The sequence below is a fragment of the Myodes glareolus genome, chromosome 1 (genome assembly GCF_982192425.1).
Source record: "Myodes glareolus chromosome 1, mMyoGla1.1, whole genome shotgun sequence".
Classification (NCBI taxonomy): domain Eukaryota; kingdom Metazoa; phylum Chordata; class Mammalia; order Rodentia; family Cricetidae; genus Myodes; species Myodes glareolus.
The window spans coordinates 75,945,058-76,089,236 of NC_142026.1; the positions used below are offsets into that span (position 1 = coordinate 75,945,058).

Sequence of the window (144,179 nt, forward strand, 5' to 3'; positions counted from 1 at the left end):
GTAAATAGCAGAATGTTGGATCCTATTTTCATATCCAATCTTAGTCTGTGCCTTTTTATAGGTGAGTTGAGTCCATTAATATTAAGTGATATTAATGACCAGTGTTTGCTGACTCCGGTTATTTTTTTTATTTAATTTTTTTGTGTAGTAGAGTTTGTGTGTTTCCCTTCTTTGAGTTGTGCTTGTGAAGGGTCACTAGATGTGTGAGTTATTGTAGGCAGTGTTGGCAATGTTAAATTCCTTAGGTTGCGATTTTCCTTCTATGACTTTCTGTGGCTGGATTTGTGGCTACGTATTGCTTAAATTTGTTTTTATCCTGGAATATTTTGTTTTCTCCATTGATAGTGAATGATAGCTTGGCTTGGTATAGTAGTCTGGGCTTGCATCCATGGTCTCTTTGTTTCTGCAGTACCTCTATCCAGGATCTTCTGGCTTTCATGGTTTTCATAGAGAAGTCTGGTGTAAGTCTGATAGGTTTACCTTTATAAGTTACTTGATCTTTTTCCTTTGCAGCTCTAAATATTCTTTCTTTAATCTGAATGTTTTGTGTTTTGGTTATTATGTGGTGAGGGGATTTTTGTTTTTTGATCCAGTCTATTCGGCGTTCTGTTTGCTTCTTGAGCCTTCATAGGGATATCGTTCTTTAGGTTGGGGAAGTTTTCTTCTATAATTTTGTTGAATATATTTTCTGGCCCTTTGATCTGCAATTCTTTTCCTTCTACCCCTATTATTGTTTGATTTGGTTTTTTATTGTGTCCCACATTTCCTGAATGTTTTGTGATGAGAATTTGTTGGATTTGCTGTTTTTTCTGGCCAGAGCGTTTATTTTCTCTATGGTGTCTTCAGAGTCTGAGAGTCGTTCTTCTATCTCTTGTATTCTGTTGGTTATGCTTTTTTCTGAAGTCTCTGTTCATTTACCTAGATTTTCCATAGCCAGACGGCCCTCAGTTTGCATTTTATTCATTGCCTCCAATTCAGTTTTCAAATCTTGAACTGTTTCTATTACCTGTTTGATTGTTTTTTCTTGGTTTCCCAGAATTTCATTTACGGATTTACTCTTTTCTTCAAACTTTTGTTATAATTTTCTTCCATTTCTTTACTTATTTCTTCAGTCTTTTATTATACTTATCTTCCATTTCTTTATTGTAGATTTACACCTCCTGTTTAAGTTCCTCTATTATTTTCATAAAGATCCGCTTAGAGTCGATTTCTTCTGTTTCTTCTGGAGTAGGGTGTTCATTTCTTCTAGTTTCGTGATCCCTGGATTCTGGTGATGTCATGTTGCCTTTCAGGTTGTTGGACGAATTCTTGCATTGGTGCCTGCCCATCTCCTTCTCTCTGGATGGAACTCCTCAGCACTCTCTGGACAGAACTCCTCAACACTCTCTGGATAGAACTCCTCAGCATTCTCTGCACAGAACTCCTCAGCACTGAAACAGGGACAGCTGGTATTCCAAGGACACAGGAGACCAAAGGACTACAGTGGGGGCAGGGAGGAGTCCCATGGAACACTGAAGACTCTGCTGCAGAATCTGGAGGGGGGGGGTCTGTGCTCTCTTCTGGGACAGACTGCCCCGGCCAGCACCCACTCACCTCTCTGGACAGAACTCCTCAGCACTCTAGGAAGTCTTTAATTTCTTTATTTTTTTCTTTGACACAAGGGTTATTCATTAGAGCCCTGTTCAATTTCCATGAGTTTGTAGGCTTTCAGCGATTAGGGTTGTTTTTAAATTCTAATTTTAAAAAAAATGGTTATCTGATAAGATAAAGGGATCTACTTCATTTTTTGTATCTCTTCTTCTTGATTTCAATTTGAAATATGTTTTATAGGATATTAGGATAGTTACACCTACTTGTTTCTTAGGTCCATTTGATTAGCAAATTTTTCCCAGCCCTTTACTCTGCGATAATGTCTATTTTTGAGGTTGAGGTCTCGTTGTATACAGCAGAAGGATGGACCTTCCTTTTACTTCCATTTTCTTAGCTACCTCTTTTTATATTTGAATTGAGTCCATTGATATTAAGAGATAATAATGACCAGAGATTGCTAATTCCTGATATTTTTGGTGGAAGTGTTTGTGTGTTTCCCTTTTTTGGTTTTTGCTGGTGTGAGGTTAGCTGTTGCCTGCATTTTTCTGTGTGCTGTTCCCTTTCTTTGTTTGGGGTATTCCTTCTAGTACTTCCGGTAGTGCTGGATTTGTAGATAGTTATTATTTAAATCTGGTTTTGTCATGGAATATCTTGTTTTTCCCATTGATGTTGATTTGGTATAGAAGAATGGGCTTGCATCCATGGTCTCTTAGTGTCTTGTCAGCAGCATATCTGTCTAGGACCTTCATGCTTTTATGTTTTCCATTGAGAATTCAGGTATGACTTTATATGTACTTGGCCTTTTTCCTTTCCTGTTCTTATGTGACCCCATATTTGCAAGGCTTTTTTCTTTGTGAAAGTGCTGTTGATAAAGATAATAGTAGGGAAGTACTTTTATGTAGATTTGGCTATAAGACCAATAAGTTGACTAGTGAAGGCTTTCACATCAGAACCTCACAGTGTGGCAAGGTCACCCAGTTCTCTGTATATGAAGAAGTTATCTCAGTGAGTGCTCTGTACAATACTGGGACATTTTGAGATGAATCCCATTATGGAATGGTGAAGAGTAATTGATTGCTCCACAAGATTTCTACAAAGTTGAGAGTGACTATCTAAAACTCAGGTATTCCTGAATCTGCAAATTGGGTTCCCCAATAGATCATACTCTTGTGAGTTGTCTAAAGACTGTCAGCTGTATTTATACTGTATACTACTTGTGGCTCACAGCAGTGATTGTTTAGAGTGCAGTGTTTGTCGTACTCTTGATAGTGGAAAATGGATGTCACAGAAGTTTTGCCTGCTTTGAAGACATTTGTCCTTCTACTAGTTAGTTTCTTCCCACTATATGAGGATTTGGGACTTGTTTTATTGTGTCTTCTTCTGTGTTGTTTGCTTGACCTACCTGGGAGTCATGTTCTTTTATGATGGGAAAGGAGAAGCAATGGATGTAGTGGAGAGGAGAAGTGTGTATAGGGGTGATGGCGAGTGTTACAGGAAGGCATGGAGGGAGGAAAGGGAATGATCAGGATGTAATGTATGTGAAAATAACAATGATTAAAAAAGAAATCTCTAAACACACAAGAAACATAATAAAAAATAAATTAAAAATATCAAGACCTAAACATGGAAACAAATCAATAATTTAAAAATAATCCAAAGTGAAATTTTTTAAAAAATAAAAAGTTGAGATATTTGAAGAGAAACAATAAAGCCAAGTTTCATGTTCAGAATGCACCATTTAAACTCAATTTTTCAAAGAACTTCAAAGGAAAATATTCAGTGTCATAGGGATAAACAACAAAAACAGAGTAGCCGAAATAATGATGAACAATAAAAGTTTTTAAAGTTTTGAGAGTTTCACCATTCCAGAAACAGGTTGTATGAAAATTTATAGTAATAAAATCAGCATTGTATTGTAATAAAAAGGTACATGTTGAAGAATGGAATCAAATGGAGTACTAGATATAAACTAACATATTTATTGAACCTGATTTTGATTATAAAAAAGGTAAAAATACACAGTTCCAAAAATAAGATATCTTCAACAAATTGTGCAAGACTAATAGGATATCTGCATAAAAGAAAGCAAATAGAACCATGCTGAACACCCTCAGAAAACTCAAGTCAAAATTCATCAATTGCCCGACATGAAACCAGATATAGTGAACCTGGGAGATGAGAAATGTGGGGATAGCCTTGAACTCGTTGGAATGGAAGAAGAATTTCTGAAAAGACCAGCAATAGTGCATACAGCAAGACCAAAAACTTAGAAATTGGGGCATACAATGTGGAAAAGTTCCCCTAAGGCAAAGGACAGTGTCATTCAGACAAAGCACCAGCCTATAGAATGGGAAAAGGCTTTTAGCAACTCTGTATCTGATAAAGGAATGATATTCAAAATATATGAAGAACTCAAGAAACTAGGTATCGAAAACAAATAATCCAGTTTACAAATGGGATACGTATCTAAACAGTGAATTCTCAAAAGTGGAAATTCAAATTGCTGAGAAACACATAAGAAAATAATTTTGCCCTTTCTTGCTATGTATTGTTTTATCCTGTTTCCTCTTTTTGGAAGGGGAATTGAAGAATAGTATATCAAGGAGAAAAGGAAGGTCGGGATGGTGGGTTGGAAAACACCACAATGTGTTTTTTCTCAGAATTCAACTTCTGTCAAAATCACACTTTAACAAATATAGCAAAAGAAGGACTGTGAGTTTATTTCGATTTCATTATATATAAGAGAAAGAAAAGTATTGACACTCTGCATTGAAGTCCGATAGTCAAGTGTTGTAAAATAAATGGCTAAATGGAAGACTATAGGAGAAAATTATATCATGGGGGCCTGCTTGTTGGGGTTTATATCCTGCCTGGTTCCCACAGCTGTTTAGCCCCAAAGAAAATGACGCAGAGGTCTCCATAAGTTATAAACTGATTGCCCTATTAGCTCAGGCTTCGTATTAGCTCTCATAACTTATATTAGCCCATATTCTCGTATATGTTAGCCACATGTCCTAGTACCTTTTTCAGTGGGGCAGGTCACATCCTACTTCTTCGGTGTCTAGACAGGCCTGGGGAGGAAGCTTCCTTCTTCTCAGAACTCTCTTGTTCTCATTGCTTTGTCTTTACTTCCTGTCTTGTTGTCCTGCCTAGACTTCCTGCCTGGCTACTGGCCAATCAGTGTTGATTTAAAACATAAATGACATAATACAGAATTGTCCCGCACTAAGACAATATACAGAAAAGTAGTGTACATGACACTGTTTGGCAGTATTATTAGAAGAAATAGGGAGTTTTATTAGCTAATGCATACATCTGCCATTGTAACCTAAGAGGTTTTTCTTTATCAATATTACAGTTGTCAGTTCCAACGTTCCCATGAAATGCTACATCAAGAAAACACTTTCTCCTTTAACTTTAGAAGAAAATTTATTTCTGTTCTTAACGAAATTTTGTAGCACTTGGTAATAAGTATGTATCTCAGCAAGCCTGTACTGGAAACCAAGATGGAGAAGACATCCACAAACAACATGACATTGCCCTTGGTGCTACAGTAGACAGGGAGGAAGTTGACACAGACACTGCAGAACAACAGCATCCTGAAAGTCAACAACTTGTCTTCATTAAATATGTGAGAGGGATTTCAGACCAAGACCACAATGAAGTTCCTTGGGGTACGGGAACCATGATATCCCAAGACAGAGTAAAATGCAGTAACTGAGCCCTTGACACATGAAATGATGATACAGTCATGCTCAGAGTATGCATCAATGTCAATAGAGGGAGAAGAAACTCTCGGGCAGAATGCACACAGAATAGTTTGGATGAGGGTACAGATGGTAGATATGTAGTTGGGTACCTCTGAAATCAGGAGATACCTCATTTTTCTTTCAGGGGCTGTTACTGTGAAAGTCACAAGCACAGTAATTGTTTTGGCCAACACAGTATAAACAGCCATAGTGAGTACAACTCCAAATGTGATTTGCTACAGAGTGCAGGTATCTGAGTTGGGATGGCCAATGAAGAGCAAGCAGTACAGGAAACAGAACATTAGTGAGATGAGTAATATGTAGCTGAGGTTCCAGTTATTGGCTTTCACAATGGGAGAGTCATGGTGATTGACAAAGAACCCAAAAACCACAGTGAATACAGAGAAGCAGAAGATCATTATGACTACAGTCATCCCCAGGGGACTTGATAGTTCAGAAAGATGTGTTGTCAATGTAATGGTTCTGCTCAGCATTGGGATATTGGTACATGGGACAGTACATATACTGATCTACATCTGACAAAGAAAGGAAAAATACGATGATTACAGCTTTAGAATTTTTATTGACAGTACATGTCAATTTAGTATGTTGAAAATGCATCTGTATTTGTTGGTGAGGATGTAGTTGAAGACAATTTCTGCATAGCAATACTTCCATTTCACAATACTCCTTCATTATTCTTATGTGTAATAAAACCAAACAATCATTATGTTATATGTTGCCTATTTACCTAGGGTTTATTTCTTATTTCTTAAAACAAGGTTTCTCTGTGTAATTTTTATTTATTTTTTATTGCTTTATAAATAATAATATTTTATAAATATATTGCTTTATATAATTCAAAATTTCCACCTCCTTCCATTTCCCTCCCACTCCCCCACACACCTTTCTTCTCCCAACCTCTCAAGTCCTAAGAGAGGGCAAGACACCCTGCCCTGTGTGAAGTTCAAGGCTCTCCCCACGACATCCAGGCTGAGCAAGGTATGCATCCAAAAAAGAATAGAATCCCAAAAAGCCAGTACATACAGTAGAGACTAATTCCAGTGCCATTTTCATTGGCCCCTTAGTCTGCTCCAACTGTCAACCACATTCAGAGGGACCAGTTTCATCCCATGCTCATTCATTCCCAGTCTAGTTGGAGTTGGTGAGCTCCCATTAGCTCAGGCACACTGTCTCAGAGGGTGAACCCCTCGTGGTCCTGACTTTCTTGATCATATTCTTAGTCCTTCCTCTCTCCAACTGGACCTTGGGAACTCAGTCCAGTGTTCTACAGTGGGTCTCTGTCTCTGTCTCCATCCATCACTGGACAAAGTTTCTATGGTGATATTTAAGATAGTCATCATTCTGACTATGGGACAAGGCCAGTTCAGACACCCTCTCCTCCACTACCCAGGGTTCTAGCTAGGGTCATCCCCATGGACTCCTCAAAACCCGTTCAGAGTCAATCCTCTTGCCAACCTCAAAATGGCTCCCTCAATTAAGATATCTCCTTCCTGCCCCAATACCCGTTTTTCCTCCATCTCAACCATCCCATTCCCCCAAGCTCTCCCTAATCCTCCCCTTTTCCCCTTATTCTCAGTCTCTCACTTTAATTCTACCCCTTCACCCACATGCTCCCAACTTTGACCTGGTGATCTTGTCTGCTTCCAATTTCCAGGTGGATCTATATATGTTTTTCTTTGGGATCACCTTATTATTTAGCTTCTCAAGGATAGTGAACTATAGACTCAATGTCCTTTGTTTATCGCTAGAATCAACCAATGAGTGAATACATGCCATATTTATATTTTTGGGTCTGGGTTATCTCACTCAGGATAGTGTTTATCTATTTTTATCTATTTACGTGCAAAATTCAAGATGTAATTGCTTTTTACCACTGAGTAGTTCTCTGATGTGTAGATGTGTCACACTTCATCCATTCTTCTATCGAGGGGCATCTAGGTTGTTTCCAGGTACCGACTATTACAAAAAATGCTGCTATGAACATAGTTGAAAAAATGCTTTTGTAGTATGATTGGGCATTTCTTGGGTTTATTCCCAAGAGTAGTATTGCTGGATCCAGAGGGAGGTTGACTCCCAATTTTCTGAGAAACTGCTACACTGATTTCCAAAGTGGTTGCACAAGCTTGCATTCTCACCAGCAATGGATGAGTATTTCCCCTACAACACATCCTCTCCAGCATAGGTTATCATTGGTGTTTTTGATATTAGTTAGTCATTCTCTGAGGTATAAGATGATATCTCAGTGTTGTTTTGATTTCCATTTCCCTGATAGCTAAGGACAAAGAACATGTCCTTAAGTATCTTTTGACCATTTGAAATTCTTCTGTTGAGAATTCACTGTTCAGTTCAGTACCCAATTTTTAATTGGGTTATTAGGTATTTTAATGTCTAATTTCTTCAGTTCTTTATATATTTTGGAGATCAGACCTTTGTCTGATGTGGGGTTGGTGAAGATCTTCTCCCATTCAGTAGGTTTCCTTTTTGTTTTAATGACCATGTCCTTTGTTATATAGAAGCTTCTGAGTTTCAGGAGGTCCCATTTATTCATTGTTGTTCTTATTGTCTGTGCTACTGGGATTATACATAGGAAGTAGTTTCCTGTGCCCACGTATTGCAGGCAACTTAACACTTTCTCTTCTATCAGGTTTAGTGTGGGTGTATTTATATTGTGGTCTTTAATCCATTTGAACTTGAGTTTTGTGCATGGAGATAGATATGGATCTATTTTTATTCTTCTATCAGGGACTTCGATTTGATTCCATTGTTCAACATCTCTGTTTTTATGAGACTACCAAGTAGTTTTCATTATTGTAGCTCTGTAAGAGAGTTTGATGTCAGGGATGGGAATACCTCTAGAAATACCTTTATTGTATAGAATTGTTTCGGCTATCTTGGATTTTTTGTTCTTCCATATAAAGTTCATTATTGTTCTCTCAAGGTCTGTGAAGAATTTTGTTGGGATTTTTGATGTGGATTGCATTGAATCTATAGAGTGCCTTTGGTAGAATTGCCATTTTTACTATGTTGATCGTACCTACTTAAGAACATGGGAGATCCCTCAATTTTCAGGTATCCTCTTCGCTTTCTTTCTTCAAAGCCTTAAAGTTCTTGTCAAAGAGATCTTTCACTTTTTTGGTTGTTGTTACCCCACGATACTTTATGTGATTTGTTGCTATTGGGAAAGGTCATATTTCTCTGATTTCCCTCTCTGCTTTTTTATCCTTTGTGTATAGGAGGGCTATTGATTTTTTTCTGTTTGATAGCATTTACTTTTATTCAGGTATATTAATATTCAAAAGCATGAGGAAGACACTGAAGAATTACAACTCTCAAAGTTGCTATGAAGGAAAACTTGAAAATGATAGTAAAATGAATGTATAGGACAAATACCGCATGATTTCATCCATATCTACATATTAATGTTGCTGAAGAGAGAATAGTGGTCATGGGGCCTGAGAAGTTTAGGGAGACTGAGAAAGATTGAATTATAAGGGCAGTAGCATTTATAGCTCATTAGAATGATCATAGCTTATTACATATTTTGTAATGAACTAGAGGAATTAAATTGAAGAATTTAAACACATAGAAATGATAAATGTTTAAGGAGGTAAAATGGTAATTACTCATTGCATACATATATTAAATTATCACTACACATACCTTAAATGTGTACAACTATTTTTTGAAGTTAATCCTGTATCCTGTCACATCACTGAACATATTTTTCAGCTATAGAAGTACTCTGGTGAAGTTTTTGGGGTAACTTATGTACACTATTGTATCATCTGCAAATAATGAAAGTTTGACTTCTTCCTTTCTAATTCTAATCCTCTTGATCTCCTTATGTTGTCTTATTGTTATTGGTAGAGCATCAAGCATTATATTGAAAAGATATGGAAAGAGTGGACAGCCTTGTCTTATTACTGATTTCACTGGCATCGCTTTGAGTCTCTCTCCATTTAATTTGATGTTAGCTGTCAGCTTGCTGTATATTGTTTTTATTATATTTAGATATGATCCTTGTATCCCTTATCTCTCCAAGACCTTTATCATAAAGGGATGTTGAATTTTGTCAAATGATTTTTCAGCAACTCGAGAAATTATCATATGAATTTTTTCTTTCAGTTTATTTATATGATGGATTACTTTGATAGGTTTTCACATGTTGAACCAGCCTGGCATCTCTGAGATGAAGCCTACTTGATCAAAACAGTGTGTTTTTTTGTGTGTTTGATGTGTTCTTGGTTTTGGTTTGTCAGTGTTTTATTGAGAATTTTTGCATCTACGTTCATGAATGAGATTGGTCTGTAATTTTCTTTCTTGGTTGAGTATTTATGTGGTTTTGGTATCAGGGTAACTGTAGCTTCATAAAGACTTTAGCAATGACTCTTCTGTTTCTATTATGTGAAACATATTAAGGAGTATGGGTATTAGCCTTTCTTGGAAGTTCTGCTACAATTTTGCACTAAAACCATCTGGCTCTGGCCTTTTTTTTTTTTTGGTTTGGGAGTTTTGATGACAGCACCTATTTTCTCATGACTTATAGGTCTATTTAAATTGTTCACCTGGTCTTTATTTAATTTTGGTATATGGTATTTACCTAAAAAAATGTCCATTTCTTTTACATTTTCCAATTTTGTGGCATACAGGCTTTTGTAGTAAGACCTAATGATTCTCTAGATTTCTTTAATGTCTGTTGTTATGTACCCCTTTTCATTTCTGATCTTGTTAATTTGACTGTTCTCCCTTTGCCTTGTGATTAGTTGGATAGGGATTTTTCGATCTGGTAGATTTTCTCAAAGAACCAAATCTTTGTTTCATTGATTCTTCGGTTGTTTCCTGTATTTCTATTTTGTTGATTTCAGCACTCAATTTGAATCCAACTCAATCTTCTACTCCTCCTGGGTGAGTCTGCTTCTTTCTTTTTCTAGAGCTTTCAGGTGTGCTGTTAAGTTTCTAATGTGAGCTTTCTTTGTTTTCTTTATGTGGGCACTTAGTGCTATGAACTTTCCTCATAGCACTGCTTTCATAATGTCCCATAGGTTTGGGTATGTTGTGTCTTCATTTTCATTGAATTCAAGAAAACTTAATTTCTTTCTTTCTTTCTTCCTTTACCCAGGTGTGGTTCAGTAGTTGACTGTTCCGTTTCCATGAGTTTGTAGACTATCTGGGGGTGGAACTGTGGCTAAATTCTAACTTTACTCCACGGTGATCCGAGAAGATGCAGGTAGCTACTCCAATTTTTTTTAACCTACGGATGTTTGCTTTGATACTGAGAATGTGATCAATTTTCTTTTTTTTTGACAATATTCACTTTATTTAACACAAAAATCTCTACACAAAAGAAAGACTATTTGTAGTGACCTCCAAGACTCCACACTTTAATTTGTAAACAGTGATGTCATGTAGGATATTGTAGTGTCTCAGACATCCTGCAGTCCTGGTATTGTGAGTTCACCCTGGGCCCTGTAGTCTGCCCATTTCCTTGAGTGTCAATCCATGAGTTCAGATGTTTCTCCTTCAAATCCCAATCTGGCTGAAGGTGCCTGGCTTCCTGGCAAGAGTGAAAGTCTAGGGAATGGTTCTGCTGGGGAATTCTATAAGGAGAGGTAGCCATGATGGAGGCAAAATAGGAAGGGGGTTCAAAGGGAATCTGATACTTCAAGGACAGTTTGGTAAGACAGGAAAAGCTAGGCATGGAGATCATAAAGGTGGGATAGTAGGAAGTATTCTTCAGAGGAGGGAAAGAGATAGGGCAGAAGACAGAAAGGGGATTGGCCTGCTGACAAGCCTGAATGCAGGCAGCCTGAGAAGGCAAAAGATGAATGCGATTAGGAGGATTAGATGGATGATGTCCCGGGGAAAGAGGTTTGGGCTGACATGAAAAAATGCTAGGAAGCTTTCTTCTCATCGCTCCGGATGCCCTTCAAGATGTTACTTCACCAATATCAGCAAGTGACTGAGCTGGCGCTTGATCAGCTCTGGCAGTTAGCTCACAAAGTCACAGCTTACCTCATTCTATGTCTGAATGCCCATTGTGAAGCAAGCACTCTTACTGAGGTTTGGCACTTCAGCCTTGCCTCCCAGCAAATATATGCAGGATCTAGCTGTGACCATGTGAGAAGATCACTGGTCAAAAATGAGGGTATATCATTGTCTCTGTTCTTGAGGTAACCTGGGTATTCTTTCTACTAGTAGAACACAGGTAGGTTTAAACAATGGGACTCTGGTACTGGGAAAATACATAGAAGCTGAGTTCATTTAATATCTTTCATCTATCACTTAGTGAAAAAGATATAATTTGAAAGTTGATTTTTCCCCATTTTAACAAAGAAGGAAAACACTTGACAATGTGAAAGGAACAAATCCATCCTTCAATGCTAAATACATACTTGTGTTTATATTTCAAATTTAGAATTCAAATAGCAAATAACTTGAACGTTTCTCCATCTTTCATTAGGTGAAGCTAACCTACTGACACACTAGGTAGCACTTGGTAGAAGTTGGACCAATATGCAGTATGTTTGCTTCTCTTCTTTATTTATTCCCTCAATATTTACCCCTATTGATGTCAAGTATGCCTTTTCTACTTTGTATTTTGAGTATTTTGTATCATCTACTTTTCTCCATTCTTACATTCCTAAGTTATGAACTGCACTTCCTATTTTTTTTTTATTAAATTATAAAAGTTTCCATTTCAGCCCCTCCTCCCAACACCCTCCCACTCCCCCCACTCCCTCTCCTCCTCCCTCTCCATCCCCTAGAGCAGTCAGGGTTTCCTGCCCTGTGGGAAGTTCAAGTTCCTCCCCCCTCCCTCCAGGTCCAGGAAAGGTGAGAGTCCAAACAGACTGGAGCGCCAAAATCCAGTATATGCAGAGGAAGCAAGTCCCAGTGTCATTGTCAATGGCTTTTCAAAAAGGCTCCGGGCCAGCCACATTCAGAGAATCTGGTTGGATCACGTCCTCGTTCAGTCCCAGTCCAACAGGCCTTGGTGAACTCTCATTATATCAGTTCCCTTGTATCAGTGGGTGCTCGCATCCCTCGTAGTCCTGATTACTTTTTTTATTTTCTTCATCTTTCTGTTCCTCATTTGGACCGTGGAGTGCTCAGTTCGGTGTTCCAATATGGGTCTCCATTTGTATCGCCATCCAACGTCGGATGAAGTTTTCCTCTGCCCTTGCCTTCTTTGCTCACGTTCTCTTTCCTTCTGCCTCTTATTTGGACCTAGGGAGCTAGGTCCAGTGTTCCAACGTGGTTCTCCGCCTCCATCTCCATCCATCGCCAGATGAGGGATCTATGATGACATGCAAAATATTCATCAGTATGGTTGTGGGCCAAGGCCGGTTCAGGCACCCTCTCCTCTGTCCAGAGAACCATCTGGGGATCTCTCCTTGGACCGGGGATTCCCTTTATAATCAAGTCTCTTGTAAACCCTAAAATGATTCCCTTAGTAGAGGTATATACTTGCCTGATCCCATATCCATCCTTCCTCCCTCCCCCCCATCCCAGTCCCCCGATCTTTCTCCAATCCTCCCCTACTCCCTACTCTCTAACCCTCTCCCTTTCCGACAACCCTCCCACCCCCCCATGCACCCGAGGTTACCTGGGACTCTTGTCTATTTCCTACCTCCTGGCGGATAGCTAAATAATCTTCATCAGGTTCATCTTCATATTTAGCTTCTCTAGGATCACGAATAATAGGCTCAAAGACCTTTAATTATGGTTAGAATCCACTTATGAGTGAATACATACCATGTTCCTCTTTTTGGGTCTGGCTTACCTCACTCAGTAAAGTGTTTTCTATTTCCATCCATTTGCATGCAAAATTCAAGATGTCATTGTTTTTTACCGCTGAGTAAAACTCTAATGTGTATATGTTCCACACCTTTTTTAACCATTCTTCTATTGAGGGGCACCTAGGCTGTTTCCAGGTTCTGGCTATTACAAATAGTGCTGCTATGAACATAGTAGAACAAATGCTTTTGTAGTATGTTAGGGAATCTCTAGGGTATAATCCCAAGAGTGGAATTGCTGGGTCCTGAGGGAAGTTGACTCCCAGTTTCCTGAGAAACCGCCACACTGATTTCCACAGTGGCTGCACAAGTTTGCATTCCCACCAACAATGGATGAGTGTTCCCCTCATTCCACATCCTCTCCAGCATAGGCTATCATTGGTGTTTTTGAGTTTAGCTATTCTGACAGGTGTAAGATGATATCTCAAAGTGGTTTTGATTTGCATTTCCCTGATCGCTAAGGAGGTTGAGCATGACCTTAAGTGCTTTTTAGCCCTTCGAAGGTCATCTGTTGTGAATTCTCTGTTCAGTTCAGTACCCCATTTTTTAATTGGGTTAATTAGAGTTTTAGTGTCTAGTTTCTTGAGTTCTTTGTATATTTTGGAGATCAGACCTTTATCTGTTGCAGGGTTTGTGAAGATCTTTTCCCAGTCAGAAGGTAGCCTTTTTGTCTTACTGACAGTGTCCTTTGCTTTACAGAAGCTTCTCAGTTTCAGTAGGTCCCATTTATTTATTGTTTCTCTTATTGTCTGCGCTCCTGGGGTTCTGCTTAGGAAGTGATCTCCTGTGCCTATATCTTGTAGACTACTTCCCACTTTCTCTTCTATCAGGTTCAAAGTGGTCGGATTAATGTTGATGTCTTTTATCCATTTGGACCTGAGTTTTGTGCATGGTGATAGATATGGATCTACTTTCATTCTTCTACAGGTTGACATCCAGTTATGCCAGCACCATTTGTTAAAGATGCTATCTTTCTTCCATTGTATAGCTTTAGCTCCCTTGTCAAAAATCAGGTGTTCACAAGTTTGTGGGTTAATACCCGGGTCTTCTATTCGATTCCATAGGTCGACTTCTCTGTTGTTATGCCAATACCAAGCTGTTTTCAATACTGTTGCTCTGTAATACAGTTTGAAGTCAGGGATGGTAATGCCTCCAGAGGTTCCTTTATTGTATAAGATTGTTTTGGCTATCCTGGGTTTTTTGTTTTGCCATATAAACTTGATTATTGTTCTCTCAAGGTCTGTAAAGAAGTTTGGTGGGATTTTGATGGGAATTGCATTGAATCTATAGATTGCTTTTGGTAGAATTGCCATTTTTACTATGTTGATTCTCCCTATCCAAGAGCAGGGAAGGTCTTTCCATTTTCTGGTATCCTCCTCAATGTCTTTCTTCAAAGACTTAAAGTTCTTGTCAAATAGGTCTTTCACTTCCTTGGTTAGAGTTACCCCAAGATATTTTATGCTATTTGTGGCTATCATGAAAGGTGATGTTTCTCTGATTTCCCTCTCTGCTTCTTTATCCTTTGTGTATAGGACGGCTACCAATTTTTTGAAGTTGATCTTGTATCCTGCCACATTACTAAAGGTGTTTATCAACTGTAGGAGTTCTTTGGTAGAGTTTTTGGGGTCGCTGATGTACACTATCATATCGTCTGCAAATAACGAAAGTTTAACTTCATCTTTTCCAATTTGAATCCCCTTGATCCCCTTATGTTGTCTTATTGCTATTGCTAGAACTTCAAGCACTATATTGAAGAGGAATGGTGAGAGTGGACAGCCTTGTCGTGTTCCTGATTTTAGTGGAAAGGCTTTGAGTTTCTCTCCATTCAATTTGATGTTAGCTGACGGTTTGCTGTATATTGCTTTTATTATATTTAGGTATGATCCTTGTATCCCCAGTCTCTCCAACACCTTTATCATAAATGGGTGTTGAATTTTGTCAAATGCTTTTTCAGCATCCAATGAAATGATCATATGATTTTTTTCTTTCAGTTTATTTATATGATGGATTACATTGATAGATTTGCGTATGTTGAACCAGCCCTGCATCTCTGGAATGAAGCCGACTTGATGATAATGGATAATTTTTCTAATGTGTTCTTGGATTCGGTATGCCAGTATTTTATTGAGAATTTTCGCGTCGATGTTCATGAGTGATATTGGTCTGTAATTCTCTTTCCTGGTTGTGTCTTTGTGTGGTTTTGGTATCAGGGTAACTGTAGCTTCATAAAAAGAGTTTGGCAGTGATTCTTCTGTTTCTATATTGTGAAATACATTAAGGAGTATAGGTATTAGCTCTTCCTGGAAGTTCTGGTAGAATTCTGTATTGAAACCATCTGGTCCTGGGCTTTTTTTGGTAGGGAGATTTTTAATAACAGTTTCTAATTCTTCACAACTGACAGGTCTATTTAGATTGTTCACCTGTTCTTGGTTCAACTTTGGTATATGGTACTTATCTAAAAAAATGTCCATTTCTTTTACATTTTCCAACTTTGTGGCATATAAACTTTCATAGTAAGATCTAATGATTCTCTGAATTTCCTCTGTGTCTGTGGTTATATCCCCCTTTTCATTTCTGATCCTATTAATTTGCATGTGCTCTCTCTGCCGTTTGATTAGTTTGGATAGGGGTTTGTCAATCTTGTTGATTTTCTCCAAGAACCAGCTTTTTGATTCATTGATTCTTTGGATTGTTTTCTGTGTTTCTATTTTGTTGATTTCAGCCCTCAGTTTTATTCTTTCCAGTCTTCTACTCCTCCTGGGTGAATCAGCTTCTTTTTTTTCGAGAGCTTTCAAGTGTGCTGTTAAGTCTCCAATGTGTGCTTTCTCCGTTTTCTTTAATTGGGCACTTAGTGCTATGAACTTTCCTCTTAGCACTGCTTTCATAGTGTCCCATAGGTTTGAGTATGTTGTGTCTTTATTTTCATTAAATTCAAGGAAGACTTTAATTTCTTTCTTTATTTCTTCCTTGACCCAGGGGTGATTCAGTAGTTGACTGTTCAACTTCCATGAATTTGTTGGCTTCCTGGGGGTAGCACTGTTCTTGAATTCTAACTTTAATCCATGGTGGTCTGACAAGACACAGGTGGTTACTAATATTTTTTTGTATCTGTGGAAATTTGCTTTGTTACCCAGTATGTGGCCAATTTTTGAGAAGGTTCCATGAGCTGCACAGAAGAAGGTATATTCTTTCCTATTTGGGTGGAATGTTATATAGATGTCTGTTAAGTCCATTTGATTCAATACCTCCAATAATTCTCTTAATTCTCTGTTAGGTTTCTGTCTGATTGACCTGTCCATTGGTGAGAGAGGAGTGTTGAAGTCTCCTACTATTAGTGTGTGTGGTTTGATGACTGCCTTGAGTTCTAGAAGAGTTTCTTTTACATAAGTAGGAGGCTTTATATTAGGGGCGTAGATATTCAGGATTGAGACTTCTTCCTGATGAGTTGTTCCTGTTATGAGTATAACATGTCCATCTCCATCTCTTCTGATTGATTTTAGTTTGAAGTCAATTTTGTTGGAGATGAGAATGGCCACGCCTGCTTCTTTCTTAGGTCCGTTTGCTTGAAAAACCTTTTCCCAACCCTCTACTCTGAGTAAATGTCTGTCTTTGTGGTTGAGGTGTGTTTCTTGTAAACAGCAGAATGTTGGATCCTGTTTTCGTATCCAGTCTCTTAGTCTGTGCCTTTTTATAGGTGAATTGAGTCCATTAATATTAAGTGATATTAATGACCAGTGGTTGTTGACTCCGGTTATTATTATTTTTTGTTTGTTTGGTTAATAGAGTTTGTATGTGTCCCTTCTTTGAGTTAAGCTCGTGAAGGGTCGCTAGATGTCTGAGTTATTGTAAGCAGTGCTGGCAATGTTGGACTCCTTTGGTTGCAATTTTCCTTCTATTACTTTCTGTAAGGCTGGGTTTGTGGCTGCGAATTGTTTAAATTTGTTCTTATCCTGGAATATTTTGCTTTCTCCATTGATAGTGAATGATAGCTTGGCTGGGTATATTAGTCTGGGCTTGCATCCATGGTCTCTTAGTTTCTCCAGTACCTCTACCCAGGACCTTCTGGCTTTCATGGTTTCCATAGAGAAGTCTGGTGTAAGTCTGATAGGTTTACCTTTATAAGTTACTTGCCCTTTTTCCTTTGCAGCTCTTAATATTCTTTCTTTAATCTGTATGTTTTGTGTTTTGATTATTATATGGCGAGGGGATGTTTTTTTTTTATCAAGCCTATTCGGTGTTCTGTATGCTTCTTGAACCTTCATAGGAATATCATTCTTTAGATTGGGAAAGTTTTCTTCTATAATTTTGTTGAATATATTTTCTTGTCCTTTGATCTGCAGTTCTTCTCCTTCTTCAATCCCTATTATTCTTAGATTTGGTTTTTTTATTGTGTCCCAGATTTCTTGAATGTTTTGTGATGAGAATTTATTGGATTTGCTGTTTTCTTTGATCAGAGCATTTATTTTCTCTATGGTATCTTCAGACTCTGAGATTCGTTCTTCCATCTCTTGTATCCTATTGGTTATGCTTGATTCTGTAGTCTCTGTTCGTTTACCTAGATTTTCCATATCCAGCCGGTTTGTGTTTTCTTCATTGCCTCCATTTCAGTTTTCAATTCTTGGACTGTTTCCATTACCTGTTTGATTGTTTTTTCTTGGTTTCCCAATATATCATTCATGGATTTGCTCATTTCTTCGATGTTTTTTTTATATTTTTCATCCATTTCTTTACTCATTTCTTCAATCTTTTTGTCATACTTCTCATCCAGTTCTTTAAGGGAGTTATTCATATCCTGTTTAAGGGACTCTATTGCTTTCATAATGGCATTTTTTCCCGCTTCTTCTGAATTAAGAGGTTCAAGTCCTTCTATTATAGGGTCCTTGGGTTCTGGTGTTTTCATGTTGTTTTTTAGATTGTTGGAGGAGTTCTTGCCTTGGTGTCTGCCCATCTCTTCCTTCAAATGCTTTCTACTGGATCTTCTAGTACCAGGTCAGGTTCCCTTGTTGGGCAGGGAATTCACTGACAGAAGGCCTACCTTTCCTCAGGCAGTCTATTGAAACACAGGCACTCCCTACTACCGGGTTGTATTCACAACCCAGGCCCAGCGAGCAAGGGATTTGCTCTGGGGAGATCTTGTGGCCCCAGAGGGAAGGGGGAAAGAGAGGAAGGTGTACCTGGATAAAGGCTGGGACGGGATTCGGGAGAGCTCCGCAGGGAGGAGTCGCCTCTGCCTGGTGACCAGATTGTCGAGGGGGGCGGGGAAAGGCTGAATTCCTCCTAGTGGAAGCCCTCTGGCCAAGAGAAAACTAACCCCTCCTCCAATGGACGTCTGCTAGAAGTTCACTCTCTCTTGCTGGCCAGGAATGTGATTGAGCTGAGACAGGGCTTGCCTGTCCTCAGGCAGGCTCTCAAAGCACCGGAGCTGCCCCTGCCGGACTGAGCCCACAGTCCAGGCCCAGCGTGCAAGGGAGCAGCTCTGGGGAGATCTTGTGTCTCCAGAGGGGAGTGGGGGGAGAGAGGAAGGTGTACCTGGATAAAGGCTGGGACTGGATTCAGGAGAGCTCCGCGAATGTGATCAATTTTCAAGAAGGATCCAAGAGATGCTGAAAAGAAGGTATATTCTTTCCTGTTTATGTGAAATGTCCTATAGATGTCTGTTAAGTCTATTTGATTCATTACATCTGTTCATTCTCTTATTACTCTGTTAAGTTTCTGTCTGGTTGACCTGTCCATTGGTAAGAAAGAAGTGTTGAAATATCATACTATTAGTGTGTGGGGTTTGATGTGTGATTTGAGTTCTAGTAATGTTTCTTTTACATATGTTGGTGTTTTTATATTAGGTGCATAGATATTCAGGATTTAGACTTCATCTTGACGAATTTTTCCTGTTATGAGTTTAAAGTGTCCTTCTCCATCTCTTCTGACTGATTTTAGTTTGAAATCAATATTGTTAGATATTAGGATAGTCACACCCACTTGTTTCTTAGGTCTATTTGCTTGGAAAAACATTTCCCAAACCTGTACTCTGAGGTAGTGTCTATCTTTGAATTTGAGGTGTGTTTCTTGTAAACAGCAGAATGTTGGATCCTGTCTTTGTATGGGACATGTTTTTCTTTCTTTTACAATTGCACAGTAAGATTTGACATAAACTCCCAGTAATACTATTAATATCTGAGTGAATGTGGGACTTTAAATGCAAGTGAAAACAGAGAAATCTTATAGTAGAGTAAAAATTCTTTCCGATGGTGGAACAAATTTGCCCTCTTTTATGGGAAAAAAAGAGAATCCTGTTGTATCCTGGGAGTAACAAGAGTAGAATTTAGGAGAGAGAAAGAAATGTTTTAATAAAGAGATATAAAGGATATTGAGAAAGATGAAAAGGTGTCTCAGAATTTAATGTCATGTGTGTTTTTTCCAAGGAGATGAGTTCACTATCCATTCCCCAAAACTTGTAGTTGACACTTTCCTATAACAATAGCTCCAATGAAAGGGTTGCGTTCTTCTTGCTTCCAAGAACACCTACATTCAGATATGCACATAATAATAATACACTCAAAAAGCACACATAGACCTAATTAAAATTAAATTATTTTTAAATTTATGAATCTTTTATTTGCCTATAATATAATACCAATAAAAATTAAATTTTAATTTTAAATTACCTTAATTTAAATATGATGCAATTTAACAATACATGCTTATATCATACATGATACAGTAAAGAACAATGTATAAAATATCTACATAATTATTTTCTATTGATTACATTATGTTAATAGAGACTTTTATAAAGTATATTTTTCATTTATTGTTTTTATGGAAAAATATAAAACTGAATATTCTATATATTATATTCAGTATACTGAATTCATAACTATACTATTTTTACTTTTTAAAACACAGAAGAAAAAATAAAAGATATCTATCTATATTTATCTGGATATACATAGACATATAGATAGATATCTTTCCTTGGTAAATTTTAGACTTTGACAAACTTAAATCATGATACCAAAATGCTTTAACAGTGGTTCCTAGAAGATGTGAGGTTAGTGTGATGACTACTTGATTTTGTCTGTCACGTGAGGTTGTTTTCTCTTTTTGCTGTCTTACTGTGATATTTGGGCATAGAAACACAGACCACCAACTTTCCTATAATGCTCATTGTTAGTTCTACATAATAAAACTCATTCTTTTCTTCTCCCTATTGTGAGTACAGATTGTATTAAAATATAATGTTTATCTTAAAATTTAATTTTGCAAAACACTGAAATGGAACACTGGTTTTGTTTTTTTCCTTCATTAAAAATATTTTTCCACATAATATCCCCTGGTTAGGGTTTCTGCCTTTATTTCTTTATTCTTTCATACTACTTTCCATAACCCCATTATGTTATCTACCCCTTTCTAACTCTCAATGAAAAACAGTTAATACCGGATAGAAATAAAAAAAATAATATTCTAAGATTAAGAAAAGCTAACGCATTGTGTTAGGTCAAAATGAGGAAACATAAAGAAAGGATCTAAAAAGAATGGATGGGAATCAGACCAGTTGGATGGCACAATCAAGAATTCCATAAAAAATTAACCTGAGTGGGGTCTTGGTGGTGCACACCTTTAATCATACCACTTGGGGGGCAGAGACAGGTGAATCCCTGTGAGTTTGAGGCCAGCCTGGTCTACAAGAGCTAGTTCCAGTATAGAGCTAGGATGGTTACACAGGGAAACCCTGTCTCAAAAAAACAAAAAAAAAATTTAACCTGAAACCTATGATATATATGCAAAGTATCTATATGTTAAAATGTGGGAATTGTTTTATATATGTACATTATATGTGTGTGTGTGTGTGTGTGTGTATTGCATAATAGATATGATATGACAAGCCAAACAATTAGAGAGAAGGGGGAAACTCTTACACAACATTATGAGACAAGGACATCTGAAAATGAGGCTAAGTGAATTATCTGTTCACATCTGCTTCTGGGCATGCAAATTCCCTATTGAGACTCTTTGGAGGAAAGGCAATTCTCATTAGTCAATGATTATAAATTGGATATTGCTTCAGAACTAGGGATAAAGCTTGTGTTTACTTCTACTTTCAGGTCTGGGACCCCAACTTGGAAATACACATGTAAGAACTGTGCCTGCTGTCTCGGGGTCTGTGATTTCTTTTGTGTTTCAATACTGTTTATATAGAAGGCCTTTGTTCTTTGGTGTCCTTCATCCACCTTGTATTTTATACTCTGTGCATAATCTTCCATACTATTTTCAGAGAAAGAACTCTTTTAAACTTATAGGGGAAATGAAAAAATCCCTTAAAAATGGAGGAAAATACAAACAAAAAAATCAATAAATCACACACACACAAAAAAACCCAAGAAAACCAAGAAGAAAACAATCAGTAGAAACAAGCAACTCAAACAGTTCAAGACTTGAAGACTGAAATACAGGCAATAAAGAAAACACAAATAGAGGGATGTCTGGATATGGGAAATTTGGGTAAATGAACAGAAACAACAGAAGCAAGCATAACCAACAGAATACATGAGATGGAAGAGATAATCTCAGGTGTTGAAAATACTTTAGAGGAAATAAAATCAATGGTCAAAAAACCATTAAATCCAATAAATTCTCAAGACAAAGCATCCAGGAAATATGGGACACCATGAAAAGATCAAGCATAAGAATAATAGAAATAGAAGATTGAGAATGCCAGCTCAAAGGCACAGAAACTATATTAAACAAAATCATAGAAGAAACTTTCCCAACCTGAAGTAGGATATTCCTATTCAGGTACAAGAAACTTGCAGAACTCCAATTGACTCAACATAAAAAGTACCCTTGCCATGTAATAATCAAATCACAAAACATACCAAGCAAAGAAAGAATATTAAGAGCTGCAAAGGAAAAAAATCAAGTTATATATAAAGTCAGAGCTGAATTCTCTATGGAAAACATAAAGCCTGAAGGTCCTATAGTTTTATAGGCCACTTCATGCTGATGATGGGCACCGATAATCTTTTGAGAACTCAAAGAAAAATTATGATTATGTTCAAGTCCTTACTGGAGTATGCTGTGAGGCTGGATCATATCAACCAACAGTTGTGAAGTTGTTCTGGATGTTGAACTCAGAGGAAACTGCAACAAATGCACTCTGAAATGTTTGATTATCTGGTTCATCTGTTCCTACTGGAGATTTATTAAAGGGTCTTCCTCGATCAAACCATATTTTTCTTAATCCAAGAATGAATCCATGGCTGCTTAAACCTTAACTTTTTTATCGAACAATGAATCCACAGACTCTCATTTCCTATGGAAAGAAAAACAAAACCTCTTCTCCAAAGTAGCATATGTTTGGGCTTAAATTTTAAAGTAAGGCATTTTGATCAAACCTTATTTTTTTAATGCAGAATGAATACATGACCTTTCACTTTTTGGAAGTTAAAGCAAAACCTCTTCTCCAATGTAGCATATCATTTGACTTAAATTTAAAAGTCAAGGCATTTAAAAAATATATAGGTTGGATTAATCCAGCAGCAATTATAATAAAAATATTTTTTAGCAGGTGTTGCTTCTTTCTCAATTCAAAGACAACACATTAACATACTGATTCCAGATTCTCTGTGTATTTTCCATTATTACATAGAAGCTAAGTCAGACAAGATGGGAGCTGGGAGTGCTAGTTTTTCTCCTGAACCAAGAAGGCTAGGTTTGGGTTGCAATTCCTAGAAATAGAGTTCCAGTCCTTGCTCCAGCATGGGATGGAGGCAAGAAAGCCTCAGGAAAACATTTTTTCATAAATTTGTGCCCCAAAAGTTGGGAGCTAAATGAAGCACAATTAATAGAATCTCAGGGTAATAATTTGGGGTTCAACCTGAAGACTAGAAAAGAAAAATATTCAGCCATGGGTTTCTTTCCTTGATCTCAGTCAGAAATGGTGATCCCACCTCCTGAAATCTCAGAATAAGAATTTGTGATGAGAGCTGTTTTCTCCCGTTTTATAATCTTCTCTAGGGATAGGATTAAAGATGTGTACCACCATGATTAAAGGCATATACCACCCGATTACTGTGGGACAATGGTCTGTAGCCTGTCACATATATTTTAAATAAATGCTGATTGGCGTAGTAGGTCAGACTTCTTACTATATCTTATAACATATATTAACCCATTATACTTGTCTATGTTAAGCACATGACTTGGGACCATATTTGGCGAGGTATTATGCTTCTTCGGTGGCTGTGTCACAACTGCAGAATGCACTTCCTTCTTCCCAGAATTATCATTGCCCCACCTCTACTTCCTGTCTTGTTACCCTACATATACTTCTTGTCTGGCTACTGGTCAAATCAGCATTTATTTAAAATATAAGTGACAGGGTACAGACCATTGTCCCAAAGCACTTCCCTCCTTTAGAAAAAAACTCTGAATCTAATATACTTTGCTTAGCTTTTCTCCTGACTATTATCTACAACTTGTAACCAACATTCTAAACAAAGGACAATTCCTATAGTCCATTTTAGGGAAATGTGGATATAGTTTTCCAGTCTACTTCCTGCTGATTGGGGAAGCTGATAATTTTATGGAGATGTAAAGAAAATTTAGAATTATGATCAAGGTTTGACTGGAGTATCCTGTGAGGCTTGATCATCTCAGAGAGTAGTCTTACATCTGTTCTGTTGTAGAACTCAGACATCTGGGCCATCTGCTCCTACTGGAGACTTCTCAGGTGGTCTTCCTTGATCAAAACTGATTTTTCATAACTCAGAATAATCCACAGCCTCTCATTTCCTGTGGAAACATAAGTAGAACCTCTTCTCCAAAGTAACATGCCTTTTTACTTCAATTTTAAAGTCAAGGTATTTTCAAAATACCTATCTTGGAATAATTCAGCATTATTTATAAACAAATATCATTTGATAGCTGTTGCTCCTTCCTCAGCATTCATAGAATTTAAAGAGTATATAATAGCATACAGTATCGAGACGTTTTGTGCATTTCTCATCTTTACATGGCTTTATTTTAACCTTTTTTATTTTTATTTTTAATTTTTGGCTTTGAGACAGGGTTTCTCTGTGTATCTTTGTCCTGGAACTCATTCTCTAGACCAGGCTGTCTTTGAACTCACAGAGATCTGCCTACCTCTGCCTCCCAAGTCCTTGGATTAAAAGTGTGTGCTAACACACCATGAATTCATAGAGGTCTGTCTGCCTCTGACTCCCAAGTGCTGGAATTAATGGTGTGTGCCACCACACCCAACCACTCTCTTTCTTTCATTTTTTTTTATTTTAAACACTTTAACCTTTTTTCCTTTTCTCCCATGTCTACATATATTTTTAAACACACTGTAAACTGTTTAGAGGCTTTTTCTTCTGAAACTATCTTTACTGTATCTCTCCTTTTCTAAACAATATATCTAGGATTAAAGCTGTGGTTTGATGGCTGAATCCTGCCCATTCCTTAGCTTTATATTCTGTTTCATGTTTGAGAACATTATACCAGGTACACCTCAAGAGTTGAAGTGTATCATAACCAAAACATGACATCAACATGCTCCATAAATGTTGTCATCATTTATTTTGACACAGGCAGTACTCTAGCTATGAGTTTTAGAATGTGAGAATTACTAGGTATGCAGAGAGTATGGGTAACCACCTCACAGGGGTCTCTCCCTAAAGTAAGTGCACACTTGACTCTAGATTTTAAACAATACTATGCTGTGATTTCTAATTTTAAAAACTTTCTGTAGATATTAAACTCCTTCAAATACTCAGATGAATACTTTGCAAAGCTAGAGTGGATAAAATTCAACTGTGAAATCTCAACTTCTAAGGGTAAGACAGTACTGCTCAGCCAAATTTTCAATGGAATGGCTAATGGTACAGAGTTCTGAAATGGCTCTTACAGATGACAGTATGCAAATACACTTATGCGTGTACTGTGACACATGCTCTTTGTGAGGTGCTTATTAATTCAGTAGAAAATGGAAAAGAACCACTTTCTAAGTTCTTTTTTAATGATCTCATGTATTTTATTAAGCTTCTATTTGGAAGCATTTTTATCTTTGTAGACAGTTAAGAAAAAGGAAACCATATGGACCTTCACAGCACTGTCTTTGTTCACTCACAAAATTTGTTGCAATTGTTTTTTCCTTTTTTAATGACTTTAAAAAATCCAACCCAAATTCCCATTCCTGACCCTCTTCCCAGTCCCCTCCCTCTCCCTCCACAGACCCTGTCCCACCCCTCCTACCCTAAGGGAATGCCATTCAGCCCTCCCTGTGGAAAGTCCAAGGCCTTCCCTACTACGTCTAGGTTGAGCAAGTTTTACATCCAAAGAAAACAGGATCCCATGAAACCAGTATATGCAAGTAGAGACACATCCCAGTGTCACTATCAGTGACCCCTCAGTCTGCCTTAGCTGTCAACTCCATTCAGAGGGACTTGGTTGTTCCCATGCTCATTCACTCTCAGTCCAGTTGGAGTTGGTGTACTACCATTAGCTCAAGCAAACTGTCTCTATGGATGACCCCTTCATGTTCTTGAATTCCTTGCTCATACTCTCACTCCCTCCACTGTTCAACTGAATTGGGATTTCAGTCCAGTGCTCCAATGTGGGTCAGAGCCTCTATTCCCCATCTGTTCTTGGATGAAGGTTCTATGGGAATATTTAAGATAATCATCAGTCTGCCTAAAGGGTAAGGTCAGTTCAGACACCCTCTCCTCTATTGCTTAGTGTCTCAGCTGGGTACATCTTTGTGGGTTCTTGGGCATTTTTCTAGAACCAAGTTTTTTGCTAACTCCAGACTCTTTCCTTGCTCTCATATCTGTCCTTCCTCCATCTTGACCATCCCATTCCCTCAAGTTTTCCACCCCTTCTCCCCCCTCTACTACCCACCTCCCTGTTTCCAAATTTTTGTCAGATTCCAATTTCCAGGTGGGTCTATATGTCTTTCTTTGGGTTCACATTATTACTTAATTTCTCAAAGATCCTGAGCTATAGGCTTGTTTCCCATTGTTTATGACTAGTATCCACTTATGAGTGAGTACATGCCTTATTCATTTTGGGGGGGCTGGGTTGCCTCACTCAGGATGATGTTTTCTAATTCTGTCCATTTGCATGCAAAATTCAAGATGTCATTATTTTTTACTGCTGGGTAGTACTCTAATATGTAGATGTGTCACACTTTCTTTATCCATTCTTCAGTTGAAGGGCTTCTGGGTTGTTTCCACATCTTGGCTATTACAAATAATGCTGCTATGACCATAGTTGAACAAATGCTCTTGTAGTATGATTGAGCATCTTTTGGATATATTCCCAAGAGTGGAATTGCTGGATCCTGAGGTAGACTGACTTCCAGTTTTCTGAGGAATCTTCACACTGAGTTCTAAAGTAGTTACAGAAGTTTGAATTCCCACCAGCAAGGGACGAGTGTTCCCCTTGCTCCACAACCTCTCCATCATAAGCTATCATTAGTGATATTGATCTTAGCCATTCTGGCAAATGTAAGATGGTATCTCAAGGTTGTTTTAATTTGCATTTCCCTGATAGCTAAGGATGAAGAACATGTCCTTAAATATCTTTTCGCCACTTGAAATTCTTCAGATGAGAATCTGTTTAGTTCAGTACACCACTTTTTATTTGGGTTATTTAGAATTTTAATATCTAATTTCTTTAGTTCTTTATATATTTTGGAGATCAGTACTTTGTCTGATGTGGGGTTGGTAAAGAATTTTTCCCATTAAATAGGCTTCCTTTTTGTCTTATTGACTTTGTCCTTTGCTTTACAGAAGCTTCTCAGTTTCAGGAGGTCACATTTATTTATTGATGCTCTTATTGTTTGTGCTACTGGGGTTATTTAGGAAGTAGGCTCCTCTGCCTATGCATTTCAGGTTACTTCCCACTTTCTCCTCTATCAGGTTCAGTGTGGTTGGATATATATTGAGGTCTTTAATCCATTTGGAATTGAGTTTTGTGCATGGTGACAGATACAGATCTATTTTCATTCTTCTACAGATTGACATCCAGTTATGCCAGCACAATTTGTTAAAGATGCTTTCTTTTGTCCATTGTATCTTTTTTGTTTCTTTGTCAAAAATCAGGTGTTCATAGGTATGTGAATTAATTTCCAAACCTTCAATTCAATTTCATTGGTCAATGTCTCTGTTTTTATGCCAATATCAAGTGAATAAATGGGACCTCCTGAAATGGAGAAGTTCTGTAAAGCAAAGGATACTGTCATTAAGACAAAAAGGCATCCTATTAAATGGGATAAGATCTTTGCCAACCCCGCATCAGACAAAGTTCTGATCTCGAAAATGTATAAAGAACTCAAGAAACTTCACATGAAAATTCTAATTAACCCAATTAAAAAAATGGGGCACTAACTGTTTTCATTACTGTAGCTCTGTAATAAAGTTTAAAGTCAGGGATGGGATTGCCTCTGGATGTTCCTTTATTGTACAGGATTGTTTTGGCTATCCTGGGTTTCTTGTTTTTCCATATGTAGTTGACTATCATTCTTTCAAGGTCTGTGAAGAATTGTGTTGGGATTTTGATGAGTCTTGTAGTGAATCCATAGATTGCCTTTGATAAGATTTCCTTTTTTACTATGTTGATCCTTCCTATCCAAGAGCATGGGAGATCTTTCCATTTTCTGGTATCTTCTTCAATTTCTGTCATCAAAGACATAAAGTTCTTGTCAAATATGTCTTTCACGTCCTTTGTTGGTGTTACCCCAAGATATTTTATGTGATTTGTGACTATTGTGAAAAGTGATATTTCTCTGATTTCCCTCTCAGCTTCTTTATTATTTGTGTATAGGAGGACCACCGACTTTTTTGAGTTGATCATGTCTCATCACTGACCTTCTGCCTGTCTGTGCGTGTAGAGATGAGCAAACAATTTGTCTTCTATCAATATGTTCATGTATATATTCTTGTTTCTGTGTATATCTTCTTTTCATGAACTTCATGAACATGTCTGTGTGTGCTTTTATGTGTGTGTATTGCTTATATACTATGTGTCTGTTTTTTCCATCTTTGGATGTGCGTATCAATTTGTTTGTATCAGTGTCTTTCTGTATATATGTGTGTGTCTATGTGTACCTTCCTGTGTATATTTGTAAGTACATGTGTTTACATGTGCCTAAGTGAGAGATTTGAGTGCTTTGTTCATGTGCTTGTACATGTGAATATCTGATTTTCTGATGTATGTATGTGTGTGTCTGTTTGTCTTTGGATGTGAGTTAAAATTTGTTTTGTCTCTGTCTCCCTTTGTGGATGCTGGAATCTGTGTTTTTCTTTCTTTTTGTTTAGCTATGCATTTGTGAGCATTTTTGTTGACAGAGGTTTCTGTCTCTACCAGGACTCTGTCAACAAAATGTTGCCAATGTAGACAACTATATACCACATAAAACCAGAGAGAGCTTGGGAAATTGTTCTAGACACAAAAAGAATAGAGTTAAGCATGGTTTCTTGTTAGCATTTCCTCAGATGGGCAGGTAGATCTCTGTGAGTTCAAGGACAGCCTCACCTAGAGAGTTCCAGGATAGGCAAAGTTATACAGAGTAACCTTGTCTCAAAAACAACCCCAAAAATTAAAAGAAAAAAATAGAGTTTAAAATAAAACCATACAAAAATGGAAAATAAACAGAGTCTGAATACTGTATATTATTTTGCTGTCTTTGAATTGTATGACTGCTAAAAAAAAGGAGCAATAGATAATAAAAGGCATTTAAATGCTGCTGGATTAAACACACATATATATTTTGAATATGCCTTACTTCAAAATTTAAGTCAAAAGATATGTTACTTGGAGATGACTTTTTACTTTTGTGTCCACAGGAAATGAGAGGCTGTGGATTCATTCTGGGCTGAGAAAATTCAGGTTGGATCAAGGAAGGCCCCCTGAGAAATTGCTTATTGAAGTGGATGGCCCAGATGTCTGAGTTCTTCATTCAGAACAGACTTGATACTTTTGGTTGAGATGATCAAGCCTCACAGAATATTCCAGTCAGTACTTGACCATAATTCTAAATATTCTTTAGGTCCCCATAAGTGTTTCAATGCCCCAAAACAGCAGAAATTAGCCTGAAAAACTATACTCACATTCCCCCCAAAAAATGGATTATGAATATTTGACTTTGCTTTTGAACATTGGCTAGAAGTTCTTGTGAATAATGTTCAACAGAAAAGCTTTAAAAAGATTCAATTTAGAGTTGTTTTGAAAAGAAACAGGGGAGGGGGGAGTGCTATGGGACTATAGTCTGTACTCTGACATTTATAAAACACTGATTGGCCAATAGCCAGGCAGGAAGTACAGGTGGAGAAACCAGGCCAGAAGGACAGGTGGGACAATGAGAACAGGAGAATTCTGGAAAGAGGAAATACTCAGTCTGCAGTCCTCTCCCAGATGTAGAGGAAACAAGATGAGAATGACTTGCTGAAAAAGGTACCAAGCCACACGACTAACATAGACAAGAATAATGGGCTAATTTGAGATGTAAGAAAAGTTAATAAGAAGCTTGAGATAGTAAGTGAAACAGTTTATGATTAAGGTAGACCTCTGTGCATTTTTTGGGGCCTGAATGATTTCGGGACCAGGTGGGACAAAACTACTGTCAAGAAGTTGGTCTGCAACTGTGCATGTGTTTTTCAAGTTTCAGTTTCTGTGTATCTGTTTGAGTGCATTAGATCACCTGCGTGTCTGTATCTTCATATTGTGTTTTGACTTGCATGTGTAGTGTATGTAAATATTATGTGGCTGTATCACACATATATCTCTGTAAGGATATCAGTGCTCTCTGAACATATTTCACATTTATGTTTGGCGTCTGCATCATGTTTGTGTTTGTCTTTTGTAGTTTCTTCTAAGAGAATTAAATTGTAGGAATATTATGATAATTTTATTAATCCACTTGCTTTCCTTTTGATTTTCCTCCCTCGGGAACCTTCACCTAAGTTTAACTCAAGACAAAATACAAATAAGTTCTCTGACTTCACAGAAGGGCACATGCACTTTAGAAAGCTACCTTTATTTCACCCGTACTCCTTTCTGAGAAAGACCCACTTAACTAATTGTGTTGAGGACAGTGTGAATATGAACCAGAAAGAAAAATTTCAGGATGAGTGTGACATTTTCCAGATTTGCAATTTTCTATATGGTCTTGGAATTATAGTGATGATAGGAAAGTTTAGCTCATATTTTCCAAAGGATCAACATTTATATGGAGAAATGATAGAGTGGTCCACAGGAAGCATACAGGTGGTTCTGACCTAACTGTACTGATTTTCATTACTCTGCAGTAGTACTGTCAATTGGTCCATTTTTGTTTCTTTGTAACTTAGTGAAATAAAATAGTCAGAGTAGAAAAATCTATTTCTACCCAATGTTTCTGCTTTTCACATTTGATATGACATTTGTTTAATTTATTCAGGATTTCTGACATGAATGCAGTAAATTTTCATCATTAAAGTATATTCTTCTGGTTTTAATATAAATATAAAGCTGGTTCTTACCACTCTTTGATATTATTTACAGGAAAGTGAACAATATTCTCCTGGTAATGCTATGATTCCTACACAGTGAATTTCCTCTTTTCTACTGAACTTTTGAGAGAGATATTGAAAGATGATGCTAATTGTAAGGGATAAGTATTTAAACATACCAAATCATTAATTTTCATTAAATAATTTGGCTTAAGCCTTTTTAAAACTGGCACTAAGTTGCTAACTTTTCTATACATATGTTTACATAAAATTTTCATGATCCATTTAGATACCTTATCAAATACAATCTGATTTTTTTTCTGTATTTCTTTTATGAGGGTATGGGTGCTGTGGCTGCATGTATTGCTTGCAACACTGAAATGCATGCTGCACATAGATGACAGAACAATAATTTGGCTCTCTGGGAACTGGAGACAGTTTAGTACCACACATATTGTATACTAGACTTCAAACTTGAGCCCTGTTCATTAGCAGCAATTGTTGAGGACAGCTGAACCATTTTTCTAGCCCTGAGGTTTACTCTGTTAAAAAAACAAAAAAAGAGTTACTCACCAAACTACATCTATAATTACTAAAACCACAAACTGGAAAACAGACTTGTGATGAATTTTGGTTTAATTTGAAGTAGGAAGATCCCCTTGCTATCCAGATACTTGGTAAGAAGATATACCTAATACCTGGAAGTGGTGGGTGATTCACAACTTTAATCCCAGCATTCAGGAGGCAGAAGGACATGGATCTCTGAGTTCAAGCCCAGTCAGTCCAAAAGGACAAGTTATAGAACAGCCAGAACTATAAAGAGACACTTGCCTCTAAAAACAAACTAAAATGAATAAATAAATAAAAATAGAAAAAAATAGAAATTCATGCTTTTATTTGAGATCTTTTAAGCTGGGAAACAATACATCTTTCATCTGGATCTTAAGTTGAAAAGACACAAATTAATCCAACTCATTTTATTTTAGAAATCCCATCTATAATCTGGAATTCACCCTCTATTGGAAGCATAAAGAACAACATAGAAAAAGGAAAGTTATGATCTTTCTTTGGTCTCACATTGCTAACTGTAGGAGGAGGTTCCATCTGTTTGTCCAGGCCACCAAGTGAGCTTAGCCCCAAAATAACCTGACAGAAACTGTATTAATGCAATCACTGCTTGGCCCATTAGCTATAACTTCTTATTGGCTAACATTTCCATATTAGTTTAATCCATTTGTATTGATCTGTGTTTCTTCATGAGGTTGTGGCCTACCAGCAAAGTCTCAGCACATAAATCCCCAGTGGCAGGTCCATGGAGAGTCTCTACTCTGCCTTTCTTTCTCCCAGCATTCAGTTCTGTCTCCTCACCTACCTAAGTTCTGCCCTATCAACAGGTTCAAAGAAGTTTCTTTATTAACCAATAAAAGGAACGAAAAGACAAAAGGACCTCTTATACCATTTCTCCTTTTCTGTTTAAACAAAAATGAAGGGTTAATTTTATCATAGTAAAATTATATACAACAAAACAGTTATCAATCAAGAATTATAGTATAATATTTATATCTATTTTATCTTTTACCATAACTAAGAAAAACTATAACTATAACTTTCTATCTATTCTTTAATCCCATCAATGACTCCAAAATGATATAATGTTACCTATGTAAACTGGACATGTATTGTTAGCAACTTCCAAATCTCTTGAACTGACAGAGACATTTCACTACCTGGAAAGTCACCTAAAGTTCTTTTTTACCATTGGGGCATCAATGTTCAGCCTACAAGCCCATAGTATCTGGCAGACTTTTCCATGAAGCAGGAAATTCCAAAGAAGGTCCAGTCACTGTCTTCTGTATCCTGCAGAATGTTTTGTAGACTCTTTCATGAAGCAGGAACACTGAAGGATCACCTAATGTTTAGGCAAGTTCATCAGTCATTTCTCTGCAGGAACTGCATGTCCAGTATAGCAGTTCAGGCAAGAGCAGTTTCTTGCCCAAATGGCTAACCAAATCTGTAAGGAGCCTCTTCAATTCCCATCATTCTCTTGAAGTCGGTTGGTTCTGCCAGGAGCAGATGCGTCTCACTGTCATGAAAAGTCCTAAACTTTTAAAACATTTTAATTGCCATATTCTGAAGGTCTATGAAAGATTTGAAGAATACCTAACTAACTGAAATATATCTCTATATATTTAGAAAATCTAACTGACATGACTAAAATCTTGAGTTTTATTGATGACTCTCTATTAACCTATATTTCTTAATTATACATTACAGTTTTAAATGAACTACACAATCACAATACTTTAATCAAGAGCAGAAATATACATATAACAAGATTGACCTTAAATTTGTATCAATAAACCAAGATCCAGACCAAGGAAAATTATTCATATCTCTATCATATTGCTCTTTAAATGTAAAATAACATATATAAACATTATTTGGGAATATGGGCAGAGTTTTGTCCATACTGCTTCCTGATGTTTGGGGGTCTGTTAATGACGTCTTTCATGGTGTATCCTGTGTGCTAGGTTCATCTCAGTTGGCAGTTGGGTGAGTTAATTTTTTGAGGGTGTACATGGTGAACTTTCAAGGAGACATGGTCTGTCAAATTATATTTATCTAGAAGCAATCCACAAGTTCTCATCTTCTGTGAAACAAAAGAAAAACCTCTTTTCCAAAGCATCATATCCTTAGACTCAAATATTGGAATCAAGATAACTTTAGAACTTATATGCTGGTTTAGCTTAGCAGCCCATACAATGAAATATCTCTCTGTACTTAGCTCCTTAACAGTCAAAACATTCAAAGAAAACACAATATACATAATCCAGACTCTGTGAATTTTCCATTTTTATGTGGCTTATTTTTCTTTATTCTTTTTAATCTATGACTATCTGTACTCTGTTTCTTTAAAGACTTTTTAAAAATGATTTATTTCTTTTCCAATGCTCTATACTCTTTTTCTTCTCTCTCCCAAGCCTACATACATATATTGAACACTGTGACACATTTACAGGTCTTTTATGTCTGAATCAGTCCTATTGTGAATCTGTAATTCTTTACTGTCCAGGAGTACTTCATAAAAACTTAAGTTGTGCCATTAGTAGGGGTAATACAGCACCACCTGTTTGCCTACCCATTCTAAAACTTAAGCTGTGCTATTATTTTGATAAATATAGTAGTTCCTGCTCTCTCTGCACAGTCCATCATGGCAGAGTCACTCGTGCTTCTAGCTGTTTGTGCTTCTGACCTGAGCCCAATTCCCCAATTCCAGGCACACAGGGAGTCCATGCTGCCATCAAGCAAGCCGCAACACTCTGCTCACAAACCCAACTCAAATGCTTTGTAGCCAGACCTCCTGACAGAGTCAGAGGTCACATTGGCAGCCTAGCCCAGAAAACCTGCTTTTCAAAATAGCACAGCTTTTTTCTTCTGCTGCTGCTGAGATAGGAAAATATCTCTTAAAGGAGCCGTAGCACACCTCCAGCAAAGAGCAAGCTGTGTTAAGAATTCCTTTCAAGCCTTCTCAAGTTTTACATGGATGCAGTTGACCACGTTGGAAAGCCAATTGTAAGAGGAGGTCCTGCTTTTTTATCCCAGCCATCCAGCTTGCAGAGCCCCAAAATAACTGTGCAGAATCTATATTAATTAAATCACTGCTTGCCCCATAAGCTCTAACTTCTTATTGGGTAACTCTTACATATTAGTTTAACCCATTTCTATTGATCTGTGTATCACTACGAGGCCGTGGCCTACCAGCAAAGTCTCAGCATGTCTATCTCCAGTGGTGGGTCCATGGTGATTCTCTACTCTTCTCTTCTTTCTCCCAGCATTAAGTTCAGTCTCCACACCTACCTAAGTTCTGCCATAACAACATGTCCAAAGAAGTTTCTTTATTAACCAATGAAAGCATCACAAATACAGAAGGACCTCCTAAACCAGCTAACAAGTCCATTCCTTCATTGACATTATAACCTAGTTATTTAAAAATCTTAAGCATAGATCCTTAAAGAATGGTGTTTGCTATCTTTTTCTGCTTGATTTCTCATATAGTTCTGCCTAGGATCAGAAATACTCACAGTAGACTGGGCACTCCTGCAACAATGTCTTGTTAATAAATGTATTATAAATATGACAACAGCCTAGTACATCAGAGAACTTTTAGTTAACATTCCCTCTAAATTTTATTGTACTTTGTATAAAGTTGAAAAAAATTAACTAGAAAAGCAAGTTTGCAAGCTCCATATTGTTTGAACAGAGCAAATAACCCATTTTTATTTCTAAATCTCTAGCATTTTGAAGCTATTCAACTTTATTTCAATTTGTTTCCACACATTCATATAATTGATAATATATAATATACTAAGTGAAATATGGATACTTATTTGGTATATATAAAATAAATTTATTGATATTTAAACATGCTCATATAGTATAATTATGGAAGGATTGGGTAAAAGTCCTAATATCAGCATTTGTCCAATTTTCTTCAGATGCCTTTCTCTGTGTGTAGTGCTGATTGTGGTCCTGATATCAGAAGATTATGGCAGGAAGAAGTGGCAGCCTGCAGCTTTGATTGTAGTCCCAGCCTAGCAAATGACATTTCTAGTGACATAGGTGAAAGTTTGCTTCTGAGATAAATTCTTCACATCATGTGTCTTGGTAATCCACATGTGTTTGATCAAATGATTGAAAAGTCCAATTCACAAATAAAATATATCAAACACTTGCATTAGCTATTATAAGAATGTGATCAATAACAATGCCCCTTTAAGTATCACCATATGCTAGGACATACATATTTAACTCATTGGCATTCATGGCATATGTCATTTTCTCAAAGAAACAGTTTTGATAATCAAACTACAATATAAGAAAATTCTATGTATGGTCTATCCTAGTAAATAATCTCCTGTAAAACTACATGTAGATTAGATTCCATTCAAAAATATTTAGTAATATTTATTTTATTTGCATGTATATTTGCCTCCCTACATAAGTTTATAGGCACCATGTATGTGAAGGAACCCAGGAGAACACAATATTGCATCAAATCTGCTGAATTCATGTTACATGCATGCTTCAAACAAAATGCAAGCCCTCTGTAAGATTAATGAGGATGGGAATAATTACTTATAAATTCACCAGAAATTCTTTATTATGAGACTGAAAACTTCAAGCAATATCCAGAGTTCACCTTTTCTAAGAATCAATCAGAGTTATAATTTAGGAAAGTGTGGATAAGTGTTGACACATGATGCACAAAAGAGAAGTCCTGTATTCAGCATGTTTATATATGTCACACAGTTAATATTGTCACAATTATAAGGATAAAATGGTTTTACATGAGAGCAACTAGCCACAACTATCTAAATGGTATTGTCATCACACCCCTTACTACTCAAATCATTATTTGAGTATGTTTAGGGTTGGTTACATCAAAATGACAAACAGATTTTTTTTATTCTACTGCCCTTCATCAGATACACTGATATGAGAGTCCATATACGATATGTGTGGTCAGTAAGATGGCACAGCAATTAAATCTCTTGTTCCTGAAGCTAATGATGAGTTCATTACCAGGATACATATTGTAGGCTGTGATAGCAAGCCCCTGGAAGTAGTCTTTGACCTCCATTCATTCTTAAATACACATAAACCAAATTAATTAAACAAGGTCTAATTAAATTGTTTTAATTGTAAAAGCATGTAAGAGTCAAGGGTATTTACAATGATAAGTATAACAAAAATTTGACTTTAATTATGTGTATGTATGTGACATGGGTGGTTATATGTGTACATAATTGCAGGTACATGTGAGAGGCAGCCAGTGTCTCTGTAGTTGCAGTCTAAGTCAGTTGTGAGACACCTGATATGGATGCTGGGGACTGAATGTGGGTCTTCCTCAAGAGAAATACATTCTCTTCAAAACTAAGCCATTTTTCCAATTCCTTAAGCAGAATAACTAATTACATGTGTACATAAATACATTGTTCTAGATATAAAGACAAAATCTAGATGTAAATCATGACTCTCTGCAATTATCCATTGATTTAGGGCAATTGCAATCATGCTTCTGTATCATGGATTTTAATTGGTATTAATAATAAAAACCCCTAAACAGATATTGGAGTTAAAGCTGAAGATCAGAGAAACAAAGTGGTCAGTCACTAGAGCGTTTTCACCTCTACCAATGCTCAGACTGGAAAGGTGATCCTGTCCTCAGACTGTTTCTCTAGACGGCATCTGTGTCCATCAAACCTCAGACTGCAATGATCTCTGGTCTCCTCCTGCCTTATATTCCTCTCTCTACCCATTTATATCAAACCTATCTCCACCTCCATGTGCTGGTATTAAATGCTTTTGATATCAGTGCTGCAGTCACCTTTGTGTGAGCTCTGTTTCTCTTAGATTCAATCTTGTGTTGCCCAGGGTGGCCTTGAACTAGCAGAGAACACTTTGCCTTTCTCTTCCAAATCCTGGGATTAAAGCTGTGTGCTACCACTCCCTGGCCTCCAATAGCTTAGTTCTGCATTCTTGTCTTTAGGCAATCTTTATTTGTTAAAACAAAAATAAAATTTCATTATACATTTCCTTCACTAGCCATAGTGGAGATTACAATTTGTGAATGGAATACACAAATCCTCAAAGTAAATCTTTGTTGCTCCACCAATGCTTGAGAGTCCTTGCATTATCATGTTCATTGTTTTATATGAATATCTACTTTACTTTTGACAATACTCACAGAATCTGGGTATCACAGAGATGGATTAAGGAAGGAGGAAAATGCTTGTCTCTTCACAAAAAAGCTGCAATCAAGCTGTAGGGATATAGTGCTAATCAAATACAAAAGTATCTACCTTCATTAATAGGGTTAATGGTTCTTATGAATAAAATTCAGAAGTACAGCTTTTCTACTGCCAGAAATGGCACAAGTGGGGGCATTTAATTTATTTAAAGAGTTTTGCATTTTCACACAACAAAATTATATTTATGTAACTTTCTTCTCTCATTTTCACCATTCTACTTCCAGAATATAAATCCATTCACTCTCATATTCTTGAGTTCTTTTGGTATTTTACATGTTCACACACACATAAATACACAAACAAACACAGACATTCATCTTAATGATATTCAGGGGAATCTGGCCAGCCTGAGCATGGCATGTATGTCTCTAGCAGGCTGTGCACTTCTCCTCTTCTTCCTCATTCCTTTAGAAACTATTAGATTATGCAACCATAATCCATGGGAAGTGGTATATTAAGAGATGTAGCCTTGTTGGAGAACATGTGGTCTTGTTGGAAAAAGAATGTCCCTGCAGAGACAGAGAGTGAGTTCTCATATATGCTTAAACTACACCCAGAGAGTCAGTTTACTTCCTTTCCTATTGATCAAAAATTGAGAATTCTAAAATCCTTCCATAGGACAATATCTGCCTAAATACCACTATGTCTCACCACAATGATAATGGACTGAACCTTTGAAGAATGAGACACACAATTTAGTATTTTCCTTGATAATAGTTTCCAAGGTCATGGTTTCTCTTCATAGTAATAGAAATTGTATATCTAAAGCTAGCCCCATCAATGGAGAAAACAAGATATTCCATGATAAAAGCAGATTTAAACACTACTTATCCATAAACCCAGCCTTACAGGAAATACTAGAAGGAAAACCTCAACCCAAGGAACCCAACAACACCCACAATAGCACAGACATCTGACAACCCTCTACCAATACAACTCAAAGAAGGGAAACACACAAACACTACCACCAAAAAAATAACTGGAGTTAACATCCACTGGTCATTAATATTGCTTAATATCAATGGACTCAATTCACCTATTAAAAAAGGCACAGGTTAAGAGAATAGATACAAAAACAGGATCCAACATTCTGCTGTTTACAAGAAACACTCCTCAACCTTAAGACACTTACTATCTCAGAGTAAAGGGTTGGGAAAAGTTTTTCCAGGCAAATGGATCTAAGAAACAAGTGGGTGTGGCTATCCTAATATCTAACAAAATTGATTTCAAAATAACGTCAGTCAGAAGAGATGGACACTTTATACTCACAACAGGAACAATTCATCAAGATGAAGTCTCAATCCTGAATATCTATGCCCCTAATATAAAAGCACCTACATATGTAAAAGAAACATTACTTGAACTCAAATCACACATCAAACCCCACACACTTTAATAGTAGATTTCAACACTTGTCTCTCACCAATGAACAGGTCAACCAAACAGAAAGTTAACAGAGAAATAAGAAAACTAACAGATGGGACAAGACCAGTTCAGGTAACCTCTCCTCTACTGCCCAAGGACCTAGCTTGGGACATCCCCGTGGATACCTGGGAACCCTTCTAGAGCCAAGTCTCTTGCCAACCCTAAAATGGCTCCCTTAATTAAGATATCTTCTTCCCTGCTCCCTGCTGGCCCTGTCTCATAGTCACACTGATAAATATCTTGAATATCACCATAGAACCTTCATCCGGAAACAGATGGAGATAGAGACAGAGACCAACATCAGAGCACTGGACTGAGCTCCCAAGGCCCAGATGAAGAGCAGAAGGAGGGAGAACATGAGCAAGGAAATCAGGACCGCAAGGGATGTGTCCACCCACGGAGACAGGGTGGGGGGACTGATTTAATGGGAGTTCACCAAGGCCAGCTGGACTGAGACTGACTGAACATGGGATCAACCCAGACTCTCTGAATGTGGCTGACAATGGGGGCTGACTGAGAAGCCAATGATAATGACACTGAGATTTGATTCTACTGCATGTATTGGCTTTTTGGGATCCGAGTTTGTTTGGATGCACACCTTCCTAAGCCTGGATGGAGAGGGGAGGGCACTGGACTTCCCACAGGGCAGGATACCCTGCCCTCTCTTAGGACTGGAGGGGGTGGGGAAAGAGTGAGTCAGGGAAAGGGAGGGAAATTGGAGGGAGGGAGGAGGTAGAAATTTTGAATGGTATTATTTACAAAGCAATAAAAAAAGAGAAAAACCTAACAGATGTAATGAATCAAATGGACTTAACAGACATCTATAGAACATTCCACACTTGTGTAGAATTCGGTCACAATGTTGTATGACTGTCAAAACTGTTTCTTTGAGAAAAGGCCGGCTAATACAGACTTTCAATGATTCAAAGATGTATGTCATGGTATGAAGCACAATTAGTAAAAACTCAGGGTCAGAAACTGGGGTTCAACCTGAAGATCTAAAAGCAAAACACCCAGGCACTGGCTCTTACCTCAACCTCTGTCTGAAATGGCAATCCAGCCTCCTGGAATCTAGGAAAGAGTCTGTGTCTGAGAGCTGTCTCCTCCCCGCTTTTTATATTTCCCTCTAGGTTTGGGGTTGAAGGCAAGCAACACTGGTATAAAGGCATGCAACCTGATTTCTATATTAACCAGAGTTAACCAGGATTAAAGGTGTCCCCCCCCCATAATCTCTTCTATAGGGCTGAAAAGTAAAACTGTTTTACCTTCAGATCTTCAAGCAGTCTTTATTAAAGTACAATTGAAATGCCTCTACATTTCTCCCTTTTGTCAAAAAAATAATAAAAAGAAGGCTGTAATTAATATAAGAAAACAATATACAATAAGCACAATGACTATATATAATATATACAGGGAAGAAATATATCCACAATATCGAGTCCATTTGCATTTGACATATTGAGAAAACAGATTTTATATGTAGCCTATCTTCGTAAGTCCAAAGGCTTATACCTAATTTACTATCTATCAATGACTTACTTTTGCCGCAAAGAAAGTCAACACCATGTGGAATTCTTCAATGCCCATCAGCTTCTCTGAAGTAGATTGGTCTGCTCTATTATCCTAAATAGTTGATAATACTAGAAATTTGCATTACATTGTTAAATGAGCTGTATAGGTACAATACCTTGAACAAGATTCAAAATGCATGTACAATATGTTGTAACAAAATTAATCTCAAATTTGTATTAACATACAAAATTGGTATCAATATACTTAATTTTTATACAATATACAAAAATAAATCCAATTTGAAAGACTTAAAACAAACAGACCATGTCTGAGAACTGTCCATATTCCACTATAGGGCTGGGACTAAAGGCATGTAGCACTAGGATTAAAGGTATGCACCCTGATTTCTATATCAACTAGGGTAGTGACTGGGATTAAATGTGCATGTCATAGTGGCTACTGAGATTAAAGGTGTGTGTTACCATAATGTGGTCTGTAAGGTTGACCAGTGGGACTGTTTTACTATTAGATCTTCAGACAGCCTTTATTTATTAAAATACAATGGAAATGCCACTACAATGGTATAACAAGTTTTTTAAAATGACTTTGTTAATAATCATAGTCCTATAAATCTTAACTTAGAAAAGTAATATATTTAATTTCTTCAGTTGTCTTTTGGTTTATTTGATCAACTAAGTATGACTGAGAGAAGATGGGCTATGTGATTTGAAGGATTTACCTCAATAGCAAACACTCACTCATCTCATTAGAAACTTCATTTTGTGGGCAGGGACTGCATTCAAAACAGCAGGCTGTCATTCCCTCCTGCAAGAACTTTCTGAATCCAGGAAGACAATCAGCACTGCACACAGAGGGCGGCATCTGTGAAAAATCAGATACATGCTGGTATCAGGAGTTTTATCTACTCCTATAGCTATATTTTATTATGTTGATATACCAATAAGCCAATTTTATAAACAGCAAAGGAGTGATCAGATTAAGCTTAATATATTTTATAATACCAGGCATACAAATGTATGGATGCAAACTGATGTAAATTTGAGTAGCTTCCCATACCTAGAAATTTAGGAGGACAAATGGGTTGTTTGAGCTTGCAAAGTGGTTCTTCTACTTAATTTTCATCATGTTGACACAAAATACATTAATAAGTTAGAAGGAACCTTAACTAAAATATTTCTCTCCATTGAAATATTCTGCTGTCAAATTATTTAAGTATTTTATTAATGGGTAATGTAAGACTGCCCTGCCTACTATGGGCAGTGTTGTCCCTAGTCAGAGCTGTGTGAGAATTCAGAGAAAGCCAGTAAGCTATGTTCCTTCAGATTCTATGACTTAGTTGCAGTCTCTATATGCCCGCCTGCCTTGTCTGGTGAAATTTATTAGCAAATATTTCATAGTACAATACACATATGCCCAGATTTTACCAAGAAGTTAAAAAAAACTAAATATTTTAATCAAGAAATAAACCAAAAAAAAGTGACAAAGCAAAAAGCTGTAGCATAGCCTAAATGTAAATAGCACATGTTCCACACATTTACTGATGAAGAAAATGCGCCTCTTGTGTACACTGACAATTCTCTGCCCAGTCAGTATCTACACTCAGGGTGTTAAAAAACAAACACTAGAGAAAAGACAGAAGAAAGAACACAGAGATCGTGCTCTTCAGTGGGAATCCAACTCACTGCAATAGCAGAAACGTCACTGTGCAGTTTTATGGACAACTAAACAATAAAAAGATAAAACCTAGGGCTGGTGAGATGCCTCAGAGGTTACGAGTACTGATAGTTCTTCCAGAGGTCCTGAGTTCAATTCCCAGCAACCACATGGTAGTTCACAACCATCTGTAATGAAATCTGGTGCCCTCTTCTGGCCTGCAGGCATACATGCAAATAGAACACTGTATACAAAATAAATAAATTAATCTTTAAAAAAAAAGATAAATGGTGTTTTTAACTTTAGCTATTCTGACAGGTGTAAGATGGTATCTCAAAGTGGTTTTGATTTGCATTTCCCTGATCGCTAAGGGGGTTGAGCATGACCTTAAGTGTCTTCTGGCCATTCGAAGTTCATCTGTTGTGAGCCCCCCAAGTTCCAAACGAGGAGCAAAAGGAGGAAGAAAATGACGAAGGACTGCGAGGGATACTATCACCCACTGATACAAGGGGTCGGATCTAATGAGAGTTTACCAAGGCCAGATGGACCGTGACTGAAAGAGCATGTGATCCAACCAGATTCTCTGAATGTGGTTGGATTTTCTGAATGTGGCTGGCCTGCAGTCTTTCCGAGAAGCCATTGACAATGACACTGGGACTGGTTTCCTCTGCATATACTGGATTTTTGGGATCCAGTCTGTTTGGATGCTCACCTTCCTGGACCTGGAGTGAGGGGGGAGGAACTTGGACTTCCCACAGGGCAGGAGACCCTGACTTCCCTTGGGGACAAAGAGGGAGGAGGAGAGGGAGGGGGGGAGTGGGAGGGCGTTGGGAGGAGGGGCGTAAATGGAAACTTTTTATAATTTAATAAAATTACTAAAAGAAAAAAAAAAAAAAAGATAAAACTAGTGAAGATACTACTCAAATTTTAAAAGAATGAAATAAATTGAAAACTATCAATGAAATAGAAAGAGGACAAGAAACATAATACAAAAAAATCGCAAAATAGTGTTTATAATTTTCTTCAGTGATTTCTTGAAATGTATATAGATAATATACGCCAAACTAAACATGAAAACAGGATAATACTAAAACCCAAATATATACTAGCCCTAAATGATCCTAAAATCAAAATATATACTTCCTATGAAAGTATTTACTTCAAACATAATCATACTTAGTGCTAAGAATGAAGAAACTTGATGGGGAAATCTCAGCTAATCACATTCTGCCTAAGGTATGGCCATTTGGGCTATAAAAGATCGAAGTGCCTTGTCCCCTGCCCCTTCGGTTTTCTGGATCCATTGGTGTTCATGGGATCCCGGGTCTTGTAAGTTTTTCCCTTTTTATTAAAAGCTAAATCTTTTATATAGTATTGGTCTGTTTATTCTATCGATCGAGCACGCCTGCTACATTGTGGCACCCCAACGGTGTACCCCATCCTCTCCGTGTTGTGTGTGTGTGTGAGTGTGTGTGTGTGTATGTCCCTGTGCCGACCCCCCCACACCCCCACCCCCGGTAATGTAGCCTCTTGTGGCACTGCCCCAGCCTGGCCTGGCTTGAACTTTCCGAATTGTGGTCCCATCCCCCCCCCACACACACACACGCCAACCCTATTGGGGCAGGGGAACTTCTTTTGCACTACCGCGATCAAGGCATGCCTAACACTGCCCTGTGCTGCTTGGCTGTAACCCACACAGCATGCAGTCTGTGAATTTAACCTCTGGATTTGAGTATATATATTTCAGAATTTTCTTCCCGAGTCTGACTCCCCTGCCATGTGGCTCCAGGTACACCCCGCCACCTACTGGCAGGCAACAGTCATTACAGGTAAGATTTTCTTTTTTCATAATGAGATCTGGTACCCTCTTCTGGTGTGCAGACACACATGCAGGTAGACCGCTGTATAAATAATAAATAAATAAATCTTTAACAAAATTATAGTAATGAAGCCACTTGAAAGTGATATAAAAAACACAACCAGGGCTGGAGAGATGGCTCAGAGGTTAAGAGCATTGCCTGCTCTTCCAAAGTTCCTGAGTTCAATTCCCAGCAACCACATGGTGGCTCACAACCATCTGTAATGAGGTCTGGTGCCCTCTTCTGACATGCAGGCATACATGCAGACAGAATATTGTATACATAATGAATAAATAAATATTAAAAAAAACACAACCAGAGATGGAAATTGAAGAGGGACATCATTCCCATGCAAAGTCAAATAAAATTATATTTGCCTCTGAGTATTAATTTTTTACATACACAGTCTTCAAACACCTACCAATAGGAAATCCTGAGATTAGTCTCCGTGGAATTCTTTAGAATCATTTAGAAATAATCAGAATGTGGCAAAACTAATTTCATGTCCTATTTTTCTGTCACTTGAGCCCTTCCTAGTCTCTTTACGCCTTCCTTAATCACTGTAACACACCTGGATCCTTGGCTATTGTCTCCTCTCTTCACCATCCAGGCCTTTGTTCTGATTCCCAGGTGAGCAGAATTGACTGAGCATTGTGAGACTGCACAGGAGAAAGAGATTCTTCAGAAAACACCTGGAAGTTTTCAAGGAACAAAAAGTAAAAATGCAAACACCTGCCAAAAGGAAAAAGATCAAAGAAAGAGAAAATATTAAGAAAAAGGTCTCTAGTCAGGTAGTGGTGGCATACGCTTTAATCCCAGCACTGGGGAAGCAGAGGCAGAGAGATCTCTGTGAATTCAAGGCCAGCGTGGTATACAAGAGCAAGTTCCAGGACAGGCTCCAAAGCTGCAGAGAAACCCTGTCTTGAAAGACCAACCAACCAAAAAAAAAAAAAGTCTCTTCTTGGATTTCAGTTTACTCTGTGAGATGTGAGATTCATTTACACACAGTACCCACATCCAGATTAGTTTTTCCAGGAGCAAGGGAGACTGAAAGAAAACTGTTCTTACCCTGAGAATACCAGCTGCTACAGTTCTATAACAGGAGATATCAGCTAAAAGTCCCGTGAGCAGGGTCTAGGTATTCCCACACCTACAAGAAGTTCACAGTCACAGCACTAAATGTCAACAAATCCCGAAATTTAAAAAAAAAATATGAGGATATGAATAACTCCCTTAAAGAATTGGATGAGAAGTATAACAAAAAGTTTGAAGAAATGAGTATAGAAATGGATGAGAAATATAACAAAAAGTTTGAAGAAATAAGTAAATCCGTGAATGATACCCTGAGAAACCAAGAAAAAACAATCAAACAGGCAAAGGAAACAGTTCAAGAATTGAAAACTGAAATGGAGGCAATGAAGAAAACACAAACCGAGAACCGGCTGGATATGGAAAACCTAGGTAAACGAACGGAGACTACAGAATCAAGCATAACCAATAGAATACAAGAGATAGAAGAACGAATCTCAGAATCTGAAGATACCATAGAGAAAATAAATGCTCTGGTCAAAGAAAATGGCAAATCCAACAAATTTTCTTCACAAAACATTCAGGAAATCTGGGACACAATAAAAAAACCAAATCTAAGAATAATAGGGATTGAAGAAGGAGAAGAACTGCAGATCAAAGGCCCAGAAAATATATTCAACAAAATTATAGAAGAAAACTTTCCCAACCTAAAGAACGATATTCCTATGAAGGTTCAAGAAGCATACAGAACACCGAATAGACTGGATCAGAAAAAAACATCCCCTCGCCATATAATAATCAAAACACAAAACATACAAATTAAAGAAAGAATTTTAAGAGCTGCAAAGGAAAAAGGTCAAGTAACATATAAAGGTAAAGCTATCAGACTTACACCGAACTTCTCTATGGAAACCATGAAGGCCAGAAGGTCCTGGATAGAGGTACTGCAGAAACTAAGAGACCATGGATGCAAACCCAGACTACTATACCCAGCCAAGCTATCGTTCACTATCAACGGAGAAAACAAAATATTCCAGGATAAAAACAAATTTAAACAATTCGTAGCTACAAATCCAGCCTTACAGAAAGTAATAGAAGGAAAATCGCAACCCAAGGAATCCAACATTGCCATCACTACCTACAATAACCCGGACATCTAGTGACCCTTCACAACCACAACTCAAAGAAGAGAAACACACAAACTCTACTACACACACACACACACACACACACACACACACACACACACACACAAATAATAACCAAAATCAACAACCACTGGTCATTAATATCACTTAATATTAATGGTCTCAATTCACCTATAAAAAGGCACAGACTAAGAGATTGGAGACAAAAACAGGATCCAACATTCTGCTGTTTACAAGAAACACACCTCAACCACAAAGATAGACATCTACTCAGAGTAAAGGGTTGGGAAAAGGTTTTCCAAGCAAACGGACCTAAGAAACAAGTGGGCGTGGCCATTCTAATATCTAACAAAACTGACTTCAAACTAAAATCAATCAGAAGAGATGGAGATGGACATTTTATACTCATAACAGGAATAATTAATCAGGAGGAAGTCTCAATCCTGAATATCTATGCCCCTAATATAAAAGCACCCACTTATGTAAAAGAAAAACTTTTAGAACTCAAGGCAGTCATCAAACCACACACACTAACAGTAGGAGACTTCAACACACCTCTCTCACCAATGGACAGGTCAATCAAACAGAAACTCAACAGAGAAATAAGAGAATTACTAGAGGTAATGAATCAAATGGACTTAACAGATATCTATAGAACATTCCACCCAAAAAGAAAAGAATATACCTTCTTCTCTGCAGGTCATGGAACCTTCTCAAAAATTGACCACATACTCGGACACAAAGCAAACTTCCATAGATACAAAAAAATATTAGTGACCACCTGTGTCCTGTCGGATCACCACGGAATAAAGTTAGAATTCAATAACAATTCTAACACCAGAAAGCCTACAAATGTGTGGAAGTTGAACAGTCAACTACTGAATCATCCCTGGGTCAAGGAAGAAATAAAGAAAGAAGTTAAAGTCTTCCTTGAATTTAATGAAAATAAAGACACAACATACTCAAATCTATGGGACACTATGAAAGCAGTTCTAAGAGGAAAGTTCATAGCACTAAGTGCCCAATTAAAGAAAACGGAGAAAGCACATATTGGAGACTTAACAGCACACCTCAAAGCTCTGGAAAAAAAAGCAGACTCTCCCAGGAGGAGTAGAAGATTAAAAATAATCAAACTGAGAGCTGAAATCAACAAAACAGAAACACAGAAAACAATCCAAAAAATCAACAAAACAAAAAGTTGGTTCTTGGAGAAAATCAACAAGATTGACAAACCCCTAGTCAAACTAATCAAATGGCAGAGAGAGAACACCCAAATTAATATCAGAAATGAAAAGAGGGACATAACAACAGACACAGAGGAAATTCAGAGAATCATTAGATCTTACTACAAAAGTTTATGTGCCACAAAGTTGGAAAATGTACGAGAAATGGATTGGTTTTTAGATAAATACTATATAACAAAGTTAAATCAAGACCAGGTGAACAATCTAAATAGATCTGTTAGTCGCGAAGAATTAGAAGCGGTTATCAAAAACCTCCCGACGAAAAAAAAAAGCCCAGGGCCAGATGGTTTCAATGCAGAATTCTACCAGAACTTCCAAGAAGAGCTGATACCTATACTCCTTAAGGTATTTCACGATATAGAAACAGAAGACTCATTGCCAAACTCTTTTTATGAAGCTACAGTTACCCTGATACCAAAACCACACAAAGACACAAACAAGAAAGAGAATTACAGGCCAATCTCACTCATGAACATCGACGCAAAAATTCTCAACAAAATCCTAGCAAACCGATTCCAAGAACACATTAGAAAAATTATCCATTATGATCAAGTAGGCTTCATCCCAGAGATGCAGGGCTGGTTCAACATACGCAAATCCATCAATGTAATCCATCATATAAATAAACTGAAAGAAAAAAAACCATATGATCATCTCATTAGATGCTGAAAAAGCATTTGACAAAATCCAACATCCCTTTATGATAAAGGTGTTGGAGAGATTGGGGATACAAGGATCATACCTAAATATAATAAAAGCTATTTACAGCAAGCCGACAGCTAACATCAAACTGAATGGAGAGAAACTCAAAGCAATTCCATTGAAATCAGGAACAAGACAAGGCTGTCCACTCTTCCCATACCTCTTCAATATAGTGCTAGAAGTTCTAGCAATAGCAACACGACAACATAAGGGGATCAAGGGGATTCGAATTGGAAAGGAAGAAGTTAAACACTCGTTATTTGCAGACAATATGATAGTATACATGAGCGACCCCAAAAACTCTACCAAAGAACTCCTACAGCTGATAAACACCTTTAGTAATGTGGCAGGATACAAGATCAACTCCAAAAAATCGATTGCCCTCCTATACACAAAGGATAAAGAAGCAGGGAGGGAAATCAGAAAAACTTCATCTTTCACGATAGCCACAAATAGCATAAAATATCTTGGCATAACTCTGACCAAGGAAGTGAAAGACCTATTTGACAAGAACTTTAAGTCTTTGAAGAAAGAAATTGAGGAGGATACCAGAAAATGGAAAGATCTACCTTGCTCTTGGATTGGGAGGATCAACATAGTAAAAATGGCAATTCTACCAAGAGCAATCTATAGATTCAATGCAATCCCCATCAAAATCCCATCAAACTTCTTCACAGACCTTGAGAGAACAATAATTAATTTTATATGGAAAAACAAAAAACCCAGGATAGCCAAAACAATCTTATATAATAACGGAACGTCTGGAGGTATAACCATCCCTGACTTCAAACTCTATTACACAGCTACAGTATTGAAAACAGCTTGGTACTAGCATAAGAACAGAGAAGTCGACCTATGGAATCAATTAGAAGACCCAGATATTAACCCACAATCCTATGAACACTTGATTTTCGACAAGAGGGCTAAAGGTATGCAATGGAAGAAGGAAAGCATCTTTAACAAATGGTGCTGGCATAACTGGACATCAGCCTGTAGAAGAATGAAAGTAGATCCATATCTATCACCATGCACAAAACTCAAGTCCAAATGGATTAAAGACATCAACATTAATCTGACCACTTTGAACCAGATAGAAGAGAAAGTGCTAAGTAGTCTACAAGACATAGGCACAGGAGACCACTTCCTAGGTAGAACCCCAGTAGCACAGACAATAAGAGAATCAATGAATAAATGGGACCTCCTGAAACTGAGAAGCGTCTGTAAAGCAAAGGACACCATCAGTAAGACAAAAAGGCTACCTTCTGACTGGGAGAAGATCTTCACAAACCCCTCATCAGATAAAGGCCTGATCTCCAAAACATACAAAGAACTCAAGAAACTAGACAATAAAACTCTAATTAGTCCAATTAAAAAATGGGGTGCTGATCTGAACAGAGAATTCTCAACAGAAGAACTCCGAATGGCCAAAAGACCCTTAAGGTCATTCTCAACATCCTTAGCAATCAGGGAAATGCAAATCAAAACAACTATGAGATACCATTTTACACCGGTCAGATTAGCTAAAGTCAAAAACACCAATGATAGCCTATGCTGGAGAGGATGTGGAGAGAGGGGAACTCTCATCCATTGTTGGTGGGAATGCAAACTTGTGCAGCCACTGTGGAAATCAGTGTGGTAGTTTCTCAGGAAACTGGGAGTCAACCTCCCTCACGACCCAGCAATTCCACATTGGGAATATACCCAAGAGCTGCCCTATCATACTACAAAAGCATTTGTTCAACTATGTTCATAGCAGCACTATTTGTAATAGCCAGAACATGGAAACAACCTAGGTGCCCCTCAATAGAAGAATAGTTAAAGAAGGTGTGGAACATGTATACACTAGAGTTTTACTCAGCGGTAAAAAACAATGACATCTTGAATTTTGCATGCAAATGGATGGACATAGAAAACGCTTTACTGAGTGAGGTAAGCCAGACCCAAAAAGAGGAATATGGTATGTATTCACTCATTAGTGGAGTCTAGCCATAATTAAAGGACTTGGAGCCTATTATTCGAGATCCTAGAGAAGCTAAATAAGAAGGTGAACCTGAAGAAAATCATGTACTTATCCTCCTGGATATTGGAAATAGACAAGATTGCCAGGTAACCTTGGGTGCATGGGGGGATGGATGGGAGGGTTGTTGGAAGGAGAGAGGGTTAGAGAGAAGGGAGTAGGGGAGGAATGGGGAAAACTCGGGGGACTGAGACGGGGGGAGGGAGGAAGGATGGATATGGAATCAGGGAAGAATATATCTCAACTAAGGGAATCATTTTAGGGTTTACAAGAGACTTGATTATAAATGGGATCCCAGGTCCAAAGAGAGATTCCCAGATTGTTCTCTGGACAGAGGAGAGGGTGCCTGAACTGGCCTTGGCCCATAACCATACTGATGAAGATTTTGCTTATCACCATAGAACCTTCATCTGGCGATGGATGGAGATTGAGACAGAGACTCACATTGGAACACTGGACTTAACTCCCTAGGTTCAAACGAGAAGCAGAATTAAGACAACGTGAGCAAAGAAGGAAAGACCAGAGGGAACCTTCATTCGAAGATGGATGGCGATACAGAGGGAGACCCACATTGGAGCACCGGACTGAGCCCCCCATGGTCCAATTAAGGAGCAGAAGGAGGAAGAACATGAAGTAGGAAATCAGGACCGCGAGTGGTGCGATCACCCACTGATACAAGGGGACTGATCTAATGAGAGTTCACCAAGGCCAGTTGGACTGGGACTGAATGAGGACGTGATCCAACCAGATTCTCTGAATGTGGCTGGCCCAGAGTCTTTCTGAAAAGCCATTGACAATGACACTGGGACTTGTTTCCTCTGCATATACTGGATTTTTGGGATCCAGTCTGTTTGGATACTCACCTTCCTGGACCTGGAGGGAGGGGGAGGAACTTGAACTTCCCACAGGGCAGGAAGCCCTGACTGCTCTTAGGGATGGAGAGGGAGAAGGAGGGGGAGTGGGAGGAGTGGGAGGGTGTTGGGAGGAGGGGCGGAAATGGAAACTTTTATAATTTAATAAACTTTGAAAAAAAATCAATACTCAAAAAAAAATGTTGGTCATGTGTACATAGGCAGAGTGCTTTTCCTCAACAAAAGAGATATGTTTCTGATACAGGTGAGTGATCATAATACTTAAAAGATGCTTTATAATTTTGTTTAAAGTGCATTTGCTAACTATAAAATAGTGTGGCCTGATACACTCTCGCAGCATGCATGTTGGGCTTGCCTGGTCCTTAGGTGTAACATAAGAACATAAGAACACAGCATACCAAGACACAAACAACATAATATTGAAAGCAGTGTCTATAAGGCTAAACAAGAGGAAAACCGGGTATCATTGGCGGTAGGCCAGGGTAGCAGCTAAGAGAACACGCTGAGGGAGGACGATGAGCAATAGAGCCATGGCAGACAGAAACCAGGTAAGAGAGCCTGCGAGGAGCAAGAGCGAGAACTGTGAGGGACGGATGTACAAGTTTAAGGGACGCGCGTGGTGCATAAAAAAGCACCTGGCTGCAGGTGAATTGTGCGCTACCGCTGCGTCCGCCAAAGCCACCGGCAGGACTGCGGGAGCTGACAGTGTCCTTAGCAGCCTCAGCGAGCACAGCCCCATCCCTTCCCTCCTGGGTCCCAGCCTTGCAGCTCCTCTGACCTGGGAGGTTCCAGGGTCCCGGGCTGCGGTTCCCCCACTGCGCTGCTGACTGCTGACTTTCCCAGGTCGCCACGCGTGGAGGCTGCGGCTCTGGGGAGTTTTCGGGTCCCCGAACACACAGCGGGGTATTCCTCACCCACTTCCAGATGACTGGGCTCCCTGAGTCCAAAAGGGACAAGCGGGGATTTCCTGTCAATTCAGCGTGGTTCTCCGGAGCCATTCTTCCTGGCCCCGCCCACTACAGCCACTTCCGGTTACTTATTCGCTCTAAACCTACCTACGGAGGGATCTTTTTCCTTTTTTAACGGGATTTCTCTGTGTAGCCTTTGCTGTGCTGGAGTTCCAGCACAGTAGACCAGGCTGGCCTCAAACTCACACAGATCCGCCTGCCTCTGCCTCCCAAATGCTGGGATTAAACACGTGTGCCACCACCGCTAGCCTAGTCAAAAAGAGCTAGTTCCAGGTCAGGCTCTATAGCTATGGAGAGACTTGGTCTCCAAAACAAACAAACAAAAATACTAATTGTAGTTTTTCTCAACTTTGGATGAAATAAACTTTTTTGTCTTCTAAACAAAGTTTCCATTAATAAGTACTCTTTAAGCTGATTTCTATGTCCAAAATAATTACTAAGCAAAGCTCGATTGCATGAAATCATTCCTGAACATCCCTGAGCTGATTGTGGACACCCTATTTCAGACCTGGAATTTTAGTCATGTGAGCCAAAACCACAGCATTTGCATAAGGAGAGGCTGAGAAGTTGAGATATGGAAATTGTGGGTCATGATTGGGTTAGAACACAAGCCCTTCCTGATAATCAGACAAGGATTCAGCTAGAATTACAACTACAGAATAGGATGTGGGACTTAGGGAAAGGCATTCCATACAGTGTAAGGAAAAGCTGTCTTTTGTGGTCATTTGTGAGGTTTTTTTCTAAGGAATTATTACATTTTTGCATAAATAAACAAATGTTTCCCAGACATTGAATCATAATGTTCAAACCATGCTCTCAGTGTCTATTCACTGGTACAGCTCAGTTTGGAGAATATATGTCACTTACAGAATTCCGTAGCACACTTTCATTCTGTCTTCTGAAGCTTCCAAACTAGTCCAGTCTGTCTCGTTGTATGCCATATCAACGAAATCATCTGATTTGGGAGTTAACACCCTAGAGCAGGAAGTCCATCAATATTTCATTTTTTAGCTGATTTTTAGCCCAGTAACTGCACAATTCATCATTGTGTCTGCTTTTCCAATGCTGTGCTGTTTTTACTGCTAAAGCTTTTAGTGCATCATCCCAGAGTTTCTTTATTTTTCGGGTTTGTCTTGGCTATCCTGGTTTGTGTGTGTGTGTGTGTGTGTGTGTGTGTGTGTGTGTGTGTGTGTGTGTGTGCGTATTTTCATATGAAACTGAAAACTGTCCCTTTTTGATCCATGAAGATGCCTGGCAGTGGTGGTGCATGCCTTTAATCACATTACTCTGGAAACAGAGGGAGGCAGAACTCTGAGTTGAAGGCAGTCTGGTCTACAAGGGAGTTATAAAGAGAAACCATGTCTCCATATATCAGAACTGAAGAAAAAATATAAGAATTATGTTGGAATTTTAATGGGGATTTGAATCTTTTGTTTGCTTTATTTAGGATGATCATGTTTTTTATATTACTCCAACCAGTCCATGAGCATGAGACATATTTACATCTTCTGAAATCTTCTATTTCTTTATTTAGTAATTTGAATTATTTTCTTTTCGTATCTTTTATTGAAATATGTCTTCATACAATGTTTTGATCAATTTTAAAACCTCACAAACACTCCAAATATTCCAAAACTCCATATGCACTAAACATTATATTTTCTTTCTCTTTAAAAAGAAAAAGAGGGCTGAATAGAAGGCTCAGATGTTAAGAACACTGACGCCTCTTCCAGAGGTCATGAGTTCAATTCCCAGCAACCACATGGTGGCTTACAACCAGCTATAATGAAATCTGGTGCCCCCTTCTGGTGTCCATGCATACATCAGGCAGAATACTACACATAATAAAGACTTATTTTAAAAATTAAAATAAAGAAAGAGAAACAAAACAAGATACAAAATTTACAAGCTTTCAAAGAGGAAAATCAAAACAAATAAACAAAAGACTAATAATCCAGGATTAGAGGCATGTATTACCACTTCTATTTGAATTTTTCAATATTTTGATATCTTTATTGAATTTCTGTTGCATCCTCAATACATTTCTTATGATATGCAAGTGGTTAGGAGTTCACTGACTACATTCAGGAAATGACTGGTGCCCCCTTTGATTTTCTAGTGTATTTTCATAACCATTCTTTTGTTTAGTATATCATTGAGTTACTCTTCCCCTAAGTACATGACTGTGGCATTTTGAGTCATGTCGTATTGATAGCCTCACTTGTCTTTTGTTTCTGCACTGGCATAGGTATATCTGGGAGTAGGGCATATACTGGCTTGTTTGTCTGCCCTTCTTTTTCTTCCAGTTGATGCTTTTGCAATGTTGAAATGGGGCCTGTTTTGGCAGCTTGAAGTTTACTACCCTCCCCTGAAGTGCATTTATACCTCAGTAGCTAAATTTCAGCCTATGAGTTCTGTTCTCTGAGAAATATTCTTCTCATCACTCTGAGAATTCACTCTATCTGAGCAAACAGAGATAAAACATCAGACTAAACTGCAGGTTTTTCTAAAGCTAAAACCTTTCAACTTCAGCACACAACTTATAATTCATGTAGTTCTGAGTAAATACTATAAAATCAGACACATTAGAAACATACCTTAAAATTCCCAGGGAAACACAAACCCAGTATTTCATTTGCAGTACTCCTGAAAGGCAAATTTATATTACTACCCATACTTTTTCACCCAGATAAAGATGATTAACAATCTATTTGTTTAAAGAGCTGTGCAAGAAGGAAAGAGACAAAGAGAGAGTCATCAGCTGAGCACTTCCTCTATGGGTTAGGGTTGGGGGCTGAAGTGATGACTTTGTTGTCTGCAGTATTTGATGTTCTTGAAGAGGATGCAGCTTTTGCTCACAAGACCTACAGAGGGGGTCAAAGCTGTCTCCATTTTCAGAGGCCCCGAATCCCTCTTCTGATATTCACAGATGTCAGGCAGTCATGTGCTGCATCCACACTTATGGAGGTAAATCACTCATGCACATAAAATGAAAATAAATAAATAAATCTAAGCAAACCCAAGGTTATAATTCATAAAAAATATCTATTGTGGGCCATGAAAATGTTAAGTATGTTTAGAGACATTAGCAATTCATGTCCTCTTGGTAAAAATGCTTGAACAATATTTTATAATATAAATTAGTGACCTGCATGCTTTTTTTTTCTCTAACTCCTTACTTACAATTAGCCTCAATCTTTTTAACATCTGGGTCAGAGATCCAGCTGTAGAGAAGAAAACAACTGTGCAGTAATCAGAATGGTACCAAGAGAATATTGCTGTATATATTCCTGGAATACTCAAATAATAAGTAGAGATGCCCTTTTAAAAAGAGGAAGTGAGTTCAGGTGGTGGTGGTACATGCCTTTAATTCCAGCACCTAGGAGACAGAAAACAGGCAGATCTCCATGAGTTTAAGGCCAGACTGGTCTACAGAGCGAGTTCCAGGGCAGGCTCCAAAAGCTACAGAGAATCTGTCTCAAAAAAACCTAAATAAAATATATTGGAAATGAGACAAGAACTCATTTTCTGGAAATCTGCAAATGAAATGTTGGGTGTATGTGACCCCAAATACATTTTACAGCTGTGATTTCTGCTGTGACAGTTCTAAGAGAGAAAAATTGGTTATTTGACAATCCATTTCAGTTTAGTGAGTTAGGAAGCACAAATAGATCCACTTGACAATGATTACAGCTGTGCAGTGTAAATCAGTAATATTAGGCCAAGCACAACTGTCCACTTCCTGTGACACATTCTATCATATCTTCAGATAATAGAGCTGTTGACCATGTGGAAGTCATCACCTAAACTTTTCTATTTTCACCTTAAGTCCAAGACTATGTGGGAAATTGCAAATCTGGAAAATGTCATATTCTGCCTGCAGTATTTCTTTCTGGTCATATTCACTGCTTCTCCAACAGGATTAGTGAAGTGTGTCTTCTTCAGAAAGGAGTTCATCTAAAAGACAGGGGATACCTTACAGTGCAGTGTGCCCCTAATTAAGTCAGAAAAATCTGTTCTGATTTCATCATATTTTCTTGAATCCCTCCCTGAAAATTCAAGTTTCCAATTATAGTGAGCCTCTTGGGATACATAAACAGATGCTTCCACTGTTCATCACAGGAGACAGGCAGATTGTGTTTGTGAGCAAAGACTTAAAAAATCGCTAGCAGGACTATTGAGCTATATGAGTCATAAAGTCCTTGTTATGTGTGGGTCCCTGGAGATGACGCCCAGCATTGCAGAACAAATCATTAGTAACATTAAAAACCTAGATAGCACTGTGTTAGTGTAGTCCCTGTAAACCTAAGACTGCACTGGGGGCTGGCTCAGTGGTTAAGAGCACTGCCTGTTCTTCCAAAGGTCCTGAGTCAATTCCCAACAGCAACATGGTGGCATACTACCATCTGTAATGGGGTCTGGTGCCCTCTTTTGGATATCAGGCACACATGCAGGCAGAACAAACAAACAAACAAACAAACAAATAAATAAATAAAATCTGTTAAAAAATAAGACTGCATTAAGTTCAGGTTTATCTGTTAAAGCCTTTTTCCTCTTTGTAGATGTTATTCATCAAGTGAACACCACACCACAGATGGTTCCATTGTGGTTGGGTTTTTTTTCTTTTTTTGTATTTTGAGGCAGTGTTTCTCTGTGTATAACAGCCCTGGCTGTGCTGGAACTAATTTTATAGAGGAGGTTGGCCTTGAACTCAGAGAGATCTACCTGCCTCTGCCTCCTGAGTGCTGGGATTAAAGGCATGTATCGCCATCATCTGGCTTCTATTGGGCTTTTTATAAAATCATTTATTTATTTGTTTGTTTGTTTTTGGCTTTTCCAGACAATGTTTCTCTGAAGTTGGAGCCTGTCCTGGAACTACTTCTTGAAGACCAGGCTAGCCTCATACTCACAGAGATCTGTCTGCCTCTGCCTTCTAAGTGCTGGGATTAAAGGTGTGTGCCACCAATGCCCAGCTCATTTATTTATTTTTATGTGTGTAGACAGAAGTTTCTGTCCCACCCAGTCCTGTAGCTGTTAAGCCCCAAAGAAACACACAAAGGCTTATGTTAATTATAAATTGTTTGGCCTATTAGCTCAGGATTATCATGAAACTAGCTCTTACAACTTAAATTAACCCATAATCCTTGTCTATGGTTAACCATGTGGCTTGGTACTTTTTCTTAGTGAGGTATTTTCATCTTGCTTCCTCTGTGTCTGGCTGGTGATTGTGTCTCTGCCTTTTTCCTAGTCTGGTTGCCCTGCCTATACTTCCTGCCGGGCTACTGGCCAATCAGCATTTTATTAAACCAATATGAGTGACAAATCTTTACAGTGTACAAGAGAATTATCCCACAGAATATATATTTGGGTGCTTTATCTGCATATATGTCTTTGGACCATATGCATGCAGTACTCATGAAGGTCAGAAAGTACCAGAAAAGGTCAAGAGATCCCCTTGACTGGATTTACAGATGATTGTGAGCTGTCATGTAGGTGCTGGTAATAGAACCTGGATCCTCTGAAAGAGCAGTCAGTGCTTTAACCATTGAGTGACCTCTCCAGCTCGCAGATATTTTTTTTTTCTGAGTCAGGGCCTCACTGAGAATCCCTGGCTGTTCTAGAATTTACCATGTAGATCAGGCTTGTCTTGACTGACAGAGATTCATCTACCTCTGCCCCCAGAGGGTTGAGATAAAATATATGAACCACCACTCCTGGAATTCACCAAAAACTTAGAAATGTACAAATAAGTGTGAGAAATATAAACAGAATTTCTTGTCTTTTTTGTCAAAGACTGAAATAAGACACAATTCCATTTCAAAAAAGGTGTAAAGAAGCTACTTGTGAGAATTTCAAATTTTTCAAAGGTCAACACTTTTTGAGGTCAAAATGTTAAAAAAAATGGTGCTCAAAACTGTGGTAAGGTTGTCATTTGTGTTGTTTTTAACTTAGTCATTGACATAAGTATGCGAGATGAGCTCTGACTGCTCAAAGAAATGAAGTCCTAGTGGGACCCTTGCTGAATGTGTTTGCATGCTGGACTTGGCACAGCTATGCTAGCTCACATAGAAGTAAGATTTTTCTTTTTTTTACCTTGCCATTATTTTGATATGTTCAGACCCATTCCTAACATAAAAACAACTTAATTTTTCTAGTTCTATTTTGATGTCTTTCTTTGCCTGAGTATAATGGTATGCTCATCTTCTATATTGCCTCGTGTTGGAATATCAGTTTTGCTAATAGTGTAATTCTGGATGTTTGAGGGGCAGTTGTGGAGGACTGGGAGGGAAGGATAAAGATGGCCTTTTAGTGTCACTTCATTTGTATAGTGATGGAAATAATTATCTGGCTTTCCAGTAAAGCTCTCCAGTATGAGTTACTGTCTCAAAAATTTAGAATTTCACAAATAAGAATAGAACATGCAGTTGAAACTTCACTTTTATCATTAAGTACTGCTACTTGCATGGAACATTTCAATTCATTATTTAATTTGACTGAGCCATACAGCTCCTCTACCTTATCTGCAAGCCTGATATTCTGTCTCCTAATGAACTGATTTCTTTGTGTTATTATTAGGCTTATTGCATTTTTCAATTCTTGCTTCATTTCAGTTTGCATGTTTCAGTGTTTCTACTTATTGAATTCAGTTTTCATATCCTACAATGTCCTCATTTCCTTCAGGCATTTGCTAGTGTGTCCTTGCCAAGGGATCATTTTGTTCCTATCTTCTCTGAGTTCCTTCACATGGTTTACATGTTTGATCATCTTGAACATTGTGGGACCCTCAAAGGGGCAAGAAGAAATTTCCTAGCAGAATGTTTTCCCAGGAAGATAGTGGCCTTCCCCTCTCCCACCCAGGATATTCTGAGCACAAGGTCACTTAGCTCACACCAGCCAGCCACCTGGTACAGACTAATAAAGATGGCCTAACTCAAGAACAGTGGCCTTGCTCTAAAAACAAGGAAAAAGCTAACTTAACAGAATGTGAGGGAGCAAAAGTCCTTGTACCCATGCCAAAGCATCTTCAAAGATTCTCTTTGTAGTTATGCCTTTAAAAGCTTACCCCACAGAGGAGAGACAATTCCTCTCTACCTTGTTGTAATGGGGATGGAGATGAGTTCCAAACATGTTTGTATTATGCTGATTATACCTTGCTTATTACAGTCGGGGCCTCTCTGGTGGTCTCTCTCTGGGGGTCATGATCTGGGCACAACAAACATGACTCTAGTTTTTGAGTTCTGTACATCAGATATCATTTAAATTGCTCTCCTTGGGGGAAACAAGTATGGTTATGCTTTGAGCCAAGGCCATTACATCTTAGTTTTTGAAGAGTCCAGGCATAAGAAAATAAAAATATAAAAATAAAGAAATATAAAGTTATAAGTCTAGGAGAATGAGAACAGACTGTCAGCAGCTTTCTCAGCAGATCAAGGATCATTCATTCAGAGTGAATTATTTTCTCAGATGCTTGGGATGCGTAGGTCATTTTACAACTGGCTGTTTTATTTACAAGGTCAGAATTTCTCTCTACAAATTAAGAACAGTGTCCTGACCATCCTTGATAAATGGCAGATGTAAACTGAGTTTAACCTTTAGGAGACAGAGATATGTGACCTCTGGGTCAGATACCATCTCTGTTATGGGAAACTGGCACCACCAGAGGAGAGGCATGACCTCAGTTTGCACCCGGAGGTACCAGGAGACAGTGGATAAATAAAAAGGTTTAATTAATGAGCTCTGATAATGGAGGTTATAAAATATGGCAGTCAGTATCTGAAGATTTACCTGGAAACAGTGTGAAAGGTTTTTCCTCCTAAATTCTCAGCCCAGGAACCAGTTAATTCCAAATTTCTCCTTGACATTAGCACTCACTCCCCTCCCTAGGGTCTCCGCTGATCAGCCCAAGGGTCAGGGCAAGGTTGTAAAAATTCCTTTACCCAGACCTAATGCTTGGTGTCCTAACTATAAAAGGTGGGGTCAAAAACCGGCCTTTTGCCACACCCTAACAAACACCATCTCTGGCTGTGGTCTCAGCTAGCTGATAAGCTTCTGTGCCCCGCGGTTGTGGGAGAATTGTCTTTATTCTGTAAATCATATTTTAATAAAATGCTGATTGGCCAGGCAGGCAGTATAGGCGGGAAAACCAGACAGGAAGTAGAGGTGATGCAATGAGAACAGGAGAATTCTGGAAAGCAGAGAGGTTCCTCTGTCACTCCTGCGCAGACCACTGAAGAGGCAACATGTAAGCTGTCACATTGAGAAAGGTACTGAGCCCGTGTGGCTAACATAGATCAGAATAATGGGTTAAGATAAGTCATAAGAATTAATAAGTAGTCTGACCTAATGGGCCAATCAGTTTACAACCTTATGGAGTCTTGTGTGTGATTTTCTTTGTTGCTTGCCAGCTGTTGGGGTACTTTGGAGGGATGGAAACCCCAACAAGCTGGCCCCCTCATGTTACACGCGGTGTTTTATTTTTATTTTTTATTTTTAAGTTTGCTTCTGGTTATCCTAGGATCTGGTTTCTGGAATAAAGTTTGCTTCTGGTTTATTAGACTTGGTGGTGTTCTCATCTTTGCGCGACCCCCCTGGACCCAACAGTTTTAATTTTTTGGGGAAGGAATGGCATCTGAGTCTCATAATTTAGGGAGTTTGTTGACTTCTGGTATGCGTTTTTAAGCCAGGAGACTAGTATTCCAAGATGAGAAGTTAGACAGGACATAATAAGCATAGTAAAAAATAAAACAAACAAAGAAAAAAATCCTTTTAGACATGGAACAATAGCTTAGTTAGGAAACCTTATACACCTAAGGCTGCACCTGACAACCAGAACTTCAGTGACATCACTTACTCAAGATAACCAGACACAGTCCGAGATATCTTTACCCTTCGTGGACAGTATTTAAACAGAGACTAAGAGCAATACTCTGCTCTGCATATCCGGAGAGATGTCATCTTGATGACATCTGTGACTAAACAGTCTCCCCAAGGATTGTGACCATCAGATTAAAGATTTCAGTTAGAAACTGAGCCTGACCTTCAACTAAGATACATCGTACAACAGGCGAGCAGCCTTGGGAGACCCTAGTTAGGAATTTAGATTGTAAACCTGGTGTGATGACCCTCAGCATTATAAAATATAACTTCTTTTATGCTAACTCCGTGCATAATAACGTATATCCCAAGGTTTCAAAACGGGGGGGGGTCAGTAAGTGGGGTGCACGGTCCTTCTAGATCCAGTTCTACTCTAGACTGGCAGCAAGCATGTGGGGAGGCTGTGCAGAGCGGGCCGAGGAAAGCTTGGAGCTCTGTGGAAGGCAGCAGTAAATCCTGGTATCTAGCCTTCATCTTTATAGACCCCGCCCCTGTGCCCCTTGCCCCCTCCTCCGAAAAGGTCAAGACCACTCCCCTAGGCTATTTAAACTTCTCCTAAAAACAAACAGACAAACAAACAAACAAACACGTGGGGGCCACTGGAGAGCGCAGGAGTCCAATTAAACCTAGGTATCTTTTAGTTTGGTTTGTTCTGATTTGGCTAGGTTGGGATTTTTTGCTCGGCAGAGAGCTTGTGTTAGAAAATATTCCTAACACCTTCGAGATCCCACGGAGATAGAAAATATTCCTAACAGCAGCCTGAGACGGAATAGAAGGGCCGGGTCCCTGTTAGAGAGAGGACACCTGCGAGAGGCGTTTGTGCGGGGCGGGGTGGGGGGGGGGGGAGGCACAAACTCGGGAAACTAAAGAAAAAGAGCCCGCGGTAGACCCGTAAAGAAGACGTCACCGGAAGTGGAGTGTATTGTGCCGGGTCAGGAGGAGGCGCTCCAGGGAACGAGGCTGAAGGGACAGGAAATTGCGCCATTTCCTCCTGGACTGGGGAGCCGCGAGGTTCTGAACTGGGTGAGGAAGACCCCGCTGTGAGTTCGGGTACCTGAAAACTCCGCAGAGCTTCAGTTGTCGGGAAATTTCCTGGGAAAGTCAGCAGTCAGCAGCGCAGTGGCGGGAACCACAGCCCGGCGGCCCTGAAACCACCCAGGTCTGAGAAGCTGCAGGACTGGGACCGAGGAGGGAAGGGACAGGGGGTCTGCTCGCTGAGACTGCTCAGAAGGACTCGGCTTTCAGAATTATGTTGTGAATATCTTTCGGTTGTCGATAAGGTTGAGATCCTATGAAGTGAGGTTTAATCGTGATTTTTTTTTTTTATCTTTTATGGTTGTCAGAATATTTTCACAAAATAATCTCGTAGAGCATCTGCAGTGTCTGGAGTTTGCAAACGCGTTCTCTTTCATACTGTAATAGTTACAAAGCTTCTGGAGTTCAAATTCATCCATGCTTTTCTAACTCCGGTAGTCCACTACTTCCCTACCTAAGAGTGGCCTTCAGCGCGAATAGCTGTCCCCATAGGTATTAGTGAAATGAGTTACCTCTGTATATTTGATTGGGTCGGAAAATGTACATTATAAACCACCGCAGTTATGGTTGTAAATATTAGAATTGCCAGAGATGTATGCACTCTGTTGTAAAAACAGAATTCAAAAATGTGTCTTCATATGCTTAGCTTTCTGAATGAAAAATGAGGACACAACTGCTCCACCATGTGGTTATTGTAGGTATGAGGGAAAAAATAGCCAGAGGCATCTGCAAGGGTCCAGAATGAACTTGTGCTTGAGAAGTGGGGGGAGAGAAGGGAAGAGAAGACTGGACAGAGGTGGAGGCCAAGAGAGGAGCCTGGAGCCTAGAGGCCAAGAGGTCACCTCAGCCATTTGACAATGTCCAGGCAAGCCCAGTATGCATGCTGTGAGAAGATACTATTAGGCCATAGTATTTTTATAGACAGAAAGCTCCTTGTAGATTAAAACAAAATTAGAAGGTTCCTTTTGAGCTCTCTTTCTCCCTCTTTCTTTGTCTCTCCATCTTCCCTTCCCTTTACCCTTCTCTCAAAAAGCTCTGCACTCAAAAAATAAAAAAGAATTATGATTATCACCTATATCAGAAAAATGCCTCCTTAGAAATGTACTCTGCCCACGCACATGTGGCCCGAACTGTCCTTTTCTATTTCAGGCTTTGTTGACATTCAGTGCTGTGACTGTGGACTTTGTAGGAGGACTAGGAATGCCTAGATCCTGCTCGCAGGCCCTTTTGCACAGGTTTTGGAGAAGAGCAGCAGTCTGGATTCTGAAGATCAGAATAATTTTCTTACAGTCTCCCTTGCTCCTCAGGGTTCCTGAACAGACTACTTTACTCTACACATCTGTGAGCTGTGTGTGAATGAAGATTCACATCTCATAGAATAAAGTGATATCCTCAGAGACAGACACATTTTTTTGTGATATTTTCTCTCTTTATGTTTATCTTTCTGCTAAGTGTTATCATCCTTTTTCTTCCATTAAAAATTCCAGGTTTTTTCTAAAGAATCTCTTTCTCATATGCAGGTCTCACATTGTGAGTCAGTCCTGCTCACCTGTAAAGCAGAAGAAAGGCCTGGGTGGTGAAGAAAGAGGAGACAAGAGCAAAGGTCTGTTACAGTGATTGAGGAAGGGATGGGCTAGGTCTCAAGGAACAGTAAAACCAGGACATAAATTTGCTTTTGGCAGATTCTATTACATTAATGATTATGGAAATTTTCACTGAGAATAATATTAGATGTGGTGGTATGGATTTCCCATTATTGGCTGTGTAGTAAGCAGTCAATTATTCTCTGTATTTGATGAGTTAGAAGTTTCTAAAACAGCTCTAACCATTGAAACCAGAGTTTCTTTGAACCAGGCTATGGGTGTGAACTGAGCCATTTAAAGGCAGATTGAGTATTTGTATGTAGCGGTTATCAGTACTGACTTCCTGTCTAGAGCCTGTGACTTTCTTTTCACTCTTGTGCAGGTTCCTTATGCCTTCCATGTATTTCCTTCTGTAGAGCTGGCCTCGTACTGAACCAAAATAGCTTCTGGTACCCATGAAATAGTATTGCCCCTATGATACCAGTGGGTATGCCTTGCCTGACAGATTGGGATTACTTCACACGGGATCCAAATCTGATTATGGCCCCCTGCCCCAGCCTGCATAGCAATTTCTGACAATATGACTGCTATGACCTGGGAGTTCAGGATATCTGCAGACAGGGTGAGTAGTCCGACCTGAGCTTCCTCAAGAAGGTCCCCTTGACTTCTGACTCTCCTATGTTGTCCTCTTTGAATTTTTTTAAAAAAATATTTTTATGGTTTATTTAACTTTTATTTTATGTGCATTGGTGTGAAGGTGTCAGATCCCCTGCAACTGGATCTTCAGACAGTTGTGAGCTGCCATGTGGGTGCTGGGAATTGAACCCAGGTCCTCTGGAAGAGCAGTCAGTGCTCTTAACCACTGAGCCATCTTTCGAGCCCCCCACTTGGAATTTTTCTGTCTTTCTTGAATTGTGTACCCACTGATGACACTGTGCTGAGTTAGTCCTCATTCAAGTGGAGTAGTTCCAGTTGTCCTTCTTTTGTAGTGTTTGGTTTAGCTTTGTGTCTGTTCATCTTTATTATGCTGAGGTATGTTCCTCCTGTTCTCATGTGCTTGAGAGATTTTATACTTTTATACTGCCACAGGGCTTTCTTGTATCTTTTGACGCAGTCATTTTTCTTCTCTCACTGAGTCCATATACTTGGTGTCTTTGATTGATTAATTTGTAGGTCTTGTATTCTTGGCGTGGTTTCAACTTTCATTTCATTGTAGTCTAGAGGAATTTTCTGTGTCTCTGTCCACCCTGGCAACTGGTCTGTGGGTTTTTTTTTATTTATTTTTGCTTTGGGTGTCAAGGTAAACCCAACTCTTTGTGATGACTTTCTAACTTTCCTTTTTTGTGTGCTTTATTTACTCCTTTTGGCAGTAGTAGGTTTGTTTAGAGGAAAGAAGAATTCTGTGCTGAATTTGTCTGGTCCTCAGACAGTGATAGAGAAAATATTTACTGCTTCATTCTCAGTCCTGCTTAATGCATTGTAGGAATTTAGCAGAGTCACTGTGTCTGGGGTAGATATTGAAGTGAAGGGCTAATTCTTAGCAGTACTTTGACCTTGAAGAATTTTTGTGGAAAGCAGTGATTGTTCCCTGTGTTTTGGAGAATTATTTTGCTGAAGACAACATTGGAATCATCCCAGAAGTTGGTCACAAGATGCCTCAGGCTTACCTGAAGCTCTTGTAACTTTTTATTTTGCTTTCTATAAGTACTATTGGTCTAGATATTATGGTAAAACTAAAACAGCTACACTGTTTTGTGGGTGGCTACAGTGGGCAATGGACCATGAGGAGCTTCAGTGGTAAAATGCTGCGGTTCTCACCTTCATCTCTCCATTACAGTCAAATTCCAGGTTGCTGATGAGACACATCCCTTTTCTATTGCTATTCATGAGGTCCTCCCCCTTTCATTAGTTTAAAGATAATGAGTTCTTCATGTGTCCTCTGATTTGCCCAGAATAGGATTAGTGGAAAATCCTCAACTTCCTCGAAGTTGAGGATTTTCTCCTATTACCTTATATTGTAGCTTTCAGAGTTACATGTTGTCTTTGTATTGCTTTTTTTAAATATATTTTTTAAAGCCCAGAAGAGGGCACCAGACCTCATTACAGATGGTTGTGAGCCACCATGTGGTTGCTGGGAATTGAACTCAGGACCTTTGGAAGAGCAGGCAATGCTCCTAACTGCTGAGCCATCTCACCCGCCCTGGCATCTGCTCTCCTATATTTACCCTAAAGTTATTCAGTAAGAAATCATAGATATTCTCAGTATCTGTCAAGATATAAGATGATACAAAATGTAACTGTGCCATATGTGTATGTATATATACAGTATATCTATAATTATGCAAACATAAAATCTATTATCCACACATGCAAAATCACTGCCCATTTTGTGACCTGGAATTAGCATGAGATATACAATTACATAAGACAAGAGAGTAGAGAGATGTCTCACAGTTCTACTTTCTCTTGAGAATATAAACTTAATTCCATAGAGGAAAATGGTAGCAGCCAGGGACTGAAAGACCTCAGAGTTGTCACAATGAATATTTATTGTCAACTTAATGTATTAAGAACTGCCTTTAGGCTAGAGAGATGACTCAGAGGCTACAAGCACTTACTGCTCTTGCAAAAGAACAGGGTGCCATCTTAGCAGCCACATGGTCCATAGCCACTCAATAGCTCCAGATTTTGTGGATCTGATCCTCTCCTGACCTCCCTGGACTCCATCGGTACAAGTGGTACATATATATATACTTGCAGGTGTGTAGTTGGGCCACTTTGTTGGGTTAGAGAAGGCAACAATGCTGGACCTGATCTATCGGGGACTAGCCTCAACAAAAATACCTGCTGCCAGAGTAGAGGCGTGGGATTTAGAAATATAGTAAAGAATATGAAAAGGTGAATGAAAGTAATTAAACGGAGAAACAGAATAGTATCGGGAGGGAATTCCAGTGAGTACTGAAATTCGCCCATGTTTAACTTTTAATTGCTTTAAATACACCTGACCCCAAAAGGTAGGAGTAAGACAAAACTCTGCATTAACATAATACAAGGAAATGAACATACCAATTGAAGGCTACATCCATAGTTAAGCATTTTGTTGATAGAACAAAATAAGTCATGTTCACACCCTAGACCCAAACATTCTGTAGGCAAACCACTCCCTGGGTAGAATCCAAAGTTATCTCCATAAGAGAACTGAAGCCTTAATTGGAGACTTAGACTTTTGTTTGAGGTAAAACTTCTACTTCTCTATGCTAGAAATACAAGGTCTGACTATTAACCACACTTGTTGACAATAACATTGAGAGAGAACAGAACTCTCTGGTCTAAATCTAGGTGGCACCTTTGTTTGAAGACTAGAGGTAAATTCCAACTCTCTGGTCAATGGGAAAATAGGCTCACATTTTCAGGCCTCCACACTGATTCAGACTCAAATAATGGGTTTTGGCAGATAACGTAGTAATGAAATTATCAGTCCTGCTCCTTTCATGTCTTTATTTTTGGGACTTTCTGAGTTTAACTAAATTTGCCTGTCTGAACATGGGTCAGGGGTTACTTACTGGATCCTGGGCAACTCCTAAATGTCTCAGCCTCTGAAATAGACACCTGTCTACTGTCTGCTGTGAACTTCCTATAGATGTGCATTTAGGGTACCTCTCTTAGCCTTGATGGGATGTTGATGGACTCAATCTCATGAGGCATTTTGCAGATGAGCACAGAGGCATATTCAGGTCCAGAAATTTTTTCACTGCATGTTCTCCATTCTCTGGTTCTGGCTCTTCCATTTTTCTACTAGGTCTTCTAGGATGTTCCTTTGAGCAGGTTGTTCTTTACTGATAGGCTCCTGAAGAGGAAAGGCCAGAGGCTAGAAAAGATGGGTTCAAGTGTTCTTATGTAAGCTATGTCTTATGCCTTATGCAGGGTTATTAAGAAGTACAGTATCTTATACACAGTTCTAAAAATTAGAATGGGTCAGTGTTCGCAAAAGTATGTAATACAGTGAGATAAAGTATAAAGAATTCAATCAGAGTTGTACAAGGGAACACAGGCCATCACAGCATCAGAGATCAAGCACACCTCAGCCTTGGGACATATATCTCCAACCCCTTATATTATGAAGAGTTGGGCTCTCTGGTTCAGAAGTCACAATTCCCAAGTACTTTGACCATTATTGGCACATCATCCTGGAGTAGAGGAAGAATAGTATTCCTACTCCATACATCAGGACCTCAAGGAAAGCCTCAGATTAATTTAAGCATCACAATTCCTGTGTTCTATTTAGCATCTGTGATACTGGCATTATTTAATATCTTAATTGTTTTCTGTACTAACGTCTGAGCACTTCAGTAAAAAAACTGACTGATGAAGGCAGAGTGCACTACTTTACTTTTTAATATAAACAACAATTTGAAACAAAGTTTACCGTTTGGACCTTTTAGGAAAAAAAACAGTAAGGGCCCCTGTAGTGCTCATGACCTATTATATGACCTGTTCTTGATCAGGTTTCAGAATGTGACATGCATTCTCTCTCTGAAAGAGAATCTTTAATTCAGTAGAAAATATTTTCCTGTAATTACTTCTGGTCTGTTGCCTTCATAAATCACTATGACCAAGGCATCTTTGGCTAGTGCTTTCTGAGGGATCAGAGTCCATTATGGCAGGAAGGTCAGGGAGCGAGCAACCATGTGCGTTGAATAGAAAGCGAGAGATCACATACTTAAATTAACCACAGTCACTAAGGAGGGGGAAAGAGAACTTAAGGTGGCTTGAGGATCATTTTTTCTTAGAGCCTGTCCTCAGGTGTCATACTTTATTCAATATTGTTCCAACAGCTAATCTTCCCAAAACACTGTGACCAACTGGGCACTTAGGTTCAAATAGATAAGTCAATGAGAGATATTCTCATCCAAACCAATACAATCAGTCTCCTAATATTCATGCTGTAATTGTGTGGGAACACACATTTTAGAGGATTTTAAATCAGTGTATAAAATAATACCTTTAAATTCTTGTTTGGCTTTTCCATTTGTTTCTGAGACAGGGTCTCACTCTGTAGCCCTGACTGACCTGTAACCTGATAGGAAGAGCAGGTTGGACGATCACATGGATCATCCCAACTTTGCCTCCTGAGTGCTGGGATTAAAGACCTACCCCACAATAACAGGCTTCAATTTCAGTTTTATCTTTTAATATTGCTGCAGTAATGCAGCAAGAATTTAGTTCAGTTGTTTGACCTATCATCTTTTTTTTTTTTTTTTTTTGATTGAATGATCCAGCTCCTTAGCCTGGTGTCTGTCTTATACTTGCTGTATCCTGGTGAACCTCTCTCCACTGAGCTTACAGAGTTTTCCATTTCTCTCTTCATTATTTTAGGGATTCCTTCGATTTCCATCTCTAGATTGCAGTGTTCACATCCTGCATTATCCTTATTTTCTAAGCCATTTGCTGGCATTCCCTTGCCCTTCAATCAGTTTGTTCCTGTCCTCTTTGAGCTCTGATGCTTGTTTCCTCTTTATGTCCCTTGACTTTGTTGAAAAGACTTTGATTGTATTTTGAGTTCTGTCTCTTGAATTTCATTCAAATTGTATTCCTTAGGGAACACTGGTATTTCATAGATGAACTACTGGTAGAGGATTTTTCATAAGCTCTGCGTTTGTAAAGCTTCTCCCCTGTATGAATTGTCTGATGTATCTTAAGATAAAGTCTTTGCAATATTTATTGCATTTGTAACTATTCTCTCCTGTATGAATATTCTGATGCTTTCTAATTCCTGAGCTGCAAATGAAAGGATTTTCCATAATCAGTAAATTTGTAAGTTTCTCTTTAACATGGGTTCTGTAATGTCTTTTAACATCTGATGACTGAGAAGAGCACTTACCACCTTCTGTACATTTGTCAGGTTGTTTTCCACTTGCATATTGTTATGTTCTTTGAGTTGTGACAAATGCAGGAGAGACTTACTACATTCTGTACATTTATAAGGTTTCTCCTCTGTATGAGTTCCTTTATGTTTACTAAGGTTTGAGTATATCTTGAAGCATTTTTTATGCTTCTGGCATTGCTGTAGTTTCTTTCCTCTTTGGTTTTGTTTCAGGGTTGGTTTATGGTTAGAATCAAAAGATTTATCATTCTCTGTATTTTTGAGTTCCTCCTTTCTAGTGTGGATTTGTAGGATTTGACTAAGGGTAGAGCACAAATTTAAACATTTTACACAGTCTTTCTGTTTAGGTTTGATGTTTAATAGAAGCATCTCTGTGGTTGCTAGATCTGTACCTGTTGCAGTTTTCTGCAGTATCACTTTTGTCGTAAAGTGTACACTGGGAAGATTCATGAATCATTTTGCCAAGCTCATTACGTTTATAAGACTTCTTTTGAATATTCACATTCTGATGCACAGAATGCTTTGAGCTGCAATTCAGGACCTTCTTATATTTAACACACATCTGATAGGTGTCTGGAAAATTAGGACGGTTAAGGATAATACATGAATAACAGATTCAATATCTGATGTTTCCTTGGGAAAAGTAAGCTAGCAATTCTTTGGAATAGAGTTTATCAGCAGAGGCCTTTTTTGTTTCACAATCACTAAATGTAAGCTCAGAAGAACCTCCACTTAAAATGCAGGGAACGATAACAGACTTTTCATTCTTAGCTAAACTTCACACCTTGCAGAAGGTCAGATAAGTTGATTGAACAAAAGCGATTTCTGAGAAAGGGCTCTCTGAAGGATCATATAAAGGAAATTTCTCCATTTTCTTGTGTATACTTTTGACACAGTTATGACATGTAGCATTGGTCAGCTATGAACTATTTAACTGTTGCCCTTTGACTCTTTTGCTCATCCTCCTCCTGCAATGAACCTCTTGCTTATACATGTTGCATGAGAAAAGTTCTCTTAGTGGTCTACCCTGGCTGGCCAGAGGTAACCATTGTTTGCCATTTCATCCTTACAGACACAGCTTTGAATATTCTGTTGTCGATTGCTTTGCATTGTTGGTAAGTTTGAGTTTCCATCATGTGGTTCTTAGAGTAATTTTTTTTTTTTTTTTACTTATCTTATGGTTGCCTGTCTATTGTCTGATAAAGTAATTCTTTTTTTTAAGACAGGGTTCCTCTGTGTAGCCCTGGCCTTCCTGGAACTGCTTAGAGCAGGCTGGTTTCAAACACACAGAGATCCGCCTGCCTCCACCTCCTCAGTGCTGGGATTAAAGGTGTGCACCATCACTGTCTGACTGTAAAACAATTCTTAAGATAATCTAGTAGAGTATTTGCATTGTCTGTTGTTTGCAAACAGTTTTCTCTTTGCTATTGTGGCAGTTCCAAAGGTTCTGGAATTTAAATTCATCCATGCTTTCTAACTCCCCTGTTTACCAATTGGCTAAGCAAGAGAGTGGCCTTTGCCTCTGTAATGCCTGCATTACTCTCTACGGTACAGTTCGTGTTACTGTACCGTTTTCAAGCTGGGTAAGGGCCCAGAGATTAAAAGAACACACAAGAGACATGGGTCATTCATGAGGAGATAATGTCAAATGCCATTTATTCAACTTTAGGAAATCTCTTATATACCTAACTGCTGTACAATGAAATTCCCCCCAGGCAGGTAGGAAATTTACCAAGCCCAAAATGGAGTAAACAATGGCCCTATAGCTAACCGCTGGGGGGCAGAGGGAGCACAGGAACACGCAGGATGTTTACTGGAAATTGTAATGAGATGTCTGGCCAGAAACTGTCCTTAAGATGAACCCTGAGGGGAGAGGTAGACCTGTGGACCCTACAACCTCTGTGACTGTGCATCTACAGAGAGTTTGAGGATAATAATCACATAACTAACCCATGTAGATATGATTAAACAGATATTATTTGGAGTGCCATACATATGGTTATAAACATTAAACAAATCTTTTACTCCCTGTTAATTTTACATCTGAGAAATATATAGTCTAGATATAAATAGAGCATTCAGAAATTTCTTTATATGCTGTCTACTTATGTTACCCCTTAGGTCCAGGTAACAGCCTGCATGCTGTTAGATTATATCGTGCTTCACTATTTTCACATTAGTAAACTCACTTTAGATGAAAACAAAATTGTAAAGCATCTTTTGAACATTTATGATCACTCTTCTGTGTGAGAAAAGTATCTCTTCTGTTGAAGGAAATCTTTCTGCCCATGAACAACTCTCCAAAGTGGTTGTTTTTTTTTTTTAATTTCAGGATTTGTTGAAACTCAGTGCTGTGACTGTGAACTTCTAGGAGGAGTGGGAATGCCTAGACCCTACTCATAGGGCTTTTTGCAGAGGTCTCCTGTTGCAGAACTGCCATAGTCTGGATTCTGATGGTGAGAACAGTTTTTATGCTGTCTCCTTTGCTTCTCCCCAGGACTCCTGGGAAAACCACTCTGCATGTGTGTGAGCTGTGTGTAAATGAGCTTCAACATCTCACAGAGTAAAGTGAAATACTTACTGAAAGAGACAGTTTTCTTGATATTTTCTCTTTCCTTGATGTTTTTCCTTTGGTCAGGTGTTAGTATCCTTAGTTTTTGTTCCTTGCAAAGTTCCAGGTGCTTTCTGAAGAATCTTTCTCCTGTGCAGGTTTCACATTGTCAGTCAGTCCGGCTCACCTGTGAAACAGAACCTAGAACCCTGGATTGAGAAGAGAGATGAAACAGTAGCAAAGGATCCAGGTATGATAGAGGGATTGAGGAAGAGGTGAAGGGATAGGGAAGGGCTCAAGTGACTGTAGAGACAGGACATGAAATTGGTTTTGCCTCATTCTGTTTTATCCTAAATGATTCTAGAGAGTTCCCCTGAGAATAATCCCTAGATTCTCCTGTTGTAGGAGTTTGAAGACTGTATGTAAATGCTAATATTCCAACACAAATACAATTTTCATTGACTTTGCCTGGGAGTTTATGCTGCCCCTCTACTATTATCATAACTGGTTGTAATTTTATACCAACATCAAATGGTTTCATTACTATAGTTTCAATATGGTGTTTAGTTAGAACCATTGAAGCCTCTTGGTTTGTCCTACACACAGAGTTTTCAGAGCATTTTGTCATTCCTTCAGGTTCTGTGTCTTTGAGGGTTAATTTCTCTATTTTCTTAATTAATGTCATCATGATTTTGATCAGAGTTGATTCATATCTCTGCACAATATTAATCTCTACCCTACATTGCCTTCCCTTTGATATCTTGTCTGTCTTTAACACTCAATGGTTTGTGTCACTTCAATTTTTACATATTTTGTAAAAATTTACCTCTGGGTTTGATCCTGCTCTCATAATTTATGAAGTCTTTGTAGTGTCTCATAATTTTATAAATTTTAGGAAGATTTTTTACATTTACATAAAAAAGAATACCTGAAAATTCTTGATACATATTATTAGAATCTTTACAGTAGATCCTTTTATATTTTTTCCATGTTTGAATGAGAACATGCTATCAACAAGTCAATAGTCAGTCATACATCTTGTATTCTTCTTTTCTATCTACTATTGATGTCAACATTCAGCATACTTTGTGAAGACACTTTTTTGGTTTATTGAGACAGGGTTTTTCTATGTAACAGTTCTGGTTTTCCTGGAACTCACTTTGTAGACCAGGCTTGGCCTCGAACTCACTGAGATATGCTTGCACTGCCTCTTGAGTCCTTGTATTAAAGGTGTGTATCACCATTGCCCCACTGGGAAAACACTTTTTTTTTTAAACATTGATTGTTACTAGGTTTGAAGACTTGTTCGATTTTTTTTTTTTTAAGGTGTGTCCATAGTAGAGTGTTGGCAGAGGCTACTCATACGTTCCTCGCTGCCCAAGACACAAATAATCCCATAGAAACTGTATTAATTACAACACTGCTTGTCCTACTAGTTTATGCATATTTCTAACTAACTCTTACATCTTAAGTCAACCCATCTCAATCTGAGCATCACGATGAGGTTATGGCCTTCTGGCTAGGTTTCAGCGGGCATTAGTGGGCACCTTTCTCCTTTGGCAGCTACATGGCGTCTTCCTGACTCTGCCTACTTCCTCCTCTATCTGCTTAGAATTCCCACCTTACTCTTAAAGCAGCTTCATTCATTAACCAATAATACTATCACATTTACATATACAGGAGGACATCCCGCATCTTCTCTTTTCTGTCTAAATAAAAATGAAGATTTTAGCTTTAACATAGTAAAATTACATATACAAAAGTATTATCAAGCAAGAATTATAGTTATAATATTTCTCTGTGAGTCTAAACTTTCATATCTAATTTATCTATTATCATAACTAAGGAAAATTATAAGTATCTGTCTTCTACTTTTCAAAGACTCCAGAAGGATGTGATACTACCTAAGGAACTGCATTGTAAGCAATTTCCAAGACTCTAGAATTGGCAGAGACAGCTTGCGGCCTGGACAGTCATCCAAAATTCTTCTGTAACATTGGGGCATCCATCTTCAGACTACAGGCCGAAAGGATCCAGTACTTTACCATGAAACAGGAAATTTGAAGATCTGTTTTGTCTTGTAATGGCAAAGTTCATTAGTTAACTTTATTCTGTGTCCTGCAGAATGTCTGGCAGTTTCTTCTGTGAAACAGGAACCTTCAAGGACCATCCTGCCATTTACAAAGTTCAGCAGTCACTTTTCTGTGGGTCCTGTATGTCTAATTCATACAGTATACCATCAAGTAGTCCAGGCAAGAGCAGTTTTTTGCCCAAATGGTTAGCCTTGTCAAATTGAAGGCAAATTCCATAATGAGTTTCTTCAATGCCCATCAACCTCTCTGAAGTAATTGGTGCTACCAGAAGCAGACATGTCTTACTATTGAGAAAAGTGTTCAGTTCTTAAAACATTTTAAATGTCATATTCCATAGGTCTTTAAAGTGTTGAAGATTATCTAATGGAAGTATATCTCTATATATTTAGAAAACCTAACTAACATGACTGCCAACTTGACTATTATAGATGACTATCTATTAACCCGTATTTCTCAATTATACATTGCATTTTAAATGAGCTTCACAATCACAATACCTTAATCAAGAGCAGAAATATACATAAAACAAAATTGACCTTAAATTTGTACCAATAAGCCAAGATCCATACCAATGCAAAGTATATCATATCCCCCTTTAAATGAAAGCAAACATTTATAAACAATCATTTAGGGAATTTGGACATAGTTCTCTCCAAACTCCTTGCTTCTTTTTGTTGGCTGAAGTATTTTGGGGGGTTCATAGAGACCTTTCAAGGAGTCTTTCTTCATCAAACTACATTAATCTGGAAAGAATCTATGGGTTCTCATCTCTGTGGAAACAAAAGCAGAATCTCTTTTTCCAAAGTAGCATGTCCTTAGACCCAAATTTTGAAATCAAGATACCTTTAAAATATATTTTTTGGTTTAGCTTAATAGCCCTCAGAATCAATTATCTCTATGTAGTCAAAAAATTCAAAGAAAACGCAATAATACACATAATCCAGACTCTCTGTGTATAATCCATGCTTATGTGGCTTGTTTTTCTTTACTTCTTTAATCTATGACTGTGCTCTCTTTAAAGACTTTGTTTTATTTTATAGAACCATTTACTTTTTTTTTAAGTAACTATTTCTTTTCCCAAGCCTACATACATTTATCCAACACTGTGATCCATTTAGAGGTCTTTTTTCTTTTATCTGAACCTGTCTTTATTGTGTATCTGTAATAATTTTCTGACCAGGAAAGCTTTTTAAATGGTAAGGAGCTTGGTCCCAGCATCCCTGAATGCTCTGCCTCTCTCAGGCTTTCAGTATGGTGGAGGTAGTTCACCACCAGCTCTGGGTCTGCCTGGTGGGAGCTATCCTCACCACCTCAACTCTGGGTAGGATTGTGTAATAAATAAACCCTTTTTATCTAAGTAAAATCTAAATCTACCATGCACTGCACTCGATGGCCTGGAAATGTCTCTCAATATGGCAGCGGGAATCCTCCATGCTCTCCTGCCTGTGCACTCCTAGCATACATGATCCTGCCACCTGCCCAGGCGAAAAGCTACTTTTCTTCCGACCCTGAGTGGGCACACAAGCACCCAGACCCGAAGTGGGTGCCAGATGTCGATCGATGCAATAACGTATAATGGAGTATAATAAAGGGTTCTTTATTTAGGGGTTGACTCACAGATACACGGTCCTCTGCATGATTGGGGAATAGGACCAGAATCCAGAAGCTGAGAGAGGGAGAGAGAGAGAGACAAAGACAGAGAGAGGCAGATCATGGTTGTCTCTTTTTAATAGTACAGGAGACCATACCCAAGTAGGTTGGTATCTTAAAGGCTATTGGCTGAAGGACTTCCCACAGCAGTGGAGCATGCTGATTGAGGAGACTGGGCATTTTCTGCTCTTGTGTGGATGATTTCTCTGGAGGCCTGCTCGTCATTATTGGTTTTCTGTGCTGATCATGGTCATCTTTCTCAATGGTGGATGTTAATTTGTTAATATTTTCTGTTTTGTGTATTTACAGATGTGGCTTTTCCTGTTACATATCATAATTATGACCTTCACATAAAATCTTTAAAAAAAATCTCTTTCACTCTTAGCCCTTTGTATTCTTACATTTGAAGTAAATACTTTTATAGAAAGTATGCATTTTAGTTTTAGGATGTTTTCTCTTTTTCTTTTGAAGCTGTATCCTAATTTCATGTTTACTTTTGGCCATTTTAGACATACATTTCAAGAGATCAGTGAAGGAAAATATAAACACATGCATTTTGTTAATTTTTTTCTTTATTATGTTTCTTTCCCTTTTTCTGAGATTCTTTCTATTCATTCACAATTTGCAGTATATTTCATTCCTTTGTAAACTTGATAAGTGTCTGCTCTAGGTTTTCTCTGTTTGCATATTTGGTTGTTCAGGAAGCTGCACACTGAATTGCTTGGTGGCTGCAGTGATTTGTATTCTCACTCACACCACGTCTGTGTTCTTCCTCCTGCATTGTCCCAGCATATGTTATTGTTTAAATCCTTGAGCATGCATATTAACTGGGCAGACATCTCAGTCTGCATTAGAGGAACATTTTCTTCATTCGTAAATACATTGTTTATATTTTGGCTATGTCAAAGATTTTGTGAATTGTCACTTGTTTTGTTTGTTGTTTGTTTTTTGAGACAGGGTTTCTCTGTAACAGCCCTAGCTTTCCTGGAACTCTTTCTGTAGAACAGGCTGGCTTTGAACTCACAGAGATCCGCCTCACCTGCCTCTTCCTCTGCCTACCATGTTTTTGGACCAAATGGCATTATTTCTTTTTTTTTTCCAAGCCAAATTGTTTCCAGCTTTATTAAAGACACTTTCCATAAACAATCATGGTTTTCCAGGCAGAACATGGGCAGACAATCAGTAACAGTATACAAGAACTTCCAAACTCCCTTCTTGTATCGACTACCAAAATCAGAAAGCCACTATAAAACCCGGTGAGTCTTCATTGGATGCTCTGAAAAGGGGGAGGAGCTTAGAGTGAGGGCTGACATTTCACATTGAGGATGTTGTTTCACAACTTTTCACAAGCCGACCCTGACTTTCAGGAAATGAAATGAAAATGGCAGAATTATCAATCTGCAGATCCACAATCTTCTATAAAAGGAACCGCTGTGCTTTTGAGGACACTCAATGATATCACTGCAAAGTCCAGATTGCCCAACAGACTGGCAAAACCAATTTTGGGGATCAGGTTCCAACAGGTCTCTGATCTTAAGGGAGTTAAGTCTATGTTGATGGTACAGGGGAGGAGGATATAAAAACGAACTTAGTTCTCCCACACAAGGCATGTTGTGCCATGGTGGCCACATGTCAACATGTTCCCAGGACGTCTCTCCTAGGAGCCAAGAGGAGTCTTTCAAAATTATCAGGGAAAGATGTTTTCCATCATGAACCATCATTCATCCACCTTGGGAGACACTGCTAGTGACACATGTTCCTCCCCACCCCAAACAATGAAGTGTTCTGTGTGCTAACGACATAGCTTAAAAAAAAGTAAAACAAAATTCTGCATTTTTATAAAACTTGATAAAAAATAGTATTTCAAACTGTACAGTCACCAGATAGGCGTCTCCATTCTCTGCAGGATTATTGGCATCAGCCTTCCCCTTCTTCCCCTTGGGTACCTTCCCTTTCTTTGCAGGGGCCTTTTTAGGCTTGGGCTCTGACTTTGGAGGTGCAGGTTTAGCGGACAACCTTGCCGATCTTCTCTGTGGCTCGTTCTTCACCTTGGCTTTATCTCCTTTAGTATCCCCTTCAGCCTTTCTTTTGGGCATGGCGGGGGGGGGGGGGGGGGGGGTCTGCAGCAGAATGCGGCTCGGGTCCATCCCGGGGTCGTTCTCGCTGCTTTGCACTGTTCCGGCATTATTTCTTGATTATAATATTATTTGCTTTGCCTTTTTTAAAGCCTCCTGGGGAGCTCTGGATATTAATGTATTCTACTATGAAATGTTTGCTAATAAATATCTCTGTTCTGTAGCCTGTTTCTTCATACTTTTACTTATTACCATTTTATGCTATTTTTCAATTGCACATAGTCAAATTTCACCAAATCTTATCTCAAAAAACAAACAAAAATACCTGAAGTCTTATATTCTGCTATTAAATCATAATCTTGTCACTAAATTTTATGTCATGTGGGCCAGTATTCTGATGTTTATATTCATGTTATAATTGCCAGGATGTTTACAGAAGCATGATGTGGTAGAGAATTTACATTATATGTTGTCTGTAAACATGGTTCTCTTTGTCATTGTGGCAATTCCAAAGCTCCTGAAATTGAAAGTCATCCATTCTTGAACAGTTACCTGTTAAAGAGTGTGGCCTTTTTTCCATGACATCTAGGCATTCTCTGAGAGCTTTTTAGGTATCAGTCACATAAGGAACCTTCAATTTCCAGCAACCACATGATGACTCATGACCATTTGAAATGAGATCATGTGCCTTCTTGAGGAATAGACCTGGTTAGTTGTCCTCATCAACTTAGACCATGAAACCCATTATGGAAAAATTCAGTGGAACCACCATTATAGAGGCTGCCCATGCATGCTTCAGTATTGCCAAGGCATAAATTTCATTCATTCATTCATTCATTCATTCATTCACATACGGAGCCACTGCAGTTTTCACGAAATCGGGAAGTAGGTTTTAGTAAGCTAAAAGGCTATTGTTGTAAAGATTATCATTTACTAAGCAAACTGTTTTCTTCCCATCAGTTTCCAACTGAGAATTATGCAGGTTATGGTGTAAGTACAGTATTCTGAAATGTGGTTTTGTATATGTAGTGCTTAATATTGCACCCTAGAGTATGGAAGAGTACAGTATGTGTGTATGATGTCAGACGGCTTTGACAGTCACAGTATGCACTGTAGGTTAGGATAAAATTAGAGAGCATCTGTTAAATAATTCTTATCACTCAAATGTATGAGAAAAACTGACACCAGCTGTCTTTTGTCTCCTTGTTTGAAGAAAACACTCTTCCCATAACACATGACCAAAGTGGCCTGGTGATGTTTGATTTTGGCTTTATTTTGTTGAGTCTGGCTCAGATTTCACCATGAACACTAACCTGGTCCCACCAGGTCCCAACCTGCCTGTCTCTGCCTTCTGAGTGTTGGAATTAGAGTGTGCAGGAACTGAGTTAGCCCAAAGACTCACTTCATAGAGAAGTGAGGTGTAAGTCTGATAGGTTTACCTTTATAAGTTACTTGACCTTTTTCCTTTGCAGCTCTTAAAATCCTTTCTTTAATCTGAATGCTTTGTGTTTTGGTTATTATATGGCGAGGGGATTTTTTTTCTGATCCAGTCTACTTGGTGTTCTATATGCTTCTTGAACCTTCATAGGAATATCGTTCTTTAGGTTGGGAGAATTTTCTTCAATAATTTTGTTGAATATATTTTCTGGACCTTTGATCTGTATTTCTTCTCCTTCTTCTACCCCTATTATTCTTAGATTTGGTTTTTTTATGTCCCATATTTCCTGAAAGAATTTGTTGGATTTGCTGTTTTCTTTGGTCAGAGCGTTTATTTTCTCAATGGTGTCTTCGTAATCTGAGATTTGTTCTTCTATCTCTTGTATTCTATTGGTTATGCTTGTTCCTGAAGTCTCTTGTTTGTTTACCTAGATTTTCCATATCCAGCCGGCCCAAGGTTTGTGTTTTCTTCATTGCCTCCATTTCAGTTTTCTATTCTTGAACTGATTCCATTACCTGTTTTATTGTTTTTTCTTGGTTTCCCAGGGTATCGTTTACGAATTTACTCTTATCTTCCAACTTTTTGTTATATTTCTCTTCTATTTCTTTAAGTGAGTTATTCATACCCTGTTTAAGAGACTCTATTGCTTTCCTAATGACACTGTTTTCCACTTCTTCCTGAATAGGATGTTCAAGTCCTTCTGTGGTAAGATCGCTGGGATCTGGTGTTTTCATTTTTTTTTTTCAGATTGTTGGATTAATTCTTGCCTTGGTGCCTGCCCAGCTCTTCCTTCTGATGCTCTCCAATGGCTCTTCCCTCCACTGGGTCTTCTGCTACAGGATTAGTGCCCCTTGCTATCCAGGAATCACTTTGCCTACAGTCCTACTTTGCTGCAGGCAGGCTATTAAAACAAAGGAACTCCCTCCTGTTTGCACTCACTGTCCTGTCCTGGCGGCACCCACAGAGGCTGAGTTGGAGGATTTTATGCCCTGAAAAAGGGAGAGAAAAAGGGTAGGGGTTCCAGGCTGAAAGCCGGGATGGGGTAGCTTAGCAAAATTCTTAAATATCAGAGCTACAGCTTGCAGCTTCACTATTTGAGCTGAAGCTGCTTTTGTCTATACCACGTGTCCTTAGCCATTGACTACATAAGCAGCTTTTCCATTAGATGAGCCATCAGTGAAAATCAACAAAGCATCCTTTAAGGGATTTTTTGCTACTATTTTAGGAAAAATGAACGAATGCTGTTGAGTAAACTGTAGTAACTGTTCGGCTGGGAAAAGATTATTAATCTGACCTTGAAACTGAGCTAATGCACTTGCCCATGAGTCACTATTTTGAAATAACCATTCAGTTTTTTGCTTAGTGTTGAAAGACCCCCGATATGGGGAGACTCTCAACTCAAGTCTCCGGATAACACGACCCCCCCAGTAACTCACGAGAGACTGTCCTTGCTGCAATCACATGAGGTTTTAATCGAGACCAGTGCTCTGGGACTGAGACTGAGAACCCATGCAGGGGAAGATTTCGACCCTGAGTGACTGGGAGAAGGGGTTTTTATAGAAAGAAACCACAACCCAGTAATTCAAAAGGGGCAGGGAGGGTGTCACAAAAAATTCCGAAAATACCAGTACAACTCCCTGCCTCTCAAGATCACTCTCAAGGTCATAATCAGCTAGTTCCTGAAACACAGTACTCCAAAAATACCAATGGTAATTACTAGGGGGAAACTCCCTGTTTCTCAAGATTATTCTCAAGATTACAATCTAACTTTATCTTCAGCTAGTTCCTGAAACCCTGAACTGGCTAATCCTAGATTTCTGATTTTTCTCTTTCTGCTAGATTTTTGGTTCTATTTTTTCCTGCTGGGGGGAGGACCTGGATTTATCCAGGGCTTTCATGGGGTGGGGGCTGGATTTATCCAGGGCTTTCAGTGTAAGGAACATTGATTATAGCTGTTTTTTTCTTTTTTTGCCAAATAATTTTCTAGATTCCATTTTGCTCTTTTGTGTTAAGCATGTTATTGGTTTAAAATAAGGATTTAATACTTTTGCTGGTGATACAGGCAGATACAGCCACAACAGTGGTCCGTTCTGCCATAAGACTGCTGTAGGAGCCAGCCTTGTAAGTAATATACATGCCTGTCACGTCTGGCTGTAATCGATATAGCACATCTGCTGTTCCTGTATAGCCTGCTCTATCTGTGAGAGACTCTGTCTGGCAGGTTCTGAAAGCTGCCTGCTAGAATTTGGATCACTGTCTCCTTTAAGTATTTCCTTTAGAGGCTCAAGGTCTCCTGTAGGAAACCTTAAATAAGGCCTTAGCCATTGTATATTTCCTAACAACCTTTGAAAGTCATTAAGAGTTTTTAAACCATCCCTCCTAATTTCTATCTTTTGAGGCTTAATTTCTCTGGGGTACAACATGTGACCTAGATATTGAAAAAATGTACTTTCTCAGGAGCAATAATTGACCCTGCATGTCTTAGGCTCTGTTGCAACAATCCATATGTCTCTAGTAAAGTATCCTCATCTCTATGACCAGCAGAATGTCATCCATGTAATGAATAACATAGACCTGTGGAAATTGATTTTTAACATCTTGTATAGCTGAGCTACGAATTTTTGGCATAAAGTAGCACTATTTAACATGCCCAGGGGCAAAACATTCCACTGATATCTCCTCATTGGCTCTCTGAAATTAACTGAAGGAATACTAAAAGCAAATCTTTGACTATCTTGTGGCGCTAAAGGAATGGTATAAAGACAAATCTTTTGAGTCTAAAATAATTTTATGTGTGTCCTTTGGTATTGCTGCTGGAGATAGCAGCCCTGGTTGTAATGTTCCCATTGGCTGCATGGTTGCATTAACCTCTCTTAAATCTTGAATTAATCTCCACTTTTCTGGTTTTTTTTTAATAACAAAAATTGGAGAGTTTCATGGAGAGTTAGTTGGTGAAATATGTCCACTATCCAGCTGTTCCTGCACTAACTGCTGGGTAGCTTGTAATTTTTTTGTGTTAGAGGCCACTGACTCATCCATACAGGCTCATCACTTTTTTATATTATCGGGTCTGCATGGAGTGCAGGTTTTTCAGCGACCTCTCCTAACAATACCCTAATCCTGCACTAGGGGGTCTACTGTCTGGTATGACAGGATCAACCTTTCCCTTATTATCCTTACCTAGACCTTGATTAGGTAATAAGCTGATTAGTAACAGCCGTGCTGGGAGAATATAAATATATTCCCATTCTGGAAATAATATCTCTGTTCCATAAGTTCACAGGTAAATAAGGAATAATATACAGCTTAAAATTTTCTTTATGGTCTTTCTCATCTTTTCAATGCAGTTTATTACAACTCTGTTCAGGATTTCTAGTCTGACCAATTTCTTGTAACTGTGTAATAGTCTTCATTTTGGGCCACTTAGAAGGCCATTAACTGGTGGTTATAACTGAAATATCAGTGCCAGTATCCAGGAGGCCAGAAAATCTTTTTCCATTTATTAAAAAAAAGTGAGTTCTGGTCTCTGAGGACCTATTGTCTGTACCCAAAATTCATCAGACAAACCAAATCCATCTTCTCTCTTTTCTTTTTTACTCTGATTATTGGTTTGCACAGTTGGAGTTAAGATTAATTGTGCAAGCCTCTGACCTGCCTTTACTACAGAAACTCCTTTTGGTGAATGTGAAAGACCCCCAGGACCCCCCCCCCCCCTCAGAACCTGCAGCTGGCCTGCTCCCATGAGAACATCCTGTTTTGGTGGAAGACCCTCGAGACCCCCAGGACCTGAAGCTGGCCTGTTCTCATGAGAGCATCCTGTTTGCTTAGGAGAACAGGATATCTATGGTTGGCACATGTGCCAAACTTAGAATGCTAGTGGGAAATTTCAGGGCCAAAATGAAACATCTAGGAAATAGCATGAACAAACAACATTGTCCATTGTCACTGTCTGATCTGTTTAAAATAACTAGTGATCTTTATGCTCTGACGTAATTAATTTTGCCTATATAAGTTTGCTGAAATTTTGCTCGGTGTGCTCAGTCTCCCCCTGGAGCCCTGAGTCACCCAATAGCGCTACCGAAATAAAAATACCTCTTGCTTTTGCATCCAGTGCGGACTGATCTTGGTTCTTGGGTGTCAGGGTCCCCGAGGGGAGAACACCCGATTCGGGTATCTTTCAAATGAACCATCATCTTGATCTCTCCCTCAAAGTCAGCATCTATGACTTCAGGAGCCATTAAGATCCCTTGTATAGTTGAACTACCTTTTTCTACCAGTAATCCTACAGAATCTTTTGGTAAAGGCCCATAGATCTCGGTAGGGAGAGCTTGCTTCCCCATCTCAGACGTTATAACCGTGTATATGGCTGAACTGAGGTCAAGCCTTGCACTACCTGGTGTGGCTCTGAAAAGGTCCTGTATAGATCTTCTTGTGGGAGTGTAGATTGCTGGATTGCCCCATAAATTTGTTGTGGGGCCTGAGGCTGACCCCTGAATCTGTTTCCCGAAAGGTAATTTTCTAGAGCATCTCTTTTTGATCTGCATTTGCTTGTCCAATGTTTTCCTCTCCTGTATCTTCTATACAATCGTGGTTCTCTTTTAGTTCTAAGGCTTGCTCTCCAATAAGACATCGTCTGATCTGTTGTCCCATAAGATGGCATCCAAAACAGCCTTTCAGGCATTCCTGTAGCTTGTGTTTTCCCTGGGGCTAGGTCTCCCTGCTGGGATAAGACATCATTAATTGTCTTTCCCTGTAAAGCAGCAGCTATTGCCATTCCTTGTGGATATGATTGGCCAATATCCGAGCAGATTCAGATATAATCTGCAACATTACCCTGTTTTTTAAAAGGTCTTATAGCCGCCTTGTATATAGCATTGGCGTTCTCAAATGTTAACTACTTAATTATTATCTGTCCTGCTTTTGAGTCTCCAATCAGCCTATTAGATGCCTGTGTCAGTCTGGAAACAACTCATCTGGTCCCTGTCTTATACTAGACAACTCCTCAATCTCTTCTTTTGACGATGGAAGCTTATTTCAGGCCTTATTGGCCGCTGTACTGATCTGAACATATCATATTTTAACTGTTGATTTGTTCCCGTATCGGGTCCTTCACCTGTCAGCATCTCATATGAAATAGGAATCTGCTGAGTCCTGTTTCTCTTCTGTGGCCTGACATTGTTTTGTAAATTTGGTTTTCCACAATAGATAATCTCTTGCCAGGCAAGCCTTGGCTATCTGTTTCCAATCCGCTGGTGGCAGAGCTTCTATAGCTATATTTTCCACCAGTGTCTGGGTAAAGGATGCTGCGGCACTGTATTGAGCACAAGCGGTTTTTAATTCTTTGAGTAACTTAAATGATATAGAAGTATGTACTCTAAGCAGATTTCCTTGTGTATCTCTCTGTTCCATAATTGGGAACAATTGAAATCCTTGTACCTCTTCTCCTCTGCTAACGGCTTCTCTGATGTAAGCTTGTACAGGCAATTTACTGCTATCATTATGTCTGTTTGACCTTTGGCGTACTCTGAGCCGAGAGTGGATCTGAGCCTGTCATTGCTGTAGGAAGGCTATCGTTCTTCTGACAAGAATCCTGTATCTGCATAGTTTTTAATCTGCAATAGCAAGGTTACCATCCTTTTCAAGCCTATTATTTCTCTCTGAACCTTGTCCTCATGTCTCTGTCTCTCAGCGCTGCTGTTTGCTAGTGAGAGGGATGAAAACTCCCTTTTAAGGCCTGAATCATTAGTCTCTGGCCTGTTGTAATTGCTCTGTTCTGAAAGCTTGTCTAGCATCTCCTCAGGTGGAGCAGATGGAACTATCTCCTGTTGGTCAGGATTTGAGTCCAACCTCTCCTGTATCAGCATCCAAAAATAAGGTGTATCTTCAGGGATGCTTTCTGGTCCATAATTATAATAATGTTGTTGGATTCTCATTCCTATTTCTTTCCATACTGCTATGTCTAAGGTCCTACGCTGTGAAAACCGAGGGCATATCTCCTCCATGAATTCTAAAAATTCCTGTATCTGATGCTGTTGTACTCTCTCTCCTCTGTCTTTTAAAATATCTTCAGTCAACCGCATAACCATTTGATTGCTTTCTCCTTGTCCCATATTTCTATATTTACAAGTTTTATTACCGATATTACTATCCCGTTTTGTTATTTAAGTGCACTTTACTCACGCTTCCACCAATTTTTTCTCGTGGGTTCCTCATGTCTGGTCACTTCCTTGCTTTTTGGGGTGCACAGATCAGCCTCACATTATCCTCCGTCCTTTCTCCAGTTTCCCTCGGGGGTTCAGCCATCAGCATTCATGGTCTCTCTCGTCTTTTCCCTTCTCTGGCTTTTCACGGAGTTCGGCGGTCAATGCCACCTTCTTTTTCCGTACTTCTTGTTCTTCCTTCCTCTTTTTCTTTGTTCAAATTCTCTGTCTCATTCTTATGTCTCTGGATTCAGTAATGCTGGAGAACACATACATCTTTCTCTATTGTTTTCCTGCTAATGTTGTTCATTTTATCCTTGTGCTGTACCTTTGGCCTCAGTCTAATAGCTGTGTTCCATTTCTTCCTATTTTCTTGAGAAGTTTAATCACAAAATCTCATGACATTTGTCTCATAACATTTTCATTCCTACTAGGATTTACATGTCATGTGGGTTTTTAATTCATGATTTTTATTTAATATTCTGCTCATTTACTTCTCTCAAGTTAAAATGGTAGGTTTTTTGTTTTGTTTTTTGCATGTTAGATATAGTTGTTTTTTGCATGTTAGATATAGTCTCGCACTCCTTAGCTTTCCTCTATTCCTTATGTAAAATCTTGATTTCCTGTGTTTCATGGATAATTTCTCTGTTTTTTTAACCTCCAATTATTATCTGCAGTGCTGCTTCAGTGGATGACCTTTTATTATCTTATAACCTTCATATGCTCTTTCTTCACGAATTTTCAGAGCCCATGTTCTGAGTGCAACAATAAGGTTCATAGTCATTTTTCCCCACTTTATATCCTCCCTTGCTCTCCAGTTTGTTAAAATTTTGAGATTTTTGATATCATGTAGCTTTTCTGCATCTTTTTATGTGTTTTGACATTGACCATAACAAAATTGCGTTATCTCTAACTTGACCTTTTTATGTGAAATTTCAACAAGGATTCGAGTCTTTGTTCCTGAGACAGAAATGCTAAGAACAATAAGAAGAATGAATTCTTCTCTGGTAAATGCTCGCCAGGTCAGTGTAATGTCTACATTTTTTAAAAAATTGTTTTTATTGTTAAAACCTTTCGAGATATTAATTCTCTGCCTCTGGCCATGTTATTGAAAGTGTTTACTTTCCATTATTTACATTTTTTCTTCTTAAGTTCCCTGTCTACCTTTTGTTAATTTTCATTTGTTATTAAATTTTATTAATTATTAAGTTAAAATTAGTTTAGTTTTGTGTATATCAGTATATTTGCCTGAATGTGTGTGTGTGAAGGAGGGGGCTATATATGTCTCCTGCTTGTAAGGTTCCAAAAAGAACATTGTATCTCATAGATCTAGGCTTAAAATCTGTTTCGTAATTCCATGAAGGTGCTGGGAAACTGAGCCAAATTCAGAATGACTTAGTCATTCCAGAATCCAAACTGGACACCAAAATCACAAATGTAGTTACTGTACTTTATCTGCCCAGGTCTTAGAAAACATAACAAAATTCATGAAGAAGGGAGACCTCATAAATGTTAGTGTAGTAAGTCATTCTATCCATTGTTTATGAAAGAGCAGCAACGCTTATGTACTGACATATTTCTACAGAAATTCTAGAAAACTCTTGTTTATGCCTCATCTATTTCACAAAAGTATCTCTTATTTTTTAGTTCTCTTTTACCTCGGAAAGCATTTTGTCCATCATCATGTGGTGTATTGATTTTCCTTTACAGGATCCTTTAACATTCAGGGATATAGCTGTGGATCTGTCACAGGAGGAATGGGAATGTCTAGACTGTGCTCAGCGAGCATTGTACATGAATGTGATGTTGGAAAATTATAACAATCTGATCTTTGTAGGTAAGAATGCTCTTTTTCTAGATTTCCTGATTCATCGTTTGTATTTTTTGTATATACATACATTTTATATATATACTCTCTGAACTGTATAGAAAATCCCAGAAATAAGGGAAATTCTAGTTAGCAACAAACCTTTTTCATGATGTCTCCTTATACTTTTTCTTGTGTTCTCTGCAAGAGGTAAACATTGCCACATTCTCTCTGATCTTCCCAGTTCTCCTATCTAGGTTTTAATGAAAACTTCAAATTTAAAAGAAATTAAGTAGTAAGACTAAGAAAGTATATTGCAGTGCACTTTTTCTAAAAAAAATATTTTTTTATGTGAATTTGTGTTTTGCCTATGTGTATGTCTGTATAGAGATACCAGATCCCCTGGAACCAGAGATACAGTTAGATAGGAACTGCCATGTGCATGCTGGGAATTGAACCAAGATCATCTGGAAGAGCTGTCAGTGCTCTTAACCTCAGAGCCCTCTCTCCAGCCCCATGCAGAGCACTTAATAAGTAGAATATTTTCTTTTTGTATCAAACTCTTCCTATCTCTGATTTTTTTATACTCAGAAAGCTTTAAATTGAAGAACTGTTATAGAAATATTCTTCTTGTTTATTTAATTTTTGACATGTCATCACTATGTTTAGCACGGGCACAGAATGACTTTACTTTTTGCACTTTCAAGGCTCAAGCAAAAATATATGGCAAGGTCTAGACTAACCTGGGTTACACAGTGAGTTCTTCACTGCACTGTGTGAATGTGTGTCAAAAATATAAAGAAGGAAGTTGAGAAACATCCTTTTTTGTTTTTTCCAGAAAGGGTTTCTCTGTAAAACAGGCCTGGCTATCCTGGAAATTGATTTGTAGAATATGCTGTCCTTGAACTCACAGAGATCTACCTGCTTTTGCCTTCATAATTCTGGGATTAAAGACTTGTGCCACACCACTTGGGTAGCAACATTCTTCATGTGATCCTTCAGAGAGCCTCTTTCTCAAAGTTCTTTACCTATTTGTCTTTTCTTCTCTAAGATACAGTGTAATTTTTGTCTTTGTGCTTTGATATAGTTAGAGGTACTAGTGAGCATCCATTTAATGATTGTGAAACACAAAAGGACTCTGTTGGGAACTCTGCCCCTGAGAATTACTAGTTTACCCCTCTTAGGAAACTTAAGAAAATATGTTATTCCATTTCTTACTCTGCCATTAATCCCTATTATCCCTAACTGCACTAATTTTCCAGAGACCCATCGCATAAATGGTAAATATGAGAATGTCTTGGATCGAGGCACAAAGCATATCTTGCACAATCCTGAGAATATACAAGAGAAGTTGTATATTTGTAATAAGCTTGTCAAACTGATTGATGACTCCTTCCAGTGTATACCTTATGACACAAGTGATACTGCAGAAAACAGCAACAAGTACAGATCTGGTAACTATGGAGATACCTTTGTTGAAACAGTAAATATGAAGAGACACAAAAGTGGAAACACTCGAGAAGATCCTTGCAAAAATGAGGAGTATGTGAACTGTTTTAATTTGTGTTGCAACATTAGCCAAAATCAAAGAGTCAACATAGGAAAGAAAGAACACAAAAAGATAGCATATGATAATTCTTTTGACTCTACACATAAAATTATGCTGAAACAATCCAGTAGAGGAAAAAAAGGAGACCAAAACAAGAACTCTGGAAAATGCTCTAAGTTGGACTCAAACATCAGAAGGCATCAGAGAGCTCATACAGGAGAGAAACTCTATAAATGTATGAATTGTAATAAATCCTTTCAGCAGTTGTTCCAACTCAAAGTACATTACAGTTTCAAGTGTAGTGACAAACCCTACAAATCTCTTAAAACTCATCAGAGAATTCATATAGAAAAGAAACCACACAAATGTAGTGAATGTGGCAAATCATTTATGAGTGCGTCATATTTTAGAATACATCAGAGAGTACATAAAGAAGGGAAGAAACCTTACCAATGTGGAGAATGTGACAAAACCTTCATCGAGAAATACAGTCTTAGAATTCATCAGAGAATTCATACAGGAGAGAAACCTTACAAATGTAGTCAATGTGACAAATCCTTTATGTTTAAAGGCAGCATAGTAGTTCACCAAAGAATACATACAGGAGAGAAACCTTACCAATGTGGTGAATGTCAGAAATTCTTTACGCAGAAAAGTGGTCTTCAAACTCATCAGAGAATTCATACAGGAGAAAAACCACACAAATGTGGTGAATGTGGAAAAGCATTTTCGAGTATGTCGTATCTTAGAATACATCAGAAAATACACACAGGAGAGAAACTTTACAAATGTAGTGAATGTGACAAATCATTTATCCAGAAAGATTCTCTAATAACTCACCAGAGAACTCATACAGGGGAGAAACCTTTCAAATGTAGTGAATGCGACAAATGCTTTACCAGTTGGCCCTTTCTTAGAAGACATCGGGAAATACATTCAGAAGAGAAACCTTACCCATGTGGTGAATGTGACAAATCCTTTACGGAGAAAAGCAGGCTTAAAGTTCATCAGAAAATTCATTCAGGAGAGAAACCACACAAATGTAGTGAATGTGGCAAATCATTTCTGAGTATATCGTATTTTAGAATACATCAGAAAATACACACAGGAGAGAAACTTTACAAATGTAGTCAATGTGACAAATCATTTGTCCTGAGATACAGTCTAAAATGTCACCAGAAATTACATACAGGCGAGAGACCTTATAAATGTAGTGAATGTGACAAATCATTTATCAGGAAGGCCTCCCATAGAATACATCAGAGGACACATACAGGAGAGAAACCTTACCATTGTAGTGAATGTGACAAATCTTTTACACAGAAAGGCAGTCTTAAAATTCATCAGAGAATCCATACAGGAGAGAAACCTTACAAATGTAGTGAATGTGAGAAATCCTTTACCTATGGCTCAGAATTTAAGAAACATCAGAGATTTCATACTGGTGAGACACTCTACAAATGTTATGAATGTAACTTATCGTTTACCCGACGTGAACTCTTTACAGTACATCAGAGAAAGCATTCAGGAGAAAGACCTTTCAAATGTAGTGAATGTGACCAATCATTTATGAGTATCTCATATCTTAGAAGACATCAGAGAACTCTTAAAGTTGAGAAACCTTATAAATGTAGTGAATGTAACAAACTCTTTTCCCAGAAATGCCATCTTAGAACTCATCAGAAAATTCGTATGTGCGAGAATCCTTACAAATGTAGTGAGTGTGAGAAATCCTTTAACACTGACTTATGTCTTAGAAGACATCAGAAAGTTCATACAGGTGAGAAACCCTACAAGTGCTACGAATGTGACAAATCCTTTATCTATGGTTCATCTCTTAGAACGCATCAGAGAATTCATACAGGAGAGAAACCTCACCAATGTAGTGAATGTGACAAATCTTTTACGAGTACCTCGTATCTTAGAATACATGAGAGAAATCATACAAAAGAGAAAAAGTCCAAATAATAATCAGTGACACATTTTTTTTAATCCAACCTTAGAACACATGAAAGAATTTATACCCGAGAGAGACTTTTCAAATGCACTGTATGAGAAAAAGTCTTTACTTGCCTTTCACATGTAAGAAAACATCTGAAAATTCGTACTGGGGCATAAAGAAATCATTTGAAATAATGTGGCTTCTGCTTTCTCCAATTTTTACTTGTTCAACCTGAAATAATTCATAATGAAGACAAAATGGAGAAGTCTGAAGCCCTGTGTTTGGTCTTGTGCATCAATTTCCTAGAAACTGAGATGATCCATTCTGAAGGAAAGCTGATTAAGGCAGTAGATAAGTGGCTCAAAATAGCTTCAAGATGATGTGGGATTGTCTTTTCTATGCTGTGAATATGTTTTATTACCATTGGTTAATAAAGAAGCTGTTTTGGCCTATGGCAGGAAGAATAGAGCTAGGCAGGAAAACTGAAGTGAATGCCGGGAGAAAGAAAGAGTCATGGAGACACCATGTATCTGTCCACAGAGAAAGATACTAGAACCTACTGGTAGGCCACAACTTCTTGGTGGTACACAGATTAATAGAAATGGGTTAAGATATAAGAGCTAGCTAGGAATATGCCTAAGCTATTGGCCAAATAGTGTTGTAATTAATAGTTTCTGTGTGATTATTCAGGTCTGGATGGCCAGGAAACAAATGAGCATTCTCAGTTTATATCAAGATATCCCTGAAACTGACTGGATTCAGTATGTTTAACTGAAATGTCAAAACTTAGACACAAATCATGCAACTCAAGATTGGTCAAACTGGACCATCAAGATAGGATGTTCCTTAATCTGTATGTATGCATATAGATGTGCCATATGTTTCAGGTGTCCAATATTCATAAGCTATATCACATGCTTATTTTGAGTTGGAGGATTGCAACTACCTTTATGTCCCCTGTGCTCTGATAAGCAACTCTCCCCATATTCCTGCAACTCCCAATAAAGCTCATTGACTTAGCAAGTTGAATTTGGTTCTGTTTTCAGTTTCCAGTTGGGGTGAGTAGTTGGATCTATATGTTGTATCTCCCCAGGAAGTGTCTTATAAAACATGTGGTGAACCCATTTATTAATTTGTCCTTGAAACTTGTAAGTAGGAAACTGATAATAGAGCCATTCTGGGTTTTGACCTCTTTCAGATTATGATCCTTTCATTGAAGCTTCCCAAGATAAGTAAAAACCCCAAATTCTGATTGTTTTAGGAACTGAGACACCACTTCTATCTGTCTCCTGGCAAGTCTACCCACATGTCAGTATGCCCACATTCAATTACTTGGAATTGTCTTAAGGGGTCACAGCGTTAAGAAATTTGGTAGTACTGTATTAGAGAGAAGGAATTAGAGTTAGCTAAAGTAAGGAAGATTGTGCTCGATCATTCTGGAATTATTTCCATGTTAGTGCTTAATTGTGGTAAGAAGGGCTTCACAGAAATGGAATGTATTCTTGGGAAGAGTCAGGGGGCTCTTTGCATTCATTGAGGAGTAAGAGTGAAGTCTGCAAAAGGGAAAATGAAAAATAAAACCCACTTGAAAACCTGTTAGGGCTGGAGAGATGGCTCAGAGGTTAAGAGCATTGCCTGCTCTTCCAAAGGTCCTGAGTTCAATTCCCAGCATCCACATGGTGGCTCACAACCATCTGTAATGGGGTCTGGTACCCTCTTCTGGCCTGCAGGCATACACACAGACAGAATATTGTATACATAATAAATAAATAAATAAATATTTTAAAAAAAGAAAACCTGTTAGTGGCAGATACTATCCAAACTGGGTTATTTACTTGAATGGTTCTAGACTCATGCTACTTTCCCATGATTCAACCAAACTCCAGTGCCCCTCAGAACAATTCTATCTGTGGATAAATACTATAGTCTGTTGTATGCTTGTGTATTTCTGTAATTTTAACACTCCATTCTACAGTTTTTAAGAAATTGAATTTCTGGTCCTCATAAATTTTTTTATAAAATACTAATGTTCACATTCCAGACTATTCATAATGAACTGGAACTCAATAAATTGCTTCACTATTAACTTCAGCTTTATTTTCGTAAGTTCATCCAGAAACCTAGACTCTAATTTCAAGTGATCCTTCGGCTTGATGACCTTGAGATCATTGACCTAATACACCACAGGTTTCTAGTATCCTGGTAACATTTCCAACTTGTACACAGTGAAGAGACTTCTCACAGTAAAGTACACATTGCACTACTGTTTTTCTTATTCTGTAACTATTCATGAAGAATCTTACGGTGGCAGCAAACATGGTAAGGCTGTATGAAATGGGTCTACACAGCTAGTGCTATGTAGAAAAGAATATGAATAGAGTGGGATAGATGCAAATCAGTGGGGCAGGGGCAATCACTATATCAGCCGGATGATGGCTAATACAGCAGGCGCTCTGTGGTACTGGTACATTCTTCAGAATTTGTGGAGAAACGTGGTAAAAGCCAGACCATAGGAACCTAAGGCACATTCCTAGATGGAGTTTTAGAAGCTACATTTTTAGAAAAATTTAGAAAAAATAAAAAATAAATGACTCAGACTCTTGTTTGGAAAGGGGAACCCCTTCAGTTCTAGGACACTGTTGGACTAGCTGGAGTCATGATTCTGCTTTGCTATAGTAGGTAATGGAAGAACAGCAGAAGGGAAAGCAAGGCTGAAAACAGGCATATTGTACTGGACCAATGTGTGATCAGTTTCATTCTCTACTGATGAACAGGGGATACAGGCTCCAAAAGTTCTGTTGTGGATAATTTTATTCCTGTCAGTAAACTTTAGATTTTATGAACTGGACTTTATCAATATCCTTTTTACTTATCTTACAGATGCCAATATATTTACAGTAGAATAATCTGGAAAAGGATTTGCATTATCTCGTATGAAACCATGGTTATGTTGTGGAAATTGCAAAGACCTTGGTTTTATTCTTAGCCATGCCTCCACTGTTGTACCACTTGCCTGTTGGAACAAGTGACCTTTGTTCCTAGAGATTAGGAATGAATGGAAAGGTTCCATTTATGGAAATTAGTTCCATGTGGAACCAGGGCATTTGATCGAATCACAAGGTGGAAAAGTAAATCATACTTTCTGATTCAATCAAATAATATAAAGTATAATGTACTTATTGAGTCTTACAATATTGACTGATAACATTAGCATTTACTAAGCAACTCTTTACTCATTAACTTTCCCTCTGAGATGTATGCTCTAGAATGTAAATAGTGCATTCAAAAATGTGTCTTCAAATACTAAGTTCTTAATATTGCATTTGAGACTCGAAAAGCACAATATGTTTCCTTTGAGAGAAAATCAGGCCATATTATTTACATTTATAAAATGCACGATAGATTAAGACAAAATTAGAACTCATTTTGTTAAAAATGCTAATCACTAAACTACATGAGGCTCACTGTCTTTTTTATATTGTTGATCCATATAAAGCACTCAACCCAAAGCCAAATTGGCTTGATGTTATTTGGTGCTGGCTTTGCTTTACTGAATAAATATATTACTCTATTGCTCTTGTTATGCTTGCATTACAAGTCCTCCAGATAACACCAGGAGTTCAAGTTTGTATGTAAAAGTAAAGAGCTTTTATTACAAACTAGAGTTTGGGCTCTCTGTCTGTTCTGACACAGCAGTTGGATCAGGGACAGCATTGAGCTCAGCTATGGTAGGCTTCTTAAGGAGTAAAGGATTTGGGAGAGGGTAGGTGAATTCCAGATACAGACCATTGGGGCAAGAGAGGTAGCAGAAATCTTGTCAAACAGGGTTTGGTACTGGTGGTGCAGCAAGGAAATTGGTAACCTATAAACAAGTTAGGTTGATTATTTTTAATACTCTAGAGCATCTAGTACTTGTTTGTCTCCATTCTGATTGGTTTCTCACAGGGTACAGTTTGTGGTTTTCCCTGGTTATTGTAAGGATGAGGCCTAGTCTCAATATTGTTAGTCTGCAGCATGTCATGGCCGCGCTCATGTTAAGTTAGACCTCTCATCCCACCCCCTCACCTCTAATTAGAGAGGACACAGTTATGGGTCTTGTTTGTCCAGGGGTTCTGCAGGAAGAGCTAGACAATCATACATTACCCCTTCCCTGCATTTAGGACATTATGAATGTATAGGGTCAACTCAGATGCAGGCCCATCATCCAGATGAGCAGCTTAATGAGTTTTATTTTGCATGGGCAGGGTTTTTCTTTTACTGGACCATGTACTGCTGCTAACTGAATTTGAGGTGTCAGTTGTCAATGTCCAGGAAGGCTGAAAGGCTAGTCAAAGGCTGAGTAATGGGACATTTATCAGGAGCATCTGATTAGCTATTCCAGGTGAAGGAACAAGGAGCAATCGTATCAGCTTTCAGCAACTCCAGCAACACAGGTGCTTCCTGGATGGTGTTTGGTAAATCTGTCAAGACATATACAAAGAAGAAAAGTTAAAATTTAGGAGGGAATCTTATATTTGGAACTTTTATTTATCTGAAGTTCATTTGACCTGTGACATATTGCTTTAAGCCTTATGATCTTTTTGACTCTTTGAAGCTTACATGATTTTTTAGTTTGCCAAAGAGATGTGTTTTAGATGTATTATCATTTTAATTATACTGAAGTTCATATTTGTAAAGAAAGAAGTCAACAAGTTTCTGTAAAACAGCTGGAGCAGATCTACACCCAGGAGACACAGCAAAAGCTATGACTTTGAGTTAGCCTGATGAAAAATATCTCTAAGTCTATATTTAAAAGGCGATTAAAGGAAATTTAAACAACATTGTACTTTTCGTCAAGTTTTCAAGTTGTACAGAGTGTATAAGATTAATGTCCAAGACCAGTTGTCCTGTCAAGCTTTTATGTTTGACTATTAAGGGAACATACAGAGAGACATAACCTGGAAAACCTATGTTACATGTCTCTCAACATAGCTAGACTGACCCAATTTTATGGTTCTGTTTTATATATGGGACAATTTGATTATTATTGTCTTTTTTCTCAACATCATTACAAAGTGTATTTTACCAGAAACAGGAATAGTTATTATTGAGAACTGCCATTGTAAGGTATGTTCCTTTAATGAAAAGTTCCATCTGAAGCCTGTTTTTTTATATGAAGCTTGCTTCTTGATAAAAACAGAACAGTATAAAACAACTTTATTATTGTCTATACCAAGTTGACATTTGAATACCTATTACATTAGTTTCAATGGCCAAAATGCTTAGAAGATAAATTTTGAGTTCCATTGACCTGTTGCTATAGTAACAGCTGAACTGTAACCAAGACATAGATAACATAGTAAATTCATACATTTAAGACCAGTCAGACATAAACATACAGTGGCTACATTTATACATTGAAACAGACAACATTTTTGTACTTCATCCAGGTCTATTTTTTTTTCCCTTGAGACAGGGTTTCTCAGTTACTATGGAGCCAGTCCTGAAAGTAGCTCTGTACACCAGGCTGACCTCAAACTCAGAGAGATCTGCCCCTCTCTGCCTTCCCAGTGCTGGGATTAAAGGCGTCACCACTACCACTTGGCTGGCCTCCAACTATAATTTTAAGGATCAGTGCCTTGCTACTTGTTCGCTTCAATTCTCAGGGGCAATGGAGAAAACTGCGAAGTCCCAAGTACTTCATTCTGTCACCACATTGTATTCGATTTAAAGGAGCTGTGGGTACAGCACCCCCACAGCTTGTCAGTTTTTACAAAGGAGTCCTTTCTTTTTTTCTTTCTTTCTCTCTCTCTCTCTCTCTCTCTCTCTCTCTCTCTCTCTCTCTCTCTCTCTCTCTTTCTTTCTTAAAAATTTCCACCTCTTCCTGCCTCCCTTTTCCCTCCCCCTCTTCACCCCCCCCTTCTCTAGTCCTAAGAGCAGTCAGCGTTCCCTGCCCCACGGGAAGTCCAAGGTCCAACCCCCTCCATCCAGGTCTATAAAGGTGAACATCCAAACAAACCAGGCTCCCACAAACTCAGTCCATGCAGTAGAATCAAAACCCAGTGCCATTGTCCTTGGCTTCTCAGCCTTTTTTTGTTTTTTGTACTATGAAACAGAGAGCAACAATTAAGCCGCTTAACAAAACTGCAGACTAATAGATGTGGACAGACTGATTCTCTACAGACAACCAATAAAACTGAAAATGGTCAAGAATTAATCAAGGGAGTGGGAGTACTTGGCTTCTGTGGCATAATGGAAGTGCCAAGTGTTGGACACAAAACAATCAGTTTAAAAGTAACAAAATATTGCAGATTCCTCTTGGCCACTGGAGAAAGAATGATTCCTCCTAATCAACTGGATGAAAAACAAACAGACAATGGCTTGTGGGCGATTGGTAGGAGTGGTCCGCCTGTCTATTCTGAGATATCAGATGGCTCAGTCCAATACAGAAGAATCCTGGAATGTCTTCCAGTTCCCCACACAGGTCTTTCAAGCGCATCTGCCTATACCTTTTGTAGGCAACACAGAAACAGGCCTAGGCAGAGTATAGAATGCAATGCAAAACAGAGACAAAATGAAACCAAGCAAGACAGACAGATACCAGCAGGTTGAAGGCTCCACTGGTCAGGGTCCTGGTGCATCTGGGGGATCCTGGACAAATCCTGTAATGTTATGCCTGGGTCATGAGACTCCCTAGAGACCACCAGGAATCTGAATTCATGTACAAAAGAAAGCTTTTTTTGTACAGTTGAGCTTGGGCTCTCAGTCCCTTCTGACACAGCAACACAGAGGCTGGATCGAGAGCATTGAGCTCAGGTGTGGTAGAGTTTTTAAGGAATAAAGGATGGGGGAGTATGGGAATTCCAGATTCAGATGGGAGTTAGAACTTTTAATTGAGCAGAAGTGAGGACAAGTCTTGTCAAATAGGAATCGGCACTGATGGTGCTGCAAGGAAATTGGCAATCTATATACAAGCTAGGTAAGCTATTCCTAATGTTCTGGAGCATCTAGTACTTGTCTTGATTCTGATTGGTTCCCCCACAGGATACAGTCTGTGGTTTTTCTTCATTATTGTAAGGGTGAGGCCTAGTCCCAGTGTTGTTATTCTGCAGTTTAAGATAGGCCTCTTCAGTTATGTCTGGCTCAGAACTCACCATGTAGACCAAATCTGATTTTACAGTGATTCTGTCTACCTCAGACTCATGAGTGCTGGTATTAAAGCAATGACTCTACAAATCTGGCTCAAATATTAAAAATAATTTCTGTCTTTAATGACACTTTTGTGGCTGTCTGCTTCATTCAGGAGGAGGGAAAAAGAATAGACCCTGCTCAATGGGCTTTCAATGCAGATAAAATGTTGTAGAACTGCAGTAGTCTAGGTTGTGGGTGTGAGGAGACTATTTTTTTTTTGTATTCTCTATTGCTCCTTCTCAAGATACTTAGGAATACTACAAATTTACTAATTTATGAACTTTGTGTGAATGAGTCTCACCTCTCACAAAGTAAAATGACGTGCTTGGAAGATAGAAAAGTACTGTGTGATATTTTGTTTGTTCTACATGTTGTTTGTTTTGGGAAGTACTTTTGTTCCATTATGCATTAAGAAACTCAGGATTGTAAGATATCTTCATTCCAATCATTCAGTTCCTTTTTGGTTCTCTTTAGTTTTCACTGAGCTGTGATTAGAAGTGCTGGAATTCAAGTTATTTTTACAAAGAATTTTAAGTCTCCTTATACTGGACAACAGTTAGTGAACCATTTGTAGCATTCTCTATTTAGTTTGCTACTTTACTACTGAGCAGAGAACTGTGTTAGAGATCCAGGTGCTTTCTGCAGAATCTTTTTGTTATATGGAGGTCTCATGACTAAGCCTGGTCTGCACAAGTGTGAAGCAGAAAAATGGAATTTGAAGACAAGGGGGATGTAGCAAGAGGACTAGGTATTTTGGAAGAGTTGAAGTAAGGTTGGTGGAGAGTTTTAGGAACAGTAGAAATGGAATGGGGAGGAGCCTTGAAGAGATGGCTCAACTGTCAGTAGCACCTGCTTGTCTTTAAGTGGGCATGAGTACAGTTCTCAGCACCTACATGTTGACTGAAAAGCAACCTTCTTAATGCTCTTGCTGTTTAATAGAGTACCATGTACCTGCATGGGGGCAGACCTGCCCACTGATAGAGCAGTGGTGTTTCAGTTCCTAAGACCATCAGAAATATGTGTTTTCTAAAGCTTTTAGGTTATCTCCTTTGAGGACAAGACCCACCGGTTGACAACTGCTGATCCATAAGTTCAGTTCCAGGAGATCTGATGCCTTTCTCACACCTTAGCAGGCTCCTGGCAAAAATACAGAATGCAGGTATACATGCTGCAAATCATTACTACTAATAAGTTTAAATGAAAAAAACTAATGAAAGTTTTAAAATAAAAGGCCCAAATGGGACATGACATTGATTTTGTTATATTCTGTTTCTAGAGATACAGTTCTGGATGATTTTGCTATAAATAATCTAATGATTATTCCACTGTACAAATTATTAACTATGTAAAATGTGAAAATACTGAAAGAAAATATAATTTATTTGACCACATACTAGTGGCCAAATCAGAGGAGCAGAAGGTGGCAATGGATGTTTAAGGTATACTCCCACCAGAAGGCAACTCCCTGATGAGTAAACCTGGAGAGGAAAGGCCCTGAGACCCTAGACCCTAGAACATCTTTTGCTTCTTCTGTTCCTTTACATGTTTGCAGCTGCTATCTTTCTCTGATATCTGCATGGTGTGGATGGGTGTAGGGAGAATTTTGCTGCCTGTAATGTAGTGTTTAACCCATGGAAACATTCCATTCTACTGGGCATTTTTTACCTGTGACTTATTATGAAGATGATTCCTCACAAAACTATTGTGTCTAATTGATAATAATAATGTTAACATGTACAGAGTTTTGATAATTAAAAACAAATACAAAGAAATGTCACACAGCAAGGTCTATGAGTTTCACTTAGGGAGCTACATAAATCATAGTTCAAGTTAATGATTAAGAAAAACAATTGAGTTCCAGGGGCCAGCCTCGTTTAAATTCCTTTCATCTTCATGCTGAAAGACACAGTCATAGGTTTCAGTGTGCATTATTAACTGAAACAAAGCCATACAATAACTTCTGGTTAGATCATACGCTTTCATAAAAGCTTTGAGATGAAAATCCCTAGAAAACAATCTAAAGTTCAAAAGGACACATTTGTATTTTGGCTTAGGCCAAAAATACAAAGCAGATCAATTGTTACTACCTCATGTACCTTCCTTGCTAGAGTTGGTTGATGATCCAAGATAATGATTAATCCCTCATACCCACTCCTGCCCTCAATTTCTTGATATAAGATACTTTTGATGAGTAGATATGCACCCCAGAGATTTAATGTAGAGCTGACTGATTTGGAAGTATAGTTTTGCTCATCATAACTTTGCCATCAGAGACTGCATTCTTCCCCATTCTCTGGCTCTGTTTTTGCCAGCTTTCCACTATGTTTTCTAGAGTGTTCCTTTAACCTGGGCCAGGAAATTGTTCTTCAGTACCAGACAGCCTTCTAAAGAGGAAGATATAGTGGGTCAGAGAAAAGGAAACAGAATAATGGGCTCAAGAGATCTGGCACAAACATTTTCATATTGCAGACAGAATTCTACCATTCTGGCAACCAAGTCCCAAATAACCAAATTGAAGACTTAATACTAGTTATAAATCCTCAGCTGATAGCTCAGACTTATTGCTAAATTACTCTTACAACTTCACTCATTTCTATTAATCATTGTGCTGTCCCAAAGCTCACGGATTTTACTTTTATCCCATACTGTTTGTCAAACTCGTTCTGCATCTGACTGGTGATTCCTCTGACTCCACTATTCTTCCCAGCATCATTAGTTTGTTTTTCTGCATGTACTTCCTGCCTGGATACTGGCCAATCTGCTTTTTATTAATAACGAGAGCATATTTACAGTGTATAAAGATTGTTCCACAGCATTTACTGCTTTTTGTCTAATAAAAAAGGAAGGTTTTAATTTTAACCTAGTAAAATTATATGCAACAAAACATTTATCAAGAATCACAGTTACTATATCCAGTCCATTTGGATTTGGCATAATCAAAGAAAATAATCCAATATCATTCTATCTTTGTGAGTCTCCAAAGTTTATACACAATATGCTTTCTATCATAACTAAGGAAAACTCTAAGTTTAACTATTTAGTCTTTAACTCCATCAATGAACCCAGAAGGACGAAATGGTACCTAATGACAGGGACATCAGGCTTCCATGCCAGAGGAAACCCAAAGTTTCCTCTGCAGTATTGGGCCATGTAACTCTGGCCTTCAAGCTTAGCATATATGACAGATTTAACTGTGAAGCAGGGAATTCTGAAGAACTGTCCTACCTTGTCTTAGCAAAGTTTGGCAATTGCCTTTCTTGCATCCTACTGTCCCACTTTGAACCATACATTGTTAGCAAATTGAGGAGAGAACAGTTTTTTATTGCACAAATGGCTATCTTTTGTCATAAACAAAAGAAATTCCATATGGAGTGTTAACAGAGGTTTTCTATCCTGCCTGAGTCCCACATTTATTTAGTCTCAAATAAACACACAGAAGCCTACATTAATTATAAACTGACTGGCCTATTAGTTCAGGCTTCTTATTAACTCTTTCTTACATGTTATATTAGCCCATAATTCTTGTCTGTGTTAGCCACGTGGCTTGGTATCTTTTTTGGCAAGGCAGTCACATCTTGCTTGCTCGGTGTCTGGCTTCCTCTATGTCTGGGTGGTGACTACAGAATGAAACTTCCCTCTTCCCAGAATTCTTGTTGTTCCACCTCTATTTCCTGCCTGATCACCCCACCTATACTTCCTGCCTGGCTACTGGCCAATCAGTATTTATTTAAAATGTAAGTGACAGGGTACAAACTATTGTCCCACAGCAATAGAGGTTCTTCAGTTCCTTCACATTCCTTTGAAGTGAATGGGTACTGCCAGGAACAGATGTGTCTCACTGTCAGGAAAAGCATTAGATTATTTAACATACTAAGTGCCATATTCCATAGGTTTTTGAAGCATCTCTAAGCAGGACTTTTTAAAAATTTTTTCAAGGCAGAGTTTCTCTATGAGGCTTTGGAGCCTGTACTGGAACACACTCTGTAGACCACACTGGCCTGGAATTCATAGATATCTGCCTGCATCCTGAGTGCTAGGATTAATGGTATGCACCACACCTTCTGGTTCTGCAGTCAAAAATTTGAAAGGAAACAAAATAACATACAGAACCCAGACTCCGTGTATTTTCCATCTTGATATATCTTACTATTTTTAAATCATTTTTATTCCTTTTTAAAGGATTTTGCGATTCTTAAAGTATTTTTATATACCCTTTTTCTTCTCTCTCCCACATCTATGCATATTTGTAACCCAATCAGTTTTTTTATTCCATCTGAATCTGTATTTATTATGTATTTAGTATTTTTGATCACATGAGACATTTTAAACTGCTATGTCAGCTACTTGTTGTAAAGAGGCCACTTGTTTGTTTCCTAGCCACCTGGCAGTTCAGCCCCAAAATAGTCACACAGAAACTGCATTAATTAAATCACTGCTTGGCCCATTAGTTCTAGATTCTTATTGACTCTTACATGTTAATTTAACCCATTTCTATTAATCTGTGTATCACCACGTGGCTGTGGCTTTCCAGTTAAAGTTCCAACATCTGTCTTCATCAGGGCTACATGACTTCTCTCTGACTATGCCTTCTTCCTCCCATAATTCAGTTTAGTTTTCCCCACCTAGCTAAGTTCTGCCCTGCTATAGGTCCAAAGAAGTTTCTTTATTCATTAATGGTAATCACAGCAAACAGAGGAGAATCTCACATCCGCTACTGCCACTCCTTAGCATAGTGGATGATGGCAGCATGTGACGGTTGGGGGCAGCTCTCAGGAGAGGTGGCTTGAGTGAGAGATGTTTGGAACCTAAGAGATGTCAGAAACCTTCCACATAGCTAAGCTCATAGCCAATGTAAGAGACTACAGAAAGCCGCTATGCAGCTTATCTTATGGTGAGCTAGAGGTTCGAGCCTGTAGGCAGCTTGGCTACCAGTTAATCAGCTGTTTATTAATGAGAAGATCAATACATATTCACAGTGTATGAAGATTGTTCCACAGCTTCTTAAGCCAAGCAGGGTTATTAAGAAGTACACCATATTCTACACCATTTTCTTAAATAAAAATGAGCATGGTACAGTGTCAGCAAAAGAATATAATACTGTGAGACAGAGTATAGAGATATTCAATCAGTCAATGTTTCACAACAGAAACATGGACTATCTCAATAGCAACAGAGAAAATCACACACCAGCCTTGAGACAGATATTTCTAGCACCTGATGGTGTTAAGAGGCGTTCTCTAGGTCAGAAGTCACAACTCCCCAAGTTCCTTGAGTCAAACCATACCTGGCTCTGCCAAGGATATTCCTCATTATAGAGGAAGAGTAGTATTCCTTCTCCATATATATGAGTCTCTAGGAAAAAATCTCTGAACTAGGCATCATCATTCAGATGGGGTTAAGTATTACTCCATATTCTAAATCAAAATGCATATGAACAGCAATAGCAAATTAAATCAGAAAATTCATACATAACACATGAATGGTGACACATGGGTGATGTGGGAGAATTGTCTGTATTCTGTCAATCATATTTTAATAAAACGCTGATTGGCCAGGCAGGCAGTATAGGTGGGAAAGCCAGACAGGAAGTAGGGGTGGAGCAAAGAGACTGGGAGTCTTCTGGAAGCAGAAGCTCCCTCAGCCACTCCTGTGCAGACCACCGAAGAGGCAGCATGTAACTTGCCCAGCTGAAAAAGGTACCAAGCCATATGGCTAACATAGATGAGAATAATGGATTAATATAAGCTATAAGAGTTAACAAGAAGCCTTAGCTAATGGGCCAATCAGTTTATAACCTTAAGGAGTCCGGTGTGTGATTTCTTTGGGCTTGCTGGTTGTGGGGTACTGGGCGGGACAGAAACCCCAACAAGTCGGCCCTCATGTTACATATGGCACCCAGACGTGGATAACTGAATCCACAGAAAGCCTGAGAAAATTTGGGAAAGAATAGAGTAAAGCATGTTTTGTTGGTAGCAGCAATTTCTCAAGTTGGCTCTGCTTGATAGAGGCAAGCAAGCACTCTCATCTAAGAGAGGCTTCCTGACTCAGCTTTAGCTGCAAAACCCTGCAGCTCTTTTAAGAGGTCCTGCCACGAAACACTTAAACTGTGTTGATGAAAAGCTGAATGCATGCTTTTCGGTTTTCAGTCGTAGCAGGAAAAAAGCTGCGCTGTTTTAAAATGCCGGTTTTCTGGGCTGTCCTGCCAGGGCAAACTCTGACTCTTTTAGGCAGGCAGTCCGACTGAGTGTGGTCTGTGAGCAGAATACTACAGCTTGCTTGCTAGCAAGGACCTTGAAATGCCACAGAGTTGTGGCAGTGAACTGCAGCTCTGGCTGGTATCTCAGCCATGAGGCTGGAAAGCTAAGAAATGGACTGGATCTAGCCATCAAAGCCACGGCTCTCCATATTGCTTAGTAAATTAAAGGCTTATGTAGTCAGAAAAAGAGAGATATACAGTAAAGAGAGATTCAAAGAGGCAGAAAACCTCTAACTGGTTTACAGTATGTTAAGAATATATGCAGGCTAAAGGTTAAAGTCATTAAAAATAAAGAAGAAAAGGGAGACATAGGGTGTGGTGGTACACACCTTTAATCCCAATGCCTGGGAGGCAATGTTATATTGACCTCTTGTGACTTCAAGGGGCAGAGGTAGATTGACCTCTGTGACCTCAAGGTGTGGTGGTACACGCCTTTAATCCCAATGTCTGTGAGGCAGAGACAGATCTCTGTGAGTTCAAGGTATGGTAGCACACACCTTTAATCTCAGTGCTGGGGAGGCTAAGACAGTGGAATCTCTGAGTTCAAGGACAGCCTGGTCTACAGAGGTATTCCAGGACAAAGATATATACAGAGAACCTGTCTCAAAAAGCCAAAAGTTAAAAGTAAAATTAAAAGAAATAGAGGTTGAAATAAAGCCGCATAAAGATGGAAAATAAACAGAGAACCTTGATAGTGTATGCTATTATGCTCTCTTTGAATTGTTTGAATGCTGAGGAAGGAGCAACAGCTGCTAAAAGACTTTTGTTTATAAATGCTGCTGAACTAACCCAAGATAGATATTTTGAAAATACCTTGGCTTCAAAATTGAAGTCAAAAGGTATGTTACTTTGGAGAAGAGATTCTGTTTTTGTTTCCACAGAAAATGAGAGGCTCTGGATTTATTCAGAGTTAAGAAAAATCACCTTTGACCAAGGGAGGCCACCTGAAAAATCTCCAATAGGAAAAGATGGCTCAGATGACAGAATTCTACATCCAGAACAGATTCAATACTGCTGCCTGAGATGATCAAGACTCACAGGATATTTCAGTCAGGACTTATGGCTAACGTAGATAAGGATAATGGGGTAATATGTGTCAGAACTAATAAGTAGCCTGACCTAATGGGTCAATCAGCTTTATAACTTATAGAGTTCTCTGTGTGATTAATTTTCTTTGGGGCTTGCCAGTTGTGGGGTACTGGGCGGGACAGAAACCCCAACAAGCCGGCCCCCTCATGTTACACATGGGCTTGATTCTTCTCCTTAAAATAAGAGAACACAATTGGTTATGTGTCTGTTTTCTATTGATTCTAAGCAATTTGTTTCAGAACAAAGTGATACTAGCTACATGAGAAAATTTGAGAACACACAGAGAGTTAAAGAACCTTCAAACGATTAAACCAGGATTTCACAATTCTTTTGAAGGGGGTAACTGATGTGCTCCATTTAGCACTGGGGTAATACATATTTATTTGGAGAGGTTATTACATATGCTCCATTTAACATAGGGGACTCTGGCATCATTTAATATCTCAGTTTAACCCCTCATGGTTTTCTGTACTAATATCTGCACTAGAGCAAAAAAATTTACTGATGGAAGCTTAGTCCAGCACACACACACACACACACACACACAATTTATATATATATATATGTGTGTGTGTGTGTGTGTGTGTGTGTGTGTGTGTGTGTGTGTGTGTATGCAAGTATTTACAAGGAGGTTTGCCATTGGGACTATTTTTGGAAAACAACAGTAAGTGCACATGACTTATGATATTACTCCTTTTCCTACCAGGTTTCAGAATCTTCATAAGTTAAATCCACTCAAAAATGGTTTTTATAGGAATTATTTCCCTGCTTTTTTTCATAAAATACCATGACCAAGACAATTTATAAAAGAAGGTATTTACTTTGACTAATGGTTCCAAAGTAAAACAAGTTCATCATGGCAGGGAGGGCTGAGAGCCAATAGTCATGTTGGTGGGATAGAATGCTGAGAGTTTATATCTTCTTTCCCAATCACTAAGTGGAAGATTTAAAAATAAGGACACTTGTGATTTTTTTCCCTCTGAGTCGACTACCAGTGACATAATTTATATCAATAATGCTCCAACAACTAAGCCTCCTAATACATTGTGACCAATTGGGCACTCAGAAATCAAGTAAGTAAGCCAGTGGGGGACATTCTCATTAAAACCAATACAATCAACCTTCTAATATTCATGCTAAAATTGTTTGTAAAGACAAATTTTAGAAGATTTTAAATCAATGTAGAAAATAAACCTTGAATTTCATTTTTGTTATATTTTTTTGTTCATTTCTGAAGCAGGATTTCACTATGCTGTCCATTCTGGTTCGTAACCTGTTATGGAGCCCATGATGTCTTCTAAATCACATAGGTTTGCCTGTCTTTGCTTCCTGTGTGCTCTACAGAAGAAAAGAAAAAGAAGTATCAAAAAGCATACACTGCAGATAACATCATGAAGTACAGAGAATTCAAGTTGCCCTTATTGAGTGGACCAGGTTTCAGCCAAGCAGCATCAGGACTTAGTAACTTTGTCTATCTGGTTCAGTATTTAGAATCAAAAAAAGTACAGGAAAGGGTAATTATAAAATCATGCACAGCAGTAAAAATCCTGGAGACCAGGCATGTTGCAAAGTAATTCCTGCATGGAGGTGAAGACAGGTCATTTTTGTGAAGTTGTGAAGGTGACCCTTGGAATGTCTTGGAGATCCCAAGATATGGGAGATGCCAGATCCTTGGACCAACTGTCAAGATCTATAGGAAGGGGGATAAACTAGCCCACCAGAGAAGTAAATTTTGTTTAGCAAACCAAGAATACAGGAGACACCTAAGTTCTTTGAAACTGCACAAGGACTCATGGGATATAAAAAAATGCAAGTTAGTACTTAGTCATTACAATCAAACTGTAGTCATATTAGGTATGTTTCCAAGGTGAAACAAATATATTTTAGATAGACAGGTCATCTTCAAACACTTCAAAGATCTACAGAATATGGCATTGAAGATGTTTTAATATCATAGGTCCTTTTTGTTTTTATGACAAAGAGACATGTATGCTCCTGGCAGCATTAATGTACTTCAGAGAACATGATGAGCATTGGTGAAACTCCACATGAAGTTTACTTACTTTGTGGCAAGAAAGTGTCCTTGCCTTGACTGCTGACAGTATGCTGTCAAAATTGAACAAGCAGGAAACAAAAGAAAAGGACTCCTGAATATTTTCAAGACAAGGTATGACAGGTCTTCAGAATATCCTTCACAGAAAAGTTTTTCAGTTATGCTAGACCTATAGGCTAAAGATGGATGTTTTAACATTGTGGAGGAACCTTGGTTGACTGTCCAAGCAGCCAACTCTTTCTGTCATTTCTCATGATTTTTTTGGAAGTCCCTTGCTTGCTCTTCCTGCGTACTTAGGTAATATTGTTTCCTTCTTGAGTATCTGATGAAGTAGAAGATTTTATAATAGTTATAGCTTTCCTTGTTACCAGATTTAGAAATTCACTAAAGGGGTGTAAACTGTATAAGGTATAAGGTTGGGAGACATTAAAAGTTAGTTTTTGTAAAGCAAGTAAGAATAAAAAGTGGGCCGGGTGGTGGTGGCACACACCTTTAATTCCAGCACTCAGGAGGGAGAGGCAGGTGGATCTCTGAGTTCAAGGGCAGCCTTGACTACAGAGTGAGTTCCAGGATTGGCTCCATAGCTACTGGGAAATCCTATCTTGAAAACCAAAAATAAAATAAAATAAAAGCCCCGCTTCCAGGCCCCTCCCAACACCCACTGCACAGTACCACACCAGTGGCAGGCTATGTGACAGCCAGGGGAGCAGGATTTGGCTCAGTCCCTGGGTCCTCTTTTCCAGCACTCCTGCCCTCTCCCAACAAGGCTAACTTCCCATTTAGCCTCACCCTGTCCTTGCGCGCACTCCCTTAGAGACATTGGTCTCTGGGGGCTCTTGGTTTTTCAGGTCGCTTCTGCTCTGCTGTTCCTGGCTTCTTTGTATAGGGTCCTGGGAACATTCCCTGGCCTTAAAGGGCCACAGCCCCATCTTAATTCAGACAAGCCCTATTGGCTGACCTGGTCACAGCAGGTGTGACCGGTGCAGAGATACTTAGATCCCAGTATGATCGCCCCACACCGAACTGTCACCAGGTGTGTGACAGTCATTTCTGCCCCAACTTACCCTCCTGACCGTGCAACCAGGTTGGTTAAAGCCCTTTGGGCTACAGGAAGTAGGACATGATGGCCCTACCCACTTTGTTCTCATCTGGGACCCAATACAGTGACAGATAGAGGACGCCACCCATCTCCAGGGTGAGGTCCTATTTTCTGGCATTCACCTAAGGCAGATGAGGTGTTAACTTGCCTCCTCCACTCCCACTCTAGGCTGTTAGCTTTCCTCCAGTGGTGCACTAAGGAGCTAGACTTGCCCCCTTCCTTTTGCTCCTTCCTAACCCCCAAGGTTCTGGTTCCATCTTTTCCCCTGTTCACAAGCTACATCTGGACAGTTGTGTTGTTTTTTTGTTCAGTGTTCATTTTTAGACATCCACCATTGCTACTGCTACCGGCACCAAAGTTTATTCTCCTGTTCTGCCTGTATTCTCCCCATGACACTCTAGGGGAAAAGGGGCTGGGGCACAGTAGGCTGGCTACCAACCAACCCACACCAGGGAAGATGGGGCCCTGCCCCTTGGATGCTGCTGGAGAGTGAGGGGGCATTTTGATGGAAAAAGGGTGTAGAACCACCTTCTACCCTTGTTCTTGGGGGAGGGTTGGCCAGTATTTGTCCCGGCTTGGGCTCCCTCTCGGATTTTCTACCTGCTGTTACTTGAAATAATAATAATAAAAAAGCCTTTTCTGGGAAAAAAAAGAATATTAACAAATGACCAAATGGTCAATTTCCAGAAAACTATGTGACCAACATGAATGCATTTCACAAAACAGTTTCCAAATACATGAAGCAATCAATGTCAGAATTTAGGAAGCAAATAGACAGTGATGCAGGGAAGCTCCAATGTCCACCATTCAGAAAGACGAGCATGAACAGCACAGAAAACCAATAATGACTAGCATGCCTCCAGTGAAACATCCATATAAGAGTAAAAGATGTCTAGTCCCCTCAAACTTCAATCAGCATGTTATACTGTGGCCATGTCTTAAAAATAGAACATGCTTTCAAACATAGTAAAGATCAATGTTTAAAAAGTCTTCCTTAAGAACAATGAATGCTTTGGGCATTGGTGGCACATGTCTTTAATGCCAGCACGTGGGAGGTAGAGGCAGGCGGAGTACTGTGAGTTTGAGATCTGTTTTGTTAGTGAGCAAGTTACAGGATAGGCTCCAAAGCTACACAGAGAAGCCCTGTCTCAAAATACAAAAAAAAAGGTAAATGATGAAATGATGACATCAATTGTAGACAGAAGAAAAGAATTCAAAAAAGACATAAAAATATTTACTCATTGATAGTATGTTCTCAAACATGAAAAAAAGAATGCTTATAGTCTGCAAACATTCTAAGTAATTTATAACAAGCTCTTACAGGCATTTTGTTTATATATGGAGAAAATCTTCCTACGATTTATAAAATTGTGTGAAACCACCGATTTTAAAAGTTATTAGAGAAGGATTAAACCCAAAGGTCATTTCAAAATATATAAAAATTTTAGCAATGCAAAAAGTGGAGTGTCAAAAACAGACGAGTGGATGTTGAATGGAAGACAATGTAGGTGGAGTTTAATACTCACCAGAGGTATTAAACAAATCTTTTCAAAATTCTGCTGGCATTATTTTAGAAAATAGCAAGTTCAATCCTAAAAGATGCAAAACATGAAGGAATAACGAGATGCTCCAAAAACTCTATGTGCAGGACAAAGAAGCTTCAATGGTCCTAATTAAATACCTTTTTAAAATTGTAATAATGAAACCACTTAATAGTGGTATAAAACATAGCTAGCATTGTGAATAGAAGAGGGACAACATCACTCCCATGTAAAGTCAAAGAAAAATGTATTTGCCTCTGAATATTAATACTGATACACAGCCGAGTGGTGGTGGCACACACCTTTAATCCCAGCACTACGGAAACAGAGACAGGAGGATCTCTCTGAGTTTGAGGCCAGACTGGTTTACAGAGCAAGTTCCAGGACAGGCTCAAACAGCTACACAGAGAAACCCTGTCTTAAAACAATAACAACAAAACAATTTAAAAAAAAAACCCTAACACACAGTCTTCAAACGCCTACAATGGGACAATCTTGAGATTATTCTCAATGGAATTCTCTAGAATCGTTTCTAATGACAGAGAATGTGGCAAAACCAATGTCCTGGTTCTAATCTCCCTTGAGCCCTTCCCTGTCCCTTCACCCCTTCCTCAATCCCTATAACATACCTGGACCCTACTGTCTCCTCTCTTGTCTCCATCCAGGGCTCTCTGGTCTGCTTCGCAGGTGAGCAGGACTGACTGAACAATGAGAGACTGCATATGAGAAAGTGGTTCTTCAGAAAGCACCTGGAAACAAAAATAAGAGATGCTAATATCTGCCAAAAGGATAAATCTGAAGGAAAGAGAAAATATCAAGACAAATGTCTCTTTCTCTGAGGATTTTACTTTACTTTGTGAGATGTGAGACTCATTCACACACAGCTCACATTCACGCAGAGTAGTCTATCCTGGAACCCTGAAAGGGAGCAGCAAGGGAGACTTGAAAACTATTCTCACCCTCACAAATCTAGACTGCTGAGGAACTACAACAGGAGATCTCTGCATAAAGCCCTGAGAGCATTGCAACTGGAGTGGCAGAACTAACTACTTCCCTAACAATTTACCATTAGTTTTCATCTGAATTCACCCTGGAACTCTATGAAGTGCCTCAGGCCATCCTTACCCTCCTAGGCCAAACAGACTCACTGGTCACCACAGTTCTATAAAGTTGGCTACAGTTAGATTTGCCAACAGTATAGCAAGGTCATCTTTGTCTTTCTCAGGAAGCAATATTGCTTCTGTGTCAATCAGTCAGGTATAGCAAAAGATAATATACAACCCCCGGTGGGTCTCTAAAAACATAAGACACAACTTGAAGCCTCTGGCCAGGGAACAACTGAAAGCCCAGAATGGAACTGGATATTACCATCTTTATCCCATTTCCTCCTTTTTAAAATATTACTACTCATTCCCTGCTTTAGAAACTTCTCTAAATTTCTTCACCAAAACTATTTCTAAACAGACTTTTAATAAGTTGCTATTACAGGATTACCAGCCCATTGGGTTGGAGTCAGATACTTATATCCTAGTCAAGGTTAAGACTAAGCCAAGGAGTTTGATCCCTCTATGAAGCAGGAAGCAGCCTAATGATAATGTCACAAACCTTTTCCAACTTTGACTATCAATAATCAATAGTAAGAAAAACAAAGGAATGTGAGCTCCTTGAAGCATGCTTTTCACCAGATACTACTACTGAGGACCTCCAACCACCAGAGTCCATACAGAGGTCACTCTAACTGCCCTAATAGGCAGACAAAGCCGCTTCAGATACAGGCAGCCAAGCTCTGCCATACAAGGTAGAACTCTGAACTTGAAAAAACACCAAATGCCACCCTGGAAAGCTCCATGTGGACCAAACAAACATTAGATAAATACTGTCTTCTGCTCAATTCTCAGATGCATCTTGTCAGAGGAGAGGCAGACAGACTCTTGACTTTTTCCCTCTCCCCTCTCAAAAAAAAAAAAAAACCTCTTCTGTGAGGTTTGTTGTACAGTGTTAACGTTGTGTTATTCCTTGACTCCAAATTACAGGAATACCTTTCCCTTCATAACTGAAACACCTGCACTGGGGAAACCCTCCCAGTGGGAGCCGACCTATATCAGCTTCAATTAGAAAACCTTTTCCCTCAGAGACATAATGTTTGTACTGAGAAGCCTTCCACCATAGAGCTTCAGTACTTGCGCCTTTCCCTTCAGAACTGTAACACCGCCACTGGGAAAAACTTTCCCCACAGAACTCTAACCATTACACTTTCCTCTTGTGAGAATTTCACGTTCCCCTGTTGGATGTGAGACTCATTCACACAAACCTCAATACTTGCAGGGTAGATTTCCCTGGAATCCTGAGGAGGAGCAATGGAGATGGAAGAAAACTATTCTCACACACAAGAAACAGACTGCTGCAGTCCCGGGACATCCAATCCCTGTACAAAGGCAGCTGAGGAAGCTCAAGCGTTGCCCTCCTTCTGAGAGCAGCCCACAGTCACAGCCCTGCCTATCAACAAATCATGAAATTAAAAACAAAAGAAGTGAGTCTTTGGGCTAACTCAGTTCCTGCACACTCTAATTCCAACACTCAGAAGGCAGAGACAGGCAGGTTGGGACCTGGTGGGACCAGGTTAGTGTTCATGGTGAAATCTGAGCCAGACTCAACAAAATAAAGCCAAAATCAAACATCACCAGGCCACTTTGGTCATGTGTTATGGGAAGAGTGTTTTCTTCAAACAAGGAGACAAAAGACAGCTGGTGTCAGTTTTTCTCATACATTTGAGTGATAAGAATTATTTAACAGATGCTCTCTAATTTTATCCTAACCTACAGTGCATACTGTGACTGTCAAAGCAGTGTGGCCTGATGCCGTCTGACATCATACACACATACTGTACATACTCTAGGGTGTAATATTAAGCACTACATATATGAAACCACATTTCAGAATACTGTACTTACATCATAACCTGCATAATTCTCTGTTGGAAACTGACGGGAAGAAAACAGTTTGCTTAGTAAATGATAATCTTTACAGCAATAGCCTTTTAGCTTACTAAAACATACTTCCCGATTCGTGAAAACTGTGGTGGCTCCTCATGACTGATATCTGTAAAGCTCTCTGGGAAAGTCTAAGTGTCATGGGGAAAGGCCACTCTTTAGTAGGCAACTGTAAAAACAGGAGTTAGAAAGAATGGATGAGTTTTAATTCAAGGATATTTGAAATTGCCACAATAACAAAGAGTACCATGTAGCAAAGAAAACATATAATGCAAGTTCTCTACTAGATCATACTTCTGTAAATATTCTGGCAATTATAATGTGAATGCAAACATCAGGATAAGTTCACATGATCTAACATTTATCATCAGGATTACAATATCAATAGCAGAATCTCAGAGTCCAGCTACTTTTGTTGTTATTGTTTGTTTGCTTGTTTATTTTGAGACGGGATTTCTCTGTGTAGCTTTGGAGCTTGTCCTGGGACTAACTCAGTATACCAGGCTGGCTTCCAACTCGCAGAGATCCAACTGCCTCGGCCTGCCGAGTTCTTGAATTAAAGGCATATGCCACCACCACCTAAACAGACTCCATGTTGTTATAAGCAGCAGAAGAGAGTGAACCAAACTTTGGGTTATGTTCCCACCTATTTCCCAGCACCGAAGCTTCTCTGACATGGAAAGCTTCAAGGTTGCCTGCTGTGGTTCCCATCACTACCCAGCTGAATGCTGACTTTCTCCAGATCCCTGCTGCTGTGATATGAATTGTGTGGTTTTGTTGCCATGGCATTCCAGTTTTGATGAAATTACAGAACAGCTGATCACGTTTCCATATCTGGCACATGAATGTCATTGCACAACTGATTCCACGGCAGCTGTAACTACATGAAAAATCCTGTACAAGATTAACCCAACTCAAATCCCAGCAGGGTTAAAAGGGATCATCACAACACTACCTGAGATATAGGCAACTCTCAGCCTTGGAAGAGACAGTCCGTTTTCTTCAGAGATGTTGATCAGGCACATACAGGTAGCTTGCATGAACTCAGTATTTTAAAACAAAATTGTGAATATGGAGATGTGAAGAAGCATATTGGGAGTGAGTAATAAGAGCTGAGGGATGGGTGTGAATTTGATTTATCAGACACATGGTATATACAAGGATGAAATTCACAAACAATAAAAACTCTTACCTGACCACTGACTTGACATTTATTTTTTCATCTTGGCCATTTGAAATCACATATCCAGGTTCAGATTTACTCTCACACTAGCACTGACGAAAGTACGGATAAAGCATTTTTTCCCCACCTAATCCAAAATAAAGGAATGAATCACCAAATACTGGAATTGAATAGTACTGCAATTGAAAAGAGGATATTACAGTGTAAGCCAATGACATCAGTGTTACCTTATGGAGTACTGTGAATGGTCACATGCAAAGAAATTTGAACTGAAGAATATGTCAAGATCTTAGAAACAAGTGTAAAATTCAACCCTCTATGTTATAAAACTAGAAAGGGCATTAAGCAGTAAGCAGTGCTGAGACTGAAACAGGAAGAGTTTCCTCTAACAGTGTCTGAGGACTGACAGACTCAGAACAAAATTTTCCTTTCTTTTAGACAAACCTTATGGGTAATACCACAAGGAGAATATTTCATTAAACACATCGAAAAGGAATCGTAGAAAGTCATCATAGAAAGCCAGCGTTTTTTCAACACCCAAAGCAGGTGACCCAAGCAAATATAAGTAAAGGAAAATCACAGACAAGTTCCCAGGGTGAACATAGACACAGAGATTGTCCCTAAATTACATGAAAAGAGAATGTAAGCTGATTTAATGCAAAGAATGCAAGTCAGTTTCAACCCCTATGAAATGATCAATGTTAGACACCAAATATGGAGATTCGGTAAGAGAAGAAACAGGATGGTATCAATATATACAAAAAGCCTATGGCTAAATATCATATTTGCAAGAATGTGACAGCAAAAGAAATATACATTCACATAATAAAGACAATGGGACACAATTCTATACCTAACAATACAAAAGAACAGCTGGAATCATTTCACTGGGATCAAGACAGAGAAGGGTGTCCTTCACACTCAACACATTGCATCAGTGGATATACATTTCAAACACACAAAAAATTTAAAGGCAACAATAGAGGACAGTAGTAAAGAAAGGGGACCCCTTAGATAAAAAATTAATTTCTCTAATTTAAAGGTAGAAATACTCATGAGAAAGATCTCACAGGATCTAAAAATATCTTTGACTCCCTCGTGATTAGTATTCATAGTGTCAAAAACTGCTACGCAGGCTGGGGAAGTGGGCAGAGTTACCAATGGTTATGCCCTGATTTGAATCCTGCAAGCTATAATCCCAATTTACCACACAAGGAATGCCCGCTGGTATCATAGTGGCAAGACTATTTTGTGGTTAACAGAAGGCCTTCTGATTTCATCTGAAGCCAGCTTCACAGTAGGAAATACATGCATGGCACAGGCAACCTGGCCAAAAAACAGCGATGGCAAAGGTCACAGTCCCTAGGAGAGAATCTACTCCTGACATTGTGCTTCATATACAAATATTCAATCCTCTTCTTACTGATATGGATCTTAACAACCTGGTGTTTTTTTCAGTCTGAGTCTAAGAAAGTCTGCTTTCTATGGACAACAGTTATTTATGAGACTCATAAGTCATCAAATACTGAGAACAAACTGATTACTGAAACAGGTTAAGATGGGCATTCCATATTCACGTATCTAAATTGCAGGAAACATTACAGAAGAGGAGGTAAAAGATTTTAAAAGTTGTAGCATTGTCAGGTGACATATGAAAAATTCCTTGCCACATGACATGGCAATTGGGATTACTGACATATTACAGCCTGACTACCTGGTATAACCCAATCCAACATCATACGTGAAAAATGAGGAAAGATTTATTATTAACTCAAAATCCATGACAAAATCAAGCTACCCATGATTCACTTCACAGGTACAGTAGAAAGACTTCTAGAAATTTACATTAATTACAAATTACAAAAATCACAAAGATCCTAAGAGTGCATAGAAATCACAGACAAACAGAGCAAAGCTTAAGTCATCCCAGCTGTGATTTCAAGTGACATTGTGGACCACAGGAACAAGAGCACCATCACATTGGCAGAAGAAAAGACAGTCAAAGCAAAAAGAGCAGGAAATTCAGAAATGATCCAACCTGCTGTGACCAACTAAATTTCATTAAAATTTCAAAAAATATGTTTTAAAATAGGAAGCCTCCTCAAGTAGTACTGTACAGAAAAGTAAATACCCACATATCAAAGAATAGAACTAGGTCCAAATAAATGCATTGGTGAAATCTGAATGTGAAATTGAAAAATAGCATAAAAATGGTAATAAGTAAAAATATGAAGGAAGAGTCTACAGAGTGGAGAAATTTATTAGCATTTTGTAGTAAAATACATAAATACCAAGAACTCACCAAGAAACTAAAAATATGCAAAGCAAATAATATTATAATCAAGAAATAAAGCAGGTAGGTGGTGATGCATGCAAGTCCCAGCACTTGGGAGGCAGGTGGATCTGTGTGAGTACTTATACTAATGCCAAAAGGAGAAGGATAAATAAATCACAAAGAAAAGGAAAGCTAGAAAGTAATTGTGGAGATTTGGAGACTGTGTTATAAAATGCAGGGATCGTGCCTCCCGCTCCAGGGGAGGTGTTGAGTACTGCCTTGGAATCTAAGAGAAGTTTCCTGGAATGCTATGGGACATTTCAGAGTGACAAGTCCTCTGACTTTTAATTCTGTGAGCTAGTGTCACATACCCTGTGGTTTGCGGAAGTGGCTGCCCTGAGGCAGCAGTCTCAGCTTGAAGCAGCTGTTCTGCTCACTGAAGGAAATCTTAGAATAGATTGGGACAGTGAGATAATGTCTCTGGAGACCCTTGTTTAAAATAGGCTAGGATGTCTTGCAAGCCCCCAGACCACCCTTGCTACGTTAAGCTGCTTTGTGTGCATAATCTAAATAAGTCCTTGGTTAACTCATGATCTATAGTTCCTCTTTAAACTGTTGACTGAAGCAATTGTTTCCAAAGCGTATAAAAGGATTACTTAATAAACACACAGCGTGCAGTTTGCAAATGCTGTTTTCCACACTGCATCCCCTGTGTCCTGGTTTGTTTGACACTCTTACCCAGGGACCCCGACGCTCTAGACAAGTAATCACAAAGAGCTGGGTTTCCCTTGACACCCAAAGCAGGTGAGTCCAAATAAATATGGGGAAAAAAATCGAAATCCAGTTTCCGGGATGGACACAGACACAGATATTCTTTCCAAATTACTGGATGGAAGGAAAGTTGGGTGCATGCCAAGAATGCAAAAATCTTCAAACTAATCAATGTAAGACACCATGTGAACTCAGTAAAAGAAGAAGAAAAATGACTACGCCAGGCAGTGGTGGAGCAAGCGTTTAATTCCAGAACTCCAGAGGTAGAGGCAGGAGGCTACAGAGAAACCCTGCGTCAAAGAGTCAAAAAAAAAAAAAAACCCAAAAACCCACGAAACCACAATGACCATTCCTTCAGGACTATGATAACACCACTAAGCTGAAAAATGTCACCTACAGATCAAACTCCTCAGAACAATTTCGAGGTGGCTAATTGAGGTGATCCAGCCTCACAGACTATTTTAGCAAGGACTTGAGACAAGTCTTGCACTTTCCCATTAAGCAGAGACTGAACAAAGAATGATAAAGCTGGCTCAGCTCTCCCAGGACTTGACAACCCAAATTTTTCTTTTCAGGATCCTCTAAAGATGATGGTGCCCCCAGGCAGCAGGAAGTAAATTTAAGAACACGATGTCCACATTCCCAAGAGATAGGGTGGGTGGTTTTTCTTTGTTCAGTGAGATAGGGTATTTGTCATTGTTTAGGAGTATTGGTTAGAAGTTATTATTGGTTACAGTCAGGAGGAAAGTTGAACGAAGAAGATTAGATTCAGAGTTCTTGTTTTGAAAACAAATAAGAGGAATACAGATATGATAGGATAAAGAGGTAGGTTATTGAATCTTTGCAAAGAAAAAGGGATATGGATATAAGATAAAAGGTAGGTTATTGAATCTACTTTTCAAAAGCAACTACTAATTTTAAATATTTTACGTTGAGTTGGACATTTGTATATTTTATATAAAATTTGTATACTGATGCAAAGTTGAGATTAATTTGTTAAAACATACATGCATTTCTAATCTTGTTCAAAGGTATTGTAGCTTTACAGCTCATTTAGCAATGTAATGAAAAAAATTTAAGGTTTGAAAGTTATTATTACCAACTCTTTAGGATAATAAAGAAATGAAGATTAATGGTTAACCACTTATTACAATCAAAATGGTAGTCATGCTAGTTATGTTTTTAAAGTCAAACAGATATTTTAAATAGACAGATTGTTTTCAAATTCTTCAGATATCTACAGAATATGACATTTAAGGTGTTTTTAATAATATAGCTTCTTTTTTTGTGTGTGACAATGAGACAGGTCTGCTCCTGTCAGCACCAATCTACTTCAGAGAAGATCATGGGTATCGAAGAAACTCCACAAGGAACTTGCTTTCTCTGTGGCAAAAGTAAGTTACAGGGCAAGAAAATGCCTTTTCTTCAGCTGCTGACAGTATGCTGTCCTAATGGGAAAAGCAGGGCACAAAAGAGAGTGACTGTGAAAACTTGCCCAGACAAGGTGGAAGAGTCCTTCAAAAATCTTCCTTCATAGAAAATCCTGTCAGATAATCTAGGTCTTTAGGCTGAAGACGGATGCCCCAGTATTAAAAAGGATCTGTCGGTGACTGTCTAGGCAGCCAGCTGTTTCTGTCACTTTTCACAATTTTTTGGAAGTCACTTGCTCACATTTTCCTGTTTACCCACTTAATATTATTTCCTTCTGGGGTCTTTAAGGAAATTAAAGACCAGATAATTTTAGTTATATAATTATAGTTCTCCTCGTTTATCAAACTCAGAAAAAGAAACTCACTCTAGAGCTGTAAAGTGTAAAAGGTTGAAAGACATCAAAAGATAATATGATAATGCAAATTAAAATACGAAGTGAATTAGGTACAACCTTTGGGACTCATAAAGATAGGATAGATGATGGAGTATTTTCTCTGATTTTGTCAAGTGCAAATACACTAGACACTGTTGATGTACTTATTGTTTGTATAAATTATATTTAGTTATTGAATTTATTGTACATATTTTTTCTTATACTAGTTATAACTTTCTTTTTAATTTTAGTCAAAAAAGAAGAAATATAGTGGTATATTATTTGTGTTTTAATAAATAAAATTTTCATGAATATGAGTGGAAAGCTAGTCACACTAGTCAGCCCTGTAGGCCAAGAAGTAGTGGCATACACCTTTAATCCCAGCAGCTATGCTAATTAGCCATGGAGGTCAAGTGATGGTGGTGCACACCTTTAATACCAGCACTAGAGAGGAATATAAGCTGGAATGAGACAAGAACTTGTTTTTTTTTTTCAGTCAGAAGAATTTATAGAGGTAAAAGCTCTCTAGTTCTTGGTGCTTTGCTTTTCTGATCTTAAGCTTGAATGCCAATATCTGTCTTTGATTTTCTATTTTTCATAATACACAAAAGAGACAACAATAGGTCTCCAAGATATTTGTATTAGGATGGATTTTTGTATAATAATTCCTGTCTTGGCCTAAAAACAACATCCATAAATAAATCCCAGATAGTAAATATTAAGTACAGTATAGTAAATATAGTACAGCTTGTTTTTTCCTTGTGTGGATTACAGTTATGCCCTGTGTTTTTCCCCCTTGAAATAAAAAGGGTAGCTCATTTTTAGAGATATTAATCTTTTTAATTTTTTTATTACTTTATAAACAATACAATCAAATTCCCACTTCCTCCCCTCCTCCCACTTCCCTCCGAATCCACCACACATTCTCCCCCACCCCACCCCTTCAGTTCTAAGAGAGGGCAAGGCACCCTGCCCTGTGGAAAGTCCAAGGCCCTCCCCCACTACATCCAGGCTTAGGAAGGTGGCATCCAAAGAGAATAGAATCCCAAAAAGTCAGTACAAGCAGTAGAGACAAATCCCAATGTCATTATAATTGGCCCCTCAGTCTGCCCCAGTTGTCAACCACATTTAGAAGGTCCAGTTTGATCCCATGCTCTTTCATTCCCAGTCCAACTGGAGTTGGTGAGCTCCCATTAGCTCAGGCACACTGTCTCAGTGGGTTAACCAACCCTTCGTGGTCCTGCTCATATTCTCCCTCCTTCTGCTCTTCAGCTGGGCCTTGGGAGCTCAGTTCAGTGCTCGATGTAGGTTTCTGTCTCTATCTCCATCCGTCCATGGGACTAGGGTTCTATGGTGATCTTCAAGATAGTCATCTGTCTGACCACGGGACAAGGCCAGTTCAGACACCCTATCCTCCACTGCCCAGGGTCCTACCTGGGGTCATCCCCATGGAATCCTGGGAACCCATTCAGAGTCAAGCTTCTTGCCAACCCCAAAATGGCTCCCTCAATTAAGATGTCTCCTTCCCTACTCCCATAGCCATCCTTCCTCCATCTCAATCATCCCACTCCCCAAAGATCTCCCCAGCCCTTCCCTTCTCCCCCCTCTCTCTCCCCCTCTCCTTTTCCCTCTCCACCCCCACCCCTATGCTCCCAACTTTTGCCTGGCTTCCAATTTTGTCTGCTTCGAATTTCCAGTAGGATCTATATATTTTTTTTGGGGGGGGCGGTTCACTTTATTACTTTGCTTCTCTAAAATCATGAGCTATAGGCTCAATGTCCTTTGTTTATGGCTAGAATCCACTTATGAGTGAGGACATACTATATTCATCTTTTTGGGTCTGGGTTATCTCACTCAGGATAGTGTTTTCTATTCTATCCACTTGCATGCAAAATTCAAGATGTCATTGTTTTTTTACACTGCACAGTACTCTAATGTGTAGATGTGCCACACTTTCTTTATCCATTCTTCATTTGAGGGGCATCAAGGTTGTTTCCAAGTTCTGGCTGTTACAAATAATGCTTCTATGAACATAGTTGAACAAATGCATTTGTAGTATGATTGGGCATCTTTTGGGTATATTCCCAAGAGTGGTGTTGCTGGATCCTGAGGTAGATTGATTCTCAGTTTTCTGAGAAAACGCCACACTGATTTCCAAAGTGGTTGCACAGGTTTGCATTCCCACCAGCAACGGATGAGTCTTGGCCCTTACTCCACATCCTCTCCAGCATATGCTATCATTGGTGTTTTTAATTTTAGCCATTCTGACAGGTGTAAGATGGTATCTAAAGTTGCTTTGGTTTGCATTTCTCTGATAGTTAAGGAAGTTGAACACGTCCTTAAGTATCGTTTGGCCATTTGAAATTCTTCTGATGAGAATTCTCTTTTTAGTTCAGTACACCACTTTTTAATTGGGTTATTTAGAAGTTTAATGTCTCATTTTTCTTGAGTTCTTTATATATTTTAGAGATCTGTCCTTCGTCTGATGTGGGGTTGGTGAAGATTTTTCTCCCATTCAGTAGACTACCATTTTGTCTTATTGACTGTGTCCTTTGCTTTACAGAAGCTTCTCAGTTTCAGGAGGTCTCATTTATTTATTGATGCTCCTATTGTCTGAGCTACCAGGGTTGTATGTAGGAAGTGATTTCCTGTGCCCATTCATTGAAGGTTACTCCCCACTTTCTCCTCTATCAGGTTCAGTGTGGCTGGATATATATTGAGGTCTTTAATACATTTGAAATTGAGTTTTGTGCATGGTGACAGATATATGGATCTATTTTCATTCTTCTACGGGTTGACATCCAGTTATAACAGCACTATTTGTTGAAGATGCTTTCTTTTTTTCCATTGTATCTTTTTTGCTTCTTTGTCAAAAATCAGGTGTTCATAGGTATGTAAATTAATATCTGGGTATTCAATTCAATTCCATTGGTCAATGTCTCTGTTTTTAAGCCAATACTAAGCTGTTTTCATTACTGTAGCTCTGCAATAGAGCTTGAAGTCAGGGATGGCAATTCCTCTGGCAGTTCCCTTATTGTATAAGATTGTTTTGGCTATCCTGGGTTTCTTGTTTTTCCATATGAAGTTGACTATCATTCTTTCAAGGTCTGTGAAGAATTGTGTTGGAACTTCAGTGGGGATAGCATTGACTCTATGTAACATGAGGGGCCGGCTTGTTGGGGTTTCTGTCCCGCCCGGTACCCCACAGGCGGCAAACCCCAAAGAAAAATCACAGATGAGACTCCATAAGATTATAAACTGATTGGCCCATTAGGTCAGGCTTCTTGTTAACTCTTATAACATATATTACCCCATTATCCTTATCTATGTTAGCCACATGGGCTCAGTACCTTTCTCAGTGTGACAACTTACATGTTGCCTCTTCAGTGGTCTGCGCAGGAGTGGCAGAGGAACCTCTCTGCTTCCCAGAATTCTCCTGTTCTCATTGCATCACCTCTACTTCCTGTCTGGTTTTCCCGCCTATACTGCCTGCCTGGCCAATCAGCATTTTATTAAAATATGATTGACAGAATACAGACAATTCTCCTGCATCAAATCTATAGATTGCCTTTGGTAAGATTGCCATTTTTAATATGTTGATCCTTCCTATCCAAGAGCATGGGAAATCTTTCCATTTTCTGGTATGTTCTCCTATTTCTTTCTTCAAAGACGTAAAGTTCTTGTCAAATAGGTCTTTCACATCCCTTGTTAGTGTTACCCCAAGATATTTTGTGATTTGTGGCTATTGTGAAAGGTGATGTTTCTCTAATTTCTGTCTCATCTTCTTCATAATTTGTGTATAAGAGGGCTACTGACTTTTTGAGTTGATCTTGTATCCTGTCTCATCACTGTCCTTCTGCCTGCCTGTGTGTGTGTATAGATGAGCAAAAAAATTATCTTCTATCAATGTGTTCAAGTATGTGTTCTTGTTTCTGTGTGTATCTTCTTTTTATGAACTTCATGAGCATGTCTGTGTGTGCTTTTATATGTGCGTATGTGCTTACATACTGTGTGTATGTCTTTCCATCTTTGGATATGGGTATGAATTTGGTTGTGTCAGTTTCTTTCTGTATATATGTGTGTTTCTGCATGTACCTTCCTGTGTATATTTGTGAGTACATGTGTCTAAATATGCCTAAGAGAGATTTGAGTGTTTTGTTGATGTGCTTGTACATGTGCATATCTGATTTTCTGATGTCTGTGTATTTATGTGTATATGTTTGTCTTTGGATTTGAGTTTAAATTTATTTTATATTTGGCTCCCTTTTTGGATGTTTGAATTTGTGTTTTTCTTTCTGTTTGTTTAACTATGCATTTGTGAGCATTTGTGTTGACAGAGGTTTCTGTCTCTACCAGGACTCTGTCAACAGAATTGTGCCAATGTAGACAACTATATCCCACAGAGCTTGGGAAATTGTTCTAGACACAAAAAGAATAGAGTTAAGCATGGTTTCTTGGTAACATTTTTCTCAGATGGTCAAGCAGATCTCTGTGAGTTCAAAGACAACCTCACCTACAAACTGAGTTCCAGGACAGGCAAGGTTACACAGAGAAACCTTGTCTCAAAAAAAAAAAAGAAATAGAGTTTAAAATAAAACCACACAAAAATGGAAAATAAGCAGAGAGTCTGGATACTGTATATTATTGTGCTGTCTTTGAATTGTATGACTGGTAAAAAAAAGGAGCAACAGATGCTAAAAGGCATTTGAATTTAAATGCTCCTGGACTAATCAAACATATATAGTTGGAAATGCCTTATTTCAAAATTTAAGTCAAAAGATATGTTACTTGAAGATTACTTTTTACTTTTGATTTCACAGGAAATGAGAGGTTGTGGATTCATTCTGGGCTAAGAAAAATCTGGTTGGATTAAGGAAGACCCCCTGAGAAATCACTGATAGAAATGGATGGCCCAGATATCTGAGTTATACATTCAGAACAGCCTCAGTACTATTGGCTGAGAGGATCAAGCCTCACAGAATACTCTAGTCAGTACTTGATCATAATTCTAAATTTTCTTTAGGTCCCCAAAAGTTTTTCAGTGCCCAAAACAGCAGAATTTAGCCTAAAGAACTATACCCACATTCCCAAAAAGTGGATTATGGATGTTTGACTTTGTTTTTGAAAGGTGGTTGCAAGTTCTTATGGATAATATTCAAGACAAAAGCTTAAAAGGGGATTCAATTCAGTGTTGTTTTGAAAAGAAATTGGGGGAGGGGAAGTGCTGTGGAACTATGGTCTGTACCCTGCAATTTGTATTTAAAAAAAAAAAAACAACCAAAAACCAAAAAAACTGCCAATAGCCAGGCAGTACAGGTGGGGAAACCAGGTCAGAAGGAGAGGTGGGACAATGAGAATAGGAGAATTCTGGAAAGAGGAAATACTAAGTCTGCAGTCCTCACCCAGATGTAGAGGAAACAAGATGAAAATGACTTGCTAAAAAAGGTACCAAGCCACGAGGCTAACATAGACAAAAATAACTGGGCTAATTTGAAATATAAGAAAAAGTTAATAATAAGCCTGAGATATTAAGTGAACCTGTTTATGATTAAGGTAGACCTCTGTATATTTTGTTGGGTTGAATGGTTGCGGAACAAAACCTCTGTCAAGAGGTTAGTCTGCAACTGTGCAGGTGTTTTTTAAGTTTGAGTTTCTCTGTGTATGTTTGAGTGAATTAAACCACCTGTGTATCTGTATCTTCATATTGTGTTTTGACTTGCATGTATATGTGTATGTAAATATTATGTGGTTGTATCATGCATGTATCTCTTTAAGGATATCAGTTGCCCTCTCTCTCTCTCTGAACATTTATGTTTGGTGCCTGCATCATGTTTGTGTTTGTCTGTGGTAGTTTCTTCTGAGAGAATTAAATTGTAGGAATATTATGATAATTTTATTAATCCACTTGATTTTTTTTGATTTCCTCCCCTGGGAACCTTCACCTAAGTTTAGTTCAAGATAAAATCCGAATATGTTTTCTGACTTTACAGAAGGGCACATGCACTCTAGAAAGCTACCTATCATTCACCTGCACTCCTTTCTGAGGAAGACCCAGTTAACTAAGCCTGTTGAGGACAGTGTGAACATGAACCAGAAAAAAAAATTTCAGGATGAATATGACATTTACTAGATTTGGAATTTTCCATATGGTCTTGGAATTAAAGTGAAGATAGGAGAGTTTAGCACATATTTTCCACATGATCAATAGCTACATTTATATGTAGAAATGATAGAGTGGTCCACAGGAAGTAGACAGGGAGGTCTGACCTAACTGTACTGATTTTCATTACTCTGCAGTAATATTGTCAATTGGTTCATTTTTGTTTCTTTATAACTTAGTGAAACAAAATAGTCAGAGTAGAAAACCTACTTCTACACAATGTTTCTTTTTTTCACATTTGATATGTCATTTGATTAATTTATTCAGGATTTCTGACATTCATACAGTGAATTTTCATCATTAAAGTATATTCTTCTGGTTTTAATATAAATATAAGTCTTGTTGGTACCACTGTTTGATATTATTTACGGGAAAGTAAGCAATATTCTCTTGGTAATGCTATGATTCCTACACAGTGAATTTCCTCTTTTCTACTGAACTTCTGAGAGAAATATTGAAAGATGATGGTAATTGTAAGGGTTGAGTAAATTAAACATATCAAATCATTAATTTTCATTATATAATTTGGCTTAAGCCTTTTTAAAACCGGTACTATATTGCTAACTTTTCTATATGTATGTTTACATAATATTTTCATGTTCCATTTAGATATCTTATCAAGTACGACCTATTTCTTTCTGTATTTCTTTTATGAGGGTAAGTGTGCTTTGGCTGCATGTATAACTTGCAACACTAGAATGCATGCTGTACATAGATGACAGAACGATAATTTGGCTCTCTGGGAACTGGAGACAGCTTAGTACCACACATATTGGATACTAGAATTCAAACTTGAACCCGGTTTATTAGCAGCAATTGTTGAGGACAGCTGAGCCCTGATGCTTATTCTGTTAAAAAAAAAGATTTACTCACCAAATTACATCTATAATTTACTAAAACCACACACTGGAAGACACACTTGTGATGGATTTTGGTTTAATTTGAAGTAGGAAGGTCACCTTGCAATCCAGATACTTGAGATAAGAAGATACGCCTTACACTGGAAGTGGTAGGTGATTCAAAACTTTAATCCCAGCAATCAGGGGCAGAAGGAGATGGATATCTAAGTTAAGCAAAGCCTGTCCTAAAGGACAAGTTATAGAACAGCCAGAACTATACAAATAAACCTTGTCTCTAAAAACTAGCCAAAATGAATAAATAAATAAAAATAGGAAAAAAATAAATGAATGCCTTTATTTAAGATTTTTTTAAGTAATTTTATTAAATTATAAAAGTTTCCATTTACGCCCCTCTTCCCAACACCCTCCCACTTCCCCCCCTCCCTCTCCTCCTCCCTCCTTGTCCCTAAGGTCAGTCAGGGTTTCAAGCCCTGTGGGAAGTTCAAGATCGTCCCCCCTCCCTCCAGGTCCAGGAAGGTGAGTATCCAAACAGACTGGATCCCAAAAATCCAGTATATGCAGAGGAAACTAGTCCCAGTGACATTGTCCATGGCTTCTCAGAAAGACTCCGGGCCAGCCACATTCAGAAAATCCGGCAACATTCAGAGAATCTGGTTGGATCACGTGCTCGTTCAGTCGCAGTCCAACTGCCCTTGGTAAACTCTCATTAGATCCGACCCCTTGTATCAGTGGGTGATAGCATCCCTCGCAGTCCTTCGTCATTTTCTTCGTTCTTCTGCTCCTCATTTGGACCTTGGGGGGCTCAGTCCGGTGCTCCAATGTGGGTCTCCGTCTGTATCGCCATCCATCGCCAGATGAAGGATCTATGGTGATAAGCAAAATATTCATCAGTATGGTTATGGGCCAAGGCCGGTTCAGGCACCCTCTCCTCTGTCCAGAGAACAATCTGGGAATCTCTCCTTGGACCTGGGATCCCATATATAATCAAGTTTCCTATAAACCCTAAAATGACTCCCTTAGTTGAAATATATTCTTCCCTGATCCCATATTCATCCTTCCTCCCTTCCCCCCATCCCGGTCAACCAAGCTTTATCCATTCTTCCCCTACTCCCTTCTCTCTAACCCTCTCCGCTTCCAACAACCCTCCCCCCCCCCCCACCATGCACCCAAGGTTACCTGGGACTCTTGACTATTTCCTACCTCCTGGCGGATAGCTAAATAATCTTCATCAGGTTCGTCTTCTTATTTAGCTTCTCTAGGATCACGAATAATAGGCTCAAAGACCTTTAATTATGGTTAGAATCCACTTATGAGTGAATACATACCGTGTTCCTCTTTTTGGGTCTGGCTTACCTCACTCAGTAAAGCGTTTTCTATTTCCATCCATTTGCATGCAAAATTCAAGATGTCATTAATTTTTACCGCTGAGTAAAACTCTAATGTATATATGTTCCACACCTTCTTTAACCATTCTTCTATTGAGGGGCACCTAGGTTGTTTCCAGGTTCTGGCTATTACAAATAGTGCAGCTATAAACATAGTTGAACAAATACTTTTGTAGTATGATAGGGCATCTCTTGGGTATATTCCCAAGAGTGGAATTGCTGGGTCCTGAGGGAGGTTGACTCCCAGTTTCCTGAGAAACCGCCACACTGATTTCCACAGTGGCTGCACAAGTTTGCATTCCCACCAACAATGGATGAGTGTTCCCCTCATTCCACATCCTCTCCAGCATAGGCTATTATTGCTGTTTTTGAGTTTAGCTATTCTGACAGGTGTAAGATGGTATCTCAAAGTGGTTTTGATTTGCATTTCCCTGATCGCTAAGGAGGTTGAGCATGACCTTAAGTGTCTTCTGGCCATTCGAAGTTCATCTGTTGTGAATTCTCTATTCAGATCAGTACCCCATTTTTTTAATTGGGTTAATTAGAGTTTTAGTGTCTAGATTCTTGAGTTCTTTGTATATTCTGGAGATTAGACCTTTGTCTGATGAGGGGTTGGTGAAGATCTTCTCCCAGTCAGAAGGCAGCCTTTTTGTCTTACTGACAGTGTCCTTTGCTTTACAGAAGCTTCTCAGTTTCAGGAGGTCCCATTTATTCATTGTTTCTCTTATTGTCTGTGCTACTGGGGTCCTACTTAGGAAGTTGCCTCCTGTGCCTATATCTTGTAGACTACTTCCCACTTTCTCTTCTATCAGGTTCAAAGTGGACAGATTGATTTTGATGTCTTTAATCCATTTGGACTTGAGTTTTGTGCATGGTGATAGATATGGATCTATTTTCATTCTTCTACAGGTTGACATCCAGTTATGCAAGCACCATTTGTTAAAGACGCTTTCCTTCTTCCATTGTATACCTTTAGCTCCCTTGTCGAAAATTAGGTGTTCATAGGTTTGAGGGTTAGTATCCGGGTCTTCTAATCGATTCCATAGGTTGACTTCTCTGTTCTTATGCCAATACCAAGCTGTTTTCAATACTGTAGCTCTGTAATAGAGTTTGAAGTCAGGGATGGTAATGCCTCCAGAAGTTCCTTTATTGTATAAGATTGTTTTGGCTATCCTGGGTTTTTTGTTTTGCCATATAAACTTGATTATTGTTCTGTCAAGGTCTGTGAAGAAGTTTGATGGGATTTTGATGGGGATTGCATTGAATCTATAGATTGCTTTTGGTAGAATTGCCATTTTTACTATGTTGATTCTTCCAATCCAAGAGCAGGGGAGGTCTTTCCATTTTCTGGTATCCTCCTCAATTTCTCTTTTCAAAGGCTTAAAGTTCTTGTCAAATAGGTCTTTCACTTCCTTGGTTAGAGTAACCCCAAGATATTTTATGCTATTTGTGGCTATCGTGAAAGGTGATGTTTCTCTGATTTCCTTCTCTGCTTCTTTATCCTTTGTGTATAGGAGGGCCACTGATTTTTTTGAGTTGATCTTGTATCCTGCCACATTACTAAAGGTGTTTATCAGCTGTAGGAGTTCTTTGGTAGAGTTTTTGGGGTCACTTATGTACACTATCAGATTGTCAGCAAATAACGAAAGTTTAACTTCATCCTTTCCAATTCAAATCCCCTTGATCTCCTTATGTTGTCTTATTGCTATTACTAGAACTTCAAGCACTATATTGAAGAGGTATGAAGAGAGTGGACAGCCTTGTCGTGTTCCTGATTTTAGTGGAAAGGCTTTGAGTTTCTCTCCATTCAATTTGATGTTAGCTGTCAGCTTGCTGTATATTGCTTTTATTATATTTAGGTATGATCCTTGTATCCCCAGTCTCTCCAACACCTTTATCATAAATGGGTGTTGAATTTTGTCAAATGCTTTTTCGGCATCCAATGAAATGATTATATGGTTTTTTTCTTTCAGTTTATTTATATGATGGACTACATTGATAGATTTGCATATGTTGAACCATCCCTGCATCTCTGGGATGAAGCCTACTTGATCATAATGGATAATTTTTCTAATGTGTTCTTGGATTCGGTTTGCCAGTATTTTATTGAGAATTTTCACATCGATGTTCATGAGTGAGATTGGGCTGTAATTCTCCTTCTTGGTTGTGTCTTTGTGTGGTTTTGGTATTAGGGTAACTATAGCTTCATAATAGGAGTTTGGCAATGACTCTTCTTCTGTTTCTATACTGTGGAATACATTAAGGAGTATAGGTATTAGCTCTTCCTGGAAGTTCTGGTAGAATTCTGCATTGAAACCATCTGGTCCTGGGCTTTTTTTGGTAGGGAGATTTTTGATAACAGCTTCTAATTCTTCACGACTAACAGGTCTATTTAGATTGTTCACCTGTTCGTGGTTCAACTTTGGTATATGGTACTTATCTAAAAAAATGTCCATTTCTTTTACATTTTCCAACTTTGTGGCATATAAACTTTCATAGTAAGATCTAATGATTCTCTGAATTTCCTCTGTGTCTGTGGTTATGTTCCCCTTTTCATTTCTGATCCTATTAATTTGCAAGTTCTCTCTCTGCCATTTGATTAATTTGGATAGGGGTTTGTCAATCTTGTTGATTTTCTCCAAGAACCAGCTTTTTGCTTCATTGATTCTTTGGACTGTTTTCTGTGTTTCTATTTTGTTGATTTCAGCCCTCAATTTGATTATTTCCAGTCTTCTACTCCTCCTGGGTAAATCAGCTTCTTTTTTTTTTCTAGAGCTTTCAAGTGTGTTGTTAAGTCTCCAATGTGTGCTTTCTCCGTTTTCTTTAAGTGGGCTCTTAGTGCTATGATCTTTCCTCTTAGCACTGCTTTCATAGTGTCCCATAGGTTTGAATACGTTGTGTCTTTGTTTTCATTTAATTCAAGGAAGACTTTAATTTCTTTCTTTATTTCTTCCTTAACCCAGGGGTGATTTGGTAGTTGACTGTTCATCTTCCGTGAGTTTGTTGGCTTCCTGTGGGTAGAATTGTTGTTGAATTCTAATTTTAATCCATGGTGATCTGACAAGACACAGGTGGTTACTAATATTTTTTTGTATCTGTGGAAGTTTGCTTTGTTACCAAGTATGTGGTCAATTTTCGAGAAGGTTCCATGATCTGCAGAGAAGAAGGTATATTCTTTCCTATTTTGGTGGAGTGTTCTATAGATGTCTGTTAAGTCCATTTGATTCAGTACCTCCAATAAATCTCTTATTTCTCTGTTAGGTTTCTGTCTGATTGACCTGTCCATTGGTGAGAGAGGAGTGTTGAAGTCTCCTACTATTAGTGTGTGTGGTTTGATGACTGCCTTGAGTTCTAGAAGAGTTTCTTTTACATATGTGGGTGCCTTTATATTAGGGGCATAGATATTCAAGATTGAGACTTCTTCCTGATGAATTGTTCCTGTTATGAGTATGAAATGTCCATCTCCATCTCTTCTGATTGATTTTAGTTTGAAGTCGATTTTGTTAGATATTAGAATGGCCACACCCGCTTGTTTCTTAGGTTCATTTGCTTGGAAAACCTTTTCCCTACCCTTTACTCTGAGTAGGTGTCTGTCTTTGTGGTTGAGGTGTGTTTCTTGTAAACAACAGAATGTTGGATCCTGTTTTTGTATCCAATCTGTAAGTCTGTGCCTCTTTATAGGTGAGTTGTGTCCATTGATATTAAGTGATATTAATGACCAGTGATTGATGACTCCGGTCATTTTTTTGGTTAGTAGAGTGTATGTGTTTTCCTTCTTTGAGTTGTGCTTGTGAAGGGTCGCTAGATGTCTGAGTTAATGTAGGCAGTGTTGGGAATGTTGGATTCCTTGGGTTGTGATTTTCCTTCTAATATTCTCTCTAAGGCTGGATTAGTAGCTACGTATTGTTTAAATTTGTTTTTATCCTGGAATATTTTGTTTTCTCCATTGATAGTGAATGATAGCTTGGCTGGGTAAAGTAGTCTGGGCTTGCATCCATGGTCTCTTAGTTTTTGCTGTACCTCTATCCAGGACCTTCTGGCTTTCATGGTTTCCATAGAGAAGTCTGGTGTAAGTCTGATAGGTTTACCTTTATAAGTTACTTGACCTTTTTCCTTTGCAGCTCTCAATATCCTTTCTTTAGTCTGAATGCTTTGTGTTTTGATTATTATATAACGAGGGTATGTTTTTTCTGATCCATTCTATTCGGTGTTCTGTATGCTTCTTGAACCTTCATAGGAATATCGTTCTTTAGGATGGGAAAGTTTTCTTCTATAATTTTGTTGAGTATATTTTCTGGACCTTTGAAATGCAATTCTTCTCCTTCTTCTCCCCCTATTATTCTTAGATTTGGTTTTTTCTATTGTGTCCCACATTTCCTGAATGTTTTGTGATGAGAATTTGTTGGATTTGCTGTTTTCTTTTGTCAGAGTGTTTAATTTCTCTATGGTGTCCTCAGAGTCTGAGATTCTTTCTTCTATCTCTTGTATTCTATTGGTTATGCTTGTTTCTGAAGTCTCTGTTCGTTTACCTAGATTTTCCATAGCCAGCCGGCCCTCAGTTTGTGATTTCTTCACTGACTCCAATTCAGTTTTCAAATCTTGAACTGTTTCTATTACCTGTTTGATTGTTTTTTCTTGGTTTCCAAGAATTTCCTTTACAGATTTACTCATTTCTTCAAACTTTTTGTTATATTTCTCTTCCATTTCTTTACTCACTTCCTCAATCTTTTTGCTATACTTATCTTCCATTTCTTTACGACAGATTTTCACCTCCTGTTTAAGTTCCTCTATTGTTTTCATAATGATCCGCTTAGAGTCGATTTCTTCTATTTCTTCTGGAGTAGGGTGTTCAATTCTTCTAGTTTCAAGCTCCCTGGATTCTGGAGATGTCCTGTTGCCTTTCAGGTTGTTGGAGGAATTCTTGCATTGGTTCCTGCCTATCTCCTCCACTCTGGATGAAACTCCTCAGCACTTTCTGCATAGAACTTCTCACCACTCTCTGGGTAGGACTTCTCAGCACTCTCTGGATAGAGCTCCTCAGCAGTGCAACAGTGCTAGCTGGTCTTTTCATGACCTGGGTGACAAAGGGCCCGCAGCAGTGGGGGGAGGGGAGGGGTCCCTTGGAACACCGAAGACCTTGCTGCAGAAGCTGAGGGGGGAGGGGCTGTGCTCTCTTCCTGGACAGGCAGGCTGCCCAGGCGAGCACCCACTCACCTCTCTGGGAAGAGCTCCTCATCAGTGCAACAGGGCTAGCTGGTCTTCCCAGGACCCGGGAGACAAAGGGCCCGCAGCAGTGGGGGGACGGAAGGGGTGCCTTGGAACACCGAAGACCCTGTCGCAGAAGCTGAGGGGGGAGGGGCTGTGCTCTCTTCCCGGGCAGGCTGAGCACCCACTCACCTCTTTGGGAAGACTCATAGCAATACTTTCATTTCATAATATTCATTATAATTATGGGAAATGAAATTAAATAATATGTTGTCTATTTAACTATGTGTTGATGATACCATTTTATATTATTAGAAAACATGGATATTTTCAGTCCTTTCTGAATGCTATGATGACTTGACTGAAACTAGTGAGTTTTCACAGATTAAAATGATTAATCACTTATTGCACAGTGTATTTTAATATCTCAGACCCCATGGATACAGAGATATTTGATGTCTTTCTGTTTCATAAATAGTTTGCCTGAAATAGATGGAGATCATGTCTTCTATATGACAAGTTATGTGATACATTTCCTAGTATGAATTCAACAGCCCAAACACCCTGACATATAAGAAACAGGAAACAGAATCTGTAGAGACCCTTGGAGTCTTCACACAACATACTAAGATCAAGTTCTGAACCAAAAGAAGATTGATTTGTTCAAGAGGACAATGGGTAGGGAAAAAGAATCAAACACGGGAGATAGAAAATGAATAGGGGTAAGTCAACAAGAGAGGAGGGAAGAGGTTTTGGTCAGGGAGTACATAGCACTGCCTCTGGTTAGAGGAGACCGGTGTGGCCTGTAGGAAAATAAAAGTTTATAAAGGTAAAAGCAGAACACCCTGATAGGACAAATAATTTAGTTTTGACTAGACAGCTTAACTTGATCAGTCATAAAACACTTTTTTTTGCTCAGTAGACTTCAATAACATTTAATTGGATATCCTATAGTTTGGTGGTTAAGTCCATTATTATCATCCTGGGACATGCTGACATAGAGGAAGACATGGTGCTGGAGAGGGAGCTAAGTATTCTATATCTTCGTTCCATAGGCAACAGAAAGTAAATGGTCTCACTGTGAATGGTATTGCCTATGAAGGTAAAAGAAGCTTAGAGTTCACCAAATAGACTGGATCAAAAAATATCCCCTTGCCATATAATAATCAAAACACAAAACAAGCTGAATAAAGAAAGAAAATTAAGAGCTGCAAAGGAAGGTCAAGTAACATAAATAGGTAAACCTATCAGAATTTCACCTGAATTCTCGATGGAAACCACGTAAGCCAGAATATCTTCGACAGATGTGCTGCAGACCCTAACAGACCATGGATGCAAACACAGACTACTATACCCAGAAAAGCTTTCTTTCACCATTGATGGAGAAAACAAGATATTCCATGACAAAAACTGATTTAAACACTATTTTTCTACAAACCCAGCCTTACAGAAAGTATTAGAAGGAAAACCTCAACCCAAGGAAGCCAACAACACTCACAATAGCACAGACATCTGACAACCCTCCACCAACACAACTCTAAGAGGGGAAACACACAAACACTACTACCAAAACAATAACCGGAGTTAACAACCACTGTTCATTAATATCATTTAATAGCAATGGACTCAATTCACCTATGAAAAGGCACAGGTTAAGAGAATGAATATGAAATTAGTATCCAACATTCTGCTGCTTACAAGAAACACACTTCAAACACAAAGACAGACACTACCTGAGAGTAAAGGGTTGGGAAAAGATTTTCCAATCAAATGGATCAAAGAAACAAGCAGGAGTGGCTATACTAATATCCAACAAAATTGACTTCAAACTAAAATCAATCAGAAGAGATGGAGATGGACACTTTATACTCATATCAGGAACAATTCATCAGAAGGAAGTCTCAGTTCTAAATATCTATGCCCCTAATATAAAAGCACCCACATATGTAGAAGAAACATTACTAGAACTCAGAGCATACATCAAACATCACACTCTAATAGTGGGGTATTTCAACACTCCTCTCTCACCAATGGACAGTTCAACCAGACAGAAAATTGACAGAGAAATAAGAGAAACTAACAGATATAATGAACTAAATGGACCTAACAGACATCTATAGAACATTCCACCCAAACAGAAAAGAATATACCTTCTTCTCAGCATCTCATGGAACCTTCTCAAAAATTGATCACATAATTGGTAACAAAGCAAACATCCATAGATATAAAGAAATTGGAGTAACCACCTGTGTACTATTGGATCACCATAAAATAAAGTTAGAATTTAACAACAATTCTAACCCCAGAAAGCCTACAAACTCATGGAAACTGAACAGTCAACTACTGAACCATACCTGGGTCAAGGAAGAAATAAAGAAAGAAATTAAAGTCTTGATCTGTGAGGTCCCTGACCAGCAAGGGGAACTGATCCTGTACCAGAAGATCCATTGCAGGGGTGAGTGTGTTCCTGATCCATGACAGAAGGCTGGGAATCAGAGAACAGACATTCCTTTACCCCCTAAACTTCTGGGTCAGTCTTCAGGGGCTTCTCTCCCCTGATATTGCCTCTCTCTTCCTATCCCATCCCAGCATGTGCCCAGGCTCCCCTTCCCTTCTTCCTTTCTTCAGGGCCATAAGATTCCCTAGCTCAGCCTTTTGGGGCACTGGGACAGGGTGGTGAATGCAACCAGGCACTTTGTTTCAATAACCTGCCTGCAGCAGGGTAGGCCTTTGGTCTGAGAGGTCCCTGGCCAACAAGGGGACCTGATCCTGTACCAGAAGATCTATTGGAGTGCATTTTAAGGAAGAGATGGGCAAGCGCCAATGCAAGAAATCCTCCATCAATCTGAAAAGCAACATGAAAACACCAGAACCCAGCGAACTTACAACAGGAGGACTTGAACACCCTAATCCAGACAAGGTAGAAAAAATTGACATTATGAAAGTAATAGAGTCCCTTAAACTGGATGTGAAAAACTCGCTTAAAGACATGGATGAGAAGAATAACAAAAAGTTTGAAGAAATGAGTAAATCCGTAAAAGATCGGTAAAAGGAAACCAAGAAAAAAACAATCAAACAGATAATGGAAACAGTTCAAGACTTGAAAACTGAGATGAAGAAAACAAAAACCAAGGGCTAGATGGATATGGAAAATCTAGATAAATGAACAGAGACAACAGAGACAAGCATAACCAACAGAATACAAGAGATAGAAGAAAAAATCTTAGATGCTGAGGACACCATAGAGAAAATAAACGCACTGATCATGGAAAACAGCAAATCCAACAAATTCTCACCACAAAACATTCAGGAAATCTGGGACACAATAAAAAAATTAAACCTAAGAATAATAGGGGTAGAAGAAGGAGAAGAATTACAGCTCAAAGGTTCAGAAAATATATTCAACAAAAGTATAGTAGAAAACTTTCCCAACCTAAAGAAAGATATTCCTATGAAGTTTCAAGAAGCATACAGAACACCAAATAGACTGGATAAAAAAAAATCCCCTCGCCATATAATAATCAAAACACAAATTATACAGAATAAAGAAAGAATATTGAGAGTTGCAAAGGAAAAACATCAAGTAACTTATAAAGGTAAACCTATCAGACATACGCCTCACTTCTCTATGGAAACCATGAAAGCCAGAAGGTCCTGGATAGATGTACTGCAGAAATTAAGAGACCATGGATGCAAGCCCAGACTACTATACCCAGCCAAGCTTTCATTCACTGTCAATGGAGAAAACAAAATATTCCAGAATCAAAACAAATTTAAACAATACGTAGCCACAAATCCAGCCTTACAGAAAGTAATAGAAGGAAAATCACAACCCAAGGAATCCAACAATGCCCACAATAACTCAGACATCTAGCGACCCTTTACCAGCATAACTCAAAGAAGGGAATCATACAAACTCTACAACAACAACAAAAAATAACCAGAGTTAAAAAAAACTGGTCATTAATATCACTTAATATCAATGGACTCAATTCACCTATAAAAAGGCACAGGCTAAGAGATTGTGATGTAGGTGTGTTTTGTTTCTATGTGTTGCTTTCATTGGTTAATTAATAAAGAAACTGCTTGGCCTGATAGGTCAGAACATAGGTAGGTGGAGTAGACAGAACAGAATGCTGGGAAGAAGGCAATGAGACAGATGCCATAGCTCTCCTCTCTGAGATGGACGCTGGTTAGACTTGTCCTGGTAAGTCACAGTCAAGTGGCAATACACATTAATAGAAATGAGTTGAATCAATATGTAAGAGCTAGTCAATAAGAAGCTATAACTAATGGGCCAGGCAGTGTTTAAATGAATACAGTTTCCATGTAATTATTTCAGGTAAAGCTAGCCGGGCGGTGGGAACGCACCCTGCCATTCCTTATCACTACAAGATTGGATACAAAAACAGGTTCCAACATTCTGCTGTTTACAAGAAATGCACCTCATCCACAAAGACAGATATCTACTGAGAGAAAAGGGTTGGGAAAATGTTTTTCAAGCAAATGGACCTAAGACACAAGAAGGTGTGGCCATACTAATTTCTAACAAAATTGACTTCAAACTAAGATCAATCAGAAGAGATGGAGATGGACATTTTATACTCATAACAGGAACAATTCATCAGGAGGAAGTCTCAATTCTGAATATCTATGCCCCTAATATAAAAGCACGCACGTAGCAAAAGAAACATTACTAGAGCTCAAGGCAGTCATCAAACCACACACACTAATAGTAGGAGACTTCAACACTCCTCTCTCACCAACAGGTGAGACACACAGGTCAATCAGACAGAAACATAACAGAGAAATAAGAGAATTAATAGAAGTAATGAATCAAATGGACTTAACAGACATATATAGAACATTCCACCCAAATAGGAAAGAATATACCTTCTTCACAGCATCTCATGGAACCTTCTCGAAAATTGACCACAATTCGGTAACAAAGCAAACTTCCACAGCGCTGAAAAAAATATTAATAACCACCTGTGTTTTATCAGATCACCATGGAATAAAGTTAGAATTGAACAATAATTCTACCCCCAGAAAGCCTTCAAACTCATGGAAACTGAACAGTCCACTACTGAACCATACCTGGGTCAGGAAAGAAATAAAGAGTCTTCCTTGAATTCAACAAAAATGAAGGCACAGCATGTTCAAACCTATGTGACACTATGAAAGCAGTGCTAAGAGGAAAGTTCATAGCTCTAAGTGCCCACATTAAAAAAACAGAGAAACCTCACATTAGAGACTTAACAGCACAGCTGAAAGCTCTAGAAAAAAAGAAGCAGATTCACCCAGGAGGAGTAGAAGACTGGAAATAATCAAACTGAGGGTGAAATAAACAAAATAGAAACATAGAAAACAATCCAAAGAATTAATGAAACAAGGAGCTGGTTCTTTGAGAAAGTCAACAAGATTAACAAACCTTTATCCAAACTAACCAAAAGGCAGAGAGAGAGAGAACATGCAAATTAACAAGATCAGAAATGAAGAGGGGGACATAATAGCAGACACGGTGGAAATTTAGAGAATCATTAGGTCTTACTACAAAAGCCTGTATGCCACAAAGTTGGAAAATGTAAATGAAATGGACTTGTTTTCAGATAACTAGCATTTACCAAAGTTAAATCAAGACCAGGTGAACACTTTAAATAGACCTTTAAGTCATGAGGAAAGAGAAGCTGTCATAAAAAAAACCTCCCAACCAAAAAAAGCTCAGGACCTGATGGTTTTAATGCAGAATTTTATCAGAACTTCCAAAAAGAGCTGATACCTTTACTCCTTAATGGCTTTCACTTAATAGAATCAGAAGAGTCATTGCCAAACTCTTTTTATGAAGCTACAGTCACCTTGATTCCAAAACCACACAAAGACCCAACCAAGAAAGAGAATTACAGACCAAACTCACTCATGAACATCAATACAAAAATTCTCAATAAAATTCTGGCAGACAGAATTTAAGAACTCATTTAAAAAATTATCCATTATGATCAAGTAGGCTTCATCCCAGAGATGCAGGGCTGGTTCAACATACAAAAATCTATCAATGTAATCCATCAAATAAATAAACTGAAAGAAAAAAACATATGATCATTTTATTAGATGCAGAAAAAGAATTTGATAAAATTCAACACCCCTTTATGATAAAGGTTTTGGAGAGTTTAGGGATACAAGGATCATACCTAAATATAATAAAAGCAATATATAGCAAGCCAACAGCTAATATCAAATTAAATGGAAAGAAACTCAAAGCCATTCCACTAAAATCAGGAACAAGACAAGGCTGTCCACTCTCACCATATCTCTTCAACATAGTTCTTGAATTTCTAGCAATTGCAATAAGGCAACATAAGGAGATCAAGGGGATTCAAATTGGAAAGGAAGGAGTCAAACTTTCATTATTTGCAGATGATATGATAGTGTATATTAGTGACCCACAAACCTCTACAAAAGAACTCCTACAATTGATAAATAACTTCAGTGAAGTAGCAGGTTACAAGATCAATTCAAAAAAATCAGTAGCCCTTCTATACTCAAAGGATAGAGAAGCAGAGAGGGAAATCAGAGAAACTTCACCTTTTACAATAGCCACAAATAGCATAAAGTATCTTGGGGTAATTCTAACCAAGGAAGTGAATCTATTTGACGAAAACTTTAAGGGATTGAAGAAAGAAATTGAAGAGGACAACAGAAAATTAAAAGACCTCCCATGTTCTTGGATGGGTAGGATCAACATAGTAAAAATGACAATTCTACCTACGAAAGGCAATCTATAAATTCAATGCAATCCCCATTAAAATCCCAACAAAATTCTTCACAGACCTTGAGAGAAGAATAATCAACTTCATATGCCAAAACAAAAAACCCAGGATAGCCAAAACAATCTAATACAATAAGGGAACTTCTGGAGGCATTACCATCCCTGACTTCAAACTCTATTACAGAGCTACAGTAATGAAAATATCTTGGTACTGGCATAAAAACAGAGATGTTGACCAATGGAAGCAAATCAAAGACCCAGATATTAATCCGCAAACCTATGAACACCTGATTTTCGACAAAGGAGCTAAAAGTATACAATGGAAGAAAGAAAGCATCTTCAACAAATGGTGTTGGCATAACTGGATGTCAACCTGTAGAAGAATGAAAATAAATCAATTTCTGTTACCATGCACAAAATTCAAGTCTAAATGGATTAAAGACCTCAATATCAATCTGAACACACTGAACCTGATATAAGAGAAAGTGGGAAGTAGTCTACCACATATGGGCACAGGAGACCACTTCCTACATATAACCCCAGTAGCACAGACAATAAGGGCAACATTGAATAAATGGGACCTCCTAAAACTGAGAAACTTCTGTAAAGCAAAAAACACTGTCATTAAGACAAAAAGGCAACCTACTAATTGGGAGAAGATCTTCACCAATGCTGCAACAGACAAAGGTCTGATCTCCAAAATATATAAAGAACTCAAAAAACTAGACTTTAAAATGCTAATTAACCCAATTAAAAATGGGGCTCTGAACTGAACAGAGAATTCTCAACTGAAGACGTTCTTATGGCCAAAAGACACTTAAGGTCATGCTCAACCTCCTTAGAGATCAGGGAAATGAAGATCAAAACAACTTTGAGATACCATTTTACACCTGTCAGAATAGTTAAACTCAAAAACATCAATGATAGCCTATACTGGAGAGGATGTGGAATGAGGTGAATACTCATCCATTGTTGGTGGAAATGCAAACTTGTGCAGCCACTGTGGAAATCAGTGTGGCAGTTTCTCAGGAAATTCTAGATCAACCTATCCAGTAATACCACTCTTGGGAATATACCCAATAGATACCCTATCATACTACAAAAGCATTTGTTCAACTATGTTCATAGCAGCATTATTTGTTATACCTGGAAACAACCTAGATGCCCCTCAGTGGAAGAATGGATAAAGAAAATGTGTAATATATATGCATTAGAGTACTACTCAGCAATAAAAATAATGACATCTTTAATTTTGCATGCAAATGGATGGAAATAGAAAACACTATCCTGAGTGAGGTAACCCAGATGCAAAAAGATGAATATGGTATGTACTGACAAATTAGTGGATTCTAGACATTAATAAAGGGCATTGAGCCTATAATTCGTGATCCTAGAGAAGCTAAATAGGAAGGTGAATCCAAAGAAAAACATGTAGTTATTTTCCTGGATATCAGAAGTAGACGAGATTGCTAGTCAAAAATTGAGAGTCTTGGGTTTGGGGGTGGGGTGGGGATAAGGGGAGATGGGTACAGAGAAATGAGAAGGGGAGAATGGGGAGAGCTTGGGGGAATGGGATGGTTGGGATGGAGGAAGAGTGGATATGGGAGCAGGGAAGTATAGATCTTAATTAAGGGGGCCATTTTAGGTTTGGCAAGAGACTGGACTCTAGAGTGGTTCCCAGGTGTTCAAGGAAATGTCCCCAGCTTGTTCCTTGAGCAGTTGAGGAGAGGGCACATGAACTGGCCCTATGCCACACTGATCAATATCTTGCATATCACCATAGAACCCTCATCTGGCGATGGGTGGAGATAGAGACAGAGACCCACACTGGAGCACTGGACTGAGCTCCAAAGGTCCTTATGAGGAGCCGAAGGAGAGAGAACATGAACAAGGAAGTCAGAACCACGAGGGGTGTGCCCACCCACTGTGATAGTGGGGCTGATCTAATGGGAACTCACCAAGGCCAGCTGGACTGGGACTAGTGCATCATGTGATCAAACCGGACTCTCTGGACGTGGCTGACAAGAAGGCCTGACTGAGATGCCATGGACAATGGCACTGGGTTTTGATTCTATTGCATGTACTGACTTTGTGAGAACCTAGTCTGTTTGGATGCTCACCTTCCTAGATCTGGATGGAGGAGGGAGGACCTTGGACTTCCCACAGGGCAGGGAACCCTGGCTGCTCTTTGGACTGGAGAAGTGGGGGGAGGGGAATGGAAGCAGGGGAAGGGAAATGGGAGGAGGTGAAAATTTTTTAATAATAATAATAATAATAATAACTTAAAAAAGAAAAAAAAGAAATTAAAGTCTTCCTTGAATTCATCGAAAATAAAGACAATATACCCAAACTATGAAAGCAGTGATAAGAGGAAAGTTCATAGCACTAAGTGCTCACATAAAGAAAAGGGAGAAAGCACACATTAGAGACTTAACAGAGCACCTGAAAGCTCTAGAAAAAAAAGAAGCAGATTCACCCAGGAAGAGCAGAAGACTGAAAATAATCAAACTGAGGGCTGAAATCAACAAAATTGAAACACAGAAAACAATCCAAAGAATCAATGGAACAAAGTGCTGGTTCCTGGAGAAAATCTCAGAGTAAAGGGTTGGGAAAAGATTTTCCAATCAAACAGACCTAGTTAACAAGTGCATGTGGCTATCCTAATATCTAACAAAATTAATTTCAAACTAAAATCAGTCAGAAGAGATGGAGAAGGACACTCTATTCTCATAACAGGAAAAATTCATCAAGATGAAGTCTCAATCCTGAATATCTATGCCCCTAATATAAAAGCACCCACATATGTAAAAGAAACATTACTAGAACTCAAATCATACATCAAACCCCACATACTAACAGTAGGAGATTTCAACACTCCTCTTTCACCAATGCACAGGACAACCAGATAGAAATGTAACAGAGAAATAAGAAAACTAACAGATGTATTTAATGAAATGGACTTAACAGACATCTATAGAACATTTCACACTTGCGTAGAATTCGGTCACAATGTTGTATGACTGTCAAAACTGTTTCTTTGAGAAAAGGCCAGCTAATACAGACTTTCAATGAATCAAAGATGTGTGTCATGGTATGAAATACAATTAGTAAAAACTCAGGGTCAGAAATTGGGGTTCAACCTGAAGATCTGAAAAGCAAAACACCCAGTCACTGGCTTTTACCTTGACCTCAGCCTGAAATGGCAATCCTGCCTCTTGGAATTTCAGAAAGAGACTGTGTCTGAGAGCTGTCTCCTCACTCCATTTTATATTTCCCTCTAGGTTTGGGATTAAAGACATGCAACACTGGGATAAAAACATACAACACCAGATTTCTATATTAACCAGTGTGCTTACTGGCATTAAAGGTGTTTTTATTTTTTTATTTTTATTCTTTTTTTAAACCGTAATCTCTTCTATAACGCTGAAAAGTAAAACTGTTTTACCCTCAGATCTTCAGACAATCTATTAAAGTACAATTGAAATGCCTCTACATTTCCTTTTTTTGGTCAAAAAATAATAAAAAGAAGGCTATAATTAATATAAAAAACAACATACAATAAGTAAAATGACTATATATAATATATACAGGGAAGAAATATACCCACAATATGGAGTTCATTTGCATTTGGCATATTGAGAAAAAGTATTTTGTATTTGCATATCTTGGTGAGTCCAAAGGCTTATACCTAATTTACTTTCTATCAACGATTTACTTTTGCTACAAAGAAAGTAAACTCCATGTGGATTTTCTTCAATATCCATTTTCTTCTCTGGACAAGATTTGTCTGCTCTATTTTCCTAAACAGTTGATAATACTAATTTTCAAGGACTAGAAATTTACATTACATTGTTAAATGAGCTGTATAGGTACAATACCTTGAACAAGATTCAAAATGCATGTACAATATGTTGTAACAAAATTAATTTCAAATTTGTATCAATATACAAAATTGGTATCAATAAACAAAATTTGTATACAATATACAAAAATAAAAGAAATGTGAAATATGTAAAATTAACAGACCACGTCTGAGAACTGTCCATATTCCTCTCTAGGGCTGGGACTAAAGGCATATAGCAATGGGATTAAAACTATGCACCCCCTGATTTCTATATTAGCTATGGTAGTGACTGGTATTAAACGTGCATCTCATTGTGGCTACTGGGAGTAAAGGTGTGTGTTACCATAATGTGGTCTGTAAGGATCACCAGTGGGACTGTTTTACTCTTAGATCTTCAGACAGTCTTTATTTATTAAAATACAATTGAAATGCCACTACAATGGTATAACAAGTTTTTTAGAATGAATTTGTTAATAATCATAGTCCTATAAATCTTAACTTAGGAAGTAATATATTTTATTTCTTCATTTGTTTTTTGGTCCATTTGATCAACTCAGTGTGACTGAGAGAAGATGATCTATGTGATGTGAAGGATTTATCTCAATAGCAAACATTCACTTGTCTCATTGGAAACTTCATTTTGTGGGCAGGGGCTGCATTCAAAACAGCAGGCTGCCATTCCCTTCTGCCAGAATTTTCTGAATCCAGGACCACAATCAGCACTGCACACAGAGGGCGGCATCTGTGAATCAGATACATGCTGGTGTCAGGAGTTCTACCTACTTCTAAGACGATATTTTATCATCATGTTGATATACCAATTAGCTAATTTTTATATACACCAAAAGAGTTATCAGATTAAGCTTAATATATTTTATAGTACCATGCATGCAAATGTATGGAAACAAACTGATGTAAATTTGAGTAGCTACCCATACCTAGAAATTTAGGAGGAGGAATGGGTTTTTTGATATGCGCAAACACTAGAGAGCTTGCAAGGTGGTTTTTCTACTTAATTTTCATCACAGTGACACAAAGTACATTAATAAGTTAGAGGGAACCTTAACTAAAATATTCCTCTCTATTGAATTAGCCTGCTGTCAAATTATTTAAGCATTTTATTATTGGTAATTGATGTAG

General features: G+C 38.5%; 2 protein-coding genes across 18 annotated transcripts; one reads left to right on the plus strand and one right to left on the minus strand.

Annotated features, from left to right (window-relative positions):
* Positions 1-31,523: 31,523 nt before the first annotated feature.
* Positions 31,524-51,947, minus strand: LOC125411849 (uncharacterized). 9 transcript variants are annotated; one of them, XR_015738787.1, is made up of 5 exons: positions 51,718-51,947; positions 44,499-44,586; positions 41,153-41,276; positions 37,394-37,468; positions 31,524-35,237 (listed from the first exon to the last, which is right to left on the minus strand). XR_015738787.1 is itself a non-coding variant. In XM_085691425.2 (3 exons), the coding sequence occupies exons 1-3, from the start codon at positions 51,935-51,937 to the stop codon at positions 41,210-41,212; spliced, it is 375 nt and encodes a 124-aa protein (XP_085547551.1). In that variant the 5' UTR covers positions 51,938-51,947; the 3' UTR covers positions 31,524-41,209. The 9 variants fall into 9 exon arrangements, 1 of the variants encoding a protein (XP_085547551.1); XR_015738781.1 differs by having other exon boundaries at positions 41,134-41,276; XR_015738786.1 differs by having other exon boundaries at positions 31,524-37,468.
* Positions 51,948-61,746: 9,799 nt separating this feature from the next.
* Positions 61,747-91,617, plus strand: LOC125411811 (uncharacterized). Of its 9 annotated transcripts, XM_048452178.3 has the most exons (10): positions 61,747-61,940; positions 63,337-63,419; positions 63,816-64,021; positions 70,356-70,398; positions 70,506-70,613; positions 71,616-71,739; positions 71,993-72,084; positions 86,234-86,312; positions 87,001-87,127; positions 88,360-91,617. In XM_048452178.3, exons 8-10 carry the CDS (start codon positions 86,262-86,264, stop codon positions 90,612-90,614), a joined length of 2,433 nt encoding a protein of 810 aa, XP_048308135.3. In that variant the 5' UTR covers positions 61,747-61,940; positions 63,337-63,419; positions 63,816-64,021; positions 70,356-70,398; positions 70,506-70,613; positions 71,616-71,739; positions 71,993-72,084; positions 86,234-86,261; the 3' UTR covers positions 90,615-91,617. The 9 variants fall into 9 exon arrangements, with proteins under 9 accessions (XP_048308135.3, XP_048308134.3, XP_048308138.3 ...); XM_048452177.3 differs by lacking the exon at positions 70,506-70,613; XM_048452181.3 differs by lacking the exon at positions 63,816-64,021.
* Positions 91,618-144,179: the final 52,562 nt, after the last annotated feature.

Coding starts and splice junctions, on each gene's coding strand:
- LOC125411811 (XM_048452179.3), top strand. CDS start 86,262: ATGCTAAGAACAATAAGAAGAATGAATTCTTCTCTGGTAAATGCTCGC. Junction 86,313..87,000: donor CTCTGGTAAATGCTCGCCAG/GTCAGTGTAATG, acceptor TTTCCTTTACAG/GATCCTTTAACATTCAGGGA. Junction 87,128..88,359: donor TAACAATCTGATCTTTGTAG/GTAAGAATGCTC, acceptor CTAATTTTCCAG/AGACCCATCGCATAAATGGT.
- LOC125411849 (XM_085691425.2), bottom strand. CDS start 51,937: ATGGCTCCGGAGAACCACGCTGAATTGACAGGAAATCCCCGCTTGTCC. Junction 44,587..51,717: donor GGGACCCTGGAACCTCCCAG/GTCAGAGGAGCT, acceptor TCTCCTGTGCAG/TCTCACAATGCTCAGTCAAT. Junction 41,277..44,498: donor GACAATAGCCAAGGATCCAG/GTGTGTTACAGT, acceptor GATTTTTCACAG/ATGCCGCCCTCTGTGTGCAG.